Source organism: Nuphar pumila, chromosome 10, assembly GCF_984573655.1.
Source record: "Nuphar pumila chromosome 10, dmNupPumi1.hap1.1, whole genome shotgun sequence".
NCBI classification, from domain to species: Eukaryota; Viridiplantae; Streptophyta; class Magnoliopsida; order Nymphaeales; family Nymphaeaceae; genus Nuphar; species Nuphar pumila.
In genome coordinates this window covers 102,087,919-102,232,097 of record NC_143258.1, presented here as the reverse complement: position 1 = coordinate 102,232,097, position 144,179 = coordinate 102,087,919, and the positions used below count along the sequence as shown (strand labels likewise).

General features: G+C 38.1%; 4 protein-coding genes and 1 long non-coding RNA gene across 6 annotated transcripts; 3 read left to right on the top strand and 2 right to left on the bottom strand.

The window, feature by feature from the left end:
• Positions 1-17,584: 17,584 nt before the first annotated feature.
• LOC149827659 (uncharacterized) lies at positions 17,585-31,230 on the bottom strand. Its single transcript, XM_090019543.1, has 12 exons — positions 31,106-31,230; positions 28,001-30,886; positions 27,732-27,861; positions 27,467-27,555; positions 25,579-25,811; positions 24,205-24,291; positions 23,798-23,897; positions 23,479-23,680; positions 22,475-23,377; positions 21,781-22,376; positions 18,369-18,437; positions 17,585-18,156 (listed from the first exon to the last, which is right to left on the bottom strand). The coding sequence occupies exons 2-10, from the start codon at positions 30,752-30,754 to the stop codon at positions 22,135-22,137; spliced, it is 4,740 nt and encodes a 1,579-aa protein (XP_089875669.1). The 5' UTR covers positions 30,755-30,886; positions 31,106-31,230; the 3' UTR covers positions 17,585-18,156; positions 18,369-18,437; positions 21,781-22,134.
• Positions 31,231-46,506: 15,276 nt separating this feature from the next.
• On the top strand, positions 46,507-50,875 carry LOC149827658 (uncharacterized). The gene is made up of 9 exons (XM_090018199.1): positions 46,507-46,693; positions 47,346-47,467; positions 48,045-48,149; positions 48,555-48,647; positions 49,240-49,314; positions 50,025-50,087; positions 50,174-50,283; positions 50,460-50,517; positions 50,666-50,875. Exons 1-8 carry the CDS (start codon positions 46,507-46,509, stop codon positions 50,485-50,487), a joined length of 783 nt encoding a protein of 260 aa, XP_089874325.1. The 3' UTR covers positions 50,488-50,517; positions 50,666-50,875.
• Positions 50,876-53,115: 2,240 nt separating this feature from the next.
• On the bottom strand, positions 53,116-84,407 carry LOC149827657 (5'-3' exoribonuclease 4-like). Of its 2 annotated transcripts, XM_090019541.1 has the most exons (22): positions 84,137-84,407; positions 75,422-75,524; positions 75,263-75,339; positions 74,953-75,144; positions 74,663-74,782; positions 74,398-74,460; positions 74,131-74,268; positions 73,834-73,998; positions 73,557-73,634; positions 68,262-68,348; positions 65,009-65,089; positions 64,132-64,227; positions 62,511-62,581; positions 61,242-61,370; positions 61,045-61,121; positions 60,913-60,953; positions 60,752-60,826; positions 60,488-60,639; positions 54,929-55,033; positions 54,772-54,847; positions 54,460-54,542; positions 53,116-53,984 (listed from the first exon to the last, which is right to left on the bottom strand). In XM_090019541.1, exons 1-22 carry the CDS (start codon positions 84,341-84,343, stop codon positions 53,339-53,341), a joined length of 2,862 nt encoding a protein of 953 aa, XP_089875667.1. In that variant the 5' UTR covers positions 84,344-84,407; the 3' UTR covers positions 53,116-53,338. The 2 variants fall into 2 exon arrangements, with proteins under 2 accessions (XP_089875667.1, XP_089875668.1); XM_090019542.1 differs by lacking the exon at positions 84,137-84,407 and having other exon boundaries at positions 75,258-75,339; positions 75,422-75,468.
• A 6,237-nt stretch (positions 84,408-90,644) lies between these two features.
• On the top strand, positions 90,645-91,168 carry LOC149827656 (uncharacterized). The gene is made up of 2 exons (XR_016434573.1): positions 90,645-90,712; positions 90,898-91,168. It is a non-coding gene; the product is annotated as an uncharacterized LOC149827656 (long non-coding RNA).
• Positions 91,169-126,381: 35,213 nt separating this feature from the next.
• GDH1 (glutamate dehydrogenase 1) lies at positions 126,382-139,615 on the top strand. Its single transcript, XM_090018198.1, has 10 exons — positions 126,382-126,443; positions 134,143-134,275; positions 134,773-134,886; positions 135,395-135,616; positions 135,816-135,890; positions 136,032-136,148; positions 137,962-138,212; positions 138,380-138,455; positions 138,629-138,715; positions 139,312-139,615. Exons 2-10 carry the CDS (start codon positions 134,168-134,170, stop codon positions 139,495-139,497), a joined length of 1,236 nt encoding a protein of 411 aa, XP_089874324.1. The 5' UTR covers positions 126,382-126,443; positions 134,143-134,167; the 3' UTR covers positions 139,498-139,615.
• The last annotated feature ends 4,564 nt before the right edge of the window (positions 139,616-144,179 follow it).

Genomic DNA, 144,179 nt, shown 5'->3' with positions numbered 1-144,179 from the left:
TTTATCCAAGATTGATCAATTATCCATCCCATTTGATCCTGATTGTGTAATTACCATGTTATCCACACAAATGTCTAGGGCAACCATGGCCGCCATTCGGCTATAGTTCCTCAAGTTGGCCAGCATTTTGGTCCAGCTAGCAGTACCATTGATGCACTATGCGTTATATAAAATCAATCAAAAGAACTAGAAGATATAGGAGATCAGCTTACCTTACCCATGGCAGGAGACATATGTATGGCAGTATGTTTCAAAAGTTTTTTTTTAGCAAATTAGTCCCTGCCTTATGGTGGATTTACAAAATGGTCACTGCCTTACACAATTTTGCAAATCGTTCTCTTCATTTTTGCTTAACCCTTGCAAGGTCATCCTTGAGTTAAGAGTCGTCCCCACCTTCTAATGACAGTCGTTAAATGCTTCTAAATTGAACATTTTGCCCTCGTTAAAGGACTTTTTTTAAAACAAATCATCGATAAGGCTATGTTTGGGAGCCTTGAATCGGAGGTTGTGTTGTGGATTTCGCCATGCACACATACTCTTTGCTGTTTGGGAGAAGTGGCGTTGCTGAAACAATGCATTGGGACTGGTGCTGCCAGATCCAACACCACATTTCAACACCTTTCATGAGATGATGTTTTTGACAACTCCATCTCTCAACATCACATTGTCCAAACGATATTTTGGCAACACTGAAACCGTGTTTCCAGTCCATTGCAAGGCTCCCAAACAAATTACATTCATTTAGTTCAGGAAGTAGAACAGTCATTTTCACCAAACGTTTAAACAAATTACATTCATTGCAATGACCATTTTGCACAAACGTCATAGACGGCAGAAGGTTTTTGCAAATTGCCAATCAAACAGGGACTATTTTGCAAAAATCCTTTTTTTCAAAATGCACATGTAGCTGAGAAAATATTTCTTCTTTGAAGAGAAAAGCAGTTTACTGTTGTCCCAACTGTTCAATCCATCAACTAGTTTGTCATCTAGACCATGCTAAATTTATAAGGGAAGTTGATTCTTTTAATTATTGAGCCAACCAGTTAATTTTGTCTCCATAATCCATCATATATGATGGGACCTTAGTCAATTAATAAAGGTATCATTCAGTTGTTTCGACTTCCATATTACAATGAGTATATTGACTTCTGCAAGGATGAGGCATCGTCCCACATTTCACCGTTGTGGTGACACCACAACAAAAGTTGAGTCTTGCACGGCATGTCTCTTGATAAATAGATTTCCATCTTTGATTACTTTGATTTGAGAATATTATGTTGTTCTAACATCATATCAATGACGGTAAACTTGAGTCAAGAGTTAAAAAGTGTATTTTCTTTTGTTACTCATCTAAAGTGAAAGGTATCAAAATAGACCTTGTTTAACAGAAAGGGTAGCCAGTCTTCTTCTAGGACACCTTCAGTTCAGTCATCCAGTCATATTGAAAAAGAAGTTGTACCTCAACAAGCTCAACGGGTAAAGTCATATAATATAGCCGAGGATCGACAAAGGAGAGAGATCTGACCACCACAAAAATATGGGTATGCTGAAATAATTTCTAATGCATTGTCAATTGCAGAGTAAATTACCTGAAGGTAAGAAGATTGTTGGCTGTAAATGAGTTAAAAAAAAGGACTGCTCTTTGAGGATGCTATATATAAAGCACACTTAGTTGAAGAAGGAATTGATTTTAATGAGGTTTTCTCTTTGGTTATTAAATATACCACTATTCTTGTTTTTATTGCCCTAGTTGCCATGCATGATTTGAAATCAAAGTACCTTGACGTTAAAACTGTTTTCTTACATGGTTAATTGAAAAAACAAATTTTCATGCATGAGCCTCATGGTTTTGTGATTAAAGGTAAAGAAAATCATGGTTGCCTATTCAAAAAAATCTATGTACGACTTAAAGCAGCCTCCAAAAGGTTTGATTCTTCAATTTTGACTTTTCGCTGCATGCATGATAGTTGTGTCTATTACAAAAAGCTTCACAATAGCTCCTTTATTTACTTTCTGCTTTATGTTGATTGTATCCAAGGATATGTTTGAAATCAAGAAGTTAAACATGAAGGATTTTGCCTAAGGACATTCTTGACATGAAGATTTAGAGAGAACAAAAGGTTGACAAGCTGTATTTGAGCAAAAAATATATGTTGAGAATGTTCTTGAGTGTCTTGACATGGCAGGTGCCAAACCTGTAATTACCCTTATTGTTGTACATTTTAATTTCTTTGCTCTTTTGTCTCCTCAAACAAATGAGGAAGCCAAATATATGTCACATGTATAAAATGTTTGATTCTTCTATGCTGAGTTTTGGCTATTGCATAAGCATGTATGATAGTAGTGTTGTGAGCAAATAAGTAGTATAAGACATCATATTTGAGTCAATTTTAAAACATGAAAATAATAAATATATAACAGGATCCAACAGTTAAATTTTTGCTTTTGGAGCTTACAGCTATGTAAATAAGTATGTACCACTGTAAGCTATAGTGATATATATAGTAGAGCGTAGGAGCTTTAACATTAGGTGCTTGTGATAAGTACTTGATGGGGTTTGTAAGTTTTTTTTGTTTTATTTTTAAATTTTGATCGTATAATGTGTGTACTTGATTTTATAAGGATCAACTCTTGAAGTGTTCGATTCTGACACATGGGTGGGTTTTTATAAGGTTCAAAAAATCAACAGTCTAAAGTCTTTCTAAATTTTTGAAGCTTCAAATATCATTTTTTCATCCAAAACACATGATCCAAGTGTGGATTCCTCATAAATCGATCATGCCCAACACTTGATGGGGTCAAAACTGTGAAAAAAATACCAGAAGAGTAGAAAAACCCATCAAGCACCTATCACAAGTACCTAATATTCAAGCACCTACTCTCTCTCTCTCTCTCTCTCTCTATATATATATATATATATATATATATATATATATATATATATATATATATATATAAAAGAAAGGAAAACCATAAAACCAAAAGGTCTGAAATCTACCACCAATGATAATGGGATGGCTCTCCTTTTTCAATGCTTGAGTATCTCATCGATTGGACCTCATATATTTATTCTTTATATTTTATTTAATAAAAAATATGCTTTACACGAAAGACTATGACATATAGACATATTTCTTAATATATGAAAAATCCATGGCTCACAATACATTTAAAACTTTATAATACAAAGTATTGTGGGCCACTGATTTTTACTGCCTTAAAAAATGCATCTAAACATAAAAAATTTATAAGTTAAAACATGTTGCTAACTAAATGAATAATAAAAATCTAATATATAAAGTCCGATCAATGAAAAACTCGGTCATTAGAGAAGGAACATAGATGTTTATCATCGGTTGTAGATTTTGGGCCTTCTTTCGGTTAGACGGTCCCCCTTCCCTATATATATATGTGTGTCAGCGCATTGTGCCAATCCAGTTTTGTCTCTGAACCTCAAGGGTAATGTGCTAGACTTAGCATGTATTTTTAACAACCACTATCAGCCTGTGAAGAATTAACATAGATGATGAATACAATCTTACAAATTTTTTTTATATTTAACGAGGTAAAATCCTTCAGTCATCCCTTTTGCCTCTCAGGGAGCTTGCTGCTTCAGCCTTGAGGCAAGGGACATGCACTTCTGGCATCGAACTCATGACGTCCTCCAAACTTAAATGCCTTAAGCTAATCAATGTAGCAAGGTGTATAGAACCCTCGTGAGCAAAGATAATCTTTTACTACCTAGTGATCACTACACAACAATGTCTCTAAACTGGTGAGATACAGCTGGAGACACGGTTAGGTGATTGGGCCCGAGTGCATGCAAACACAAACACAGAAAATAGTTGCCCAGAAATTGCGACATTTGAGAGTTTTTGTGTTTGTGTGCTGGCCTCTTTGAGATTTGAGGCCACCGCTTAGGGTCTCAAATTATATATATATATATATATATATCACATGTGGAGGGCCACCAATGAAACATGGCACATGCTGAGGGCCCCAATAAAAAAAAATATGAAGAAATATGGGCCTTCAATGAAATGTGCCTAGGGCCTCAACTTCTCTTGAGCCGTCCCTGTTTGTGTCCCAACTACTTTGTAAAGTGCTTGGCCTGATCACTGGATCTGCTATGTCTAAATCTGCTCTGCCTTGTGGCTCTTTTTCAATCCCGTCCACCGGCCAAATTGATCATATATAGATATAAATATGATTTAGGGACAATTTTTTTTCAATTGCCCACCAAGCCATTTCTTCCATTCAATATATCCACCAAAAGTTTCCTGCTTTATAAATATGTCCCAAACTATTGACATGAAGCAAAAAAACCTCCCCCAACCCTCTTTTTTACTAGAGCAAAACAATGGTTTTAGTTATTGATGAGTTTATATTGTTTAAGATGAAAATTTTCAGGATGACTGTAAAAAGATGAAACTAAAATGGGTTTTGTTTACTTTCACGAGGGTAAATTACAAATTAAAATTGTAGGAGGTATTTAATAAAAAATACCTTCTGTCATATATATATATATATATATATATATATATATATATATATATATATAGAGAGAGAGAGAGAGAGAGAGAGAGAGAGAGAGAGAGAGAGAGAGAGATTGAAACTTGCAAAATACAAAACCTATAATAGATTTTTGATATTTTTATTAAAATTCTGACCCATATGTATATGTTGAGCACGATTGATCTACTAGAAATATCATGCATTTTGAATAAAAATGATATTATGAAAGTCGACTATTGATTTTTAAAACCTTATCAAGACTTATTCATACATCGGAATCAAATGTTCCGATCCTATAAAAAACAAGCCTGTACGGTCAGCATCTTGAAAGCACCAGAAATTCATGAAAATGTAATATCATATTTTATTTTGAAGGTTTTCGATCCTGCTATATCGCCGCACGCTTTTTAAATTTATAAATAATTCCCCAGTTCCCATCACCAAAATTCAGGTCCCCCACACGCTTTCCTCCAAACATCAACTCAACTACACTATTTACTCTCTCTCTGCCATCCCTTCCTCCTCCTCCCTTAAATAACCACCGCCCCCACCGCTCCTCCTCCTCCACCACCAACTTCTCCTTCTGCCACCACCTACCCCTTCCTCTGCCACCACCATTACCTGCCTCTCTTTCTTCCACCATCACCAGCAGCGCCACCAAATGTCAAAATCACATCGCCTTAACCTCCACCTCTGCTTCTCCCGCTCCAAGAAATCCGACCACCACCGGAAAACAACCCCCTCCACCCCCACCACCACCCCAACCACCACCGCGACCACCACCCTCCTCCCCTTCGACTCCGACTCCGACACCCCTCCGGACTTCACCTCCACCTCCAAATCCGCCACCACCCACTCCAGCGCCTCCTCCTCCTCCGCCGCCGACCTCCCTCTCGACCTCGCCCGCGCCCTCTCGTCGCGCCGCTTCTTCTTCTCCCCCGGCCTCTCCAACTCCCTCATCGACTCCTCCTCCCCTCCAGGCAAGGCCCCGCCACCTCCTCCTCCGGTGAGCCCCCTGCCGGAGATCGTCGACGGCGGCGTCGCCATCCTGACGTACTCGCCGGACCCCTACAGCGATTTCCGGACGTCGATGCAGGAGATGGTGGACGCTCAGGATCTTGACATCTCAACAGATTGGGGGTACCTCCAGGAGATGCTGACGTGTTACCTCAAGCTCAACAGCAGGAGGACCCACAAGTACATCGTCGGAGCCTTCGCCGATCTGTTGATGAGCCTCATGATGGGTCGCCGTAAATCTGAGACCTCCGGCGGGTATGAGGTTCTCCGGTGAGTGTGGCTGGTGGGGCCTTTTATTCTTTCTTTTGGCCATCTGAGAGCTTGATTTAACTTTTCCCTGTTTTTGGGTCTTGTTTTTTTTTCGGGTGTATAATATATAACAATACAATAATGTAATTATATATCGAGATCTATGCAAATCCAGAACTTCTCTTTTCGGGGTTTTCTATTGTTTTTGTTTCTTGGGTTTTTGGCTGTTTCTGATATCTGATGTAAAGTTGTGGCACAGATCTTGTATTATTGTAGTTGTTTGTCACGGGCTAATAGCTGAAGTTTTGTCCCTTTACGTGGTGTTTTAGATGTACCCATTTATCCAAATTAATGGGGTGAGGTGGGATGTTCCACTATAGTGCATAATCCAATTTCCGAGATAATCCTGTTAATCTGGATGAGTGGGTGCATTCAAACGCCCTTTAGAAACGTATCAGTTTAGGGTCTCATCTGCCTTATTTTGATTATGAGGAAAGGTTGGGTGAATTGGGATATTGTGCTTGCCTTCATGTTGTCTTTGTTCTAGTGAACTGTTCTATTTATCCCAAAAAGGAGGGATAAATTGGGATATTTTCCCTTAAAATTAGAATGGTTCATTTGAGTTTTTGATATTATCCTGAAAAGTATTGCTGCAGCTTCTGCAAATCAGGTTCACTAAGTTTTCTTATCTATTACATATTAGAAGCACACCTATCATGGTTATAATCTAAAGTCGGTGCCCAAATTGGAGGGAGTTCTAGAGTCTAGATGGAGTCGCCATAACCAAATTCCAGTTTTATCCAGAAAGATCTAAAAGCTAGTTTATCAAATTTTGTGAGGTTCATCTTTGGTGTATTAGCTTAACTTCCCAGTGGTTTTAGGTTTATAGATGGATATAGAGAGGATTATTACATGAGCTCTTTCTTGGTCATCCATTAAGCCAATATTGGAAAAGGGTTAAAACATGTGTGGGGTTTTGGGTTGAAGATTCTCAACAATTGAATTCCCTTCTTTATTTAGGAATCAAATTCTCAGGAACTTAGTGGAATGGAAATTCCATTCCACATGTGTAGTGTGAAACCAAACAAAACAAAAGGAACTTGTAAGGAATTGGATTACAATTCCTCCCAATTCACTGAATCCAAACACACCCTAAAAGGTTTAGTAGTTATCGGCGAAAAAAGAAAAAACTTTATTTTGGGTATTGATTTGTGTGGAAACTTGAAATCAGAGGATGGTATAGAGAAACCCTATTCAACAATCTTCAGGCTCACCCTAAGGGACTAAAGTTAATTTTCACCAGTTTTTATGGGGCCTATATATCTTGAGTGAATGAAAGTTGGTTGGCCTCATTGCTGTTCAACTTCTTGTGTATGAATATGGAGATAATTGTCACATGTGGTCCTTTCTCAAGTACGTGGATGAGCACATTATTTGTACAATCAACCCTTGATAACTAGGGTGGCATCTGCCCCAAAGGGGTTTGTTGCAGTGGGAGGGGCCTAAGCAGCTAGTCGGGCAGTAGAGGTTCCATGCGCACACATCAGCAGCTCTTGGATCACACACGGTCTGCGCTTAGGCACAGTGCAGCACTTGCTGGTGTGGCTGTGGCACATGTTGCGCACTTTGACAGCAAAATTGGGGGTCAAAATTTTTTTATGGTTCCCCAAGTGTTTTTCGGGTTCCTCCTGTCAGTGGGGAGTCATTGCCCAAAACACCTATATAGGGGACCAAAATTTTTGAACCTCATGGCATGCGGTGCACTGCTGCTGCGGCACCTCATATGCGTCGCTGCCGCACATGGTTCGCTTGGCTGTGGTACTTGTGGGTGCGGTTGCGTGCACTTGATGCGCACAGCTACGGCTAAGCAAGATGACTCCCTGAAGACGAAGAGTGTATTTATGGCTGGCTAAGTTCAGTGCGATTAGGTCTCTGTTCCGGAGGGTGGTTTCTTCCAGTCATAATATCAGGGCCATATTATTCTCATGATCTGATGGTCCCTATTCCTAGCTCATAAATTACTAACAGCAAGATGCTCGTGAGATTAACCACCAGAGGTGGTATCCCATGTGGTAAGCGGGGTCCTGTCCCAAGCTGAAGGCTCAGTTTGGAATCCCTCTGCTACATGGGGCTTAAAGAGATATCTGGTAGGGATCTGCCTAACCTCAGCTTGCTTTTACAAGAAAAAAGATGCTCATGAGATTAGAGTGCATTTGTGTGTTCACAACATGAACAAGGTGGCCATGTAATTATGATGTATTACTATTATCGATTCAGTATTATACCTCGAATGTAAAAATTGGTTGTTTGATGGATTGACCATTTTGATGGTTTTGATTATGGGGTTAGGCATAATGTGTGTGTGCAGGAGATAGAGAGAGAGAGAGAGAGAGAGGCAAAACCCAATGTTATCAGTATCGGTTCTATCGGCCTGTATCGGCCAATATGCATCATATCCGCAGAAAATGGATACGCTTCACTCTCAATCGGTTATTTTTAAATAAATGCAAAAAAATACTAAAAAATAAATTTTTTAATTATTTTAATATTATTTTAATGGTTTTAACATGTGTCACGTTATAATTGACACAATAATTTTTTATTATTTTCTGGCCAAAACGATTCAACTTGGGTATCGGTGTATGCCCGATACAGCTGAATCGGTGGTCCAACGATTTAGGGCTGATACCGATACCATAGTGACAAATATCACAAGATTTATGAAAATCTCGTGATAATACCACGAGAAATTGCCTGAAAGTTTAAAACGGCAATTTCTCATGAGTTTTTAAAAATATCATGAGATTTATGAAAAAAACATAAATACCACGATTTAAACACGATATTTACGTTTTAAACAGCTATTTATCACAAAAAAATAATGTATTTTTATTTTTAAATATTTTTATTAATATTTTCTTATAAAAAATAAATTATATATTTTTAATATATATTTTTTATTGCCGAGATTTTGCCAAAAAATGCGAGATTTATGAAATTTTTTTAATTTCTCACTGAGTTTTTGAAAAATGAGAAATTGTTTGTCACTATGACCGATACTGGTAACATTGGCAAAACTATTAAAAAGAATCGTGGCTCAATCTCGGCCGTCCATTTTCTTTAACAAACTGTGGGTATAGGTGGTGTCCAAAACAGACAGCAAGAAATCTTTATTAGCTGCTAATTTTAGGACAATGCATGTGGGTGCTGATATTTCATGGGTCCGGTGGGGCTGGGCTTTTGCTTTGGGCTCCAAAACTGAGCCCAAGCCAGATCCAGCCATGAAGGGATCCAGTGGTGAATCACAGACACTTGACTTGACATAGGCTCCCAACTACCACAATTTTCTTTTTCTGGCTGTACAAACTCTTCAACACTTTGATCCTACCCTACATAATCTTTATAGAATCCATACTTTGTCCTGATCCAACACTTCAAGAGCTGATTCCTATAAAATCAAGTACATAGATCACATCTGTCCGGTCAGAATTTAAAAATAATCTGACCTTGTAGGCAAGATTTTAATGTCCGGAATCTGACTTGTGTGCAAGATTTTTCTAATAATTCAAAAATCATTGATTGTAAAAACATCACAATTTCATAATTTGAAAACCCAATTTTTTTTCGTCGAAATATCACGATTAAAGAGTCAATTCCTATTAAATCGACCATTCTAAATCCATCTATGGGGCCCGATTTGATCCAAACAACTTGCAACAATGACGTCTCAAGGTGGGCAGGACCTTAGAGTTTGATTGGATCCCGTACCTTATGTGGACCATGTCTTGATTGCATTAAAATACAAGGTTTTCTCAGAAATTCATATAATTCAAGTTCTGTACAAACAGGTCATGGCAAGGGAAAGGAACTTCACATGACTCATTTTTTTCTTTCTTTAGGTCACTAGTACCAATAATTAACCCTTGCTAAAAAAGAAAAAAACAAATTGCACACAGGAATGACTGGCTTGTTTGGTTTACTGGATTTAGTCAAGCTTGCTAAATTTTGGTCCTGAATGGAGGGACCATTATTTTTGGATTTGTAACCTGAAGAAACCCTACCCGGCATGAAGACCTGGTCGCGCTGGCTTAGCCTGCCATACCTACGGTCGTCGTGCCGAAAGCGTAGATAGAAAGAATGTTATGGTGTTTTCTAAATGCTGTTTGGTGTCACAGATCGAAACCTTATGATGAAAGAAAAAATAAAGGCAATTTATTTATTGATTTTTCTCAAGATTTTTAAATTGTTTAAATTTCTCTTTTTTTAATCATAATCACGAATATGGGCCAAAATATGATGAATTCATAACACATGAAATCTCATAAATTTCATGATAAATTCAACTATCACTTATTCAATCCAACATATCATAATTTTAATTTTTTTGCATTGCATTTTTTCTATCCTTAAGTTGAATTTACCATGCGACTTTATCTTGATAAATATAAAAAAATGAAAATTCACAATAAAATCATGACGAATTCAATCCATCGCCTATTTTTATAATATATGAGGATTTTAACCCTCTTCATATTTTCAATTGATTTTTTATATTTGTCTATTTCTTTTTATTGTTAAATTTACTAAGATTACTCTGCATACCTAGCTAGGTATAGGTCAGATTAAAGAACCCAAATTGAAGGGTGCCACGAGTTTGATCCTCGGAGTGAGTAGTCAATGGGTCTGGTATACCCGGACCCAACCCGGACTAAACACTATTGGGTCCGGGTATGGTGATAATTAAATGATAAGACCCGATTAAGACCCAGGTCTGATTAATTAATACATGGATCCGGGTATAGTTTATAAAAATTTATATACCAGACCCGTGCCCGACCCGAGTTCCGATTAAGACCTGCAATTTTTTAATGTAAAAATAATAAAAAATATTTACCAGGTATGGTCCGGGTCTGGTTCATGTAGTTCTTATCAGGTTCGGGTAAGGTTTCTTCTACAGTGGACCCGATTAGACCTGGGTCCGAACCCGATATCATCCCCAAAAATTTGGCTCAAGTCTGGTTCTACATGGGTCCGAACCAAACCTGACCCGTTGACATCCCTAGGAGTGAGCATCCTTTATCCCGATGCTGAGATAGGAAGTACTGCGAGGTTGGACCTCAGAGGTAAGGGTATCAATGGGTCAGATCTGGTCTGAACCCAGGTGACTCTGAATTCGGATTTATTTTTGAGGTGTTGGTTCTGGGTCTGGACTTGGATTCTATCAGATACACTATAAGGAAAACAATACCCAGGTCCTATAATTAAGGATTGCATAAACCAGACCCAATCCATACCCAGTAAAATATTATTTTTCATCTTATTTAATTGAAAAATCATGGGTCTTAGTCGGAACTCGCGTCAGACCCAGGTCTAGTATGAAATTTCACAAACCATACCTGTCTCCATATACTAATCAGACCCTTTGGGTCCAATCCCATTTGTAATCGAACCTCTTTTTTTTTATCACTAAACCCTAACTTTATAGGTTGAAGGCCGGGTTCAGGTCAAACCCGACCCATTGACACCCCTACTCAAAGGTTTTATCAGTGGAGGCCTGCACCAGGGCCAGCCGGGTTCACATCTATCCTGCTCACGGCTAACGAAAATCGGATTTTCTCTTTTTTGGATAAATAAAGGGAAAAACCCGGTTTTTATTGGCAGTGACTAGAATGAGTGTGAACTGGTTTCCCCTTGTCTTAGCCAAATAAATAAATAAATAAATTTTTTCTACATATGTTTCTAAGAAGGAATTTTTTTTCAATATCTTGGGAGGAAATCCTGGAATGAGATTTGTAAATATGATGCCACTTTTATTTTTGGCATACAAAATGATAAACCTTAGTTTCATCCCTAAACAGAAAAGGTATTTGATTATTTGGAATCTGGATTTCTATTAGCTAATAAATAGGGAGCCAGAGTCAGGTGCCATCACATGGCATACTTAGAATGTGCCTCGGCACCAGGCAGCCCTCTATTTTTGCTTTTGGGCCTCACAACTGACAAACTGCCAGCCAAAGATGGAGGGCATCAGGTGCAGCGGCACACTTAAAAGTGTGCCATGTGATGGCACCTGATCCTGGCTCATAAATAGTATATATATATACAACGTAATCATGGCGGTGTCTTTATCACAATGAATGAATAAGTTGTGGGGATTGTAGGTGAGTGATCAATTAAGCGACTCACAAGTGGTTGGCACTCTTGGTATTCAATGAGAGAGAGAGAGAGAGAGAGCTAAGCGGTCCTATAAAGATTCAACAAATGTTTAGCAGTGGGGCCTGATCCAATCTAGGTTCCCGATCCACCCATATACAAATCCATCCGGATCATATTGGGCTGACACTTTTTAAGTTAATTTACAAGTAAAATCATTGGTCTCGTGCATAGTAAGAAAAATTAAAAATCATTTGGCTGTGAATCTCGGGTGAGATTTTCAAAATTTGCATTTTTTGGGATTTTATGGGGAAAATCTTGAAAAAGTAAATAAGTTACAAATGTAAAAAAAAAGAATGAATATATATATATATATATATATATATATATATATATATATATATATATATATATAAGGTTAAGATTAGATACAGTTGTTTGTATGTGCAAACGACTTAGCAAATGGGGCCTTGTTTATTTTTTTCTCGCATTTGACAGCTAGCAAATGGGATGAAACCATCTTGTTTATTTTTTTTTTCTCACATTTGCCACCATAGACGTGATCTACAGGTTTTGTTTAGTGGGAAATGGTCTTTGGATCACCACAATCCGACTTGTATATAGGTTTCTCAGCGATCCAAAAATCAATGGCTACGAAGGTATCAAATTTCTCGAGTCATAAAAATATATTTTTTTGCTAAAAAAACATTATTCAAGAGTCCATTTTACTAAATTGAGCATGCTAAACACATCTATGAGGTTAGACTATATATATATATATATATATATATATATATATATAGAGAGAGAGAGAGAGAGAGAGAGAGAGAGAGAGAGAGAGAGAGAGTACAAAAGTAAATATCATGATAAAATCAAAATGTATTCATTTAATCCATAATATCATGATTTTTTTTTATGAAATATTACAAGTTTGAACCAACAGGGGCTCCGCTTGTCTGGTATGAGCAGCTAGTGCACGTCACCTTGTGTTGGGACGTTGCAAGTTTGAATCCCAATGTCAGCGTTGTATAACTGGTAGGGGTACGCCTAACCCCAGCTTGCCTTTCAAAAAATTTTTTTTATTACAAGTTTGAAATGGGCGGGTCCATGTGAGGTCTCAGATCAGGTCCAAAATACTGTTTTCAGTGGATTTCAATCTGACATATTTCAACCAAAAAATCTGACCAAGTAGGCTCGTTCTAATCTGATATAGGCCCATAATGTTTGATTTGGATGTTTAGCTGTACCTGGGTCAATATACGACCCACTGATGTATGTGTCAAAATCGAGCATTGTTTATGCTTCTATATCAATGTTGTCAGAATCGTACCGGACCCTGAATTGATTTTCAAAACGATTCAGGGAACCAGCCGATTTTAATTCTAAACCGATTCAAACTGAATTCGGCTATTAAAAATATTAGAATATTTAAATATAATTTAAACCATTTTTTTAAATATTTAAAAATAAGCAAACAGGCCGATTCTCAGTGATACTTACTAACTACATTGTTGTATATTATTTATCTGTCAGGGCTGTCTGGGTACGTGGGCATATTTTACCTAGGGGTGTCAACGGGTCGGGCCGATTTGGAGTGATAAACTTTTTGTACAGTCCAAACAAATATTGGCCTTAATACAATTGTTATTGAAGATAAATTACTGTGATTATGAGTTATGTCTGTTATGTTCTGTCCAATCTTAGAAGAATCATCAAACAAACCCTAAATGACAGAGATTACTGTTATTCCGTGAATCCACCGTTGCCACTCTCAACTACGGCTCCCAAACAGTCACAAATAATCTTCTTGGGAATTTCTCGTCGAGAGAAAATCTTGGGAGATTTTTTGAAAATTCAGATCTTTTCTTGAAAAAATGTCGGTTTATAAAAATATCATAAATAAATATATAATAAATTTTTTCTTGGTACAGTATGAATTGGTGTATTTTAGGGGTGTGAACGAGTTGGATTTGGTTCGGACCCAGGTGGAACCAGACTTGAACCAGATTTTCAGGTATGGTATCAGACCCAGACCCAGGTCTAATCGACTCTACAATGAGAGAAACCATACCCAGACCTGATAAGAACTACATGAACCAGATTCCATACCCAGTAAAATAATATTTTATATCATTTTTACATTGACAAATTGTGGGTCTTAATCAGAACTCGGGTCAGGTCCGAGTCTGGTATAAAATTTTAAAAACTATACCCAAGTACATGTATTAATCGAACATTCGGGTTCGGACCCAGGTCTTAATCGAGTCTTCTCATTTGTCACCATACCCTAGAGTTTGGTCCACGGTAGACCGTTGGCACCCCTAAGTATATTACACCTTTGAACATCAGTAAGATGTTGCACAACTAGAGCTCTCTTGTCTGGCAGGAGCAGCTTGTGCACGTCACCTTGTGTTGGGAGGTTGCAGGTTCAAAACCTAATGCTATAGTTGTATTCAAAATTTGGCGATATTTGTGACTATGATTTAAATGAGAGATCTCTTATAAGGATTCAAAATCCATGTTATAAAGGAGATAAAGGGCAGATCATTCAAAACGGATGAGAGAAATCCGTTCTCAAGCCCTAAAGGGGTTTGGTTCAGTGGGATGGGGCCTTGGCCACTAGGCAGGCGGTTTAGGTTCAAATCCCATCTTGTGCAAGCCGAAGCGTGGCCGACTCCTTGGGAGCAAGGAGTAAGCTCACTGAGTTTTATGCTGTCAGGACAGCAACCGTTACCATTTTCACCACTTACCGTTTCCCATTCAGTGTATATCTTCAGAATCCGAAAGATATCTTTCCAAAATGATAGGAGTCGATCTCTTTGTTTGTAACCGTTCTCCTTGATTCAAAGAAAACGTATATGTATTTCTTTTACATTTTTTCTTTCCAGGTATACGACACAGCAATTTTGTGTCATCGTCTCCCTCTAATTACTGTCTAACACCTCTCAATGCTCAACAGAGAGAATGATTTTTCTCTTTTTTTCCTGTTCTTCATTTTCTTCCTTTTTCTGAATTCCTGGATTTGTTTCAAAGCAGGATTTTCCATTATCTGGATATTATTAGCTTTCGTTTTGCATGAGAGATTTCTAGATTTTGGCCGGACGGGATCCTGGTTTCGATTTTTGTGGGAATGTAATTCTGAATAATGGCACCCACCATCAGATTAGATGAATAGTCATCGGGTGATTTGTGAGTTGCAAGCCGATCGGCATAACCAAGAATTTTCTTTCTCGTCAAGCTCGAGAGGTGGTATCGCGAACTTTCTTGCATGAGCTAATTTGTCTGCTTTGGTGCAGTAAGGAAGGAGGTTTCTCGAATCTCGTCAAGCTAGAGAGTTTATCGTCCTGCTAAGTCCTAGATAGTCTCATCGGTCTAGCAAATATCAAACAAAGGTTTAGCGAACAAGCAAGGTAAGGTGGCTGATAGAGAAAAGGATGAATTGATCAATGGTGATGATACATAACGCTTACGAAGCATACTGGTCCATACTTATCAGAAACTTGTTCTTGATGGATGCTGTCCACCATTAAACGTACTGTTGGCTCATGCTTGTTTGTGATCCTTTTTTTTTTCACTACAACAGTTCTTCCAAATTCAATGATGAGCAATGAGAGTCTAAGCAAAAAAAAAAAAGGAGGCTCAAGTGTATTCTTTCTGTTTGATTGGAAGCATCACAACCAGGAAAGGCTGCCAGATTGTTCATCTTTGAGACAGACACCCCAATGTACTAAAAATTCCTGGTAATGATACAGTGTAGTTGCAGTTCAAGCATGTGCTGTTTGTCGAGATAAAATCCTGAACGCAATGTGCTCCTCAAAAGTACATGAATATGAATATAAGAAGAAAAATGATGGTTGCAAATCTAGTTATTAGGATTCGGTTTTTTGTTCCTGATTTTTAAAATTTTTTCAAAATGGTCCTGGCGTGAGGGTAGAATAGTTACTTTTTTTTTTTTTTGCATTTTTGATACTTTTTATAAATTAGTCCCTCACTTATTTGTTTTAAAAAAAATTGTCCTCCTTGAGGGCAGAACCGGCATTTTGCCTACCCTTACAAGAGGTGAGAGATAAGGGTGTCAATGGGCCTAGTTTACCCAGGAGCCGACCAGAACCAAACCCTATAGTGTCCGGATATGGTGATAAATAATAAGACTTGGGTCCGGACCCGAAGGTCCGATCAATACATGGTCCTGGGTATAGTTTGTGAAATTTTATACCAGACCTGGACCCATCCTGAGTTCCGATTAAAACCTGCATTTTTTTAATGTAAAAATGATAAAAAAATATGGTTTTAGTCCAGGTTTGGTTCATGTAGTTCTTATCGGGTCTGGGTATAGTTTTTCTTATAGTAGACCCGATTAGACCTGGGTTTCTGTTTGGATTGAAAAGACAGGACTTCTAACACCAGCTGGGACTTCAAAGACATATGACATCACCCATGTGTGGATTTCCCTTTGACCAGGGTTGCCATCCCTTTCTTGATGGTAACATGTTTTTGGGAGAGGAAGATTGCTTTCACTGTAGGATTGAGGACATCAAGCAAACATGAGAAAATGTGGCCTCATGGAATTCCTATGATAGATAAAGTTTTTCCATTCCCTAATCCAAGCACTTTCAAAAAGCCCATTTGGGGCCCATTACCTTGAGAAGCTCTTGGAAGACAGCAAGAGTAAAGCTCACTGCACATTATAGCCAGGGCTTCAAATGGATCAGGTATGGGTCAAATCTTTTTTAATTTAGCCTTATGGGTGTGAGCTACATAGTTTGTTTAGTAAGAATCGGTTCTTCGATCATATGATGGTGATATAAGAGCAGCTTTATATAAAATCAGCTTCAAATTGTCATAAATTTTAAAGCTCATAAAAAATCGCATTTTTTTCATTGAAAAACACGATCCAACAGCCTATTCCTAACAAATGGATCATGCTGAACACATCTAGGGTTAGATTTGCAAAACATGGCTTGAACATGAAAATCATCAACATGGATACCGTATGAACAGTAGGAGAAACCAATTCCCTCATATTTATCCATCTTAAATGTTTAAATTTATCATTGAAAAAACCAAACTTTTATAACAGAAAACCAACATCATACACGCAGTCTCTCTCTCTCTCTCCATTACACTAAATGAAAATAAATACTTCAACATCTAAAGATACATATCCAAAAAGGTGATCAATTTATTTTTAAAATTCTTCATTTACAGAAATATTTTTAAGGTTATTATAAAGCTAATCAAAATCAGCCTATGAGCATCATGAACATCAACTTTAGACAGGTAACGATCAAGTCTACGAGTTCAGAGTCTCGGACCAAACTTACATCCACAACATGGGTCAGACCAAGAACCATAGTTACATAAACTGTCATGCATTGGACTTGCCTGCTCCAATCAGTACAAAATGTACAATACAACAGAAACTGGCCAGTGTAGGCAAATGCAGCAAGAGAGAATTAGGCTGATCGATTTAACAGGCCCACGGAAGCAGGCCAGGGTTGGACCTAACATCTAAGCCACATGAATTGGGCAGGGCCTATTTCGGACACCATTTTGCCATGAACGGGATCAAGCCTAACTTAGATTAAAACCTGCCCAGCCCTATGGATCAAATGGGTTCAGGACCAGCACAAGCACACAAGCAATGCACATTAGATGATGTCAAAACATTAAGCACAGTGTAATTAATATTGGTAGATATCATCGTCTACTAGTGTAACATACACAAGCCAAAAGAATTGCTCCCATGCAACGCTCCAAAAAAGCCATGACATGAAATTCTCAAGTAAAAAGTACTATGAAAATAAATATCTGCAATCACCCTCTGTACAGTGCTGCATAGACAATGTGCAACGCTCTCCACAACAGGCTTCTAACACAACAATTTCTTCTCTAAGATTTGAAAAAGAAAATGAAGTATTCATTAGAAAACGTATTCAAGAACTATCTACATCATCTAGACTGTAGAGAACATGAAATAGACAAGACATTGAGAAATTAGAAGTACAACAGCAGGTAAACTGCAATTCTCTTGTTATCGATGCTTCTGTTCTTAAAATGCACAAAATTCTTCGTAACTTGCACATCAAAGAGTTGCTCAACTGCAGGCACTGCAACCTTTTGTAATACAAGTTACAAAGTTTCTTAGTAACTTCTCCACAAAGTTGTATGTCCCATTGCCACTGCCCTGTATAGCTCCAAGGTACAAAACTAAACTGGCCGCTGCATCAAAAACTAAAAACTAGTGAACCAAAGAACCGGAAATTCTAAATAGTAGATCAATGAGTTCTATAAATCAATGTAAACCTCTGATTGCAGAAATCCTAAAATAATGATATAATAGACATTTGAGACTACGAAATTCAATGCTATGAAGGAATTGGTAAACTGAGTAAAGATTAACAGAAATAATTTCATATGCAAAACTATCATACCGTGCATTGCAGCTACAGTGAGAGGTGACAAGACCTATGTGCAAAGGCATGAGCTCTGAAGAAAAGATCCTGCGAGACAGATGTACCACTTAGTTATGTAATGTTGAACAGAACAATAAGGGAAGTGACCTGAAAAATATCACATATCAAAATTTCTTAGGGTGTGAAACCTAGTGATGTAGTCTCATGAGTTCATAACAGAAAAGAGAACACCTAAGAAAGGACAACCAATTCTGTGGAGCACCTAAGACATCATCTAGAATTCCAGACTGTTCAATTAGACTCAACCTAATGTTGCAGAATGAATTTTAAAGTTTGAATTCCCATCAATTGAAACCCACCCATCACAACCATTATGGTTACCCCCATATGCATGGCAAACCACTTGGAACTGTCATTCACAATGTCCTCTCCTTTCATCCACTAGATGTAATCTGATTGAGCAATCAAAGTGATGTCATAGATGCACCACTTCAGAGTTGAAGTTGAATCTCTCTCTCTCTCTCTCTCTCTCTCTCTCTCTCTCTCTCTCTCTCTCTCTCTCTCTCTCGGCGTGCATACTCAGCTCACCCCTGAAGAAGAGAAAAGTCAACGCGTAACTGAAAAAGAGAGTCATGTCCACACATTTACCAACTATAGTCTCACTCAGAAACAGAAGAGTCAAAATTCGTGAGGCTATAGTGGCTTCATCAACTTACTAATATTACATGCAAGATAAGCACAATTGAGTATAGCCTCATGCAACCGATCAAGTGATTTTATGAGCCAAGATAACTTCTTATTAAATGCAAAAATTGGCAATCCAAACTACACCAAAGGGATGCCCTAAAACAGTCACTTAACCAAAGGATCACAATATTACAAACATGATCAGAATTCAAACAGCCCATCCAAGGGAAAAGGAACAAAGTACTCATAGTGACATTAGCAAGTGTTTTAGCAGGACGCTCGTGCAAACCGCTTTGCAGGTACTATCAGATGTGGGGAAAGAGGATGTTCCTCCCCAAAGGGATCATGATCATTCACAGAAGGAAGCATGCATTTCATGCATTTCTCAAGGCCCGGGTAACCAAATGGAGGTTGAATCTCCTCTAACAATTCAGGTTCCCTTGAACCAGACAGGTTTCAATGACAACCAGGAAGAAGCTGTTGCTCAACCTAAGGACGATTGGCAACAGGTGAAGCTTCGTCGTCGTCCAAAGCCCCCCCAAGTTTGTGATCAATGGGTTCCGGCGTCCAACTGGTTAGCTGTCCTTTCTGAAAACAGCAAAACTGTAAGTGAACCGAAGGACTCTGGTAACATGATACGGTCCTCTACTCCCTCAACCATGAATTCAGCCATGAAAGTTGAGCACAACCCAATTCCAGTGGGTGGATCGACTGCTGTTTTGCAGGAAAATATCGTCATTAACCTGGAGAGGTGACCAGAGAAGATGCCAGAGATTTCCACCGGATCTGAGGAGCAGCTGAAGCAGTTGTATAACCACCCCACCACTCACAACAGTCCTATTGTGGTCCAGATGGCGCCTCAGGGTAGGAGCAATGCCAAATCAGTTATACCTACTTGCCAGGTAGGCATCCTGAAGCCTAAACTTGACCCCATCAATGCCACATCACCACCTGACGTGGTTCCCACATCTCTGCACCGGAATGGCTTTCTCTTTAAGGCAGAGAAAACGTCATCAAAAGAGAATATCTCTCCTAGGACTGAGGATTTATATTCATCCTTGCTGAGCAGGGGCCCTCCTAAAACCCGAAGATGCTACAAGTCTGGTGCCTTTGACCTCTCAAGACCCCCTTGCGGGAGCAGGGCAACACGGGTGTGAACGGTCGGTCTGTTCGACTTCAGAAACGTCAACAGGCCCCTCACACCGTGAATGAAGAAAGCTCCCCTCCAGCCATATGCCCTCCTGCCGACCCTTCTGAATCCATACCGGATTCCCCCATTGTAAATATGTAAATCTAGTTTTTTTTTTAATAAAACTGGTAGGGGCTGTTTGAGGAAGAAAGGAAATAAGACGTAGTGAAAGACCTTACAAGGAGAAAGCAAGCTGAAGCTTTAATGTAACATGAGAATAGGCCACCCAAGATACCCCTCTCACAACAAACTAGCAAACTTACTTGATATGTTTTAATGGTTGTCTCAGTCTTCAACATCCTGAAAATATTGTGATATTTCTACGGGATTACAATGGAAAATTTGAAAAATATCCATATATTTACAAATTATCATAGATTTGGATTTATCAGAACATAATTGTAACATTATCATGCAAACATCACAAAATTTTCTAAATATGTATATCAAAAAATAATCACATATCTACATCTCCTTTTTCTCGAAATTCACTAAGGTTTTCCAGCGAATTTACTGAGAATTAGCATGTTTCTATAAGACCCCCTGAAATCTTCCTTTGCCATTTTTTTCTAGGGAAATTGCATTTGTGACATGGTCCGATACAATCATGAAAGGAATCTTTTAAGCAATATATATCCGCTCTCATCGCCATAAGAAAGCAGAGATTAAGAGCAGATATGCTAGCCATACATTAGCAAAAAGCCTAACAGGTCAAAGAATGTGTGGCATGACAATCATGGCATAATATTTGCCCCATAGAGGAACATGCTTGTGTTTCTTAAACAACCAAGACATGGGGAAATAACAAAAAAGGATGCAGAATCATGCAGGTACTAAATAACTAACCACTCCATCAACCCGATCAGCATTTGTATACACAACCAACTCAAAAGACAATAACGAAGAACAAGGAAAAACATAGCAGCCCAGATGTATCTTGTAATAACGAAGATGCTGCCATGCAAACTGGTTAGACATGCGGCTGTGGAAAACAACAGCTAACTCATCATATGCACTTCAACAGTAAGCTGCTTGGGAACATCTTAACTTTGTTGGGTAAGCACAATCTACCAGTAAGATCAAAACAATCTCCAAAATGAAAGCAGATAACTGTGAAACATTATGCGACTTAATGTAAAAATTATTAATTCACATAGACTTGTATGCCAAGAAAGCTATGCAACTAACTCTTAATAATAAATGGCATCTAAACAAACATCATTTATAGTTGTATACTTGTATCATTCACATACAAAAGAATGAAAATATCAGGCTCAAAGAGTTAAACAGGAAGGTACCATCACAGCAAGAAAAAACACAGTAAGTGCACATTGAGAGTGGCAGAAGGGATGACCAAGAATACGTGCCACTGAAACTCCAAATACTTCATGTTTTGCATCTAAATGTAATATATTCATCACTTCGGCATAACAATCACATTAACAAACGGAATGAACAATTGAGCAGATGTGCAAACAGTATGAACCAAAAGAAGAAGAGCAAAGGGAAAACACAGAGAAATGACAATATATACTTTTATGAAGGAAACCATACCTATTGAAGAAAACTCAGTTGTGCTACCATCAAGCATGTTGAAACTTTTCAACAAACAGCTGCCCCAAAAATATCCGCAATCATATCACAAGAGAAATTATGATCTTATAATGATCAATGGCAGAGGATAATATGATGCACTGATGTGTAACAACAAATGGAGAAAACAAAGTTGTCCTCCTCATTGAGTTGATCCATATTCACAGTCCTGAGCAGATCATGGACATTAATGCTAGTCACATCCAAGTTGCTTTGTGGATATGCTACACGAGCTTGTTATCATCTGAAGCAGCGCCACAACAAAAACTCCTTAACAGAATTAGACAGCTCAAATCCATTTATAATATTATTATATCATTTGTCTTTCCCAGGGGATACACCAGGATTGGATGAAACACAAGCAGTGTGCTGAGAGTTGGGCATCTCCTCAGTAGTGCATTCTGATACTGCATTATCAGAAGCATCTACATTAGGCTTCATAGTAGCATCTTCACCCTGAAAGCGATGAGAACCATTCATAGTGTCCTTGATGGAAATAGAAACAGTGGCCTCAACAGGAGAGTCCTCAACATGTTGGAGATCATTAAGCTTTGTCTCTACATCAACAACAAGAAAAACCAGAAGTATAAATGAAAATACAATATAAATAAAATGAAATAATATTAATTTATTTAAATTATGGCATAATCTGCACCTGATTTTGCTGTCATAGTATCACGACCATCAAATCCATTTATAGTATTATTATAGCATTTGTCTTTCCCAGGGGATGCACCAGGATCGGGTGAAACACAAGCAGCGTGCTGAGAGTTATGCATCTCCTCAATAGTGCATTCTGATACAGCATTATCAGAAGCAAGAAAATCAGATCCAACAGCAACTTCAGGGGGTTCAGTGACCACCTCCAAAGCGAAATCCCCATGAAAAGTATTAACATTAGGTTCTGAACTAGTGTCTTCACCACTAACCATACAAGAACTATACATGGCATCCTCAGTGGAAGCATAAACATTAAGTTCAATAGGGGAACTCCCAACAGATTTGACGTCATTGAGCTTCATGCTAATATCCTCAGAAATATATTGTAATTTGGTATTGCCATTTGCTAAAATAAAGGATGCTATAGTAGCTTCAGAAGGCTTTGTGACCACCTCTAAATCAGAAGATGCAGAATCCTCACTAGAAGAATTAGCACTAGGCTCTGAAGTAGCATCTTCAACTCTAACCAGACAAGAACTAGGAAGGGCATCCTCAGTAGGAATGATATCCTCAGTGTGATTGCACAAATCCACATTAACAGAGGGTGCCTCACAACACTGAGGATTAGTGAGCTCCAAACCAACCTCCCCAGATGTAAAGTGGGACACAGTCTCATCAGAAGCTAGTAAATTGCACTTGGCAGAAACTTCAGGATGTTCCATAATCACCTCTGAATCAGAGAGTGCAGAACCCTCAACAGAAGCAGCTACGTTAGGCTTCACAGTAGCATCTTCACCCTGAAAGCAATGAGAACCATTCACAGTGTCTTTGGAGGAAATAGAAACAGTGGCCTCAACAGGAGAGTCCTCAACAAGTTGGAGATCATCAAGCTTCCTCTCTACATCAACAATAAGAAAAAACCAGAAGTATAAACGACAATACAATACAAATAGAATGACAAATAATATTATTTTATTTAAATTATGGCATGATCTGCACCTGATTTTGCTGCCGTAGTATCATGACCAGGTAGTAGTTTCTGTAGTAATTCAGTCCCAGGGAAAACCATCAGGTTCATTCTCCTTGTTTCTTTCCTATGAGATTCCTCCAGATGCTTAAAACCAAAAACCACAGTCCATGTATGCAGGAGTTCAGATATGGCTGGTATTACAAGCATCTCAACATTGAGAGAACAGAGAATCTGAAACATATGGGTGACATAATTAATTATGTGCTTAAGCTAAACTTAAGAAAAACCTGCGGGGTGTAAAAATATTCACTTAAATCAAGAAACTTTTATCAGATTGGTACAACATACAGATTCTACAACAGTAATCAGTCGCCTGCACATCCCTTGACGCCGATATACATGACGAGTCCCAACCAGAGGCATCTCAGCTAGCCTGGTACCATGAATCCTATTATTTGTAAAGACAAATAGATTATAAATACATTCCTGGATATAATTCTAAAAAATACTGAAAATAAATATATAATAAGAAACACAGTGTTATGAACACAAAGTCCTTACAAGCAAAAGGTGATAAGAAGAAAAATAGGCCAGATAGCAGAAAAAAAAAGAAGAGAAAACTAAGCATGGCAAGCATCAATGTTATTTTCATATAAATCCTTCAACACCATTAAGCATGATGATGATTAACCAGAAAGTCTGAAAGCAGCAAGTATGGAAACACTTAGCAAATCAAGAAAATAACAGAAATATACCTGATGGATGCCACAGATATTACTTCATCACCCCTCTCGAGCAATAGCGTATAAAAGCCAGAATAGCTTACTCGGTTAAAGTTTGATCTACCAAAAAAATCACATAAATAAGGCATTATCAACAGCAAATGCAAGCAAAGGAAGACTGGTTCATATAAATAATGTGATTTAGCAGAAAAGCTGAAAGAAAAAGTATAATTTGCGCAATATCTTATAAATACTTGGACAATCAAGAAAACCAATCATCAGAAATTTCAAAACACAAGACTTTTGATAGATTAGATAATAGGCACATGTTAAAAGAAACATAAAGAACCGCCTATCCTCAATTCTTGTTTATCTAAAGACATGTTAGTTGGCCTGCTCTCATCTACACACCAGGAAAACATAAAATATTTATATGAAACCTCAACACTCGAATAATTGATATGAATTCATTCAAATTTGACTCCGGGAGATGTTTGCAACATTCCTTGCCTCAACTTGATAAGAATATTCTCCCTCTCAGAAGACCAACACAATAATTCTTTGAGTTGCAACCACAAAAGCAATAAAGTATCAGCACAAAATCAAGAAACAAATTATGGGAAAGAAAACATTAATCATGACTCATATTTCATACAGCTGTAGGAGAAACTAAATGCAAACAACACAAGAATCAGGACAACTGCCGGAACCCACTAAAAACAGAAGTCTTTAAAGGCAACATAAAGTTAGGAAGAAAAGTCTAAACGATCATGTAAGGCTCCAAAAATAACCTATTTCTCCCACATAAACATTAAAAGCGGGAAAGTGAAAAGGCATATATCAGCAGATTTCCTTGAATAGGAAAAGAACAAAAGCAGAAAAGGAAAAATGATCGAAACAAGATTGGACCTGAAAACTTGCAAACTTATTTTGCTCACAAACTTCGGCACAACTAAAAGAATGGGCTGCAGAAAAAGCATATGCGAAGGCTTGCAAACCAATACATGACCACATCTTTCCATTTTGTTTTTTGTATGATTGAGTGTGCGTTCATGTGTATAGAGATGCAAAGATACAATAATCCTAGGTGAGTAAACTGCAGGGAATGTGGCTAACCTCACTTTGCACCAGGCATCCCTCAGAAAGTTGTGGAGCAGACCTCACAAAGGTGTTAAAAACTATGAAATATGAATACTAACAACCCTCTCCCTATGCTCCTTCACATGTTTTAGGGTATGTTCACTTGAAAAACAAATAAACTACTCCAATATTATTCACATAAAGTGGCTTAGGCGTTAAAAGATAGTTTTTCTATGGAGAAATTATACAATTATTATCATCTATATGATTTAGCCAGCTATAAATCATGTACTCTAAAATTGCCAACTGAGATGTGTAACTACTTACCCACGATTGTAAACAATATTATGTATCAAATTGGCACTTGTCCGCTGGTCAACTACAGGCATAAAGCACTCATCAATAATGCTCAATGCAACAGCAATCTTGGAATTGCATTCAACTCTCTTAGTCTTAGCAAGCTTAGAGTGAGGCACACCATCCCGTTGGACAAGGGTCCAGGAAAATCCACCATCCAAATCATGTTTGGTGCCCAGAAGATCTCTTAGCTGTTCAAATAGCTGAAAAAAACAAGCACAAACATTAGTCTCGTGCAAGGACAATTTATGACACATACTACAAAAGATTACGGCAGCTCATATACATAATAACAATAGCATAGTTGGCAAACTCGTGACTCGGGCTCGGTTCGGACCCCTACTGGGTCACCAAGTCAGTGGGTTGACTCAGTGACTCGGACGAGTCAGGACTCTATATTTTATAGTGTAAGCACATGAATAAGACATGGAAACAACTAAACTTCAAGCCAATATGTCAATAGCTAAGTTACAAAAACATATAATTATACATGATTATTAACTTTTTTCATTGAACAATATTAGATTCTTCATAACAAGTGACCTTATATAAGAATTGTGCACTAAAATAGTAAAATACATGATAATTTTTTTTTATATCATGGGTTGGATCAGCAGTCCTGAATCGTGACCCAGTTGGGGTCCGATCCGGGTCGACTCGGGCGATTCCCGAGTTGACTCGCCAGGTTTGCCAACTATGAACAATAGAGAGCACAGTGTCTCAGGAGACAAACTAGGTGGAGTTTTAACAAAAACAGCATCGATAAGGATACAAATTATGCCAGAACAACTCAAAAGGAGGGCAGCAATCCATTTCACATAATTTTTCACATAATAAATAATAAAATTTCCATTTAAACACTGTCGCTTTTAAGTCTTAAACACAATGACAAAAGAGAATTTATGGAAGGAGTTAAGAGATATGGACAAATTAACCCATATGCCAAGCTACATGGAGAGAGACGATCATTTCTAAGCATGCTTTTCTTCCTAGACATAAATAGGTGGGTTCAAGTCAGACCAAGGTGAAGTCCTGGTCAGGTTCAAGGTTTATTCTTATCTGAGCAACCTTTATCCAGCTCTCCCATATTCATGCTGATTGGACCAGCGAACTTTTGTGTCTATTGCTGGCAACTCCAGATTCTTGTCTCCCATTTCTTTGAGGAAAGAAAATGGTTTGTGGCTTGCTTTAGGGTTGAAGCAAACTATCAATATCTTCAATTACACTAAGAAGAATTTGTGATAACTTTAATTTTTATTAAGTGTGACTATATCAATCACAAACTACAACAATGTGTTGCAAAGATAAAATGCACAACCTGCATTCCTGTCAACCACTTTGTTATAAGAGAACCACACATATCCAGCTAAATATGCACTTCATTTCAAACATTAAATGAGAGCTCATCCACGATGTCAGTTATTTCTGTCATTTTGTTGAATCATTCATAAAACACTCAATGCAAGGCTAATTTGCCTCTTCTTGGATGAACTCCCATTCCCCAACCCAACAGATTAGACAACACTGCCCACCTACTCTAGCTCCAGGATAGGTTCTTGCACTTTCTACCTTTGTGGAATTCTGAAAGCAGACTAGCAGATATTGTTTCTGGAGTGGGAATAGCCCTTCCCAAGACCATCCAACTATCCACACAACAGTATACCATGAGTACTATAATACTAACATATTTGCATCAATAGCTAGAATATCGTGATCCTGTTGCCATTTAAGGATTATCTAAATCGAATAATTCACCTGTCCACTAGAATATGGACATATAAGACAAACAAATTGAAAATCTATCAAGCTAATCAAACATAGACATTCAAAAAATTAACTAAGAACAAAAAATGCGCACCTTTCTACAGTCATTCCCACAAAAGGAAGATGAGTGATCATTGGAATCAACAGCTGAAATATCCTTTTCTTTAACACAGTCACAGTGGTCTATAAAAGTAATCCAAAGGTATTAGTTCAGCAGCACAAACTAAGCATATAAAATATCATACTATTCAAGAAAAATATTGCTCAAAGAATTGTAGAATAGTGAAGCAAACTGGTCAATAGAAACTTCAAGCCACAATAACATATAAATTGTGATATTGATTATTGAAAAAACGCACATTTTGCCTCACACTGTAAGCATGTCTCCATCGGATTCATAGTAGCACTGCCACCATGAGCAGAATCACCAGATCCTCCACAAAATCTACATGAACAATGTGGACAGTGCCAAATGCCAGAAGGAAGTGCCTGAAATAAAGAAAAGTTGAGAACAAACATTGGTCAAAAAACATGTTGCTTATCGCTGTGCTGTTCCCATCTACAACAAACTTAAACTCCAAACAGTCAATTAAATTTACACGGAAATCACTTCAAGAGTATGCAATACCTGCAATCCCAAACAACTTAGGTGAAAAGTCGATGGACAGCTGTCACAACAAATTAGGTTGCCACCATCTCCACATATTCCACAGGTATCATCATTTTGGTCACTTTCATCTGTTGGTACTATATACATTCCACACCGTTCAGACTCTTCTTGTGCATTCCAGGCCTGCAGTTGACACTTCAAAAGAGACAACCCTGACTCAACAAAAATATTCTGGTATGGCTTACATAACTTGCTGCCTGCATGGATCTCAAATTTTGCTACTGAAAGAGTTTTGCCACAACAATTACAAACAATGCCGTCCCGTGTAATGTGTCCCTCCATCATCACCCTTGTATGCTTTTTATTCCAATATTTTACCTTCCCATTCAATTGCACAATGCCTGAATCGATCAACCATGCAAGGATAGTTTGCTTTCCTAAATAAGGCACAAGATCAGAGTCAGAACTGGGATTTTCCCCTTTACTTGAGCTACGAACCATCAAGGTACAATTCCTCTTCCCTTTCTTTTTTTTTCCTTGCAGAATTTCAGATGAATGTGTCAAGGAAGAACGATGCTTCAGACTGCTCGGCAGCTTCTTATGCGAAGTATTAACCAAAACATGTGACTCACGAGCTAATTCTGCTGCCACTTTTTGCTGGTTTGAACAATTCCGATCAACTCCCTTCAACTTTATAGCAGAGACACCAGTTTTCCCTGTCATTCCCTTTGTTCCAATGCTACTCAACAACCTCGCATCACAGGAACTGGTTTTCTTGCCACCTAGACCAGCACCTGTGTTTTCTTTAGGTTGCTTCTTCTTTAGGAAGTGCACAACTGTAGATCCCTTCACAACCTTTTGTCCCTTATCAACAGCCACTTTCTTGTTAGATTGAATACCATCAGCATTCTTCCTCGCCTTTTTGATACTTCCAACCTTGATCTTCCCCTTCTTCTCCGAGCTGTCCGCAACCTTCTTCCTTTTCCGTAACAATATGCGAAGTTCCTCCTCTGAAAAACTAGAAAACAACTGGAGACTATCAATTGAATGTGCAGAATGAGAATCAGGAGTGATTTGTACACAAGATGCATTATCTTCTGTGCCATGTACATTCTCAGGATGCTTTCCTAGCAGCTTTTTGTCATCTAACTTTGTTCCAATAGACAAATTTCCCTCTTTAACTACAGCATCAAATTGTTTCTGAAGTGCATAATATGCTTTTGGAATGGACCAATAAGTCGAACCTGATGGAGAAACATAAACAAAATCTTCATAATCCTTATCCCTTCTTGGCCTCTGCTCAATCGTCCAACCTGCACTCAAAAGCATACCCATCACCTTTTCTCTAACTAGCTGCTTCTGTTCTGACTTACCAAGTTTGTGCAGATTCTCAGTTACCTTCTCTTTATCTATTACTGAAGACCTAGTGTTCTGTAAAATAGAAGCCCCAGTCATGACATCCTTATTTTCTTTGCTTATAACTCGTGTACGTGCTACAGTACCCACATCATCCTCACTTTTTGAGCTTGATTTCAAACGACCGTCTTCTTCCATTGTGTTTTCCTTGTGAGCAATATATGCAGATGAATCCTTTCTCGGACCCCCAACTTTCTTTTTCGGGGTTGTGGAATTCATAGATGAGGAACCTGGCTTCCCACAATCCAAACCCATTGATGAAGGGCATAACCTTGCCTTTCTATTGACTAATGTTTCATATAATGCTGTACTACGTACACTTGAAACAGTTGACTCGTTCTTCTTTATGCTTTCCTTGAACTCCTTAAGACCATTTGCAGCCTCTGGTGTGGCCAGATTATTCTCTTCCTGGCGTCGCTTCATCCTCATCCTCACGACATCACTCTTTACTTGCAACTTAAACTCACTAGACATCTTAATCTTTTTCTCTGCCAAGACAGCCGCAGCTCGGCGATGCCCATTAAACTGCACGCTGAACCCATTGCTGTTAGAACTGTACTCATTGCCATTAGACGGCAATGCTTTCTTAACTTTATGTTGCAAGTCCGATCCCACCCACAGACCTTGCTCCTGTTTGCTCTTCCCCACCATTGGTTCCTCCTTCTTTGAACGGCAGGTGTCCACATTGTCACCTGACGCTTGAACCACTCTTATTTCGGACTGGTCTTGACTGCACAAAGTGGAAACCTCACTCCTACTGTCAGCAGCGTTTTCATCACGGCCAACAAGAGGTGATACAGGAATTCTTCTCCCATCAACGGCGGTATATTCGCCACCAGTTTTCTTATCCATATAATTCTCCTTACAAACTTCATCACCACCTCCAGGATTTCCCCTGCCACCAGCATTTTCTTCACAAACCTCCCCATAGGCACCTTTAATTTTTTTCCTATCAACAGAATTATCAATAGAAGCTTCATCAACATCACCTCTTCTTCGCTTCCTATCAACATCTTCTTCCTTCCGATCGTCCGCACACGAATCCCTTCCATCAAAAATCCTATTCTCATCGTTGCCCTTAACCGGAGAATCTGCCATCCTCCTATCAACAGAATCAAGGTTGTTTCTGACAATTAGGCTGCAACCCGACCCCCCCAAATCCTCATCAGACTCACTATCGCTCAATATCAATCTCCGGTGCTTCTTCACCTCAACCGGTCTCGAATCCTTCACTTCCCCCCCTTCCTTCCCCGAAGCCGCCCTAGTCACCGCACCTTCCTTCGTCGAAACTCGGCCATTAGACAAAGGCCCTCCCCGGAACAACCTCCCATCCTTCGTTTTCACCCCTTCCTCCATCTCGTCAATCACGCAAAACAACACGAATTACGCAACCTCCCCAATCTATCCGCCACCGAAACCCGTCCAAAAACCCACAAAAGCGAATCACAGTATACGAAAAACTCGTTCAAACAAACACTAAATCCTTCCCTGCAAATTGCCCACAAATTCAAACAATCCCCCACATTAGACCCCCAAAAGGGAAATAACGTTCAGAAAAAACCCAAAAACGTAAAACAGAAACCATCAGAACCCTGATTGTGAAGAAAACTGGGAACACCCACAAACGAAAACCGACCAGAGAGAGAGAGAGAGAGAGAGAGAGAGAGAGAGAGAGAGAGAGAGAGAGAGAGAGAGAGAGAGACTCACCTCGCCGGATTCTCGATCCCTGATGGATTTCTAGAGCACGGATACGAGGTTAGGAGATTTTTCGATTGCTCAAATTCCGGGAAAAGTTGCCGGAAAATAGAGGAGAGAGAGAGAGAGAGAGAGAGAGAGAGGACTCTTCTTTCTTCCCTTCTTATTGCAGGAAGAGTCCTGGCCGTCCGATTTGGGCAGGAATCAGCGGGATGAGAGAGAGAGAGAGAGGCTCGCCCTTTCCCTCCATTCGCGCCACCGTGTGCGGACCCCGTTTTTCCTGTGGGCTCACCTTACGGACCTTAACCTTGTGGACCATGCAAGGCCCCTGTCCCCATATGGATCTCTGGTCCGATGCAATCTAAGATCTTAGGGTACGTCAGCTCCATTCAACGATCCGAGTATCTGAGATCCGATACCCTTAGGCTGGATCTCACATCTTCCCCCCTTTCCTTTTTTGTCTTGCAAAGAAAGGATCTTAGATCCAAGGTAGCCCTGGATCTAAGATCCAGCATTTAATAGACCGCGGATGTAAGCATGAGCCCCTGCCACATCAGCATCCTTCATGCCATCTCAGATCCAATATCAAGGGTGTAAAATGCATCTTTGGGCTTTGGGCACATGAGGATCTCTCACATCTAAGAATCTCTCTCTCTCTCCCTCCCCTCCCAATTTTCTCTCATCAAGCCAAAATACACGATTTTTTGTGGTTTTGGGATCTCAGATCTAAGGAATTGAGATCCTCCACTTGATCTGACGTGGGTCCCACATTATATCCGAGTTTGAATGTGGATATCTGAAGTATTCAAACACCCCGCGTGAGTCGTAACCTTGTTCTGTTCTTGGTTAATTCGTGTCTTTGTTTGGATGTGGTTGCATCTCGTGTGATTTGGAATCACATCCAAAAGTTATTTGAAGTTGTATGATTTCAAATCGTATATTCCGCGATGTGATTTGGAATGACATGACAGTCACCTCAAATGTGAGAAAGTGAATTTGATTTGTCAAAGCAGCCAAACATAAAAAGTGAAGTTGTGAGAAAGTGAATCTCATTTGCCTTGCAAATGAGTTGCTTGAGATTCAAAATCACTAGAGAACCCATGTGATTCTAAATCTCAAGCAAATTAGAAAGTGATTCTCAATCATGTTTTTTTAAAAGGAGCAGCCAAACGTACCCCTAGTTTCTTATTTGTATGAGATTTCAAATCACATGTTTGGTTATATGTGCAAATGAAATTCATTCTCATTTGCATGCGATTACAAATCACAGGTTTTGTTTGAATGCCTGTGAGAATATGGTACTCTACGTTTGAAGCACTTCGATCTGGCTTGGGACCCACACTGAATCCAATCTCTTAGATATGAGATACCATAAAATTAAAAAACTTGCATGTATGTCCGCCCCCACTCCAATTGGGCCAAAGATGCATGAATTCATGTTTAGTTGCATCTCATGTGATTGGAGTCATGTAATTTTAAATCACATATTCACCATATGAATTAAAATCACATGAGATTCACTCAAATCACATTCCTTATAAAAAAACACATTATGTTTCTCTTGTACATTTTTTTTTTTTTATGTTTGGTAGTTGTGCAAATGAGATTCATTGTCTCATTTGTAATCTTATTTGCATGAGATTATGGATCTCATGAGAGGTTACCAAACATGAAGATTCAGTATTCTTTTTGCTATGAATGCACAAATGTAAAATCCATGGCACTCAAATGCACCTTTATAAAGAGTTTGAAATTAAACCTTTGTATTTGGTGACCTTTCTTTGGAGCCCTGTTTTAAGCTCCCTTTGACAAATTGGCTTTTGCCATTGAGCCATGTCTCAAAGGGCACATTGGCATCTCTCTCTCTCTAAAAAAAAAACAAAATAAGAAACAAAAAAAGAGGGACGGCTTTCTTTTACGATTAAAAATGTTACTTAACCAAGGAGGGCTCCGCTTTGTTGGTATGAGCAGTCAGTGCATGTCTCCTTGTAGTGGGACGTTGCAGGTTCAAACTCCAGTGGTACGTTGAATAATAACTGGTCCTAACCCCATCTTGCCTTTAAAAAAAAATTTAAACATGTTACCTAAACAACTTCTCACAAAATGAAAAAATCGAATGCAAAATATCATTTAATTGGAGTTATTGATAGGTAAATCCCCTCACCTTCCTCATCTTTAATTTGTGCATTTTACATCTTTACTTGTTATGATACTTATATTATTATTTTCTTTTAACTAGACCAAGGGAAAATAATATCATCACTGACCACACATAGGTTCCCTACAACAAACAAGGAATACTCTCACTCAGCTTCAACCTTTCAGCAAGAGATATCCCCCATGGGTTTCGAACTGTGACCATCACATGTTAAGTGACAAATCATAGTTTCCCCTGGCAAGGGGAAGCCCTTGTGAGTTGTTCCTACTTTTTTAGACATAATGGTCTAAATGGAAATGTGTATAATTTTGTTTGAATAGTAACATTAAAAAAAAAGCAATAGCTGACAGAACTCCCCTCTACCTGCAGACTTGCAGCCCTTTTGGGGCAACACGAAGAATCTTGGCCTTTTTTTTTTCTTTTGATAGGCAAGCTGAGGTTAGTCAGACCCCTACCAGCTATACAATTATACCACTGGGTTTTGAATCGGCAAGGTCTCAACACAAGGTGACGTGCACTAGCTGCTCTTACCATATGTGATTATATCATGCTCATATGTGTTCTAAGGCAGTTAAAAAAACTCTATATGTGATTCTACCATGCTTATATATGCTCTAAGGCAGTCAAAAAATTGTATATGTGATTTTATCATGTTCATATGTATTCTAAGACAGACAAAAACTGTATATGTGATTATATCATGCTCATATGTGTTCTAAGGTAGTAAAAAAAACTTTATATGTGATTCTATCATACTCATATGTGCTCTAAGGCAATCAAAAAACTTTATATGTGATTCTATCATGCTCATATGTGTTATAAGGCAGGCAAAAAATTGTATATGTGATTATATCATGCTCATATGTGTTCTAAGGCAGTCAAAAAAACTCTATATATGATTCTATCATGCTCATATGTGCTCTAAGGAAGTCAAAAAATATATATGTGATTCTATCATGCTCATATGTGTTATAAGGCAAGCAAAAAACTGTATATGTAATTATATCATGCTCATATGTGTTCTAAGGCAGTCAAAAAAACTATATATGTGATTTTATCATGCTCATATGTGTTTTAAGGCAGTCAAAAAAATGTATATGTGATTTTATCATACTCATATGTGCTCTAAGGCAGTCAAAAAAATGTATCAGGCAGTGGTTACCCTGATGAGAATTTAAGCATGTTGCATATGATGATGATATATATGGATAGTGAGAGTATTGATTATAGTGCAATTTTGAAAAGTGTGAGTATTTGCTATGTTTGACAAATCATATTTTATCATGAATCATTGAGTTTATGAAAATCTATAGTACTCCACTAGTGTGCAAGTGGACATGATGATGTTCGATGGTATGGTCATTAAAGAGTTATAAGGAACCCATGACTAAGAAAGTAAGACCCCAATATGATGTATTTATTTGAATATGATATTTATCATTAAGGGTTTTACTTTAAATTGTGACATGATGAGAAATCTGTATGGTTGTATGAAATTAGTGCATGCAAGGACAATGTCATGGCTAAACTCATACCATATATATGATAAGGAAATGACTCCATGACTATGTGAAAAATAACTCATAAAATATGTGAAAAACATCATACTTGAAAATGAAGAAAAGTGTACGTAACTATATAGAAATAACCCATAACATGTGTGAAAACCTCATACTTATACCTGAATATGAGTGATGAAAATATCCACATGACTGTGTGGGAAATAACCTATAGCATATAAGATTGAATGATGAAAAAGTTCTTATGATTATGTAAGAACTAAATCATAACATGTGAGAAAAATATCATATTTAAACATTGATATAACTTAAGGAATTTTGCAAGTTTATTTGTGCATGTTTTGTCATGAAGTGTTATATGCAATACATGATACATCAATTATAATAAATATGAGTATTTGCCCCATATAGCCAAGTGGAAGATATTGAATCCTGTTATTGGATCCAGTGTAGTCATAGGGTTTCACATATGAAAACTATATTATATATGTATTTTGGATTCAGGTATTGGATTCAAAGTTTAGATCCATGTATTAAATCTAGAGTTAGTCATTAGATCTCCCAAGAGAATCTAATGACCTGGAGTAGTGGGGCAAGAATCCTATGATCCACTTACATAATGGGTCATTGAAATGCGAGCCATTGAAATAGTGGTGGACCCACAACTCATTGAAGACAATTGAACTAAGAATTGGCTACCCAGAAGAGGCTAGATAAAATCAGTGTCTGTATTCTGTAGGAAAGATTGATAAGTGTATCAAGGTGATCCCCCCTAAAGTTGACCATTAACCACAATCTACCATTTTCTTCTTCTCTATCTCTCTTGTGCTTCCCTTCGCTAAGTCCCAAAAACCGAACATTTATGTGGTGTAAATACCTATTGGTCGTATGCATTTGGTGCTTTGAATCAGTGAATAAAGGCTCTTATGCTTGGCGTGGAATCTACTAGGGATTTGTGATATACTATTGGAAATGAACCTCTTTCTAGGTTATGGACTGAACCGTGGTAAAGGCAACTTATTGAGTTTCTATCCCCAGAGGAGTATGGGCTTATCTTTCATGATTTCTCTCTTACTGTATTCGAAGCCATTGCCCTATATCAAGCGAATGGGACATGGGTGCCTCTTCAACCACCCTCCATCACTGCTAGCAGTGATTGGACCAGTTACAATGGAAGAATTTGAACACTCTTCAGATCACCAGAGGTCAGCTATGGCAACAGATCTGACAAATAGTTGTCGTGGATTCATTTGGATGAAATTCAGATTACCCTTAGCCACATGGATCTTGTTCTTGGCTTGTGAACACAAACTTTATGAAGTACCAGATCCAACGCATGGGGTTAATTACCTCTTGTCAATGGCTGAGCCTTGTGTTGCTATGCTCTTGAATCACACCAACACCTCTTTATTGACTTTCCAATCTCTAAACAGATTTGGAGGTTCATTATGTTGAGGTTTGGTAAGAATCGAGCCGTGCATTAGAACCTTGTTAAAGTACAATGGTGGTTTAGTTTGAGATTTAGAAAAATGAGTCTGAATCGGGTGCTATCACATGACACAAAATTTATGCATTAAGCACCTGATTGTGCTCCATCAGGCCGCCCCACAACTGACAGGCCTGTCCCCAAGATGGAAGGTGATCAGGTGCTTAATGCACAAATATTTGTGCAATCATATTGCACCTGATCTTTTCACTAGAAAATAGATAAAAAATGACTTGATTTGGATTTTTTTTCAATAAATTATAAACATGTTTTAAACTAGTCTTTAATAATTTTCAATATTTTCTAGTATTTGTGTGACACATGTCAACTTCTAGTTAAAAGCTGGCTGGTTCAGTTCGATTCAGAGGTGAATCAGAATCGGTTGATTCACCTGAATCATTGGCCCAATGATTCAATAGAGGACACGAACATGACAACATTAGTGAGAAGAATGCCTAATCATGCACATTTAGTTCATTACTTTAAAATTGGCTAATTTAATCCTTTTTTTTTCTTGACTAAGCCAAGGGAAAACCCTCCATCACCAACTGTAAGGTCAGGTAAACAAGCTGAACGAACTGAACACAAGTGGTTCAAGCATGACTCATTTACAACAAATTTTTACTCGGGCTCAGCTTGTTTGGATCATGCAAACCAAGTCAACCTTGAGCTCATATGGGTTGAGCCCAAGCTAGCTTGTTTAAATTAAAAAGAAAACTTTTTTTATTTATAGGTACTGCAGCAAGAATGAAACTCCAAACCTTTCACTTATTAAACCAGTTAAGCTACCACATTATTTTGGAAAAAACATACATAAATTCTATATAAACTCATCTAAATGAGCCAAGTGGAGACAAACACTTATTGTTCATCCTCGGCTCACTAACACTACAATTGATAAAACCATTGAGACTGTCACGGGTTTATTTCTTCAATAGGTCAGTGTGGCGCGACGGTCCTTCCTTAACGCCATAAGCCTTTTAGTCACTCACTTGCAACTAATTTGTCACAGGCATAGAATGCTTTGCAAACCTGCGATGCTCCAAACTGCCCAACCTAATGGCCAGAGGCCGCATGCCAACACCTTTTCATGTGCTGAATCATTTTTATTGGCTTTGCGCACCACCGCATGCACAACTGCCTAGCGGAGGCTGATTAAACACATTTTCAAATGCATATTCTATATAGTCCATGCCACTTAGTGCATATTCGTCACATACCAACTATCACTTTCGAAAAGGGTACAAACTTTTGCCTTATCCTTGCATGACATAGAGCGTATTGCAACTTTCTGCACACACTACAACAAAACCTCGTCACCGAAGGAACAAGACCTTGCGGCCTCCAGTCTAAAGACCAGTTGATGATTGGACACCATAAGGAAGAGCACCACCCAGACTCATTCATCGGCTCCTAGGTATTCACTCGACTAGCCTCGAGTCACCATACTCGATTGAAATCACTTAACATGATCTCTGGAGGAATTAGCCCTAACACACACACACACACACCCGTGCATCCAACCGCTACACGTGAGAAATTTCTGCAAGCAGAGAGGTCTTTAACCAAATCTCTAAAGGCAACATCCTCTGATCCGCTGACACTGCTTAACTAAACAATGCTCCATGTTTGTGCCACCACACAGTGATGCACTAACGACGATATCATTGCCTACCGCATGCCATGCTACCACCGCACGCCACCAATCAAGCCAATGCATATCGTGCATTCCTACACTCGATACATTTTTCATTCATTAAAGCTCTACACTGCAACTTGCCTTATTTCAAAAGTTTGGTCCGGGACATTCTCCCCCACCCAAATCATTATCACCCTCGACAATGCGGGTGCAGGTAAGAACATAGTTTTAACAAATATGCTAGTTTTTCTTTATACTTATCTTTGGTTTACTCCTTTTCTTCATCTTACTCAACTTGTTTTGGTTTCCATCCACCATCGTCGTAACCTTTAACACGCCAAGTCTCATTCCTTAATGCGCCTCTGATCACTTAGACAATGGTCATCTGCTTTATCAATATCGAGCATTCTTTGCTCGTGAGACCTCAATGCAGTCTTATACACAAGTGGGTCATCCTCGCCCACACAACAAACTTGTCATCTTCAAGCTCGTGAGACCCCAACACCGCACTGGCTTATTGAAGAAGGGAAGGTGGAAGTAGCAGTGTTGCTGACCCTTGTTCCACTGTTTGCGGAGTTTTGAGAAGTGATGTCCCTGAAACTACCGAAGCATCTGCCGCCAAGACGCGAGGTTGACCATAAGATAGAATTGACATCTGAAGCAAAGCCCCCTATCATGGTCTCTTATTGCATGGGGCCGACTGAATTGAAAGAGTTGCGCAGACAACTTGATGAGATGTTGGAGGCAGACATTATTTATCCTTCTAAAATACCATTTAGCATTCCAATACTCTTTCAGGTGAAGCATGATGGCTCAAAACGGTTGTATGCCGATTATTGTACGTTGAACAAGGTCACAGTGAAGAACAAGTATTCATTGCCACTAATAGCGGACTTGTTCGACCAACTAAGTAGTGCCTGTGTCTTTTCAAAGCTAGATTTGCGATCGGGTTACTGACAGGTGAGGATTATTGATGGTAATGAGCCTAAGACGACTTGTGTCACTCACTATGGTGCCTATGAATTCCTAGTGATGTCATTTGGGTTGACTAATGCACCAGCCATATTCACGACATTGATGAACACGATCTTCTACCCTTACTTAGAGAAGTTTATGGTAATCTATCTCGACGACATCGTGATTTACAACAGCAACATGGAGAAACATGTCGGACACTTGCGAATAATGTTTCAGGTGTTGAAGGAGAATGACCTATTTGTCAGGCGAGAGAAGTGTCTCTTCGGCTAGGAGATCAGCTTTCTTGGCCACGTCGTGGGGCATGGTTTGTTGCGTATAGACAGGCAGAAAATAAGAGCCATCCATGAATGGAATCCACCAACCAAGGTGCTGGAGTTGTGGTCATTTCTTGGCTTGACAAACTATTATCGATGATTCATCGAAGGCTACTCCCCCATTGATGCACCCCTCACGGATTTGCTGAAGAAGAATCAAGTATGGCTCTGGACAGGAGCGTGCCAAGATGTCTTTGATGGCTTGAAGAAGGCCTTGGTGAGGGAACCAATGTTGCGGTTGTCAGACCACTCAAGACCCTTTGAAGTTCACATAGATGCTTCAGACTTCGCCATCGGTAGAGTTATTATGCAAGAGGAACATTCAATTGCTTATGAGAGTCAGAAGCTAAAGGATGTGGAGAGGCGCTACATTGTGCACGAGCGTGAGATGACAACCTTCGTGCACTACCTCAGGACCTGGCAGCACTATCTGTTGGGTGCCCAGTTCATCGTCAAGACAAATAATGTCACTACGAGCTATTTTCAAACGCAGAAGAAGCTGCCACCCAAGCAAGCTCGATTGCAAATATTTCTAACTAAGTTCGACTTCGATTTGGAGTATAATGTGAGAAAATCAACATTGTTGCTGATGCTCTGAGTCGTAAGGCAAAACTGGCAACTGTGCAGGCAGAGTCTTCTGAAGTTCACTTGGAGGGCGCATTGGTAGACCGCATCCACGAAGGAATGCAACAAAACATGACATCGCAACATCTTGTCTCTCTAACGCAAGCGAGAAAGACTCGACGATTTTGGCTATGGGACGGTCTCCTTGTGACTAAAGGGGGACGCATCTTCATGCTATATTTGGAAAACCTTTACCGTGAATTGCTTAAGGAGTGCCATGATACTTTATGAGTCGGTTATCCAAGTCAGAAGCGGACCTTAGCACTTATTGAGCGCGGCTACTATTGGCCGCAGATGAGAGACAATGTGGAGGGGTATGTGCGAACATGCCTCATCTGCCAGTAGGACAAAGGGACCAACCAGAAGACTGTCGACCTCCTTAAGCCTCCACTTATTTCAGAACATCCTTAGGAAAGCATTTTTATGGACTTCAATGTTAACCTGTCGAAGGTAGATGACTTCAAATCCATCCTGGTGGTGGTGGATCATTTCTCTAATTACGCCACCTTCATCCTAGCTTCCAAATAGTGACCTGCAGAGTTGTTTATCAAGTATGTTGTGAAGCACTGGGGTGTACCAAGAAGCATTGTGAGTAATCACGATGCTCGCCTCACGGGCAAATTCTGACGTGAAGTATTTTGGCTACTCGGCTCCGATATGCTATTTTCAACAAGTTTTCACCCACAAATGGATGGTCAAACAGAGTGCATCAATGGACTATTAGAGCAGTACCTCAGGCACTTTGTTAATGCCAATCAGATCGGGTGAAGCTCTTGGACGTAGCCCAATTCTACTATAATCATCAAAAGTGCGTGTCTTCAGACCACAACCCATTCGAGATAGCTACGGGGCAACAACTGCTGACCCCGCACACTCTAACCTCACAGGAGAAGGGAAGGCCGTCATTTGCTTATCAGTTTGTTCAAGATTGACACAAGCAGACCGAGCTGGTGAAGGTGTTTCTGTAAAGGCGGCTAAGAGGATGAAGAAGTGGGTGGGCATACATCGTCGACCTGCTGAGTTCCGTATTAGGGACCATGTGTTGGTGAAGCTTTACCCAGATCGCACAAACATCTTCCGTGGATGACATCATGGACTGATCATGAAGTATGAGAGACCATTCACCATCACGAAGAAAGTGGGCAACCTAGCGTATAAGCTAGACCTCTCCCCGGACTTCAAGGTGCACCCGATGTTTTACATGTGCAACTTAAAACCATTCTATATGGATAAGGAGGATCCAGAACGTAGTGTGTCATAACACGCTCCTATCCTGTACAGGGCTCCGACAACACAACGAACTGAGAATAGAATCATCTCAACAAGATCTTTCGCCACAAGGTCAACTACTTGGGCGAAGCGAAGAAGTATTTGATGCAGTAGGAGACATCGGATCCGATGTGGGAGCCAGCATTCCAGATAAAGAGCCGATACCCGATCGAAGTCAAGGCCTACCATGAAGCAGATGACACCGAGGGCGGTGCATGATTTGAAGGGGGGAGCCTGTTCCCCTGCGACCTAGTTTGTATAGTTGTGTCTAGAGTTTGTTTTGCTTTAGTTGAGTCTTAATGTAAAGTGTCAAGTGACTTGTAACTTTCTATGGGCCACCCTTGTACTTTGCTTCAGATTGATCAATACCCTGAAGGGTTAGCCCATAGATCTGAAATGTAATATGCCTGCGGGCAAAATTGTGAATGAATGCAAATGCGTTGAGCTTTCTTTTGTCCACCCTCGTTGTGATTGCAATTTCTCTTTTGTCTCTTCTTTCGCTCTCTTGCACTCTCAGTTATCAAAGCTTTCGTAATGGCAATCGAGCGACCGAAAGGCTTGCGACGGTAAGAAATGATCGTCGCATCACACTAGCCTATTGAACAAATAGGCCCATGAGAGAGACCCCCCTGGCTTAACAAGGGATATACCTAACTTCTAACTTTGAGGCAAGGGATGCCCCTAGTGGGTTTCATGTGAATCCTTGCTTTTCTCATCTAAAATCTCCGTTAAGAGCACGGTTGTGGCTAGCATGCTATAACCGGAAAAGATCAGGTGCAATATGATTGCACAAATATTTGTGCATTAAGCACCTGATCACCCTCCATTTTGGGGCTCAAGGGTGATCGGGTGCTTAATGTATAATTTTTGTGCAATCATATTGCACCCCATCCGGACTCGGATATAATGAGAATTGAAAGATGTTAAAAATATTCATGAGCCCATTAATCACATAGGCTCTCGTTTTTCTTATTATCTATAAGAAATCCACTAAAATAAGGTTATTATTCTCTGTTTGGTCTCTCCAATGAAAACTCTCCTAATTTTTATCCACCCGGGGTTTTCCTCGCTTCGGCGAGGTTTTGTCGTCATAAAAAAAATATTTTTTTGGAAGCATTAATTTTCTCATTTTTATGAAGAATATAGATGATAAGAGCATATGGTTGACATATCGTTCATAAGAATTATGGTCGGTAGTAATATTAAAATATTAACCTCCGTGGGACAAAATGAGATAGCTCTATAGTTAGGACCAACTATAATAGCTAGAAAGTCTCGGGTTCGAATCCCATGAGCATTATCTCTTAGCTTGCCTATTAAAAAGAAAACAAAAGTTAACCTCAACATAGCTTGCCTATTAGAAAGTCTCGGGTTCGAATCCATTGATTTCAGGGGACTGGGTTTTGCTTTAGGCTCTATTTGGGAGAAGGGTATCGATGGAGTTGGGACAGTGTCGAAAATGGTTACATGAAGAACTCCTTGAATCACAAGGATTTCTTCTAATGGTTCAAATTTTTTACTCCATCTACCTCGATAAATCTTATATTCACCTATTTTACCTCATTATTAACTACAATAATAGTGCAATTAAGAAGTTAACAACGGTGTGTGGGCAACAGGTTGACGCAGCCCGCTAATGGACCAGGCCAGCCGGGCCATTGACCCAACTGACCTAATCAAAATCCAATTCATAAATTGATAGGTTGGGCCAACATCGAAGTTCACGTCAACCCATTGGGAAAACCTCACCCCACAGCCCGCTTGTTATGCACGTGGGTGTAAGTAGGTCAAGTCGGGCTTATCATGTTATATATAACAGCCTGGCCTAGCCTGTGATGGGAAAACCTTGGCCCCACAACCTGCTCATTATGCACGTGGGCATAAATATGCCAAGTTGGGCTTACTATATTACATATGACAGCCTGGCTCGTCATGGGTCAGGCTTGGGTCTATAAATTAGGTCCAAGTTTGACATGAACCGAGCCGAAATGAATTGGGTCGTGCCCAATCTATTTTGGCTTGGCTCAAATTGAGCTTAGACCTAATTTATAGGCCCAAGCCTAGCCCACGACGGGCTGGGCAGGGCTGCCCAACTTTACTTACAATTATACTCACCAAGAATCAAATATGGTGAGAAATCAGTAGGAGTTGAAAGCCTTAATCCTTTAAAGCGAATCTACAACTCTTTTAAAATTCATTTTTATGTTTGAATTTCGCTAGACTCCTTGCAAACCCCTCCAACAATGGGCATTGATGTTTGTTTTAAGGTCATTTACATATAAGCTCTTAACATATAAAAAAATTATATTTAGCACCTCAGGTTTCAAATATTTAAACTATGTATATAGCTTTTTTAAAAAATGCACAAATGACCACTTGAGTTACTTTTTACTCAACTAACTATTACTAACTTCTGAAAATAATAAATGTACTCATTTTATTTAAATCATTAGATGCAATTTTTGTAGCCATCTGATTTTATAGATATACTTAAGACTAAATCTTTAATATTTGAAAACATGAGACAACTAAATATAAATTTGTAAAATGTTAAATGCCTTCGCATGCTCTACAAGATAATTCAAATGGTAAAATAAAATTTACATCATATACATTTATCAAGATTGAAAGTTAAAATAATGAGAAACATAAATGTGTTGATAATTTTAAAATTTTATAAAATAAATTTATTTTATAGTTATTAAAAGCGGGAGAGAGATACTAGCACAGTTTTAATGGTCAGTCCACAAGGACGGGCCTATATACATCATGTTTTTATTGATAGTTTTACAATAAATAGTTGAATAAAGAATGCAAATATGAATTTGAAATAAATTATACTATTTTCATTTAAAACATACAACTAAAAAGTGAACCAAATAAAACCTAAAAAAAAACTTATGGTATCAAATATTGTCTTTATTTTGTTTACCCACCCATCCAGAAAAATAAAGAACAATAGAAAAAAAGATAAATTTGAGCACATCAAAGGTGAAAATAAGGGTTTACATATGCCATAGTAAATCTTAAAAGGTAAAAAAAAATGTGCATACTTATTATGAGAGGGATGACATGTAGCCATACTCAAGAGAATTGAGAATTCTTGGCACATTTATAGGAAACCGAGGGTAGTTTCTTTTGATTTTGGACGTTTCAAAAAGGGGGAGGGGGGGAAGAGGAAATATCCTAAACAGAGGGACGTTTCATGTAGTGAGAGTGTTTGTAGAATATGAAAAGATGTAAACGTTTTAGAATATGAAAAGTTAACCTATACATTAATTTGTTTAACAATTACATAGTTGCCATGTAACACATTTTATTTTTGGAAAAAAACCCTACAAATGTCCAACAATTTTTTATTTACATCCATTGGACTCATGACAAATCTGTCATTTAGACAAAAGTTATAAAGAACAAATTTTTTGCCTCAACTATCCCTGCTTCTGCTTTTGTAAGAGAGAGAGAGATGGGGTTATTAAAAGTACCTGATTAATGTTTTAAAAAATTACAATGTGTCATGTAAGTAACACAATTTTTTTTAGAAAAACTCTATGCAAATGCCTATACAAATTTTTAATTACATGCTTAATTCACATAACAATAATGTCAATAAAGATAAGTTAAAAAGCATCCATTTTTTTGCATTGCTTTTATAATATTTAGTTTTTTTAATTACATTCTTAATTTACGTAACAAAAATTGTCAAAAAAGAAAAAATTATAAAGCATCAATTTTTGCACTTGATTCCTTTGCTTTTGCTTCTGCTTCTGCTTTTATAATATTTAGGATTAGGGAATAATGAAAATGCTATTTTGGACTTCTTGAGCTATTTTAAATGAATTCAGATAAGTAAGCTGTTGAATGTAACGATGTAGGCAGGTTTTGTAAATTACTCTTAATTTTATGTGCAGCTTTTTGTAAATTAATTGTGATTTTACGTGTAAAAATAGAACATGTTGAAACAGTGAGAGATACCTGCTTATGTGACAAATCAATCACGTGACAGCCCCCCAGTCACAGAATGCAGTCAGGTGATTGGTCTGTCTCACAGTCAGACAGTCATGCCCGACCCAAACCCAATTTATACCCGAACTAGTTTATACCTAGATTAATTAACACCTGATGCAAAATTGAGTAAATTTTAGATCGGATTAATTTAAACTATACATTAACAATTATGTTTCAGATTGGTTGAAGTAAATTAAATAAAGTGCATTAAATGTTTATTGGGAGATTGGGTCTATTGAATGCCGGGTTGGACATTAATAGCCCTCCTTTTGAATGATATAAAAAATCTGTGGCCATGAATTCACAAGAGAGAGAGAGAGAGAGAGAGAGAGAGAGAGAGAGAGACGACCTCCATTTCCATTACATCCCAAAAGCATGAGCATCCTGTTACAATTGATTTTCTTTTATTAACTATAAGTCTCTAATTTGGGTACGATCCTATCAACACTAATTCATCGGATTTCATCAAAACTTTGAAGTTAAGCGTGTTTGAGCAAAAGTAGTATTAAGATAGGTGACCTCTTGAAAAGTTCTAAGCTCATCTAACTCAGTTGGTAGAGCCCAAGGCTCTTAACCTTGTATCAATGGAGGCTCACATCACCTTGTGTTGGGACGTTGCAGGTTCAAAACCAATGGTATAGTTGGTGGTAGGGGTCTGCCTAACCCCACAGCTTGCCTTTCAAAAAAATTTATAAGACTCTAACCCTAATTACCATATGGATATGGATCACATGACATCCGATTTCTCTGCCATCTTTGATTCCAACCGGACCACAGTAGTTGTGAACCGAACCAACTTTGGTCAGGCCCAATAACTTTCTTATTGGCTTAACCAATCCCATGAGACCAGACCAATTAGACATATAACAACCAGTCCCATGAACCCAGATCAATTAATATAACAGGACTTCAAAGCAGACGTGTATCAGACATCATCTCAAGTTCAATCTGTTGAGGCAGGAGTTTTAGCCTCGGAGTTTTATGCTGTCAGCGACGGATGCGATTTCTTCGGGTTATAAATAAAAAAAAGTCTGATCCGTTACCTGCTAGACCACTAGAGGCCTTAGCGTTATGACCTATGCCACAAATATCACGATATATTGAAAATATTGCAACCTCCTATACATAATCTGAAGGAACGATATTCTCAAACTATATATTATTTTGAAAATATCTAATTTTATCACAATACAAAAGTAATAAAAACAGTTTTCTAGCTTTTAATATTATCTATAACCTTTTTATTTTATAATATTTGTAATATTAAATATTTTTATATATGCCAATATTTTCTCTAGAGAAACTATATTGACAGTATAACACGATATTTTTCCTCGCCGATATTTTCCTGAGATTGTTTATGACTAACCAAACCAAAAGAGTTCAACCTTCAACGGAAGCGCTCCCCAGTCTCTTGATGGCTTTGTCGATCCCTCCTCCTCTGAAGGCCACGCTTCAACGCATGCTCTATACTCCACGCGTGGGCCTCCCACTCGTGCGAATCACATGCACGAAGCAACGGCAGAAGATGTCGTTCACACCCATCTGTTCGGCTTCTCAATCAGGGGATAATGGAAACCTCTCGATCATTACCTCCAGCTCTGGTAAAAGCGACCACGATCCTTTTTTCTGCTTGTTTCTCTATATTTTTGTGTTGAAGATACGAATTGATCGAATACTCGGGTTTTTGTTAAGAAAATTTCTGTTGGGTATCTTTAGATTTGCTCAAAATGCGGAAGACGGTAGCAAACTTCGTTTGTTTTTTAGATGGTATTTGTAGTAATTTCGATCTGTTTCAGATAATAGGATCTGGAAAATTTTGAGCTATTCCTCTATTCTTTAGATTGGATTTTGCGTAAATTTTTGTGTCGTCTCGATTGGTATGAGACATTGGTAAGACGGATGTTAAAGAAGGTAGATAAGAAAGCGTTATCCTGCATTTTCATTTTGGGTGGTTTTGATTGTTCTTTGTGGTTGATGAAGTTTTTGATGGCTATGGTCTTTGGTAAATGTATTGAATTCGAGCAATTGGACCAAAATTTATTTCTTGAGGATATGGCGTTTTGGAGACCAATTGAATGTTTTTCTAGATAGTCTTTGATTTTTTAAATTGGGGAGAATGAAAAAATGATATGCTTATTGGGAGAGTATCTGGTGGTCCTTTTGGGTTTGTTTGGATAGTATGATTTATCAGAAATTTTCGTGTTGGTGTGCAATTATGATTTGAGAGAGAAGATTCTTTTTTGCATTATGCAGGGCGAATTTCTGAGGTCAAACGTGTGACAAAAGAAACAGATGTGCAAGTGAAGTTGCATTTGGATGGGACAGGCATTGCTGATTGCAATACCGGTATACCCTTTTTAGACCACATGCTGGATGTAAGTATTTGAGTTTCTTTCTTTTACCATGTAGTTTACATTTTTGTGATTGAGGAGAAAATGTTTACACTTTTGTTTTTCGTGAGAAAGTTATATTCAGTTTGAGTAACTGTACTGATTGTAACAAGAATTAGCTAATTAAGTTCAAATACATTATTATTATTATGATGCGAAAAGGTTCCATGAAATGCAGAGGGAAACTCTGCATCTTGTTTTTTGAAATGCATGGCTTACAATGGGAAACCAGAAGATATTTTTATACTCTAAACAGATGGGCATGGTTTGTTCAACATGGAAATATTTGAAAATAGACATGGACGACTGCATGTTTGTGTAACCCATCTATGCAACCATTTCCCAGTAGGATGTTGCACAAATGTTTTTTCGCATTGTAAATTTGAACAAATTCCCAAGGAAAAAGAAACATGCACGTATTTGCTAGCCCAAGTTTGTTTTTGAGTTTTCTTTTACAGATGACTTGCATGTGTAGCATGTATAATAATAGTTGGGATTCTACTGGATGTTGAACAGCTGTATACACTCCAAATTAACTTACATGATGCACGTGTATATGCAGCAACTTGCCTCTCGTGGCTTGTTTGACGTACATGTAAATGCTTGCGGAGATATTCATATTGATGATCACCACACAAATGAAGATGTTGCACTTGCCATTGGAACAGTACCTCTCTCTTTCTCTCTCTCTCTCTCTCTCTTCTACAAACCAGCAGGCATGGGTTCACATTCAAGCCTTTTACCAAGTTTCTGCCTGAACCCATGTGCGAAACCAATTTTTTTTTTCCGGCCTAGGTGCATAAGTACTTTGCTGTTAAGAAGCTTTTGAGGCACTTGAAACTTGACCCCGTTTCAGCTGGTTTTAACACTGTTTTAAGCCCAAACCATGTTAGTATGGAAGGAGGTCCTTTTGTTGGTTCCAATCATTCTGGCATCTGTGGTTGTGTACCTACATAAGAGCACACTGTAGGTTGCTGAATGTCTCTGTGCATGTGCATGCATGCAAAATAACTGTTGAAGCTTTAACGATTTATGCTAGGTAGATTATAAATTTCTTTATTGGTAATTCCAGGCATTGCTTCAAGCCCTTGGAGACAGAAAGGGAATCAACCGCTTTGGAGATTTTTCTGCTCCCCTTGATGAAGCTCTTGTGCATGTTTCATTGGTAGAGTACTCATTTCTTTGATAGGTAGATGAATTAATCAAATTTTGGCAGGATTATTATGGGAAATTCCTAGTGTTTCTCATCAATATACCATATAACGCCAGCAGTTATGTAAAAAGCACAATCATCATCCAACCCTTGTTTGGAGTTGACTGAAAATGCCTTCTTTTTTTGAATATTTTGGTGAATTTATTCACCACAATACTTGTGAGTCACGGTTTTAAATTGTAAACAGTTACAGACTGATTGAGAAAAAAAATATAAAAATCATGACATCACAAGGATTACGAACAGTTGAATTACAGAACTTTCCTTCAACTTTTTAGGCCTGAAAACCTTGGTGCATCAACGTGATTTTGATGTCTATTCAATATGTTCAATTTTCCTACTGTGCCTACAGTTCTATTTTCCTCAAAATTTCAAATGTAGATGATAGATTAGTGTTTTCTCTGTTGAAATGCAATGGAGACTTTGGATTTTAGATTGCAAAGCATTTTTTTATATTGTTTTCATTCTAAATTTCTATGCACACGTATAACTCCTATCATGGGTTTTTCCCATTCTGAAGACATCAACATCCTTGTGAATTCAGGATTTATCTGGACGACCCCATTTAAGTTATGATCTAAAAACCCCTAGAGAGAGAGTTGGCACATATGACACTCAGGTAAGGCCAAGTGAATTTATGCTTCCATCTGCACAACTTTATTATTGAACTGTGTTAGTAATTTAAAACACTTTAGCCTATTATGGTGCGATTTTTATTTCTTAAACTTCTTTTAACTGATTAATTAGAAAGAAATCTTGTATGTGGACTGCAATCATTTTGCTACCTGTCTTGGAAAATTTGAAGTTCAGCTGTACTCCTGTAAGGCATATTATACTTTTATGGGCTCATATTGCAATAGTTTATGGTCATATCTGACTAGTCTGTGCCACCTATGTCACACGGATACTCCATGTTGACTTCCGTTTTGTATCCCTTTACATAATAGTTGTACTGAAAACTTCGTAAAAATGGCTGTATCCATGCGACAGTGTGCCATGTGTCAAGAAGCACTCCCTTGTGGGTTCTCAGCTCAGTTCCTAGTATCATTCCAGGCACACAAATGCGCATGCATGTGCATATGCTATGAGCATAAATCAGTCACATTGGGACTAGATCAAGTTTACTTTTACTCTTCAAGTCTAACCTGATGTGATCCATTACTTATGAATGGTGCCTGTGGCTGTTTGCTTCACACTGTGGCAGATCATTATTGACTGGATAAACTCACAGTAATCCAATAATAGTTGACACTTGAATTCTAAACACTCTTAGATAATGATTCGAAGATTATTTCATTGATCCAGTTGTCAACAATGCTTTTCCTGTAGCTGGTGGAACACTTTTTTCAGTCTTTAGTAAACACATCTGGGATGACCCTTCACATTTGGCAGGTATGGGCTAAATCATTAATGGGTATGGTTTGTGCAAGACTTCTTTTAGGTTCCTCATCAAGCTTCTTATGTTGCAATCCTGACAGCTTGCTGGGAAGAATTCACACCACATTATTGAAGCAACTTTCAAGGCTTTTGCAAGAGCGCTTCGGCAGGCCACTGAATATGACTTGAGACGCCAGGGGACTATTCCAAGGTCGTATTGCCCTCAACCCTTTAATAATTCAAGTTTAAACTGGAATTTTAACAAAGAGGAATCGCTGATCTTAATTTGCAAATAGTTGCACATTTTAAAGAAACAAATTTTTTTATCCTTGGTCCTTTTAGGTCTTTTCTTTGATTGGCATCTAAGGTTCTTTTTTATAATCACAGTTCCAAGGGGGTGCTATCTCGCTCATGATGCTGGAAACGGAGTCACTAGAAAGCTAAGGTAAAGTTATCGATGCTCTCTCTCTCTCTCGTGCCATAATTATGTTCTATGGTTTTGAATCTCACTTTGTTTTTTTTACCTTGATGGCAATATCCTTTACTTCACTATTACTATTATTATTACTACTACTACTGTTGGTGAATGGCAGGTTGTGTTGCATTTGTTCTATTAACGACTTTTGCCTCCACAACTTTGACAGCTTCTTCCAATCAAAGGTGGTGAGAGGAGTTGGAGGGCCACTAAAACTGGTCCACTTGCTCAAAAATTGGACATTATCCTATAGAATGTCTTCTGTAACAGTAAGTCGCGATAACTATATAAACAAGTATTATGAAAAACAAAAACAAAAACAAAAACAGGGGATTTGTTTCTGGAATGTTGGTCCAGACATGCATGGAAGTTGTACTAGATGCCACTTAGGTTGACAAATGTTATTGTGCATAGGAATACACAACAAACTGAGCCGACCCAGGCTCAGCTCGGCCCCAAGCTCGTTTGTACCTTTAAATGAGTTGAGCTTGTACATGGCTTTGAGGCTCGGAAGAGAAAACAAACCGAGCTTGATCGGCCTACTGAGCTCAATAAGGCTTGGTTATCTTTTTTGGATATACTATAATTTGCTCCCCCCCCCCTTCGCCTTTCGAGTTTAGAGTGTTTTTTGCATTTTTTCCCTGCTGAGTTTCCATCTCCCCCTCGCACCTTTGACTTTTGTCTGCCCCTGTGCTTCTCGGCGGGTCACCCACCACCACAGAGGCAGAGCTTGGTTGCAGTCCCACCACCACCACCTGTGCCTCCCGACAGTCACCCACCACCACAGAGCTTCTCCATCGACCTGTGCCTCATGGCAGTCACGGTCGGGATTCTCTCTCCCTCCCACCTGTGCGGCTGTGCCTCCCAACGGTTGTGGTTGTGGGCATGGTCAGGATTCCCTCTCCCTCCCACTTGTGCCTCCTGTCTCTCCCTCCCATCTGTGCGGCTGTGCCTCCCACCGATCGCTGTTGGGATTCCCTCTCCCTCCCAATGAGCTTGCAGAGTTGCAGGGTTAGGCATCTATGCCTCCCAAGTCCCGGTGCACCTTCTTGGGTTTTTCTTCCTCGCGGCCTCCACTCCAACTTCCTCACCACACAGTCGCCCACCACTCCTTCCTCACCACAGCCACAGAGCTTGCAGGGTTAGGTTTTTTTTAATACAAATACCCTTTTAAACTTATATATACAAAATCTTCTCAGAGTTTATACAACGGACCGAGCTGCCCGTTATGCTCAGAACGAACTTAACGAACCAAGCTGAGCTCAGCTTCATACTAGACACGCCGAGCCCGAACACCAGTGGTTCAGGCTCGGACTAAGCTTGTACATCAAATTTATTGCACTAGCTGAGCTTGTACATGCCAAGCTTGATTCGAACCATGACTACTTAGCATCCATAACATATTCGTAGTGAACTTGATGAGAATCATTTACACACATCAAGTATTCACAAACCGACGATGCCAACATGATACTACTGGCTTGTGTTTGGATTGCTCGAGTATGGCTGCCTAAGCTCCAAGCTGTCAAACATAACTAAATATGGTTAAATCAACAGCTTAATTTTTCTGTGAATTATTCATATAGTTGGGAAGGAATGAGATAGCTGCATGGTAAAAGTTGCAGACTAAATGTTCTCAAGTTTAAATCTCAGAGGCATATATATAATCACTGTAATATGAGAACTAGAAATGTGGGCGTTTTCAATACTTTTTTTGCAAATTCAACCATATAGATGTGCTTGGCATGGTGAATTTGATATGAATCAACCATTGGATAGTGTATTTTCTATAAAAAATGTGATTTTTGAATGCTTGAATATTTATAAGGATTATGAACCATTGATTTTAAAGTCTTAAAAAAATCTAGTTTATGCGTCAAAATCAAGCGGTTTCTTATAAAGCCAGGCATGTGGATCACATTTGTACGATCAGATTCAAGAGAAGGAACAAAAAAATCCATGAAAATCATGGTTCACGCATTAGTTCTCATATATTCTAGTGACTCAAAGCTCGAAGCTCTTACCCAAGAATTGGGGTTAAGTAAACTTTTTTTTTTTTTGATGAACAAGTTATTTAGGTTGCATTGCTATTAACCTGAAAAATATTCTAGTCCAAGCTTTATGCCCTTACCCAGATATTCGGTTCAGTAGTAGGCAGATACCTAATACAGATCCAACCCATTGACAGCCCTACACAGGAGAATGTAGACTTTTTATGTCTTGGATCAGTATCACCATATATATATATATATATATATATATATATATATATATATAGAGAGAGAGAGAGAGAGAGAGAGAGAGAGAGACCACGAAAAAAAATGATTCTGATTTGGAAGACCTGCCTACCTCAAATTAAAAATAACTATGTAAAAGCGATGCACAACCCAAAGAAATCTAAACCAAATTTGATACTCAACCTGCATTGATCCAACAACTCATTGGAAAGAGGATGACATTTAGAGCCAGTGGAAGCCAGTCAACCAAATCAACCAAAGAGAGTTCCAAATGACTTGGTCCTGAAACACCACATTCTACCAAGTCGAACTGAGTGGAAGCAACCATCACGAAATCTCTCTATTTTCACTACTTTCAAGCACCTCTAATCTAGTTTCATAAATAAAACTCCAAATGTTTGACACCCAAATTATGTTTTCACATATCGTGTTGCCAAAATAAGTTTATTGGTTATGTATTATAGTATATGGTATATCACTGAATCTTCCACTTAAAATTAACAGAAAAGCTAAGAATACAGTATATTACAGTGGGTTGCTGGAAAGCGGCAAGTTTAAAGGGCCGTGTGAGCTTGGTAACCCTTCTTCACCAGTCTATTGTCTGGGGTAACTGATCCATCCTCCAAAATTGTTTGAACTGGTGGAAAGGTGGAGGTTGTCTTTGCAACCCATTTTGTTGGTGGCAGTGGTGGGGCATAAGCATTCTGTGCAGGCTGTCGATTAGCCTGGAATCCAGGACTGTGTCCCCTCACAAACATCCCTGGTCGAGGCTGATAAATCACCTCCTGACGGCCTTGAATTGCCAAAGCCGACATCTCAGCCTGAATGTTTGCGTACTGTGGTTGAGGGTGAAATGTTTCTTGTGTTCTTGAACTCTGTCTGTTATCTTGTCCTTCAGCATATGCATAGGTTGATCTTGAGGATGGCTGACCGTAAAAGTCATGAAAATTATGATTTGTATCACGGTTCTGACTAGAAGATGGGCTAAAGCCTAGTTCATAACCAGAAGGTCCAGCTGGCCTTGGTCTATGGAACGTATGGCTTGAACCATTCCGCTCTTGTGGATCATATGGTCTTGAACTGCTATGAAAAAACTGTGAAGATCTGGGACCATTGTTCGGTATCTGAAGTGCATTCTTGAGTAGGCGATGTGCTGCCCCCCCAAAGAGAGGTCCAGAAATAGCATTTGACACCTGAGGTCTGAAAAAGATGGTTATTAGCATATCAGGAAACAGATGACGCTGAGGATTTTCCAAGTGACCTGCCTTTAGGCACTGCTTGGGGAAAAGCTTTGGTGGGATTTGGGTGGAGAGATTTTGGTCAAAGTACCACTCAAAATGTGCCAGGGGAAAGGAGACATTGCAGGGGAATTTAGGTGTAGGAAGTCGTTGCTTTCAGTAATTGAGGGTGCCCTCAAATCTCTTAGATAGTCATGGATTACATCTTATGGCTTTATTTTTATTTCTCCAATACCCAGTGCCCCAAAGTTTCTCATAAGAGCCTGGTACCTAACAGCCTTGGAGCATACTAGGCTAAGCTTCAGATTACCACGCTAAAACAATTTTAATCTGTTCTTTCGACCTTTTCAACTATTTATTCAGGAGATGAGGTGCCACAGGTTCACAACCAGGTATCCAGAAGGCTACCATAATATGAACTATAGTTAGAGAAGTACCTTTCCCTGGTTTGTTGACGCCGACTGCCATTGTCTTCATGCCATAATACTGGGAAGGGCTTTATGTCTAATGAAGTTAGAATCTGAAATGCAATCAGCAGCACAGAGTGACTATAATGGGCAATTACATGAGATGAGGAGAAGAGTTGCTATTTACAAGCCATTGGCATGGAAACAACATAATTCCAAGCTTGGTGTTGGCACCCAATGCAATAAAATGGCAAAATAGCAGTTGATCAAATCTCAAAGTGAGAGGTGGGCCCACCAAATTGAAAAAACTCTGGAGAACACAAAATTTATCGTTAGGAATACCTTTGTTGGCATGGTTACACCTTCTGGAGGTTCTGGAACGTGTTGATGTGGCCAAGGGTTCAGATAAGTTGCATTTCTGCGTAAGGTAATAATGGGTCTTAAATTCCACAGGCCATGCAAGTAGTTGGCAGCAGAATAGTTGAAATGTGTAACTTACTGAACACCATTATCTTTGATATTTTCGAGTCCCCTGATAGGAGACTGTATTTCATAGGCAAATTTGTTCCTCCAGCAGAGCCAAAGGTACCCATTCATCCCACCACTGTATCAGCAGAAAAGAGCATGAGAAGATTCATGCTATTTGACGAGATAATGCTTGCTACTGGACTATGCCTAGTAGCACAGTGAAGTGACAAGCATTGCTCAAAGAAAATAACAACAAATAGTCTCAAGACCACATTCTTCTAAAAGATTCTCACCAGGAAGCATAAAGAAGGTTACACAAAGAAGTTATGAAATAAGAAACACTATGACCCCAAGGGATTGCGTAGTTGGAGCAGGCGTTAGCTGGCACACCACCAGTCGGGGTTTGATTCCTGCGGGCGCTACCCCCTTGCATAAGCCGAAGCCCAGCATAAGCCCTAAGGAATGAGGGTCCTAGCCACAGTGTTTACGCCCCCGAGGACGGGGACTAAGTCTTCGTACCCCAGGCTGCGGTCTCCCCGTGTAAAACATGAAAAAAAAAAGAAACACTACAGAACCTTGTAAAGAGCATCATTTATACAGAAGTGGCTAGTTAGCCTATAATAGGTTTAAGGGTGTGATATAAAACAATGATCCACCTTAATGAACTCAACCAGTCCACTAAACATGGAATTTTTCTTGTTGGCTTTCACTAGCTCTTCAGTAGCACTATTAGGCACTTATTGTCCAGCTCAACCAGGAATTGAATATAGTCTAAGAAGAAAAAGATCATCTTAAGGGAACAACAAAACCATCTTGCTTCTAGGCACAAAAATTAGACAAAGTTCTCAGTAAGCATTCATAAGTTTAAGCATTTCTCTCCAATTTTCCTTTTCTCAACTTGTGATGGAATTAGAATGGAAACTAGTGCACATTTCCCAATAACAAAAAGGAAAACTGTTAATAAGAAAGCATTAGATTACTATGTTTATATCTCATTAGAAAACTAAACAATGTTATATCGTGTATTATTCTTGAAAATTCATCACTATATCCTATAACGCTGAATTATTACAACAAAAAGTTACTTCCAGGTTTACCCTATTTTTTTGTAATTTCAAAGTGAAACAAACTTTACATTTAACATCAGGAGCTTAAAGTTGCCATGGGAGCATCAGCAATAAGATGAAAGAACTCCCAACCATCATTCACAAACTTGGCGAGTAAACTGGTGACATGGTCAAGTTGACTTGCATCATCCCCTAACCAAGTTGAAAACCAGTATGACTAGGTTAGGGACTAAACTCAGTTGAGTCTTAACATTCATTCGGCCAAGTGAGCTGAGTCTTATCATTGTCTCGGTTAAGTCAGCAAGGTCTTACTTTTTATTAATTATTCTAAAAGGATAACAACTTATATGTTTATTATTTATTATATATATGTTAATCACACTTATATTGTTTATGATTTATGTTTAATGTATTAAACAAAAAACTGTGACTCCACCAGAATTGCAGAGTCTCATGCAGTCAATCAGAGACTCAGTTCCCAGTATGCTAACCATGCTCCCAACTCTCGGAGACAGTTCCATAGTTGGCAAACTCGGTCGAGTCAGCCCGAGTTTTAGTGAGACTCAGACCGAGTCTTATCTTCTCCAGAGAGAGAGAGAGAGATTATGTAGTGTAAATTGGGTAGGTCTTGAATTTTAAATAGCCATAGGTAATTGTGAAATGGAAAGTGGAACATTAATTTCCAAATGAAAGAAGGTTTACTTGATTGGGCATAAGTTACGTGGCTACATTTTTAATAGGAATTAGTTACATACTTACATCAGACTTAATTAGAAAATAAAACTATTTGGGGAAACATTAACTACATACAGCTCAAAGAATTAAGTCAATAAATTGATACCATTTTAGGTGCATCATTAAATATATAATTGAAGATAACGTCCTTAATTGGATGTGAGATAATTATATAAATATAAATATATAATATTTATTATTTTAATAAATTAAATAAAATAATCTTGACTCGCCCAAGTCACCGAGTTGACTCACCCGAGTCACCGAGTCAAGCATGGCCGATACGAGACCGAGTTCCGAGAATGCCAACCATGCTCCTCGCTCTCTCTCATTGTAGTTTTTCAATTTATCATGATATTTCAGATTTTTTTTGTTTCTGAAGAAAAAGCCTTAGGAAATATGACAAATTGGAGATGTTTGGGACAATAGTGGGAATACAACACACATACATTGCAGCATATTTATAAATTATGGAAAGCTTTGCATTCTTGAAGTGAGAAAGGACCAACACACTCAGGATTTGATTCCAATACTTATTGTAATGGTAATGCAGAAGAAAGTATTCATTAATGGCATGACAAAAAAGTGCTTTATAAATGAAACTACATAAAGCATCTAATGGCATACACAAAAAGGCAAGGGTTCCCTCACTTTGTTGAACGGGTGGGGGTAAAGAAGTTAGTCCAAGACCATAAAATTAGGTTAGCCTCTTGGAACATAGGGTCTTTAACTGGTAAGTTGGTAGAGTTAGTAGATGTTATGTGTAGGAGAAAGATTGATATTTTATGTCTACAAGAGACCAAATGGGTAGGTGAGAAAGCAAAAGTGATAGAACCTTGGGGATATAAGATTTGGTATACATGAATAAATAGGAATAGGAATGGAGTAGGGATTGTTATGAGTCGTGAGTTTATAGATAATGTAGTTGAGGTCCGTAGGAAGAGTGATAGGATTTTACTTATTAAATTAGTATTAGGTACATATATTATTAATATTATTAGTATTTATGCACCTCAAGTAGGTTTAGATGATTCCATTAAGCGTCAATTTTGAGAAGATTTAGATGTAGTAGTACAAGGGATATCTTATGGAGAAAGGCTTTCATCGGCGGTGACCTTAATGGGCATGTAGGCACTAGTAGGGATGGATTTGAGAGTATCCATGGAGGTTATGGTATAGGAGAAAGAAACGAAAGTGGAGAAAGGATTTTAGATTTTGATTTGTCCTATGATATGATCTTAGCAAACACTTGGTTTAGGAAGAGGGAGTCTCACCTAGTAACATTTAAAAGTGGGGTTAATACGAGTCAGATAGATTTTTTCCTACTTAAAAAGAGAGATAGGGATTGTTGTATCGATTGTAAGGTTATACCGGGAGAAAGTGTAGCTACACAACATAGAGTCTTAATTTTAGATCTTAGAATTAGACAATGCCGCAAAAGGGATAGACATAGGATAGATCCTAGAATTAAGTGGTGGGCACTAAAAGGAGCTAAACAAGGAAGGTTTGTAGAGCAGGTAGTTAAGGAAGCTGATTGGTGTCTCGAAGAGGATTCAGAATCAATGTGGAATAAGATAGCGGGTGGCATGCGAAATGTGGCTAAGGAGGTATTGGGTGAGTCTAAAGGCGGTGCACCGCTAGGTAAGGATACATCGTGGTGGAACGAGGATGTCAAATTAGCTATTAAGGTTAAAAGAGAGTGTTATAAAAATCTAAGTAAGAGTCGTGATAATGAGAATTTGGAGAAGTATATGATAACAAAGAAGGAAGCTAAAAAAGTAGTTCGAAACGCGAGGGATAAGGTATATAAGGAGGTTTATGACAAGTTGGATACCAAAGAAAGCGAGAAGGATATTTATAGGCTTGCAAAGATGAGAGATAGGAAATCGAGGGATCTGGGTATGGTTAGATATATCAAAGATGAAACGCAAAGGGTTTTAGTCAAAGATGAGGAGATTAAGGAGAGATGGAAAGATTATTTTGATAAGCTATTTAATGAAAGTCATGCTCTGGATCTTGGAGACTTCTTTATTCCTTTTTATGAGATGAATCATGACTTCATGCGCAAGATTCAAAAGAAAGAAATTGCAGAGGCTTTGAAGAAAATGAAATCAAGAAGGGCAGTTGGCTTGAGAGAGAAAGGTTGGAAATGCTTGGGAGAGAAAGGTTTAGAATGGTTGACAAATCTTTTTAACAAGATTTGGCAGACAAATAAGATGCCTAATGAGTGGAAGAAGAGTACTTTGGTGCCTTTATATAAGAATAAGGGTGATATACAAGATTGCACAAACTATCGTGGTATAAAACTCATGAGTCATACTATGAAACTTTGGGAGAGGGTGATTGAGTCTAGATTGAGGAAGGTTGTCATGATATCGGAGAATCAATTTGGTTTTATGCCTGGAAGATCAACTATGGAAGCTATACATCTTCTTAGACAACTTATCGAGAGAAATAGAGAGAGGAATAAAGATTTGCATATGGTTTTTATTGATTTGGAGAAGGCATACGATAGAGTACCTAGGGCTGGTGGACAATGATGAAGAAAGGTGTTTCTCTCAAGTACATTAGAATAATTAAAGATATGTATGAAGGAGTAGTAACCAATGTCCGCACTTGTGGAGGGGTGACAACCAATTTTCCTATAACGGTTGGGTTACATCAAGGATCTGCTTTAAGCCCTTTCCTATTTGCTATAGTGATGGATGAGCTTACGAGATCAATTCAAGAAAATGTGCCGTGGTGTATGTTGTTTGCTGATGATATTGTTTTGATTGATGAGTCTAGAGCTGGGGTTAATGCTAAGTTAGAATTATGGCAAGAGGTTTTAAGTTGAGTAAGAGTAAGACAAAATACATGGAATGTCGGTTTAGTAAGCAACAAAGTAGTGATGGGAGTGTAGTGAAGCTTGGTGAGCAAGAAATACTAGTGGATGATTGTTTCAAATATTTGGGATCTATCATTCAAAAGTATGGAGAAATTGATGGAGATGTAAATCATAGGATAAAGGTTGGATGGATGAAATGGAAAAGTGCAACTGGAGTGTTGTGTGATCGTAGAATGCCATTGCGGTTAAAGGGAAAGTTTTATAGGACGACTATTAGGCCTGCTTTACTATATGGTACAGAATGTTGGGCTGCCAAGAGACATCATATTCAAAAAATGAGTGTAGCTGAGATGCGTATCCTGAGATGGATGTGTGGAAATACAATAAAAGATAAGATTCAGAACGAGGAAATACGTAAGAAGGTAGGCGTTGCATTCATTCAAAATAAGATGAGAGAGAATCGTTTACGGTGGTTTGGACATATTCGGCGAAGGCCTAATGATGCTCCAGTTAGAAGGGATGGAGAAATGGGAAAATATATTAGTTAAAAGAGGTCGGGGTAGGCCTAGAAAGACATGGATGGAGGTGATAGGAAAGGATATGAATGCTTTCAACCTCACCGAGGACATGGCACTGGATATAAATGATTGGAGGAGAAGGATTCATGTGGAAGACCCATAATGATTTTCTTTTTTGGTTCATATCGCCGACCCCAATTATTTTGGGATGAAGGCGTAGTTGTTGTTGTTGTTGTAGACAGGCTCCTTTTACATGGCTCCCTTGGCAGCCTATAAACAGTTGGTTTCACAAAATTATGCTGAACTTAAGTCTTTTCACTGCAAATCTAGCAAGCCCTGAAAGACTGGCAGACTGGAACAGTCTAAACTTTAGCTTTTTCAAATACCTCAAGTCAAAATGAATGACATTACAAACTGAATATTGAATAAAGAGATGCACAAACCTGATATTTGTGTCAATCACATGAGGAACACAATATTCAACTGGTAATTGGCAATACATTTCATATAGTGAGACACTCTGTACAGCCAAAGGATGAATATTATGTACATAGAGCAAATCAAGCATCATGCTGTTCCTAGCCTTCTCCTCATCCTGAAGAAAACAGAAGGATGCTTTCAGTTTCTAGATAAAACTTAGAGAAGCATATCAGGTAAAACAATTTCTTCAGAAACGAGACATTGTAAAGGCTTTCCATTTTTCACACCGTTAAAGTATCTTCAAGTTTTCTTGTTTCAGCAAGCAAACGATTCTCATCTATAAAAGGCAACTTAGCTACACCCTGAGAGGACACAAGAAATAAGAGACTTAGCATCTCGTCAGTGAAGAGGAAAATTTATCTTGAGTATCCGGTATGAGTAACCATACCTGCCATGCGAAGCGCTTACCATTCATGTCTATCTCAAAATCTGTTACAAAAAAGAAAAAAAGAAAAGCTTATCATGTCCCTAATCACACGAAACTGAAAACAGTTTGGCAAAGAACTGAACAATACTTTACCAGAAGGATAAAAGGAAGAGATAGGTGATGATGGATCATTCATCAAGGCCCGATAGTGCTGAGGAAGAGCATTGGAACTACATTGGAAACATAAATGTCATTCCAACAACTTACTAAATGTGTGGCTCATGAGACAAGCACAACATGCAGTTAAGAACCATACATTTACAATGATAAAAAATCAATGAAGATCCAACCTAGCAGCTGGTAGTGTTCCCATCAGCTGATCAAAAGGTTTAAATGGTTGTCCCAAGAAAAAAGTGATCTCCAGATCTGCCAAATCTTTAAGATCAGACGCAAAAGGAGCATAATGATAAGGATAGAACCTGAAATGTTAAAAGAACAAGCAGAGATGAGCTCAAAATCTGAGAGCATATGCGACAATATAGCACAGCAATATCACAAATACATATCGTCGTTATATTTTGTTATTTTTCCAGTTACCAGAAGAAAGTGAATAACATGTTAAAAGTGGGTATTAATTTTCCACGTCTGTGGAAATCTGATAAGTGATAAGATAAACCCAGTATGTGCATCGAGGATCTACAGAAACAAATATTTTATTATCAGCAAGTGATTCAATTTCAAAATTTTCAACACAATCTAGATAAAAGTGTAGGCGTTCCAAATATAAAAATCCAAACAATTTATCAGCTATTTACAAAGAAGCACCTAATTTTTTTGGTTATCATATTTAACAGCTTGGTTTCTCATCTCCTGTCTCGGAAACAAGTTTCAACAAAAGAACATGAGACGAATTAGGACTAAAAAAGTACTTTTATGCTTAACCAAAAAGTTGGGAGCTTTTTAGATAGTCAATAGGTTGGGTGGTTTTTTGTAATTTACCCAACTGAAAAAAAGAATTACATATTAATCTCATTTTAGTGACTGATGGATGTCCAGAATAACATCTCATTGTAAGTCATATCATGCCTGCAATCTATACGAGTAATGTAACAGACTATTTGATAAGAGTTGATAAATTTTCTTTTACTACCTAAAACCACCATTTTCTCATATTGCTTTTCTATTTTAGACCACTTTGTATAGACATTTATAGCAGCACCAACAGGATAACATTTACTTATTTGTGTTTGCTAAAGGCAACACATATTCCCCCTCCCATTTATAGCCTCAAGATTTCCCATGTTGGGTTTTCCCATTTTCATCAAAAATCAAACTCTGGTCATCAGATTAAGTATACGGTGAGTTGATTGCATGCCACACAATTATTCTCTCACAAGATCATGTTTGGAGAGTTTCACTAATGAAATAAAGATTTTTTTTAGATTCTTGAGTTATGGCATTAGAGAGATGTCAGACATTTCATACTTTGCATTTTGGCAGAGTTTCAAGTGAAACTTCAAGAGCACAAGTTTCTATTTAACACATGATATGGAACATAAAGGAATAAAGAGAAGGGATCAGTCCCAGAAAATGCAGTAGTGTTTTGAAGATACACTTACCATTGCCACGAGCAGACACCCTGATAATAATACCGCATGACCCAGCAAAGGCCTTCAACATACTTCAAAACCTATAAAATCATGAAAAAAGTTTTCTTAACAGTGTGCACTGCAGCACATGACACTAGTTCAATTGCAGCATCTCATCATTAGAATTTAGAACTGACGACTTAAAGTAACTTAAGCAGTTAAGCCATGAAAAAATGGTAGCAATTACTATAACCTGGAGAATTCGGGAATTAGAACTGGATTATGAACAGTCCATGAATTTGCAAATTTCATCTCTGGAGACAGAATAGGTAATGTTAAAAAGCTCCAACTGCATGAAACCTGAAGTGATGTGGCAAGACTCTACAATCAAAACTGACCTCTATGGCATGGTTTTAGCAGTCAGCCAAATCAAGCAACCCAGTTCACTTTTGACATGGGATGCCTGTAGAGATGAGATCCTAAGCAAAGTGGAAAAATCCCCTAGGACCACAATCCCTAGAACAGGAAGCAATCACTTAAAGTTTAAGACTTCAAATGTGAGAAGAACAAAGGAAGCAATGTGGAGAATCATTCAGGCAGCTAAACAAGAATTGTCCATGAAGTGATCGAAAAGCAAAGGAGTAAGGGGGAGGATTTTAGAAAATGCATATCCTAAACCATAAGCCATGGCATAAAGATGCCTAAGGGTACAGTGTGCAACATAGTATACTTGGCACAAGCTGCAGAACGCAAGTATTTTCATATAAGGGACGCACGGCCAAGTGCAAATGCACATTTGTGCATTTATACGTGTGAACATCAATGAAAATGAAGAAAGAAAATGGAATGTGCAACATGTGGATGTAATTAATATCATAGTCACAGATATAGCCTGATATTTTGAAAATATAGAGATAATATAGCTGTAAATTCATAAAATGATAATAAAGATAAAATATCACGATATTATGAGCTACATTTTTCTTTTATATTTTTTTACTTATTTTTCTAATTATATATGTACTTTATTATATAAAAATGCTATTTTTCTTACTTATTTCTACTATTTCTAGATTTTTTTATTTTTTTGAGCACCGAGATTTTCCAGAAATTTATCAACTAAACCTATATTATTGCGAGAAATTGCCTTGCCAAGATATAGCCAAGACCAATATTTGTGACTAATTAAAATATGTAGAAAAAGGAAGCACCAAATGGCAGCATATTCAAATACTAGCATCAACAAGGGTTCGCAGGGCATTTGGAAGTATTCAAGCTACATAGTTCACAAGCCATATTGAAGAACTGAGATTGCATTATTAGCAACATCAAACACAAAAATTAATTTTACATGCAATATTTGGGACAAAAATAACAATTACGAATGGTAAGGCTCCAGAACAACAGTCTGATCAATTTCAATTTGACAAGATATTGGAATACAACAGTCTGATCACTTTCTTCATACTTTGCTAGATGCAACCATGAGACAACGACGATGTAACAATATACTACAGGACAAAAGTGAAATTCCTATAGCAATATAGTACAGAAATATAGAGTAATCCACCGAATCGGATAATTACAAAATTTCACCAGGAGAAACATTCTGAAAAACAGGTTTGCAACTCAGATAAGCAAGAACACTTACAACATCTTTCCGAACCTCCTTAACCATTTCAGGCATTGTAAGACCAAATTTCTCAGCATAGTATCTCTCCTTGTAACCCGGTACCCCTAATCTTACCTGTGTCATGCATTATACAAAATTTTAATCATAACATACTCCTTGCAATCAACATCCAATATGAAAATTCCAGTAGTGCCCTCTCAGTGTGCATGTGGGCTATATATATAATATCATAGTTGCCATTTATTTGATATGTTTCAGCATTGGCATCTAAAAGATTAAAAATCAAATTATTAGTAGCGTTGAAAACATGTCGCATGAAAAATAATTTTTTTGGGAAAATAATGCAATACTTCCATGTTTGATCTTGTAGCTTTTTCCTAATTTGTTGTGATATATTGCACTTTTTTGGAAAACTTTCTCCAAAACACAATAAAACCAGAAGAAACATGATACCGACATTGTGAATGCATGAGATAAAGAGAGAGATGCAAAACATGTACTGCATACATTGCTCAAATGCAGATCTACAGCTCACAGCTGCTTGCAAGTGCACAATTGCATGGATCAATACAAGCAAGGACATCTTTTCTCACTCTGAATGATCAACATAACTCTTACCTTTTTCACAGTATGGTAAGTGGAACTTGCATTCTACATCCAAGGTGCACAATATCAAACTAATCCACAATCCACGTGAAAAGGAAACACAGAATTGCCTCATTAAATGCATGTGCATGAGAGTGCTTACATATGCCTACAGGCTACAACATGCCTATAAGAAGTTTGGATATCCAGCCTGAAGTAGCCATATCAGCAAATATAAGATATCTGATAGGCCATGGTTCACTCAAATTATTTGTCAAACCCATAATCAAGATCACAATGGAAAACATACCTTATCTGGAACCATAGGCTGCACTTCCTTGGAATTCTCTCTTCTCATTTTAAGCTTCAACACTTCAGCATTCTGTTGAGCCTATGATGCAAACAACCATCGGAGATCGGAGGCAAGAAACAAAAGAAAAGATCGTATTTTGCATATATTTATAACAAAAATAAATTGTGATATTACTGAAAAAGATGATTAATTAAAAGAAAATGATTAGCAGACATTTTACTTTAGAAAAAGAAAAAACACTAAATACAGCAGTATAAAACAGCTGTAAAAGACAAACAAATTATATCACATTAAAAACATCCAAAAACTGTGGAGTGTGGAGTAAAAACACTCGCTGTGGTTAACCTCCATAACAAGGACCATATCCGCTACCCACAGGTCCAAAAAGATCACCCACTTGCTAATCACATCCATCTCATGGAACTATGGGCAAGTTTAGTCTTATGATGGTTCCAAAGCTACAAAAGAGTTCAAGCATAGTCATCAATATCGCCAATATTTTGAAAATCACGATATTAATTTTTTTAAACAGTTAAAAAAGCATAAAAATATAATGACATTTTCAAAATTCATCAGAACATAAAATATTGTGATATTTTTTCAAGATTTTTTGAAAATTTTCGTTACTTTTTATATATTTTAAGTATACATTCTCTATTTTTATTTTTTTATATTTTAATAGCAGTTCTAATTGTTTCTTTATATTTTTGTAAGAAAATACTACAAAACCTATTCGTTCTTATCTTTTTTATTATTCTCTACGTATTTTTAGTTTTAAAGAATTCAAGATTTTCCCAAGAAAAAACACTAAAAAAAACTCGTGAGCGAAAACCTCATTGAGAACAATATTGGTGACTATGGCATCAAGGTTGAAGTTCCATGCCACCCAAGCATTCCCCGAGATTTCTCACACAGAGTTCTTTAAAGAAGACTCAACCTTGTCTAGTATTGAACACTAACTTCCACATAAAACATAAATTACAATGATATTACAAAATCCGCTATGAAGCTGTTCTCAATGGTGCAATTTCTTGAGGGATATTCAACAGTCGAAAGTTGTTTTTTCCTAAAGAAAATTTTGGATATGAGCAACTTATAAGTTATGAAAAAAGTAATTTAATCCTTGAGAGATTCATAAAACTGATGTGTGTTTAACATGAGATTTTTGAACCCTATAATGGACTCAAAAAGTTGGGAAAATCTCAACAATACTTCATCTTTATTTTTTCACTGCTATCATAAGATTCATAACAGCTGAGTGGGGTTAAGAGTCCTTTCGAAGTCAGGAGCTTGCATGAACAAGCTGACTTAAAATTTTTGTACCTGAGGATGATCAAAATAATGACATAAAAATGTATTATGCTAGTCAATTCACTTTTTTAGAACCTCAGCTTCCATGCGCCAGGTCCTTTTTGTAGATACCATGAGCTGAAAAGTAACAAATTTTAAAATGGTAGATCACCTTATGCTAGCAGCTTCTACTTACAAGTTGTAAAATGACCCCAAATTGTTAAGAAAAGGTTGGAGAGAAGTGTTGTGCAAGCAGCTTGAAGAGAAATTGCAGTCCATAATTTAGCAATAAGGTAACCCTGAGCTAGTTATTCTTTAATTAATATGGTAAGAGACCTAACCTAGACATTCGGACATATTCCACACCACAAAGTGGACAATCTGTTTTTCTAATGGTCTAGGAGATAATGCTTTAAGTCACTGCATTCAATTGATTAATTAAGACCTATGTCACAGGGATTCGGCTAGCAGGGTGTCGCACCCGCATCGACGCGGGTGCGGCACCGGGTGCGGTCAACCCGACCCTGGGTGCGTTGACCGCATCCAGGGTAATTTTTGTCCACTTTTTTTTTGGATTTTTTAATTATTATTTTTTTGCCCTATGAAATGGGCTGCGGAATTTAAAAAAAAAAATATCTTTGGGGGGAGCCCCCGGACCCCCCCCCCCTTCCTGCAAGGGTAAAAACAATGAATCAGGCTCCACAACTCATCACTTTCATCTTTGGGGACAACCACATAAGATAAAAAAAATGGTAAAAAGCAAGTTGGGCACACATTCATATATACATCTAAAAAAAATCAATGCCTCTGCAAACATAAAACAAAAGGCTTCTCATGAAGAGGGATCAGTCTAGGAAGTTAATAAGTGTGTTGACTTCCAAAGCCATCTGCAGGTGTTAACACATGACCATAAAATACACCCTTGAAGTTTAAAAATGACTTGGCGGTTCCATGCATTAATGGACACCAGTAGCTATTTTTGCAATTTTGTGTAAAAATAAGTTACACACTTATTAGTTGTGCATTCAAAATGCACAATTATTAATATGTTTTCCTAATAAAAATTACTAAAATGTCCATAATTGTGACAATTAATACACCTAATCACCATATCAATTTTTAAATTTGTTAGGGGCATAAAATTGTGGTGAACGTGCTAACATGCATAAATGTCATGGACCTTAACAGCTACCATACATTCATACATATACACTATACATGATATATATATTTTACATTTTTACCCCTGCTGCACCCCCGCACCCGGGTTTTTTGGAAGTGCCGATCCCCGCACCCGCACCCGCACCCATGTGACATAGATTAAGACCAACTGAGTGTAGGCCAGATCTCGGAACATCGATTGAGAAATTATGACTACATTGATTCATAAATCATAAACAACACCTATAGAGTCAAAATCGGCGACCATGCACCTAGTCACCCTAGGCGTCAGGGCAGCGCCTAGTTCAAGGCAATTAGGTGGCTTGGACTTAAAAGGTGCCGACTAGTCCCTGCCTTGGCCCAAACTTCCGACTAGTCCTGCCTGACTTTACAAAGGTGACAAACTTGTAGAGTCAGCCATCAAACTTCCAACTAGTCCTGCCTAGGCCTCCACTAGGCCTTTTAGACATCTGCTGTCTAGGCATCGACTAACACTTTTTACTACATAGAACATCACCTATTACAAACTTATTCTCAAAAGATCCTGGAGCACAATCATTGATTTATTTTTTCTTACTAGTTTAGCAACCTCAAATACCCAGTCATAGTGAAGAGAAATGTATGCTCACTAAAAGAGATAATTAAGATCTGTTTGATGCCTATATAATATTTGATAGAGTGCAGAACTAATTTATCATATGAAATCAAAAAATCAAACTGGAACATAAGATAAACCAATGTCATAACATTATGAAGTCATAATTTGAAGCACTAGTAAAGCCATAAGTCTGTGTATCACCTGCTGGATACGAGCTCGTTTCTGAAAAATCTGGTCCTCATGGATAGCAACTAATTGAACAAAATGCTCCACCCTTCCCAAAATTACCTAAGGGCAAGAAATGCACAACCGAGAAGCATAACTGAAATAAGACATGAACCGGACAATGAAATCAAATTACAGAAACAAATTTACTATCAAGCAGCTGACTAAGACAGGAAACAATAATGACACTTAAAAGTGCATAATCTATTGTACGGGATGACTATATTTCACTATTTCATATAAACATAACACACATTACTGGAAACTACAATACCCAAAGCCAAGCAACATGAAACCAGAAGCTGATATCCAGACTCCAGAGAGAGATAACCTATGTCACAGGGATTCAGCCAGACAGGTGCTGCACCCGCGTCGACGCGACGCAGGTGCTGGTGCAGGTGCGGCACCCGGTGCGGTCAACCCAACCCTGGGTGCAGTCAACGCACCCAGGGTCATTTTGGTTCATTTTTTCCCATTTTTTGAAAACTGAGCAAAGAAATTCAAAACCCTAAATTGCGGAACCAAATCGCAGAAAAACCCTTAATCGCATAAACCCGAGTAAAGGGAAATCTCAAAAGGCGAAACGAAACAGGAATGGGGTCGGACGAAAACACGCCAAAGAAAAGGAGAAGGATCAGAGTTACCAGTCGAGGAAGCGGGAGCGGGAAGCGATACGGGAAGCGAGGCACTTTAAAAAATTTAGGAAGCGGGGAAGTGTGGGACCACTTAGAAGAAAATTCCGAACCGTCTCGGAAGCGACCTAGGAAGCGAACCGGAAGCGAGGGGGAAGCGAAAAAATGAAAAAATGGGGGAAGCGTGGGGGAAGGGCGCTTCCCATAAATGGGAAATGTGTTTCCCATAAATGGGAAGCGCGTTTCCCATAAAAGGGGGACGCTTCCCCTCACACGTTTCGCGCTTCCCCCTTTACTTAGGCGCTTCCAGTAACTCTGAGAAGGATCGAAAACAGAAAAATACCTCGAGTGAGACTATCGATGCTCATAGACAGCTGATCCTGGCTTCGCCCCACCCTCTCCGAAAACCCTAATTAGGGTTTCCAGCATCGACGAGATCCCTCTCCCCAACACCTCGGCACTTTTTCCGACCGCCTCCGTACCCGGGACGCTGCCGAGGATGACCGTATTTTCAGATTCCGTCGACGATTTTCAGGCATCGTCGGCGTGTAGGGTTTCTGAAGAAGGATTTGCGTCCATGGTGGGCAGAGTTTTCCATGGCAGAATCCCTTGGAATATTTGAATTTGCAAGGAAATAAAAAAACAAAAATAAAAATAAAAAAGTTAAAACACCATATTTTTTCGGAAGCACATCAGGTCATGCTGAACATGAGCGTTTTTGCTCATGCTGGCCATCCGATTTGCATTTTAAAAAGCTCAAAAGTCGACAAAACCACGTGGCATTCATCCAAAATACAAACAGACGGCCACGATGTCGACATGAGCAAAAACGCTCATGTTCAGCATGACCTGATCTGCTTCCTATTTTTTCTAGGATCAGGGTGAAAATGGGTCGGGTCAGACAAGACAAAAAACCCAAATGATAAAAACGGCTTCAGTTTTCGGTTCTGGATATGAAAATAATTTCAGACTCGTATTGTGTGTCAGGTCGGGGTTTAGTGGGTTGGGTCTTTACCGGTTCCGGTATGAATTGAGTTAGGAAATAAATGCTCAGGTCCGTATCGGTTGGGTAGCAATTGGTTAAGATCTACACTAGTTTCGAATTTGGGTTGGGGTTCATATCTTGGCCTCCACCAACCCATGGGTCTATAACAATCAGGTAAGATCTAACCAGTTCAATCCGTCGCTTCAGATTGGATATACTTGAGTTTTGAGTCCAAACTTCAAAGTGATGTCTGGACCATAAGATTGGGTCTCAGTTCTTGAATTTGAATTTGGCTTGAGGATATCTGGTTGTCTCCAAGGCTTTGGGGATATAAGTGGATCGGAATCAGTTATGCATGGTGATTACCAAACATAAATTGGATACAATATAACCAAAAATTCAGAACCAGTTAGGGAGAGGTTCAAATCCAGATCCAGTTAACTTTTTAGAGGGGACGTGAACAGGTCAGATCAGATTAAGGGCACAAACAGATTGGCTTTGATTGGAACTCCAATCCGAATCACAATTTATTTCCAGAGACGGGTTTTTAAAATAAGATCTGAAGGGGTGTCCCGGGACCCGCACCGGGGGGAACCCCCGGACCCCCCTTATATATATATATATATATATATATATATATATATATATATATATTTTTTTTTTTTTTTGCCGCAAGCCCGCACCCATGTGACATAGACGGGGACCCACATGGCCCACTTGTTCACCCGCGCAGGGGGAACCCCCAGACCCCCCTCCCCTTTCTATATATATATATATATATATATATATATATTACATTTTTGCCCCTACCGCACCCCCGCACCCGGGTTTTTTGGAAGTGCCGCATCCCTGCACCCGCACCCATGTGACATAGGAGATAACACAGAAGAGATGGAACAATAACAATAATCACCATTAATATGCTAAGTCACACAACCAAGACAACTAGCACGTTCTGAAACAGAGTTAACCAACTTTTGAGACACTTACAGGAAAGGGCAAAAAAGAAAAATGGATACTGGAAGTTTATAATATCGAGCAGCCATTGGATTGCCCAAGAGTTTTAATTAAAAAAGAAAAAAGTCCCCCCACTTTACAACTTGAAGAGGAACAAATCTAACCTAGAGGTGCATCACTCCAGTAATTTTATCTCCTATCCGAGTACAAGATTGAAACAAAGTGCAAAGTGCAGGATAAGAAGATGCCTAACAAACACTACAATTAGAAGAGAACACGTGAAATCATTAAAAGAGAACATGCAGTAGCCCACAGAAAGCCTCTATCCAAAAGCTTTTAAAACATTAACCAAAGAAGCATTATGCCATCTAAGTCATATCCTTCATTCTTAACTTTGAAAGCTCCAGAAAAATAATATTTCCATCTGAATCTCTTACAGAAACTGCTACTTAGATCAACCATTCTTAATCCACCTAGAAAATGAAGTTGCGAGCATTGCAGATTTAGTTTCTTCCATTCACATAACATTGGTCATCCATGTAACCAAGTCTCTATGAAGTATGAAGTATGTCGGTCTTCTATCCCACTTGATCTTCTTATAAATTTCTTTTAATGAAGCCTCAATTTATCCAATGATTCATTTGATTGAATAACATGCTCCTTAATGAATAATTCTATTTTTAATGCACCAGATTTTCCAAACAATAAATAGAATATCTTTGCCAACATATTTGCATCCAGTTCATATCAAAATGAATGCAAAACCACCATATGAGTTGATTCCTGACGTCTGACCAAGAAGATCATTTTACTCCATACTTAGAATCAATCTTTTCTCTATATATTTGAAGCAAATTTGCAGAGAAAAAAACAAGTGAGAGGATTCCTTACCTCTACAAATGATGCACCTATTAAAAAGACAAACTCCAAAGAGATTCAGTCTCCATTAAAAGATATAGGGTCGATGCTGCTCTAGGTAAGCAGAATCTGGGCCAGATGAACATCCCCAAGGGCATTATTTTCTTGACCATTAAAACCTCAACTTCTCAACATGACCATGGTCATGATCAATTCTTTTTCATTAATTTCATGGAATCATCATTCTATTTTTTTTATTAATTTCACCAACATCATCATTCTATCACCATTAACATACCCTCTACACTGTGATGAGCATCACCTTTTTTTCTTTAATTTCAATCATCAGTATCATCAACTTATCATATACTCTATCTCTTACATCATCATAACCACAAGCCCACACTGCCAATGCCAAGTCTAGTTCTTTTGTTTTTTGGTTAGAAAAGGAGACTCCATACTCAAGAAGGGCCCTTGGCAAGGAATTTGCGTCAAATCCCTCATATCCAAAAGTACAAAATTATGAACACTCTAGTCAAACCATGCCAATTGCAATAGATCTTTCAAGAAATGTTCAGTACCCAAGCAAGTGCACGAGTGTTTCCTCCTTATATATCACACACCAGCTTAGTGAGTGGACAATATGCTGTTTTAAGAACTGTGCAGTAGGAATACAGCCAATCGAACATAACCACCCGAACATTCTTGCACTTGGACTAAGCCACAACCAACTTGCTCTCCTAGGGAAGACTCCACATGTGTTCCAACTGCAACCTATGTCACATGAACACGGATGCGGGAGTGGGATAAGATGCGGATATGCTTGATACGGTACGATAATTTTAAAAAATTAGGACACAAGGACATGGTCGTACAAGTGTGTATAAAACAACAATTCTAAATCACTATAGTTAGGAAAATCAAATAATGAAACTAAGTTGAAATTGAAATGTAGTGTAATTGATGAAAAATTTTAAAAGAAAAAGAACTTAAGTGAATTTGAAATAACTATATAAGATCATAAATGAAAATAGATAAAGATAATGAAATAATGCTGACTGTATGTGAAACTGGTTTGACTATGTCTATGAAGTGTCATGCATGTACGTGAAGTGTCTAAGCGGTGTATCGTGTTGACATGGGAAATGCATGATAAGTGAAGTGTTCGTGTGACATAGACTGTGACAAATAACAAGGGCTGAGCAGAAACACCCCGAGGTAGTATATGACCAGCCGATGTTGTCCATACCATCATCCAGACTCTACCACCTAGGACCCTTATTAGAGTCATTCACTCTTCAAACTCCAATCCCATTAACCATGCCTCAAAATCACCTGCCATCGAATCTCACCATCCCAATAATCAGCAGTTATGCCAGATTTTGAACAAGCCAAGCATGAAACATGTGGGAAGGATATCCCTTATGTCCTCTCTCAATCCGTGAGGCCTCCAGAAGCTAAAGACCCCACATTACCTATTCTGAGCTGCACGCCCCATTTAAATTCCTCTAGCCTAGCACACAAAATCCGACAGTGAGGCAGAATGGACACTCCATATTTTGACTTAATTAAGATGAAGGCACATTTCCCGTGTGGCTCTAATGCATCTCAATGGAGGTACGTTGCTATACACAAGACTTGTGCACATCAATAGTTCCAAAAATCCCAGGACTAACACAAACGTGATCATAAGCATTAAGCTACAAAGAAGACATTACCTCACCAGCATCAGTAAGATATAATCATGCATACACAAGACTTGTCTACATCAATATTTCCAAAAATCCCAGGACTAACACAAACACAATCATAAGCATTAAGCTGCAAAGAAGACATTACCTCACCAGCATCAGTGAGATATCCACCAATTCCTCTAAATTCTCTTCTATATACAGACATCAGCAGGTTTATTGCACCCTGATAGACAATCAACCAGTGAATGTCAAAAGCACGTAAAAGAACAAAATTCACCTAGATAAAAGCATATTACTACATTGACTAAAGACCAATGACAAGAATCAATATACATGTGTCCATCATATGAACACCAAGTACAAGCAAATGGAGAAAAGTAATGCTCATGCAACCACAAAACCTACAAGAATGTCTTACTAACCTCACGAATCTCTAGAGTAGGCATATGTGGAAGAAAATCATTTCCAACAAAGAAGCACATAAATACAAAATCATCGACAACACATTCAAAGCTGATCTCGAATGGTGGATCAGGTATCTCCAAGTCATATTCTAAATATTCTCGCAAGACCCAGATGTTGAGGAACTGCCCAAGTTAAGATCAATTAAAAGCAATCTCATAAATGGTAACAATAATGAAATGGATAACAAGTAGCAAAAAGGAAAAAAAAAAGAAAGACAAGAAGTATCTAATTCAAAAAAAAAGAAAAATTGCAACCTGATATCTTTTCTTGTAGATTGCAGTGTCATCCACAGACCCCATAGCCTGATGCCCGCCAGTTTTGCATTCAGCTGCCAAGTGCCCAAATTGACCACACAAAAAGCACTTATCCTGATGCCCTGGCATTGTAATAACCTGCATAGTTGGCACATAGAGCTTATTAACACAGTGACAGCATACAGCCATGCTTTATGGTCATAGGACATAAAAGATATGGTTTCCAAGAGAAACAAAGAACAAAATGAGCAAGTTAACAGAACATACTTCTCTCAAGATTGAAAAGTGAACCTCATGGGTTGCTAGAGACAGCATAATTAGATCGGCATCCTAACCACAACCAAAAGACATGTTTAGACCTTCTGTGCAACAAAACAAGGAGCTGAGCAGGAACAAGACCCTCAAACCAAAATTAGGGGAAGTAAGAATCAAAAGGAAGGAGAAGTAAGACATCATCAAAGATACAGAATAAATCATTTCACCATATATTTAATCCTTAACTGAAGAAAAGTGGAAAAAATAGAAAACTCACCAGTCCATATAGGCAATGACATGTATTTGGGTTGAAACCAGGTAAATTACGTTGTAAACGAATATATGACATAATCTTGTGTTCACCTTCACCAGGTACATTTGCATCTGACAGTATAACCTTCAAATAATCATCCAATGCACACCTCCATGAATAAACTTACAGACAGAAGTATCCTGAAAACCAAAGTAATTGAAAAACGTACAACCAGCAAGGATTACTCCACTGAGTGAGGAAGCAATCTGATGCTAAGGTAGACAATAACTTGTTTAGATGGTGTAAAAGAAGACCTTTATGCCCCACCATCCAGAGTTGTGATTCAATCTTAGCTGTATATAATATTGAAGTGCAATGGATAGTGCAGCCATGAATTCAGTGCCCGGAGTTATGACATTTGAATCGGATGTTTCTGTTTTCAATTTTGGAGGAAGTCTTCTGCCTTCTGCTTCATACTCCCTCCTCAATTTTTCTTCCTCTGCCGCCTAACATATGCAACAAGGATCACAGTTCATAAGGACAAAACCCATCACTAAAACATGCCAAGTTGCAAAAAAAATGATGTGGAGAAAAGAATCCTTATTTAGACAGCTAAGACCTTACAGCATCAGCTGCATCTTTTGCAGCCCTGAAACGCCGAGAACGCTGTTGATTCATTTTAGCCCTAGGTGCGACACCATCTGTAACCAATCACATTGCATCAAAATAGTCCTTAAGATGATAATATTAATACTATTATTACAGAGCTTATAAAGAGCTTACCAATTGCCAAATATAAAAGCTTTCGTGGGCGTACCAATGAAAAGAGATGATCAATGTAATCAAAGATGGATCTGAAAACATCACCATAAGTTGCTGGTCCAGGCTGCACATAAAATGATCACAATATCAAACATTCCAACGAGAAGAAAAACCAGTCAAAGAACACCATTTATCATTCCCAGGAAAAGATCTTTAGAGAACAACCATCATAATGAATGCTAAAAGTATATGAAAGCATGCCCAACTGGCAGACAGGAGCATCTAGCTTAATCTGTAACTTCAAATAACCAAACATCAGTGGCCATTATACAATCTGACCACTGTAAATAAAATTAAAAACTGATAAAATGACAATATAATGAAAGCTATATTCTGGCTCGAGACATATGGGAAGCAAGGACACAAAATCTAAGTTCACCAGCGCCAGAGGTTTCCTGTATTGTGTATCATCCGTTGGCTTGGCCTCGACTATTCCAACAAATTATTTATCATAAGCATCCCATTTTTGGCAAAATTGGATTACTTGGCTCATTATGATGATAAAATCAAATTACATCAAATATATATTTTGAACTCGATCAGGCAATGACCTTAGTTTTGGGGTTGAATCATATTTCCAAACACAAACATCCCTTTCAATAATTGAGGATTTTAGGATTTTCCACTCTAATTAGTGATTTTGTGCTTTCTTGGACTGATCAGTCATCCATGAGCTTCCGCATGATAGACTGTCGTGTTCTAAGCTGTATTTATTTATTTTTCCTATTTTCTTCAAGTTCTTGTAGAATTTTCTTTTCCATTTAAATTTGTCCCATATTCATCCTAAGGAGTGCAATCCCCAAAAGCAATTCAATTTCTTAAAATTTCCAACTTTTTTTTTGAACTTTTTAAAAGACCTGATAAACTCTACTTGTTTATAAGGGCAAATTCATTCATCGTGCATGAACTTGCACCGATAGCAGTATCCTCATGAACCGTGGGTTGTCATCTATAATTGACAAGCGCTTACCCGATCAGAAAGTATAAAAACAATACTTATAGTGCAGTACTGCGAACATAACGGATCTTGAACCAGGTTTCTCAGACACAGGCTCTGATACCAATTTTGTAACACCCCGGATTTTCGAAACAAAGCTAAGTTGAAAATTTATATAGATTTTTTTTTTTTCTTTGCAGCGAAACTTAGAAAAGGTTTTAGCAACGGAAATGAACGATAATGAGTCGTCGGTTTCAGAAACCTCCGCGCAAGTCATAGGTATGTGGCCAAGCACTCATTGACCACCGATGTGTTCCATTTATCAAAACAAGATATTTATTACAAATATCACTGCTTAGAAAAACAATATTCCATGAAAAAATGGTTTTATAAAGAAAACAATGCAACACTTTCTGGAGAAACCCTAGAACTCGATGTCGCCTTACTCCGCATATCGCATCGCATAATCAACACCTGTATTTTTCATTAAAAAGAGGACAAAACTATTGTTGGTCTGGTAAGAAAGCATTCATTTACGCATTCAATCTCTAATCTTTTTCAAAACTTCGGATCCATATCCTTTTCAAAATTCAATTTTTATTCTAATTTCATAATCAATTCTTGAAAATTCAAGTTCAAAATTTATCATTTTGTAAAAATCCTTTGAAAAATACCTCGGATCCGGTTCAAAATTCAGTTTAGATTTTAAAATATCAAAATGGATCCAGATCCAATTTCAAAATCCAAATTTTATTCAAAATCAATTTGGAGTTTTCAAATTCAAAATCAAAATCCAATTTTTATCCCCAATTTCAAAAATAATCTTTGAATTTCAAGATCCAAAATCAGTATTTTTGCAAAAATTCTCAAAATCCAATATAGATCCGCAGGTGATAGTTTGGCGAGTGATAGAATTCCACAGGGAATAACCAAACATTGCCTCTCGGTGATCCTACCAAAGTTGATGGGGGTTCTGCTACTCCCCACACTTGAGTGATGGGGTCCACTGATGCGCGAGGTCTCGTCTCAAAAACCAAGCGATACCAGTAGACCCATATCGATGGTGTATTTCATTTGGCATTCGTTGGTAGAATGCCCATCTTTGAGCTCACACTGAATCACCTGATTGATCATGAAAATTTATTCAAATGATTACAAAAAAAAATGCAATTCAGCATGATTCAGTGTGATCTGTTATGCTTTTTATGACATCTCAGTTACATGCCAAAGGTATACTTGTGCAATTCATTATAGCCCACCATGTAGAGCAGAAGACCGCCTTAATCCATCAAGCAGTACATGTAGAAACTTTTTAGTGATTGTCATGCTTTTCATGACATAAAATTACATGTCAAAGGTATAGTTATGCAATTCATTATGTTCCCAAAACATAGAAAAGAATACTGCCTTAATATTAGTTGTCAAAAGTTGTGCCTAGGCTCCGCTTAGGCTGGCTAGGCGTAGGGCCACCGCCTAGGCTTATGGGTCTAGGCGGTAGAGCCTTGCTTTTTTACCTAGGTTGTCCATGCCTAAGCTGCAGGGACATAGTTGTCATGTTTTTTTTTAAATTTATCCCTTTTCTTTCTTTTTTAATTTTTTCTTCTTCTACCGGCCCCAAAAGCTTTCTTTTTTTATTGTCGCTTTTTCTTTTTTTGTTTTTTTACCTTATTTTTTTCTTCTTCCTCCTCCTTTCACCCCTCCGTTTAGTTGTCAAAGGCGGAGACTAGGTGCCGCCTAGGCGGCCTAGCCGATGTAGTCTCTCAGTCAGATGCGTAGTTGCACACACATATAATATGTTTTCTATGTAATTGTATATAATTATATATATATATATATGTACTTAAATCATATATAATCTATAAGCGTATGAGTTATCTGTTTGACTGTTTTTATGTAATATAACTGCTTTACAATGTTCGACAACATGTTATTATTTGTCTATTGCTTATTGTTGATTGATTTTATGTTGTATACATGTTTGTTATTATTTTTTTTAGTTTGTTTATATATTTTATATGTTTTTTTAATTTTTTTATTTGGGATACTGCCTAGTCCACCTAGTCTTTTTAGGGGTTCACTGCCTAGGCTCCGCCTAACGCCTTTGACAACTAAGGTCTCAATCCATCAAGAAGCATCTGTAGAAAATTTTTAGTGATTTTGCTCCCTATCCAACACTTTTCCCATAGACCTCCCTGGAAGAAAACATTTTGAAAATTGACATTAAATGCCAATTCAGTTTCTCAATACCAGTTTCTATGTTCAATGCCATGCCTTGGAGCTTCAGCATATTTTATTTTGGTCCCACCTTTCTTTTCCCCACCATTTAGTAGTTTTTGTGTGGCCAGAAAGAATCGTTTGTTGGAAATGTATCGCTTCATTCAGCAGATCTTCATGGCAACTTGGTTGAGAATGAAAGACAAGAGATGGCCCAAGTGATGGAAATCTCTTGCCTGGTATTTTACCGAATAGAAGAATATCTGAGGAGTCCAGTTCTGGCACTGCTGAGATGGTATCCAAAGGGCTATTTATCTTTTTGCAAAAATAAAACAGCCACACACTAATTAAAATGGCTAGGCAATCCCAAGACAGGAAATTTGTCAAAGGTTAACTTGTAGTTGTTTGTATTCTTAACTAGTTTGCTTCTCCTTTTTGTGCTTGGATGGTGAGCCTTCATCACTGAAACCTTGTTTTGCTTCAAATGAATAAAGGAAAAGAATTTGTGTATTTGCATGGACTGACAAGTCTGCCCTGTGTCAGCAATTTCCCCAAAGCAACCGTCGGAGAACAGGTACTACTTCAAGAATAGGATGTTGTGCCTCAACTAATTGTTATGATATCATCCACAATTTCAAGGACACAATGGTAGCATGTTTCAAATGTAAACACAACAATTGTGTTAACTTTCCATTGATTGTGTCTCCTCCTCTACAAGAAAAATACACTGACCGAGCTGCATCAACTTCATCAAACAGAACATTTTGCAGGTCCAGTGTCTTTTTTTTTTTTGAGAGGGGGGGGGGGGGGGTGTTCCATTGAAATTCACTTCTGGAAAGTGATCGGTTACGTTGTTGTGCTTTCACCCACATGTATATCAAACATTGAGAACTCACCTGCTAGAGAAGCCTCCAAAAAAAATCAAAGGGTCATTCAGGAATTCCATGCTTCTAAGTTCTAACAGTTGCTATGCTAGTAGTGATGCTTATGAAAGTGCATCTACTGTCAGTAATCACCTTTCCAGATTTGATTCATTATTCTAGACAGCATCTTTCATTCCATTCCCAAGAAATGACATATTTTCTTGGGTAACAACCTAGCTGTTTACTTTCATGCAAGCATCCATGACTAGGTCCACCACTTGACAAAGAGTTACCAATCCACTTCCAAACCTATGGATAAACCATAGTCACAAATATCGGTATCAGCTATATCTCGGCGAGGCTATTTCTCGCGATATTATCGGTTTGGTGATAAATCTCGGGAAAATCTCGACGCATAAAAAATAAAAAATATACATAATAACAAAAATAAGTAAGAAAATATCATGTTTAGATAATAAAATTTAAAATACATATATACTAAAAGAAATAAGTAAAAATACAAAATAAATAAGAAAAACCCCTTTAAGATGTAGAAAATAAGTAAAAACAGTAACAACAGTTGATAATATCGTGATATTTTACCTATAATATTGTTTGATGAATATAACACAATAATATCATGATATTTTCAAAATATGGCTGATATCTGTGACTATGGGATAAATCATAAACATGCTTTGTCAAGCCATCAGGGATAATTGGTAAACTTTTGTAGTCCAGGAATTGGCAGAAAGCAATTACTAATATTTCAGTTTCTTGCAAGTGCGCTATCCTCTGTCAACAGACACCTGCATAGAGCTAAAGACCAGCATCTGGTCTGGACAGTGGACACCCTTTGTTGAGAAACTATGTTTTGATGATACATGATAAATATGATATGCTTTCATGATGCATATATATGATACATGATAAATACATGATATGCTTTTATGAGATATGATAAATATGATATGCTTTCATATGTGAAATTGAATATGTTATATTATGACTGGATATGATGTGCTATGTATTTAATGAGTATTTGATGTAAGGTTATTTCACTTAAAAAGATTGAAGACAACTTGATCAAGTGCAACTATTTGATGCAATCATACTACTCTGAAGAAAAAGCTTGATGGGCCATACATTCATAAAGATTATCCAAGAAGATCGGCTACCTCAAGATGAAGATTTTTTTCTTCTTTAGAGTCATATGTAACAGAACCTTAAGAAGCATGCATATTTCATATTAGACTATATGCTTTGAAATCATACAAGCCATTTATTTACAAAAAGTTAAGCTTTCATAAAAGGATACGTTATGTATATTGTAGCATTATAAAAACACCTTTTTGAAACAAATCATTGTACTTCCTACAATCATTTATGAAAAAGACATTTTGACAAGATATAATAGCTCATGATTTCAAAAGCATTAATTGTACTTTCTTACAAGCATTTATAAAAAAGACATTTTGACAAGATATAATAGCTCATGATTTAAAAAGCATTAATTGTACCTTCTAACATGCATTTATGAAAAAGACAATTTGAAAAGATATAAAAGCTAATGATTTCAAATATGAAAGAAAAAGACAAAATGAATTAATTTATAATACACAAACATTTACGTAAGAAATTTTGGTTCATAATACATAAGCATTTATGAAGAAAAGACAAAATGTGAAAAGATGTATTGGTTCATAATACATAAGCATTTATGTAAGAAAAGACAAAAATGTGAAAAGATGTATTGATTCATAATACATAAGCATTTATGAAGAAAAGACAAAATGTGAAAAGATGTATTGGTTCATAATACATAAGCATTTATGTAAGAAAAGACAAAATGTGAAAAGATGTATTGGTTCATAATACATAAGCATTTATGTAAGAAAAGACAAAATGCATTAGTTCATAATACACAAATTTTTACGTAAGAAATTTTGGTTCATAATACATAAACATTTATGTAAGAAAAGACAAATTATGAAAAGATAATACACAAACATTTATTTGAGAAATGACTATTTGTAATATAAGTATTACTCAAGCATTTAGTATACTTCACAACCATTCATTTTAGAATTGACGATTTGAGAAAATAAATATTATTTTATTAAAATAAAAAATGACCATTTATTTCTTTAAGCATTAAATGCCACCTCAAAAAGCATTTGAAAAATGACTATTTATCTATAAATAAACCCACGCTCAAGAATGTCGACTTACTTAAAGTCATCATTCCTTCTGTAAACATTAAATGCTATTCCAAAAAGCTTTTAAGAAATGACCATGTATAAATAAAGTACTCAACAAACATTTATCACACTTACATACATTTATTATAAGTGACGACTTGTAAGAAAAATATTAATATACTAATATTCATTAAATTGAGTAAAGACAAAATTACATGATAGAATATATTCCAACGTTCAATGTAATACAAACCATTAAATTGAGTAAAGACAAAATTACATGATAGAATATATTCCAACGTTCAATGTACTACAAACCATTAAATTGAGTAAAGACAAAACTACATGATAAACTACACTTCAACGTTCAAAAATACTACAGAACATTTATTATGAGAAAAGACCTAATACAAAAAATAACTCATTTAAAATACACCAACGAATAGTGTACTCCAAAAATGCTTCGTATGGAAAGAAGACTTTTTGAAAAAGCAATATAATACACTTATCTTTTTCACACTAAGTTGTTTTTGAAATGACCTGACTTCTCATATCCCAAAAGGACAATCATTTCAAAAAGACAACGACTAGTTTTCTAAAGACTATATATATACAAACACAACAGTGTGAAAAGACAAGCAAGCTTTCAACGAGAAAAAATCCTGCTCGACACTCTGAGAAAAGAGCTTAGAAAAAGAAAGAGAAAAAGAAAGAGAAAAAGTCAAGAAAAGCTCTCAGAAAAATACAAGAGTGTGTAAGAAAAGAAAAAGATCATTCTGAGAATCTTCATACGTGCATTCATACTCTGCATATCATTCTGAAGGTTCTATAGGAAATTGTTGTAACTTTCTGATTTCTGTTGTATCCCTTCTCTGTTGAGAGAAGTAAACCTCTGTGAAAGAGGGTGTTTCCCTTCTCTGTTGAGAGAAGTAGACCTCTGTGAAAGAGGGCGATTTTCCTTCTCTGTTGAGAGAAGTAGACCTCTGAGAAAGAGGGTGTTTCCCTTCTCTGTTGAGAGAAGTAGACCTCTGAGGAAGAGGGTGTTTCCCTTCTCTGTTGAGAGAAGTAGACCTCTGAGGAAGAGGGTGTTGTACTATTTATCCGGTAACTCGGATGTTATAGTGGAAGGCTCAAGTGTTTTACTTGGGGACTGGATATAGGTCAGTAACTCGGCCGAACCAGTATAAATCCTGTGTTTATTGTGTTGTGCCTTATTGCCATATTTTTATTTTATCGATCTGCATCGTATTTCACTATTCACCCCCCCTCTAGTGGAATTTCACCCTTTCGGTCATCTTGAACCTAAGGTAAATGGGAGAAGTCACCATATATATGACATCAATAATTCATCATATGTTCAGAACATTCTTTTGAAATCCTTCAACTACAAAGGATATTTATGTGTTCCAAGATATCTGCCTAAATGAATGGTCAACCTTGAAGTTTTTGACCCATCAACTACCAAAACCAGTGCCATCTTTCAGCTAAAGGAATCACATCGTTTATCTTATCATAAAATCATGCTAAAAGACGCACATCGGTTGTCAGAAAAAAGAGATATGTGATGCAATGTTTCTCAATTCCTTCACACCTCCTTGTACTAATGTCACTATGCCTTATGTATATGAACACAAAAAAGGACAATGAAGGATGTGTTGAACATGATTAATTAACAATCACTGTCTCCCACTACCCGGTAAGTACATGCAAGCACAAAAATCTTCCACCAAACATGAATAATTCTCCAAAAAATTCTGCTGATAATTTGTGTGCGTCTCAATCATCGTTTCGCGCTACCTTGTAAATGCAACATAAAATCTACTATATGAACACAACCATTCTCCTTATAATTCCCTCCTAAGCAAGTCCACATTTATCTTCGACACATAAATAAAGTAGAAACCAAAACAAAAAAACACTAACATGCGTATAGGAAAAAAAAAATCTATCGGTGCAAACAAATGCTGCGAAAAACATGAAGAAAATGAACCAAAAGGGAGATACCAAGAACTCTACCAAAATCACTTAAGAACCTCCCCAATAGTATCAAAATTATAAATTTACGCAAAACACCCTTCTCATCAGCAAACAGAGGCACATTCTAGCAACAGAAAACCACGCGATTCCCTACATTCACCATGGCAAAAATCCATGTCGCATGGGCACGCCTAACAGGAAGCGGAACGCGCCATTTTCGCGCTGTTTCCCATTAGCAATATAATGGGACGCAACACGGGCGTAAATTGAAGCGTCCCAGTGACATAGGGGCAAATCATTCGGTTCCGTCGAAAACACAACGATTCTTCCCCACATAATTCACCCCCGAAAAGCTCATCAATCAACGAAAAATCGGAAAAAAAAATAGAACATGGATCTTAACCAATCAACCCACTAGAAAACAAAATCGACCAAAATGTGTGGTGGTGGTTGGGGGGGGGGGGGGGGGGGGCGTGGTTCGAACCTTTCCTTCGGGGTGGAAGCAGGGGTGAATGATGCCGTTCATGTCGAGATAGAGGTTGTCAAACTCGAAGCCGTTGGGGTTGGGCCTCGAGGGGTCGATCGGGAGGAGGACGCCGTTGGCGTCCTCCCGGGGCTCCTCCTCCACCACGTCGGAGACGGTGAGAGGGTAGCGCTCGACCAGCCATCGGAAGAAAGCTGGGACTCCCATCGATCCGTCCTCCCCTCAGAGTCCAGGGCCTCCTCCGTCGCTTCGCCCACAGAGAGAGAGAGAAATTGATAACAAAGAAATGGGAAAAGAAAAAGGGTGGGGAAGAATATCCGAACGGGGGGGTTAAAAGAAGGAGACCAACTTGGTGACAAGGGGGTGACCCAAAGGTCAAGTTATTCGTATTGAGCACGAAGTTTGTTGAGGATTCTTGTCATTTGTGAGATGGATGAGTGTTGAGGGGAAAAAAGAACCAACAATCTCATACGTTTCATTATATGCTTAAGGACTTGCTTTTTAAGTTTTTCAGAGTGTTGTTAAAGAAACTTTTCCTATAAGAAAAGAGATTCGTAGCGAGTACCGAGGGGCGGGGATTTTCACAGCAATGAAATCCCGGAGAGATAAATTATAATTTTTTTTCCGTAGGAAATTACTCGAACAGATAAATATTACTTTTTTTTTGAATTTATAACCCTCCACGAAGATACTGTCGTCATGCCGGCAACCCTCATAATCGAACCTTAACTGCCCGTCTAACAGCCAAAGCTTCCACCCCACTATGCCAACCCCCTTTGGGGAACCGATAAATATTGTTAAAAACTTAAAATTAGTGCACTGTTCACTAAGTGGAATTGGTTATTTTTTCAGAAAAAACAATAGATTGGACCAAAATCATATCAGTTTTTTTTTAAATAGACCTTTTTTTTTCAACTGCTTTTGCAAATTTAGATTTTCTGAATATATTTTTTCAAATCATCTGAGTGAATGGGTTCGAGATTCAGTTCAGACTAATTCTGCTCATTTGATCGAAAATCAGTCAATTTTTCAAATCAACCCTGATATCGTTTGGACAAAGTGCCCATTCGATTTGACTGGGTTGCTTCAGACTGATCCGGATCAGTTTTAACAACATTGGAATCAAATAAAAAACTGTGATGTCTTAAAATAGAATGTTTTTGTCACTTACATCCACACGGTATCCATGAGTTGAAACTCATAGGTGCAAGGAGTTTCTACACAATCTGACTCCGTCGATGTGATCTACATGATTTAGTAAAAGATCAACCGTTGGATCGCCTGATTCTGTTGTATGAATAGGTTTGTTGGGAAAATAAAAAATTCAACGGTTATAGTTTTTTTGCTATACATTATATATTTTTAGTGAAAAACATGATGGAAGTGTCGATCTTTAATAAATCAAAGATGTAAACCAAATGTTTCAAATTGGGTCAGTTCCATATACGTGGTTGTTGTTGTTAGTGATCATTTTTTTATTTATTTACACGAAGAAACCACCTCAGGATCAGAGATCTGGCTTTGCAATCATTAGGAAAATGATTGATCACACATTCATATTCTAATGTATTATCTTTTTTTTAAAGGCAAGTTGGGGTTAGGCAGACCCCTACCAGTTATGCAGCGATACCATTGGGATTTGAACTTGCGATGTCCCAAAACAAAGTGACGTGCACTAGCTGCTCCTACCAGACAAGCCGAGACCCCGCTGGTCATATTCTAATGTATTATCACAGTAATATTAGTTAGAAACCAGACCGGCTGTATAATTGTTTTTTAATCTTGATTTGCTTGTGTGTTTTGACTATCTTCCTCCTTGACTAATATGCACTTATTCATGTACTACTTTCTGCAGTGTGAAATTGTGCGATGACATTAATTATGTGTTGGGCACTGAGTTCCCAGCATTCATGATTTTGTGTAGGGATGGACAATGGGTGGGCCGGGCCAGACTGGCCTGTTTAGTGGACAGACTTGACCAGGCCATTGATAGGCTGGGCTTGGTCAACCCTGACTCGTTGATCAACCGGGTTGGGCTTAGACTCGGTTCAGGTCATGCCCGAGTTTAATACAAAACTCACACCCTAATTCGGATCGGATCGGGTCAGGCCAAGTTGCATGCCATGAACATCTAGCTATTCAAGTGCCCATGATAGAAGGCCTATAGTTGGTGACGTTACTTATTATGATATATTGTAGATATCATCGAAATAGAATACCATGTAGACTTAAGGTTAATTTGTTTTGTCAAGATGTGAATGGTTCGATGTCCTCAGTCGACGTGCCAAGGGCCTTAAGTAAGATGGTTTTGGTTTCACACTTGTGAATTCTAAATACATATGCATAGAAGATGAATCTTTCATATTTGCATCTCAGGTGAAACAAGTCTTTTATGTGCACGATTACATTGACAATGATTGACAAATTGCTATTAAGACAATGTCTAGAGATTTTTTTAGATGGATAGATAGCAAGTTGATGAAGATGATAACCTATATGATGATACTAGTGACAATTATATTAAAAATGAGCCATGCAACATTTGAACCTTATAAACTATTGACGTTGATGTATTCGTGGGTTAGGACAGATGTGCCTAGAATATATATTGGTGATGCAACCATTGCACTAACCCAATCATTGACGAAGAAAATGAAGATAATAGAGGTAGATGGTTTAATTTAGTCATAACTTATATCTTTATAACAGTTTTACATAATGTTAGATAGTGCATTATTTTTATGTTATATCCCACATCATCATTATCTTTATCATTGTTTTTTCCTTCATAACTGTTTTACATAATGTTAGATAGTGCATTATTTTCATGTTATATCCCACATCATCATTGTCTTATCTTCATCATTGTTTTACATAATGTTAGATAGTGCATTATTTTCATGTTATATCCTATATCATCATGCATGCAATTTGAATGTATCACTTGGCTTATGAGTGTTTGTTTTATGTTACTTGTGATTATTTATGATTGTTTCATGTACAATAGATGCCTTCTAGTCAAAGAAATGTTTAAGCATCAATTGTTCCTTACTCTAAAATGGGTAATGTCTCATGTAAGTCCACCATCATTTTTAATTTATAGAATTTTTTATTGTCTATTCATTGCCTAACATATGTTTTGGTTAATTGACTACAGCTCAACAACCTCGAAGAACCCACCACTCATGCTCTTGAGACAATAGTGTTGCCTTCAGGCATGAAGCACCATGTGTCTATAAATAAGTATGGGCAGCTCATCAGTCGGGAGGCCGCTTTTTTGACTTCGTATTTGGAAATGTTGGCAGGAAATCTGAATCTTAATTTTGTTACTTGGAAGACGTTACCTCTAAGCTACAAGGATGACATGCAGAATCTTGTGTTGGTATATAATAGACATTTTCTTAGATTATGTATAATATTTAAACATGATTGTAATATTGATTTAATTGTATTTGATATAGCAAAAGTATGATCTTCCCGACTCCATGAGATCATGGGTGATGAATCAATATTCAAGGTCTATACAAAATTATAGATGTGACTTGTGGAAAATCTATAAAAAATGGAAGACACATCAAGAATGCGTGAACAATTGTCCTGAAGATATTCTTGAGTCTCAGTGGGCCACCCTAATGAGACATTTTAATTTTCGTCGCTCAAAGGTAAGGTTGTTAGATCCATAAAAATAAGTTTAAATTTATAATGAGACATTTTTATTCTGTATTTATAGTTAATTATGTTAACTTATTTTGTTGTTAAAGGCACAAAGTGCAATGAATAATGTCAATCATGCTCTACAAAAGTTTCTGCATTCTATTGGATGAAAAAGCTTTGCACGATATTGTTGAGAGAAGATAATTATAATGTCATTGACTTCATCATCATTTTACATTATTGATTATCTTATTATATTATCATAATTAATTTATTCTCACATTCGTTCAGGTTGAAGATGATGGAGTTGAGCTTTCACGAGCTGAATTTTTCGTGATGCCGTGTTCTAGCACCAATTCAAATTATTTTAATGCTGAAACAAGTGCAGATATGATAAATTGTTTATTACATAATAAGTTCTATTTATGTTCAACATTGGTATGTTATTTATGCATTTATATTTGCATAATTTTAAATGTGTATATTATTTTTGTAGGATAAAATCAACCCCATGAGTTCTCAACTGCCTGAGGGAGTTACAGATTCCCGATCTCGCAGTGATATCCTTTCTTAGGTTATTGGAGAGGATAGGTTTGGGTGAGTTTATACTTACGACATGGGTATTAAGCCAGTTGAGTTCTTGGGTTCAACCCCTACTCGAACACAATTAATGCAACAAAATGCAGAATACAAAGAAGAGATCCATGAGCTGAAAGAAAGATTGCATGAGTTGAAATCCCATAGGGATAGGGGGAGAGTACGTACTCTGGAATCTCAAGTTCAAGAACTGATGAAACACTTAAGGACCAGCCAAGCAAATGCTTCAAACCAATCTTAGGTCATTTTCAATTATATTTTAATATAGTTTGGATATCAAAAGTTAATTTATGCATTACAGTTTGAATGTTTCATTGTCTTCTTTTATTAATTAGCTCATAGTGTCTGCCGAGATGTTGGAAATCTTGGAACTGTGGCATAATGGATTTAAAACTTTTTGGATGAATGTATTTTGTACATATGAAACTTGTTTACAAATGAATTGGAGATGTTGGAGCTGTGTGGCTTAATGGATTTTGGCATGTACATTCCTATATTTTACAAATGAATTATAGTTTTATTTGTCTCCAATGTGACTACCTTTTGTTCTTCTGGCCTTCACTCATTACTTTTAAATTGATTTGTTGCAGATGCTGACCGATGAGGGAAAGGTTATATAGTCTTACTCTTTTGATTCCTTTTCATTCAAACAAAAAAATCAATGTCTCCAATCCATGGTGTCAATGTTGGCAGAGGAAGCAAGAGCTGTAGTTTAGACATTGTTTTCCTTTTGAACATCATATTCTAATACTGATTATTAAAAGCACTATTAAGCTCAGAATTTCCTGATCAATTACTATAAGTCCTCTACAAATAACTCAAGGAACTTGCTAGATCTCATGAATACTGTCAGTGCACTTCCAATTCTAAAGAAAGTGAATGATGTTCTCAGTGCCATGGAAATTTCAGTGGAACAGGTAGACTAATTCTATGGTTTGTGATTGCCTTCATAACATGGTCTGCAAAAAGAGCTCCTAGTGCCTGCTTTATTATTCTTTTGTAGGTTCTTTCTTGTCCAGTATGTGTAAGGGTAACTTCTTGTGATAACTGATTTTCTCTGTTGAGTTTTGGGGTTTGACTATGCTAAACTCTGCATTGTTGTTGCTAGTATATGGTAGTATGGTCTGTCATTGCTGAAAGTTTGATTGAACTTTAGTGTCACTCATTGACAAACTAGAGCTGCTTTGAACTATTTTGGTTCACTTGAAGGGATCTCAATTTTCCTTTTGGCCTTTTTTTTTCCTTAATGTGATCCATGGAAAGGAAATTGTTGGTGTGATGCAACAGTTAAGCTTAAAGAAGAGGTTGAGGAATGAAAGGAGATGTTCATTCATTGTGGTGTTACAGTGCTGTGGCTTTTGAAGGCGTGTATTCTGTTTGCCCGCATCATAAAGAAGCAATTCAGGTATAATTGACTATTCAGATGCATTTCTATCCAACACAATTGTTTTGAATGAATCTCGGAATTTAAATATGAAAATTTATCACGCAAGGAAATATCCTTCAGGTTGTATCTCATCATTTCCGTAACTGTTGCCGTTGCTCTACTCATATGCAGTTCATTTTCTCTACTGCTATTGATGGAAAAATCAAAGCATGGCTGTACGATAGCATGGGATCTAGGGTTGACTATGATGCTCCTGCCCATTGGTGCACCACTATGGCATATAGACTTAAACTAGTCTTTTTTCCTTGTCTGTATTAGCAGTAGTTAGTCTGGTTAGTGACAATAGTTTTTTAGTTAAATTTTTGGCTTTGAGATCAGATTTGCTATTGTTTACCATAATTGTTTTGGTTTTCATCTGGTGTTCATTGTTTCTCATTGACATGGAGTGAAATTATGTTATCAAGATGAATTATTTGATAATTATGGTCAATTTGATGTTTTTGGGTGATTAATTGTCAGTGTGACTAGAGACACGTAATATAGCAAGGGTGCTATTTTCTTAAATTAATCTGGACCTTATATTGCTTAGAGAGAGTACTTTTTGGTGATGATCTTTGCCTCAGGTTACAGATCATGGAACTCTGGCAGAAATTCAAGAACGACATGATGATGTGAGGGACCTTGAGAAGATGCTTCTTGACTTACAGCAGGTGCTAGGACTAATTTCCCTTCAAGTCTTTAATTATTTGAATTATGGTCAGTCATTTATCACCTAGTTGGTTCATCAGTCAGATGTAATTTGCATTCAAAGTCAACTAGATGACATTCTTCAATATCTCCTTTATTGCAGTGGGGAAAATGATGGCCAATTGCTAAATTAAAAAAAGTTATATGACCAGCATTGATGGGTCCAGCATATATGGCCAGAGGATCTAAATGTGAGGTTTATTTTTGTACATATTTTTGAATTTCTACATGCTAGTGTGGGTCCTCCTTATTTTCTGTGCATGGGCTTTCTCTGTTGGTGTCCAATATTTGTTGTGTGATCCTTCACTCATGCAGACTGTAGTCTCTGCTTAGATAGCTCAGGCAGTGTTACCTCTGTACATGTGTTTTGATGCAGGTCATAGACATGATTTTGATGCTTTTTCTCAAGGATTGATTAGGATCATGGTCCATCACTTGCCATTTAATTTCAGTAGTTCAAAACAGAACTTCAATATCTCAGGAGAACATGCCAATGATATGATCTTGCCGTGATCATTAATGTAAACAGTTCTCATAATCTGAACTTTCTTGCGAGTATTTCCAGCCTTTCTAGCCCTTTGTAGTTGCACTTTAGTTATTTGCAGCTCTCTGGAGGAAAAGCAGTTCTATCGTAGTTTGCATGGATCTATTTTCTTTACTATTGATACTGTTGCTTTCTATAATTGACTGTTGTTGTCGATTTTGTTATTCTGGTAGGACCTGTGGTTGCGAAAGCCCTATTTGTCAACAGGGAAGAAATTCCTGTTCACCCTATTTATCGAGATCCTGTAAGCCTAGGTTCAAATCCCATGGGCATCACCCCTTGTGCAAGTAGGTGACTCCCTGGGGGCAAGGGGTACGGCCATGGAGTTTTATTCTGCCAAGACAGTGATCCTAAGTACATTAGGCAGAGCCAGCGTGGCTAGGTCTCTGATCCTGGGGGCGGTTTCTTCATGTAAATATGAAGTGAGAGAGAGAGGAAATGACATGGATATTGCCACGTGAGCTGCACTTGAATAAAATGGCAAAAATGATGGGAGCATTTTTTCATGACTTTCCAAACAAATAAAAAATGACACCTGAACTCACATAACTTTTAATTTGTGTCACTTTTTGAAAGATTACAAAGCAAAATATTTAGGTTCACTCCCCCATCCGTCCTTAAGTAGTAAGAAGTAAGAAAATAAGAAAAATATTTCAGGCGATAGATTTAAAAGCAAATATAATTTCAAAAAAATGTGATAGTTTCTAAATATCACCATCTTAACCATGCATCTTTGCGGAATCACGTTTGAGATTTGGTTGTATAGACTGGGATTGATATTTATATATCTATATATATATATATATATATATAGAGAGAGAGAGAGAGAGAGAGAGAGTAACTGGAAATATGAGAACTTATGTGTGAACCACAGATTTTATGGATTTTTTTGTTCTTTTCTATTGAATCTAACCCTGTAAATGTGATCTGCATGCTTGGTTTTATAGGAACCCGCTCTTGAATCGTCTGATTTTGTTGCATAAACAAATTTTTTTTAAGGCTTTAAAATCAATGGCTCATAATCTTCATAAATATTCAAGCATTCAAAAATCACATTTTTCATTGAAAATACACGATCCGATGGTTGATTCCTAACAATTTCACCATGCCAAGCACATCCACATGGTTGGATTTGCAAAAAAAGTATTGAAAATGCCCATATTTCAAGTTCTCATATTCTAGTGACCCTCTCTCTCTCTCTCTCTCTCTCTCTCTCTATATATATATATATATATATATGTGTGTGTGTGTGGGTGGGGGGGGGGGTACCGAACCAGGGGGTACCGAACCACCCTAACATGCTCGATTTATATACATAGGTCCCATGTTTAACATATTTTATTTATTAGTTTTGTGTTAAAGTTGACTGAAATATGATATTTTATACCATTTTTAGACCACTTTTATTTTCATATATTGTAAGCCACTGATTTTAATTGTCTTAAAAATAGGATCTTATGATGTAATGGACATGATAAAACCTTCTAATATAATAAATAAACCATGCTAAGCATATCTGTACGGTTTGATCTACCCTTCAGTGTCTAAATCTATACAAACAAGAGTGTGTACCACCTTATGGTATCATGGTACAAAACCACCTTACTGATATATATTAAAAATTACTCAAAAGATGAAATACGGTCTAGTTTTATAATTCCAATTTATGTTATACACCAAATAAAATTCATTTTGAGTCGTATGTTTTTTATGGAACCACCCAACCCAGATGTCACAAAGAATGATGGGATGGCACAATTAGGTACCAATTATGGCCAGGGAGCATCAACTTTGATCTTTTGGGTCCCATGGTGTGCCATTGGATGGAGTCATGGAGCACCAAATGCCTTCTACATGTTGGGCAAAAAGAATAATTCAAACGTCACAACCCTCTATGTTCGGACTAGTGGCTGAATCCCATCCCATATATATTATTCTTTGTGCATGTGCAGCAGAAGTGGGAAGCAAATGCACATGGCTAGTATGGAGCACCATGCATGTGGATCCAATCCAGCATGATTTAATTAGTAACAATGACTACCCATGTACCTTATGTATGGATCTAGTGCTGAATTAATAACAATGGATAACTTCAAAAAAAAAAAAATTAACAATGGATAACCATGTACCCTTTACAAGTTTAGCTTGGGAATTGTTAGACAGGAATCAATGGGTAGGAGGTCCCATGGGCCATGGTTCAAGAATCCTTTCTGCTCCACTGATCCACTTGCAAGAGCTTGTTGAACTGTGGGCTATATCACAGGGACATGCCATTAGTGTAAGGGTGGACATGCCACGGCACGGCCTAACCCAGGGACACAGGCTCACCTAAGCACACTTTTTTTGGATTTCTAATGTGAAGAAACTTCACCCGGCACGGAGACCTGGTCGTTCTGGCTCAGCCTGCCATACCTATGGTCGTCATGCCGACAGCGCAAATCTCCAAGGCTAGGACCCCTGCCCCTGGGGCCTATGCTACATGTTGGCTTGCGCAAAAGGGTGACACCCATAGAAATCAAACCTTGATTGCCCGTCTAGCAGCCAAGGCCCCACCTCACTACTCCAACCCACCTTGTGGCCTCACCTAAGCACACTGAAAGCCCATACCAAGTCTTGTCATGTTCAGGCCAAGCCCGAGTTTTATTGGGGCTGAGATTCATGCGGGTTGGGTCGGGCTTTTTAAGCCTGACATGTACATAGCATGCACGGGCTTGGCCGAGTTAAGCTTCATTATCATGTTGCCATGTTCCTACTTGGACACGGCCCATTTACTTATTAGGCTGCATGAATCAGGCCCAATGTGTAGTTGGGATAAGGCTTGATGATCAGGCCCAAAGCCTATCGGGGGTGATCTAGCTGCATAACACAGCCCAAACCCAGATCGTCTTAGGTCAGCTGCCTGACTTGATGTCCATCATTATGTTGGGGGTCACGTGTCTATGGCACACAAAACATGTGGACACGTAAGTGACATGTACGACACGTGTTTGATACCATTTAAAATTTTGATATCTTTGATATTTTATTTTTAATATATTTTTATATACTAAATTAATGAATGTATTTAGTTCATGAAAATATTTAAACAATCACATATTTGTGTCTCAAGTCTGTGTCGCATCAGTGTCCATGTGACATGGAGAAGGGGAGGGTGCAACTTTTCTGCCTCAGGTTACGTAATCCAAGTCTGCCACAGGACTAGCTTTTTTATTGCAATAAAAGCAAACAGGAAAAAGAACAATAATGTCACGAATGATTATGCTTAGTTTGCTGGACAGGGGTGTCAATGGACCTAGTTTACCTGGACCCGACCCAAACCAAACCCTATAGGATACGGGTATGATCATAAATAATAAGACCCAATTAAAAGCCGAGTCTGGACCCGAAAGCCTGATTAATACATGGACCTGGGTATAGTTTGTGAAATTTTATACCAGACCCAGACCCAGACCCCACCTGAGTTTCGATTAAGACCCACAAATTTTCAATGTAAAAATGATAAAAAATATGGTTTTACCGGGTATGGTCCGGGTATGGCTCATGTAGTTCTTATCGAGTTCGGGTATGGTTTTTCTTATAGTGGATCTGATTAGATCTGAGTCCAAACCCGATAGAATACCCAAAAACCAAATCCAAATCTGGTACCACCTGGGTCGGAACCAAACTCGATCCGTTGACATCCCTATTACTGGATATCCAAAGGTTTAGAGTCACCATGTTTTCCCTTCACCTTATGCAAAGTATGACTTGGTGAACACTCCATGACTTTTTGATCACCAAAATGTGAAGTATGACTTCCATGAACATCTTGCTGGCAAAATTTTATGCTAAATTGAGGATATTAGTCCATTTTAATAAGGATGACGATGGTGAACTTCCCACCTTGTATGAAGTAAGCTTGGTCAGAAAATGTACAGTATTTCAGTTGAATTGATCAATAGGTGCATGAAGTAGGCTTGGTCACTAGACCGCTTTAATAATGATGATGAACTTTCGACGGTGCATTAAGTAGGCTTGGTCAGCTTAAGACATTCACGAGGGGACGATGACCTTACCCTCCCCCAACTACCACGTCCCTAGTCAGGTGGGACCTGTTGGTCCTCTGCAGGGGACCCATCATCCCGCCCTCCACCTCTCCCGTTTTCGGCCCTCTTGCTACTGTTTCCCTTCCCTCTTTGCCGGGATGTTCTGCTGGGGACTCAACTTTCGTCTTCACTATACAACCCACAATACCTCTTAGTGACCTGGTCCCAGCTCCTCCCTTCTTATCGTGTGCACCAAGGGCAGCTGCGTTCAATGACAGACTGGTTAGCCTGCTTGGATCGTCAATTCTTTTGCAGTCGTGGGGTCTCTGGGATGTCAGCTCCTTCTGCAGCAGCACGGTCTACTTGAATCTGATCTCCACCAAACAGTCAACTCAATGCCCACCTCCCTTAGAAGAGTTCGATGGGTGCTCCTGTGCCGGCTACTGCAGGATCTCCCACCAGCCTACGTCGCTCGACCAGGTCTATCTATTGGTGATAGTGAAGGCGGAATATTAGGGGTCTTAATGGACTTGATAAACAATTATTTGTGGGTAACCTGATTCTGGAGGGTGACTTTGATCTCGTTGGCATCGTGAGAGAGGGTGTTGTGTGTTCTCTCCCGAAGACAAATTCGCGTGTTCTATTGTATACGGAGGAATATCTTGGGACCCCGTGATAATTCATGTGCCAATGTTACCCATAATGATTTTATAATAAAAATAACATATAAAAAAGGTAGTTATACATTTGACAAAAATGTCCACTCATAAAATAGATATTCGTTTAATGAAAATGTCCTTTTGTAAATAACTTTGCATATTCTCGTGACTCTTATCATTGCCTGAGTCATTTCAAGGCTGAAGTTTATGAAGCATATCATCAAGAATGCACCATTGCTAGAGTCTCTAAGAATCAGCCTCAGTTCGAGAAAAATGGTGTAGTGGGATGCCATTACTAATGAGTGTGTTTGTTTGAAAAAGATGTATCCTCAGCTGCACATAGAATCGCTTTACAGCAAGAAATGAACTCGCCAATTAACATTTCAGATCACCCATTTGACAACACACCATCTGTTATAACAGGAGCCAACTTTGACGATGCACATTTTGCCGTCGGAGCACCTTTTGTTGTCGTCTGCTCGTGAGAAATAATTGAACTTTCATAGAAATCAACATTCTGTCTATTGTTCATCATGATACCAAGGTGCAAGCGTCAAACTGAGTAAATAGTGAATAACGATTTATAGAAGAGATAATGGTGACAATGTCAAACTGAGTAGACAAAGATGAGTGTTTTACAATAGAGATCAGTTCATAGAATAGCGATTTATAGTAAAAATCAGATAAGAGAGTAGCAATTTATAGTAAAAATCAGATCAGAGAGTAGCGATTTATAGTAGAAATCAGATAAGAGAGTAACAATTTATAGTAAAAATCAAAATCAGAGAGTAGCGATTTATAGTAGAAATCAGATAAGAGAGTAGCGATTTACAGTAAAAATCATATCAAAGAGTAGTGATTTATAGTAGAAATTAGATCAGAGAGTAGCGATTTACAGCAGAAATCAGATCAGAGAGTAGCGATTTACAATAAAAATCGGATCAGAGAATAACGATATATAGTAAAAATCAAATCAGGGAATAGCAATAAATCACTACTCTTTGAACTGATTTATGCTATAAATCGCTACTCTCTGATCTAATTTCTACTATAAATCGCTACTCTTTGATCTGATTTTTACTGTAAATCGCTACTCTCTCATCTGATTTCTACTATAAATAGCTACTCTCTGATCTGATTTCTATTATAAATCGCTACTCTCTTATTTGATTTCTACTATAAATCGTTACTCCCTAATCTGATTTCTACTGTAAATCGCTACTCTCTTATCTGATTTCTACTATAAATCGTTACTCCCTAATCTGATTTCTACTGTAAATCGCTACTCTCTGATCTAATTTATACTGTAAATCGTTATTTTCTAATTTAATTTCTATTATAAATTGCTATTTTTCATCTACTCAGTTCGACTCTTGCACCCTAATATCATGATAAACAATAAACAAAATGTTTATTTCTCTGGTAGTTTAACTATTTCTCATAAGCAGATGACGACAAAAGGTGTTTCAACGACTGCAGACGATGACAAAGAGTGCTCTGACGATAGCAAACGATGACAAAGGGTACTCAAGCGACAACAGACGACTACAAATGATGTGTCGTCAAAGGAAGCTTATGTTACAACAGATGGTGCATTGTCAAAGGGTGATCTGAAATGTTTAGGGCAAAATAATATAAGGAGCTCTTGTTACAGCAGAGGGGTTTACTGCTTAGGGTGAAAACAGAACGTTTGGACTTTAAAGAGTTAAGATCATCCTTTTTTTTGGATGGAAGACATTTTTGTTTTTTCCTAGAATCATCGAGAATGACGAGAAAGGGTATTTAAGTTTTGCAACCGCATTGGACTCCAATGCTAACTAATGCCGACACACGAGGATACAAGCCTCACGTGCTTACATACGTGACACTCATTCAGACCCCAAAAAACTCACCTGCGTGTTTGGGGGGGGGGGGGAGCATATAACCTGCTTTGGCATCGTGGAGACTAATTAAGCTAGAGTCCATTGTCATGCAATTGGTTAGGTTCGTACCATCTGTCGTGACTGAAGGTTTTCACTTCCTCCCCTCATGTGACAAGGCGTCCTTCAGGACCTTGCTAGCAGGATGCAAGGCATCATTCAGGACATTGTCAGTGGATCATAGAGGGCTTTTATCACGGGGGCTATCTGTACAGGATTGTGTGATACTTAGCTTGCTTGGGAGGCTATATATAACATCTCAATATCCAGAAAGCGTCATTTCATGCTCCGACTGAACATTAGCAAAGCTTTTGATTCGGTATCGTGACCTTTTCTTATGCAATCTTTAAAACGCCTAGTTTTTGGTGATCGATGGTGCAAGTGGGTTAAGGATTTGGTACAATCGACGTCTACATCTGTTAGCTTGAATGAGAAATCAGACCAGGTAGTTGATTTGCATAGGGGTCTAAGGCAGGGTTGCTCGCTCTCCCCCTTTCCTCTTTGATGTCATTGCCGAGGGGTTGACAATGTTACTCAGGCAGGCAGGGACGACTCGCTTCATTTGCTCAATATCTTTTCTCAATTTTGATTTTACTCTTCTCTAATTTGTCAATGACTTTATCTTATTTGGTGAGGCATTCATTGATCAAATGACGAAGATTCTATCCATTATCGAGGTGTTCGGTTTCTTATCAGGCTTTCACATGAATGGTGCAAAGAGTGAGGTCTTTGTCATATCAAAGGTGATCTTGTAGTCAGTGCTTCTGCGTCCCACCTCTTTGGTTGTCAGGTCGACCAACTGTCGATCTCTTAATTGCCTCTAAGTTCGTGCCTCACTTTGGTCTCTGGTGTTTGATCGTGTGAAGTCTATATTGTAGTCTTGGCGAGGCAAGTGCGAATCCCGAGCCGACTGGCTCACCTTATTAAGTCAGTGGTATCGGTGTTGCCCTCTTATTTTATGTCAATTTGTAAAATACCCACAAAAATAGTGGAAGCACTCATGCACAACTTTGAGGATTGTGAGCAATTAAAAATTGCCTTGGTGGCTTGGTCCCATGTAACTAAGCTAACCAAGAGGAGGGTCTGGATATCACACCCCTTGCGCTTAAAAATGATGCATTGATTTTCAAAAGGTGGTGGTCCATTTTCAAAATGAAGGAGCAAAGCAAAAATGAATGAGACTTTGCTCCGTATTTTATATTAAATTATGGGCTACATGGTGCACCATGTGACTGGGCTCAGAACAGGGTGAGTCGGGCTTCTTTGGGGATTTGGATGCTATGGTGTCCCATGTGGCCCAAATTCAGGTCGGTCCTTGGTCCACCCAGTGTGGACTCAGACACTTGTACTTGGTCTCACTCAACATCAGAAGTATGCACCACTGCCTCGTGTTTGGCAAGGTTGGTGTGGACCCATTGCCGATGGATGTCATGTGGTCTCTGGGCCCACCTCCTAGATAATAGATCTTGGCATGGTTAGTGATTATGGATGACATTTTGTCTCATGAAAACCTGTCAAGGATGGGATTCAACATAGTCAACAATTGTTGCCTTTGCGGGTCTGCTTCAAAAACGACCCCGCATCTACTCTGGTATTGCTCCTTCTTCCAAACCTTATTTACAACACCTTGACAGCAGCTATGCACTCTTGCTAAATTAATAAAATATAGTTTATTCTTTCTTTAAAAAAAAACAATGAAAGAAAATTTTCCAAACTGTTCTCTCTTTAATACGTCCCTCTTCAAGACTGGTTTTCTAATTTTTAGTTTTTTTTAAATACTCTTTTGTTGTATGTTTCATTTTTTTATATGGTAACACTACAAGAAAAATGCTAATTAGCGACAAATATTTACAATGAATTTTTTTCATCGCAAATTTGCGATAGATTAGCGAGAGAAAACTATCCATCGTTAACATTCAAAATATTTGCGAAATTAGCTATGAAAAGTTTTCTCTCGCTACTTCCGTCGCTAATGAGCGATGAAATTTTTTCGTCACCAAATACTACAAGAAAAATGCTAATTAGCGAGATAATATTTTCATCGTGAATCTGCCACTAATTAGCAACAGAATTAGCGAGAAAATTTTTTCGTCTCTAATCCATCCCTAATTAGCGACAAAAAAATTTCATCGCTACTTTTCGATTTAAACTGACCCATCTAAGGTGCAAAATTTTTCCTTTCTTCCCGTGCTAAATTTTAACTGACTACTTCGTGGAGGGCCTCCTTGACTTCTCGAACGAGGACGACCTCATGGCGGAGGAACGCAAGGAAGAAGATGAGTCGGAGTCGCCTGCCAGTGCTAAAGGACCAGGCCGGCCCGACCTCTCCGGTCTGATAAGTGACTTTCTTTTTCAAGCATGGCTTTTCGTTCTCGACATAACGATTCTGTTGGGGGTTCTGGTTTCAGATCGACGGACAAGCGAGGGAAACAGGTCAGGAGGGCACCAAAGAGCGCGCCGGTTCGGAGGTGCAGCCACTGCGTTGTGCAGAACACCCCGCAATGGCGAGCTGGGCCGGACAAGCGGAGAACCAGGTCGAGAGGGCGCCAGAGAGTGCGCATGAGAGTGCACCGGTTCAGAGGTGCACTCTTCTGCGTTGTGCAGAAGACCTCGCAATGGCGGGTCGGGTCGGAAAAGCAGGGAACAAGGTCGGGAGGGCGCTGGAGAGCACGTCGGAGAGCGCACCGGTTATGTGCAAAAGGCCCCGCAGTGGCAGGCCAGGTCGCTCGGGTGCAACACATATGTGGTGCGTTACAAGTCCGGCCTATTGCTGCCGGAATACCGTCCGACAGAGAGCAATTTTTTAATTTTTTTTTAAAATTTAGCGACAAATATTATCCGTCGCTAAGTTAAAATAACGACAGATATTATCCGCCGTATCGCTAATTTAAAATAGCGACGAACTCATGACGGATCACGTATGTCGCTAATTTATCGTAAATTAGCGCTGAAAGTAGCGACAAATCATTTCTGTCGCTAATTAGCGACGAGAAATATACGATGGACGCTATCCGTCGTTAATCTATTGCCAATCCGTCATTAAGCTGTTTAACGATGGATTAAGGATAAATTAACAACGAATAGCATCCGTCACTAATATAAGTTTTTCTTGTAATGTAATTGGTAGAGTCAAGGTAGGTTTCTGTTCTCTATCTAATCAAAATATTTTAATATCAACCAAAACATAATATGATCATCACCTATCAAATCAAGTCTTCTTTATCTATAGAGGGATCTGCCTCTTTCCTTAAAGTGCCTTGTCCATTTTATTATAATAATAAATACTTCCATCAATCCTAGGATTCTAGTTTGACTCTTTGCATTTTGTCAGACAAAAGATTTCCAAAGAAGAATGCGTGTAAAATTCATCTCTTCCGGAGATCAGTGAGCTGGCTTTCTTACAAAACCTGTCGTTGCATATCAGTTTCATTGGTTATGCGGCAAGCTCGGTGTTTGTTCCAACCTCTTGAGCTTGGGGCTGTTAGAGAAATCAGTCCGGGGTGTGGGTCTGTATCAATCCAGATGGCAGAATGTGGGCCATGTCTAATGAAGACAAAGGAATGCCGCGTTGGTTCCCTAACAAAAGATAAGTAGGACAAGTTTACAAGAAATGGAAGGTATGGTTTCTATATAATGCGGGTCTGACGGAAACCCGAGATCAGATTTATGTAGGAAAATCTATCAAACTATAAGTTATCTATGAATATCTAGTTTTATCTAGGAAAACAGTGACACAACAAAAAAATACAGGAAATTAACTAGAATAATAGGATAATTGAATAAAGTGAAAGTAACATGACAAGTATCAATTTAATTTCCAAAATGTGTCTATCTTCCACCTATTTATACTAGTAGAACGGCTGTCCAAAGGACAGATCTTTTTGTATATATACATATCAATTTTATATTTAATTTGTAAACTTTAAATTTATTTTTTATTTTATAAAAATTAATTAAATTTATTTTTTAATTCAAAGTTTTTGAATTTTATTCTACAAAATATGAGATGTATAAAAGTTTAAAATTTTAGGAAATTTTAGCTGCCCATATTTAACAAAAAAGAACATGTTGTCACCATAGTGACAAATATCTCGAGATTTATGAAAATCTCTCGATAATATTGTGAGAAATTGCTTGAAAGTTTAAAACAGCAATTTCTGGCAAGTTTTCAAAATATCGCATGAATTATGAAAAAACATAAATACCATGATTTAAACACGATATTTACATTTTAAACGGCTATTTATCATGAAAAAATCATGTATTTTTATTTTTAAATCATTTTTATTAATATTTTCTTATAAAAATTTTTTATATTTTTTTATTGTCGAGATTTTGTCGAAAAAAATGCAAGATTTATGAAATTTTTTCAATTTCTCACAAGTTTTTGAAAAACGAGAAATTGCCAATAAAAATGTTTATGACTATGATCCTAACTAGAAGTATTGTCATCAAACCTAATTAATGTATTGCATGCAACATGGGTTAGCACAATAGCGTGTAAAAAAATATGAGTCATCACAATGGTGTCTCATGCATGGTTTTACACCAACCCCATGGCAATGTAAAAACATCTCAAGCTGACAGATAACAAGCCCAATGTATTGCAAGTAACATGGGTCATCACAATACACCAACCTCAAGGCAATGTAATAATAATTCAAACTGACAGATAACTAAACCTAAGGTATTGCAAATAACATAGGTCATCAGAATACACCAACCTCAAGGCAAATGTAAAAGCATCTCAAACTGAAAGATAACGTCTAACAAGGAAACTATATACCAAAAATAAAGAAAGAGGCTTGGTCTACAATGAATTTCAGAGGTTACCTTTCCTGCCAAGCAAGCAACAATGTTCTTAGCTTCACTAAGGTGTTAAAACCCCTCGACTGCACATCTACTGATCTGGCCATAAGGCAAGACAGAACACTCCGGGTATTGAACTCGTAATGTCCTTAACTTATCGTCAAACAAAGTTTTCCAATTTGGCTCAGGACTTGCAGATTTGAGGATAAACGTTACCATAACTTTTTAAAACCCTTAGTTTTTGTGATATGACCTTCCATAAGTCAAAACCTATCCCCAAAGCTACCAAAATTCTTATTTCTATCTCTTAAGAAATCCACCAGTCAATCGAAACATGCTACCTCAAACCAACAACCAATCAAAATGAAGCAATACAATACAGGCATATCTGGATATCCAGATCCAAAATTTCACGATTTAGGATCCACATCCACCTAAAAACCTATAAATAGGAATCCTTTTCCCCCTCTTAGTGCATCTATAATCTAGCATCTAAAGTCTAATTTATGAGAGTGAGAGTGTTATCACTGTGAGAAATCAACCTAGCCTTACGCCCTGACCCTGCTGAGCCCACTAATCGTTCGCCTGCCTAGGTTTAGATCCACTTCTCCAGCGGGTCCATTCTGCCAGACTTGAATCATTTAGAATCTTAATCCTGGGAAAGCCCCATCTGATTCGATGTGCTCGTCGGAGTCGTTAGGAGGGTTACTTAAGCCCGCAATAAGCTTTCTTTTCTAATTATTTAATTTAATTTTATTTATTAGGTGTGTTTATCTCTAATTCTTGCATTCTTGTCATTTTTTTTTTGTATTTTTGAGTGTAGGTGGTGCCCTGCACCATCAACGCGACTTTCCTTTTTAGGAGATTGGACGGACTATGTGGCATCACATACCAGGAGTCATAAGACAAAAAGTTGCACTCCTTAATCGGCATCTCTGCTCACCTCATTGAAGGAGAAAAGACTCACATCCTTGAAGAACAAAACTCTTGTCTCTGCGATGTCTCAAATCTAGATCCATTTTCACATATTCGTAAAATATTTTTAAAATCTTTCAAAAAATAGGGATCCACAATGTTCAAGCTCTTGCGAGCTGTTATTACCTTCACTAAAACATATTATTTTAAGTTGTTATCTAAAAAAGGAAAATCAATATTATTTAGTTTTCATTAATGTAATATTGGTCTCATGATTTTTTGGGTCAAGAGAAAACCCCTCCATCACTATATACATTGGCAAGCCTTCATGGTTCTAAAGATTGTATACTAAATGAAAAACAACATAGTTACATGCAAACGATATATTGACAGAAATGAATAAACTAAAAACTAAGAACAAAAATAAGTAAAAGAAAAACACATGAAAAATAAAGCAACCTATTTTCTAAGAATTTAGAGATATTGTACCTTTAATTTGTGAAGATGCAGCTCCACAAAAATTCATAAGCATTCCTTCAAAAAATACGAGAGGGTACCTAAAGTGCCGAGAGAAAGGGAGAGACTAGAGACAAGTTAATTAGGAGAGGGAGACCTAAGATAAATGATAAAAAAATTGTCATCAAATACTCCATATTCTGCTTTTATATATTGTATTAGATGACGAGAATCTAATCCTGATGAGCCTAGGTTTCTTATTTCCATAGAAACAAATTATGAAGCAACCTAATCTAACAAATTACCAAATTCAAGTTTGGATCCATTATATAGATCCAATACCCATTACAAAGGCCATAAACAAAATATCCAAAATGAACAATATACTTCTAAAATAATCTAATAAACCCAAACTACGATCCATTGCTCCTGATTCAATCTCCCTGGGTTGGAGAATCACCCCTGAGTCTGACTTGGGTTGCGCTTCTTCCAATTTCACTCCACCCTTAAAAAGCAAATGACTGTTGCAACTTCTAGAAAACACGGATCCACTAACATCGATGGGTTTTGACCCACAAAATATGTAATGGATTTACACATGATATTCGGGCCAGGAAGAAACCGATTTTGTGTCAGTGAACCGTTGTTCTTTGGATTGATTCAAAGATAGCATGGGTGGGAAAATGAGTTATCACAGAGGAGTTGAGATGACATGGCTAAGTGTCATAGTGACAGCATTATACTGCAGGCCCCACATGAAATGTTGTCATGCCATTGGCTATTGCACTTAGTCATGGCACATAGCCGCTCCCTGGATCCCGGGAGGGTGGTGTATGTTCTCCTCCGATGATTCACTGAATCCCACGTCTCTGTTCAGGGGGTCTGAATGAGCACCACGTATACAAGCACATGAGGCTTGTATTCCCGTGTATGTTGACATCACTTAGCATTGGAGTCTGGTGTGGTTGCAAAAACTTAAGTACCCATTCTTGCTATTCTTCTCATAAAACGACGGTTTGAGAAAATGACAAAAATGCCCTTTATTCAAAAAAGAAAAAACAAACGGTTCAAAAAAAGGACAAACATGTCTTTCATCCAGAAAGTTGAGGATGATGTTGACTCTTCAAAGTCTACACAGCGAAACGAACCTTAATCGCTTCGCCGATGGTGATCCGACGAAACGGTGGTGAGTCGACGATCCGATGGTCATCCAGCGAAACGAACCTGAGCCATCAAAAATGTTTGTTTGAACTTTTCATCGTCATCTTCTTCTTCCTTCTCCGTAAAACACTATAAAACCCTCTCTCTCTCTCTAGAGAAGAAATCAAGGGAGACAAAGAGTTCCCCCTGGAGAAGGCCACAAACATCAACTCTCTCTCTCTCTCCCTTTTCTTTCTACTTTTGTGCACATCCAGCAGACGATCCTACATTACTCCATCAAACATCGACTGACCTGCACACTGACTGTAGCATCGTTCAACTTGATGAGTTGTGGAGCCTGATTCATAGTTTTTGCCCTTACAGGAGGGGGTTTGGGGGCTCCTCCCAGCGTGGGTAGCATCATTCAACTTGATGAGTTGTGGAGCCTGATTTAGAGTTTTTGCCCTTACAGGAGGGGGGTTCGGGGGCGCCCCCAGACCAATTTTTTTGGGGGCCTTGTATATTTTTTTTATTTTCTTTTCCTCTTTTAACTATCGAAAAAGAGCAATAAAGCATTTTGTTTAATCGTGGGGCTCATGTTTCCTTCGGTTGTTTCTTGCTCGAGATTTTCGTAACACCCCTTTCCATGATTTTTCTATTTTTCTTTTTTTGTTTCTTTCTCACGATTTTTTCAATGACTCTCCGACAACGATTTTTAGTATTGTCGGGTCTCCAACGAGTCCCACAACGATTTATAGTGTTGTTCGATCTTCCAACAACGATTTGTAGTATTGTCGGGCATTTCTACAACAATTTGTAGTGTTTTTGGGTCTTCAACGACAATGATTTATAGTATTATCCGACCTTCCAACAACGATTTGTAGTATTGTCAGGCCTTTCTACAACGATTTATATTATTTTTGGGTCTCCAACAAGCCTCACAACGATTTATAGTGTTATCTAGTCTTCCAACAGCGATTTGTAGTGTCTTTCACAAATCATTATACCGATTTGTAGTATTTTTGGGTCTCCAGCGAGCCTTACAACGATTTATAGTGTTGTCCAGTCTTTTAATAGTGATTTATAGTATTATCGGGCCTTCCTACAACAATTTGTAGTGTTTTTGGGTCTCCAACAAACCCCACAATGATTTATAATGTTATTCGGTCTTTCAACAGTGATTTGTAGTGTCTTCCGCAAATCACTATAGCGATTTATAATATTTTTTGGGACCCGCACTGGGGGAGCTTCCAGAACCCCCTCCTGTAAGGGCAAAAAGTATGAATCAGGTTCCACAACTCATCAAGTTGAACGATGCTACCCACGCTGGGAGGAGCCCTCAAACCCCCTCTTGTAAGGGCAAAAACTCTGAATCAGGCTCCACAACTCATCAAGTTGAATGATGCTATCCACACTGAGAATCGTAATATATTTGTGTTCATTCAGTATTAATCTTTACTGTAGTATCAAATACAAGCACATCATTGAAGCATTCATAATCTACTCTTGACTTTGAATCTGCCCAAAACATATTCACAACATATCCATCTTCATCCCGTTGCATTGCACTAAAGAAACCAGGGTCATTGCTTGATTTTTTCTGTAAGTAATCAACCAAAGAACATATTTCTCCATTCTTCATGTTATCTATTCTCTTCATTCTCAAGTGGTTTTTAGATTCAAAGGAGCTCCCAAACTCTCCTCCTGTAAGGGCAAAAACTCTGAATCAAGCTCCACAACTCATCAAGTTGAATGATGCTACCCACGCTGGGAGGAGCCCTCAGAACCCCCTTCTATAAGGGTAAAAACTTTGAATCAGGCTCCACAACTCTTCAAGTTGAATGATGCTACCCACGCTGGGAGGAGCCCCCAGACCCCTCTCTTGTAAGGGTAAAAACTGTGAATCAGGATCCACAACTCATTTAGTTGAATGATGCTACCCACGTTGGGAGGAGCCCCCAAACCCTCCTCCTGTAAGGATAAAAACTCTGAATCAGGCTCCACAACAGTCAATGTGCAGGTCAGTCGGTGCTTGATAGAGGAATGTAGGATCTTCTGCTGGATGTGCACAAAAGCATAAAGAAAAGGGAGAGAGAGAGAGTGAGAGGGTTGATGTTCATGGCCTCCTCCAGGGGAGATTTCTTTCTCGGATAATCCTGCAGTGCATAATCAGAGTCTTAAATAATCATCTTCGAGGCACTTAAGTCTTTACAACCACTCCTGTTCTAGAATCGTCATTTTTTTTGGCACCAATGGAGGAGAGGGTACTTAAGTCTTTGCAATCGCATCAAACTCCAATGCTAATTAATGCTGACAAACATGAGGATACGAGACACGCATCCTTAAATATGTGGTGCTTTTTGGGACCCCCGAGCATGAGATGCCATGTTCAGGGGGTAACATATAACCTGCTCCACTGGATCCCTGCTCAGCTCATCATAGAGAGTCTTCACACAGAGATATTGTTAGCACCCGTGTTGTTAGTATCGGTGTGTATTGGTCGCGTATCGCCAGAAAATTGATTCGATATTGACATGAGTCAGTTATTTTTTAATAAATGTAAAAGATAGATTAAAATTAACATTTTAATAGTTTTAATGCATGTAATGTTCTGATTGATACATAAATTTTTTTAATTATTTTTTTGGCTGATTCAGAACGATTCACTTGAGTATTGGTATCAGTCATACATCTGAATAGTTGGCCAAACGATACTGGTCTTATAACGATACTGAACATTGGTTAGCACTAATGATTCTCATCTGAAAGGTAGCTAGAAGCCATCACCAATTGTGGATCCAGACTTATTAGATGCATTATTCAAGTTTGAGTAGGTCCATGTGGTTAGAGTTTATCGAAAAAAAGGATGGTGTTGTCACCAGTCAGGGTTGGCTGGTAGCGAGTCATCTGCCGATTTCTGGCCGGCGGCTCCCGCCATACCCAACTGGACTGTGGGAGCATAAGGAGGGGACATAGATGAATTGGGTGTCTCAGTGGGGATGGCTGGAGAAGAATGAAAATAAGAAGATAATGGTGGTCGATAAGGAGAAGGGAAAGAGAAAATGGACGTTGGTAGAAGAGTAGAAAGGAGAGGAGAAGGTGGTGGTGGGGAAGAAGAAAGGAAAGGTGGTGGGGGCTGGCCAACAGGGTTGTCTTCTATTTGGGTTGAAAGTGGTTGTAATGAGGAGGATCACTAGTGGGAACCTTGCTAGCTTGTTTTTTTTAGAAAGGCAAGCTGGAGTTATGCGGACCCCTACCACAACAACAGCCGCCCCCAAGTGGCTGAAGGATTCAATATTGGGCCTTCAGCTTGACACAGAACTCTGGTTACCACATGGGATACCACCTGGTGGTAGGAACCCTGTTAGCTTGTTGATACACGAGTAATGGATGAGTTCACCAAACCCTTACTCGATTAGATATATTGATTTGAATTGTATGCCCATGTTCGTTCATTGTCAATCACTAAGTTTTAGATTCGACATTAGGGCCTCATCGACAACCATCAAACGACCCTGTTTACCGCCGGTTTTTGCAATGATACTTCCTTCCAAAGTTTTTGAGGTTAGTCTTAGTTTATTCAGGGGTTTATTGTACTCTTGCCATATCCTCTCAAGATATTCCTTCAAATCGAGACTAGGGATGTCAGTGTACCAGAGCGGGGGGACAAGGTCTCAATGTTAGAAAATCGTGTGGGCCTGCATACGTTGAACCACATATTGTAAGGTTGTTTTAGGTTCAGTCTTGATTCATGTGATCTAATCCGGTTGGGTCCTGTGATGTCTCATATAGTATGATACACTATGTGGAGAAACCTGCTCTGTCTATAATTCTATAATGGGATAAATTGGAGACAAACTCTTAATTGGATACATGTTAGGTTATAGTCTCCAAACTTTATACAATGAATCTTTCTCCAGGCTCCCCATAAGTCAGACAAAGAATTTAATCATTCTCTCATTAGGTCTGGAGAAAGAAAAATGACTAGATATACAAGTTCTGAAAGATCATACCATCAATGATCTACCAGAGTGCTATGGATTCAGGTAACACTTTCGCATTAAGTTTTATTTTAGATTTGATTTCAATGGTTTAATGAGAACATGAATTCGATCCTTCTTTGGTTTTCAGTGGATTAATAAATCCAACAATTGGTATCAGAGCACATGTTTCCGTTGAATAGTTAAAAATACGATTTTGTCGCATATTTTTTTTATTATTGTCAGTGTTAATCTGGTGCGATCGGTGGTTGAGCATTTTGGTGGCACCCAGATGGGTGAAAAGGGTCATTCGACCCTTTCCTTTTGGATCACCTAACTGCACAGGCGGGAAGGCCATTTGGTCCTCCCCTTTTGGTTTTGGTTGAATGATGAATGACGGCGGTATAGAAAAGGGAGATTCTTTTCCTCCTGTTTGTCTAGATGGGTTGTTATTCATACTTCTCGCCAAATGAAAATGGGGTCACCTTCTTCTTTTTGCCGAATTGGTTGCTGTTATGTTCATCGAATTCTGGGAGTGTCGCCTATTTAGAGAACCGTTCGTTGAACAGTGTGTTGTCATCGTTCAGATCCTCGAACGCCAAAAAAAGGAGGTTATCACCATTCAGTTCTTCGGACGCCGGACAAGGTTGCCACTGTTCAGATCTCTAGATGCCATACAGAGGGATGTCGCATGCTTGACTCATCTTATGGCAGGAGATTTTCCCTCATCAGGGCCATCTGGTGGGAGAGAGTACTTGTCGCTCCATTTGTCGGACGACGGATGGCGGAGGGCCCTCCTTCAGATCACCTGACGATGGGAGGACAGATGCTCTGCCTGTCGATTCTCGGATGGACGGATGTTATTTGAGGTTTTGGCCATCATCACAGTCGTTCTCACACCAAAGGTGACCCACCTTTGGTTTGGCTTTCCACCGACGGTAGATGACGTCTGGCTTGGCCGTTGACCGGCAGGGACCGACATCAAGTTGAGGCATAACCGACATTGATCGACCATCAGAGTGGTGCCTGGACATCTTCGGCCTTATGATAGGTGTCGAACTAAGATCGACCTCTCAGGTCGGTATTAGGTTGTGTTTGACCCTTCTGTCAGTGACCAAGCTGAAACCATGTTAGAGGCCTGAACCGATTTGATTCCCATCAGGTCACGAGAACCGAACTGGCTTGGGTCTGGGTTTGACCCATGCAATGTCAAATCTGGTAGATCCCGTATTGATGGCCAAGGCTCATTTAGGGTGTGCTTACTTCAATGATCGGGTCCAACCCTTCTGCTTCAACCGAGTCAGCCATATGGTCCAGACAGACTCAGACCTCTATGCTATAGGCTGGTCTGGTGTTCAGCCGAACCCAGACTGACTTGGTTTTTCGGATCTAGAGGATAATTGACCCGATTCAGCCCTCATTTGGTTGCAGGGACTAAATCGTGTCATGTGCAGGTTGGACCGTTTAGGACCCATCCCTGTAACTTGTTATTTGCACCCAGTCTTAATGAGTCTGACCCGTGTCAGGTCGGACAAACTTCAGAACCCACAGGTAGGTTCGGCCAAGCTCGATTGGTTGAACTTGTGCACTAAGCTTTAAAAAAAGGGGGGGTTGTGAATTCTACAAAGTCATTCGGCGTGCATTATGGGTCACTTTGGTGGGTCAATATTCAGTTGCTTTTTGGCCCATGTATGTTATTATGCTTACCTTATTGTTCATGATCATATATTGACATATTTAAGCGTTGGTATTATTTTTTATTTTGAGTCAAATATTTTAAATTGAATTAATTGAATCAATATGTTGCCAAAGTAACCTTTGTTGCCTATGTTAGTTCATTTTAAAATATTGTGATGTCTATATGTTTGCGGTTCATAAGAATAGTGATCAACTCAAAGGAAGATTACTATTTGGCCAAGCTCAAATGTATACTTTCTGTAATAAATATCAGACACTTATTTAGTTTTTCATGTGAATAACGAGTCAGTTTAAAGAATGACTCGTTGTTTAATAGGACCGACTATCTATGTTTTGATTACTATATTGAGAGTACCACTTATAAGTTGACACTTCTGTCCAAAGTCTAAGTGTCAATGTTGTATTGAGTATCTTATAATGGGGTTCACCATTGTTTAAATATGTTATTTTATGTTGTATGTGAATATGAATATTAATCGTAAGTTTGTTTGTTCTTTATTTAGTTAATACATCTGCTTATATGATATCTGTAAACATTAATTTCATCCCTGTTTTGAACGGTTTCAATTTTAAGAACTGAAAATAAAATGATGGGTCTGGATCTTGTACTATGAGAAGATCAACCACCTACTCTTACAAATAGGAGTTCAATTGAGGATAAAAAGTACTTTTAGTGGTGGGATCGATCTAATCACATGAGTCTCATGATCATGAAATGTGCAATTCCTGAATTCTTTAAGAACACCGTGTTTGAAGCAGAAAATACCAAACATATCCTTGAAGAAATTGAAAAATATTTTGCGAAAAACGAAAAGGCTAAGACAAGTACTCTTCTTTTGAGTTTTGTCTCAATGAGATATAAGAGCAAATGAAACATTCGAGAGTACATCATGAAGATGTCACATCTTGCTTCAAAACTCAAGGTACTAAGGTTAGAGTTGCCTGGACTTACTCGTGCACTTGGTTTTGATATCCCTTCCTACACAATACAGTTAGTTACAATTGCCATAAAAAAAATGAACTCTTAATGAGCTCATTTATCACTGTGTGCAAAAAGAGAATATGATGAAGTAAGAGAAGACTGAGAGTACTCATTTGACAGTAACCTCTAAGGACATGTTTAAGAAAAAGAAAAGAACTAAGGAAGGTGCAGTTGACCCTCAATCACAGAAGAAACAAAAAAGACACCAGAACCCAACGTCTAGTTGTTTATTTTACAAAGGGAAAGGGTCATATGAAGAAAAGATTGTACCAAGTATCATGTCTGGCGTGAGAAGAAATATACACTTCTTACTTTGGTTTGTTTTGAAGTTAATTTGACTTATGTGCCCGAACACACTTGGTGGATGAATTCTGATGCGACCACTCACATAAGTATGTCTATACAAGGTTGCCTAAGTTGTCGACCGCCAATTGATACTGAAAGATTCATCTATATGGGCGATGAAAAATAGTTGAAGTCGAGGCAATAGGGACATTTAGGTTGTTATTAAAGACTAAAAATTATTTGGATTTGAAAGAAAAATTTATTGTATCATCTTTTAGGCAAAATTTAGTTTCTATTTCTATTTTGGATAAATATGGTTGTTCTTGTTTGTTTAAAAATGATGAATTTAAATTATTTCTTGATTAAAATCTTATTAGGACCGGTTCTTTATCTACAATTTATAACATTTATTTGCTTGATGCTATTGCCTCATTTAATGAACCTTGCAATTAAATTCTCGTGGTACAAAATGAAAATTGAAAAATTAAAATTCTACTTTGTTATGACATAAACGCTTAGGTCATATTTCTAAATAAAGAATTGAAAGTATTGTGTCGAGTGAGATTCTTGATTCCCCTGATTTAACTGACTTTCAGGTTTGTGTTGAGTGTATAAAAGAGAAACAAACAAATATAAAGAAATTAAGTGCCGAAAAGAGAACAAAAATCTTAGAACTAATCCATACAGATATTTGTGGACCCTTTCCTATGACTTCTTGGAATGGTCAACAATATTTTATTACATTTATAGACGACTATTCTCATTATGGGCACCTATATTTAATTTATGAAAAGTCTCAGTCTTTGGATGTGTTCAAATCGTTTAAGGACAAAGTTCAAAACTAACTTGGCAAAAGAATTAAGGTCGTCAGATTTGACTGTGGTAGTGAGTACTATGAAAAATATGATAAATAAGGCGAACAACGTCCAAGGCCTTTTGCTAAATTCTTAGAAAAATATAGGATCATCCCTCAGTATACCATGTCGGGCACTCCGAGCATGAATGGTGTTGTTGAAAAGCAAAACATGACTCTTAAGGATATAATAAGGAGTATGATTTCTCATTCTACCTTAGCAAAAGTACCTCTGAGAGAAAATATTAAAGATTGTAGCTTATATTTTGAATAAGGTACCCTCTAAAGCAGTAACCAAGACCCCATATAAAATTTGGACAAACTGAAAGCCTAGTATAAAACATTTTCATATTTAGGGATGTCCAACTGAGGCTAGACCCTATAGGCCATATGAAAAGAAACTAGATTAAAAAACGATTAGCTACTATTTTGTTGGGTATTCTGAAAGGTCTAGAGGCTATAAGTTTTATGACCCTATTAAGAAGTCTTTTTTTGAAATGGGAAACATTGTTTTCTTGAGGGTGCTGAGTTTTGGGGAATGATAAAATAAAAGACATTGCTTTTGAAGAAGAGTCTCTTTCTCTTCCTACAGTTATGGATCATAATAATCAGATTTTCATCTCTGACGTTGTTCTCGCAAATTCAGATCAATGTAATACTTTAGATCTCCCTATCCAAAATCAAGCTTTTACTCCTGGAGTTCAAACTCAACAACCTCAAGAACCAGTGTCATTAAGGAAATCCACTAGAGAGAGAAGAAAGACAATTTTAGATGATTATATTGTCTTTTTGCAAGAATATAAGGGTGATATTGGCCTAATGATATATGATCCAATCAACCTTCATCAAGCTACAAAAAATTTTAACTCTCAAAAGTGGATTGAAGCAATGCATGAGAGACAATGACGTGTGAGATTGTGTCCCATTACCTGAATGTGTGAAACCTAATGATTGCAAATGAATATTTAAAACCAAAAGGAATTCAAAGGGTAATGTTGACAGATACAAGGCTCATGTTGTTGTAAAAGAGTTTACTCAAAGAAAAGACATTGACTATACAGAGGCTTTCTCTCTGGTTTCTATGAAAGACTCTTTTAGGATTATGATGGCACTTGTAGCTCATTATAAACTTAGAGTTACACCAGATGGATGTTAAAACTGTATTCCTTATTGAGGACATCGATGAGACAATATACATGACCCAACAAAAATATTTTATCTCAGGCAATGCTAAGAAAATGATTTGCAAACTAAAGAAATTCATCTATGGACTTAAGCAAGCTTCCGGTCAGTGGTATCATAAATTTCAACAAGTTGTCATCTCATTTGATTTTGAGATGAATGTGGTTGATGAATGCATATACCATAAGTTCAGTGTGAGTAAATTTATTTTCTTGGTTTTGTATGTGGATGACATATTTCATGCCAGTAATGATATATGCATACTGCACGAAATCATGAGATTTCTGACAAAAAAGTTTGAAATGAAAGATCTTGAAGATGTCTCTTTTATATTAGAGATCCACATACATCGAGACCGTTCTCGGGGTATTCTTGAATTATCACAAAAGAGATAGGATTCTGGAAAGGTGTGGCATGAAGGATTGTAAACTAGGAGATACTCTTATTGATAAAGAAGACTAGTTTAGTCTCACTCAATGCCCAAACACCAGTCTAAAATTAAGGTTATGGAACAAATTTCTTATGCATTTGCTGTGGGCAGTCTTATTTATGCTTAGGTATATACGCGTCCAGACTTAGCGTACATTGTTGGGATGTTATGCAGATATTTTAGTAACCTAAGTATGGATCATTGGATAGCAGTCAAACGGGTTATGTGGTATTTGTAAAGAACAAAATATTACATGCTCACATACATGAAGTCAGATTAGTTGAAGATCATTGGGTACTCTGATTTTGACTTTGCGGGATGTCAAGACAGTCACAAATCCATGTCAGACTATGTTTTTTTGTTGGCTGGGGGAGTTATTTTCTGGAGAAGTGCCAAGTAGACACTCATTTTTTTTTCCACCGTGACAGTAAAATTTGTGGCTTATTATGAGGCATCCAACCATGGGATATGGCTACGTAATTTTGTCATAGGGATGCTGATTTTGGATAATATTGAAAGACCACTAAAATTATTTTTTGACAATAATTCAACAATATTATATTCCAATAACAATAGAAGCTCATCAAAGTCAAAGCATATTGTCATTAAGTTCCTTATTGTTAAAGAAAGAGTACAAAATGATCATATATCAATAGAACATATTGACACAAACTCTATGATTATAGATCCGCTTACTAAAGGTTTCTCACCCAAAGTCTTTCACGAACACACTGCCCGCATGGGTGTTTCATCATTTTATGATATGTTGGTTTAGTAGAAGTTTGTATTTGGATGTTCTATGATATAATAAAGTTTCTTTTTTTTCACTTTGGTATGAAGTTAAAGTTTTAGTTTCATTTTGTACTCATTATATTATGATCTCACTAAAGTTTCAGGAAGGACCAGTTGAAAATAAACATGTTTGATCACATTTATGTAATTTCCATGCTTCACATCCAGACTTGATCCATGTCATTTGGTTATATCGATATACATGATCATTGATGAGTCCAGTTACGTTATTTGTAATAAAAACTGCTTTGGTTCTATGTTGATATGATCAATGGACCAAATTGGTAGAGATATCAATTGATAAAACAATATTTTTGAGCTCATAAGGTTACAATGTGCTATTATAAGGTTACGTATTTAGCCCAAGTGGGAGATATTTAGAAAATCGTATGGGCCAACATACGTTGAACCACATATTGTAACACTGTCTTAGGTTTACTCCTAGTTCATGTGATCTAATCCGGTTGGGCCCTATGATGTCTCATATTGTATGATACACTATGTGGAGAGACCTGCCCTATCTATAATTCTGTAATTGGCTGAATTAGAGACATACTTCTAGTTGGATACACGTTAGGTTATGGTCCCAAACCATGTATAATGACCCTCTCTTTAGGCTCCCCATAAGTCAGACATAGAATTTAGTCTCTCTTTCATTAGGTCTAGAGAAAGAAAAATGTGAGATATACAGGTTCTGGAAGATTATACCATCAACGATCTACCAGAGCGTTATAGATTTAGGTAACGCTTCAGCATTAAGTTTTATTTCAGATTTGATTTCAACGATTTAATGAGAACATGAATTCAATCCTTCTTTGGTTTTCGATGGATTAATAAATCCAATACTCCACCCTCGCTCCATCTCAAAATTCTGCCCTTCATCTCTGCCTACATCCCTACACAAGTTTTGATTTTAACCTCCATTACCATTTCGTGTCCTCCATTCTTGGTCCAAAAGGGGCAAGGCAGGGCAGGGCCTGTTTCTCCCTGATCTACTACCATTTCTACAATTAATTTTTTTATTTTACTAATAGGGATCGAGGATGGAGTGGGCCAGGGTGGGGAAAGGCGTAAGTCTATCCTCGCACGTGTTTTGATTTTAACCTTCTTCCCCAACCTCCATCCCTATTTCATGTCCTCCATCTCCAATCCAAACATGGCCAGGCAAAGCTTTGTTTCCCCTGTTCCATTGCCATCCCTAATCGAGATGTGCTTCTCGCAAGTTTTGCCAATCATCAAGGACTTTCTTTTTGCAAGGAGGAGCTTTTTTTGAATGTCACAACATTGAGAATAACAAGGCAAACCCCTTGCTCTAATACCAACTAATGTAAACCCGAGAATAGATTTACTAAAAAAAATCTACCAAATTATGAGTTATCTATGAATACCTAGCTTTATCTAAAAAACTAGGAAAATAACATGAAAATGCAGAAATATATCTGGAATAACAGGAAATTTAAATATACTGAAAGTAAAATGACAAGTATTTCGATCTTTCAAAATCTGTCTAACCCTATAGAGTGCATACCTATGAGAATATAATCTTGATGAGCCTAGGTTACTTATTTCTATAGAAACAAGTTAAAGAAGCAACTAATCTAGCAAATTACCAAATTCAAGTTTGGATCCATTACATAGGTTCAATACCCATAAAAAAAGGTCCAAAAAAAATACCTAAAATGAAAGATATGACTAAAATAATCTAATAAACCCAAATTATGATGTGCTCCTCTCCTGCGTCAAGGTCTTCCTAATTTGGACTTTCGTAAATAGGTTAAGAAAGTTGAATAGGCAACAAAGTCAACAATGCAAGTTTCCATTGACTAACAAGAAAAGTCAAATAATGAGTTTCTTTGAGAAGGTGCAATGTTTATAATGAGTTTTTTATTAAAAAAATAACCCTACTGTCCTTGCAAAATGGTGTGTTTTTTGAAATACCTAGCAATTTGATAAAATCCCCCACATATCTAAAATTTTACTTTTTAATTTTTAGGACATTTTCACCCCTCAAAAAATATTGCACGACATTCACAACTCTTACTTGCGAATGTCATCAAAATGTGCAAACTAAAATGGCCCAGTCAAGAGGACATTTGTAAATACAGTATTTGCAAATGTCCTTCTACCTGTGCTATTTTTTTTTTTTATAAAAGACATTCACAAATGTGTGTGAGAACATTTGGCCTTTAGTGGTGCTTTTAAAGCGCCGCTAAAACCAATTAAAAAATGATGGGTGCAAACCTATAGGGGCTTTTAGCAGCTTTTTGAAGGGCAGCTAAAACATCATTTTTGTGCGTTGACCATCCTTTGATCAACGTGTTTGTTCCCTTTAGGCAACAATGGATAAGCAACTACCACTTTTTCACAAATGTTAAAGTATTTAGTTAAAGGAGATTCACACATACTGTATTTGTGAATGTCCTCCTACCTTTACATTTTTTTTTGGGAGACATTTGCAAGTAAAAATTGTGAAGGTTGCACTTTATATTTGGGGAGGGGTAAAATATGCTAAAACTTGGGAATCAAAATTTTAGGTGAGGAAGATTTTGTCAAATTGTTGAGCATTTAACCCAACGCACCATTTTGCAACGACAGTAGGATCATTTTCCGTTTTTGATTCTTTTCAAAACTACTTATAATCTTTAAAAAAAAAAATCCAATAAGGACTCTTGTAATCATGGTGATTATAGATCAGTTCTATTTAAATGAAAGAGAAATTGACCTCACGTGAGAGTGTGAGGTATCTACTGTTGTGGATGCTGGTTATTACTAACAGGAACCTAATCGAACTGAACCACGTTAAACTGTGTGCTTTTGCTTTTCGTGATTCATATTTTTCATGGTTGTTTTGATTCTTTTATGTTTTACATACGTTGATCACCCCCTATGGTATCTTCCTGCTTATGTCACAATGACACGTACACAAACCGTGACTCAATGAGTTTGAGATGCAACTTGGCAAAATTTTCCAAAAAATAGAACATGAGGAGGTGTACATGTCATGGTTGTCACGTGTAATGGCTCTGTTGTATCATGCCGTGTCATTAGGTTCAAGGCCAAAAATGGCGTGTCCTTGTAACTTAGCTTCTTACGTACAAAAATACAGTTTTCCTGAAACAATCCTTTTTGAAGCAAGGAGTCAAAAGGTTAGGTAACAAAATACCAAGCACATGAGAAGGTTGATTGGATTTCATCACCACTTGATGTGACTGTAATGATGCCCTTTCATTTTCCTAAGAAAAAAAGCAAGAGTTTGTCCCATTTTGGGCATCTACAGTTACCTGAGAAAACTTCCAACAACAGTGGGATGAGGACAACTAGTAGCAAAATAATACTATATTCACATTAGTTACGCTCAATGCTCGCCAAATCAGAAGAAATCAAGAGGTTACTTGCATTATTTAGAATATAGTTTTTTTTAACGGCAAGATGGGGTTAGGCAGATCCCTATCAGTTACCTACAACGTCCCAACACAAGATTCTTTAGCATATTTCTTAACTTACTATTGGCCAAACCACATAGGCATTGGGTACGCCATGCTTAATAATTAAAGTATACTCCGTAGTCTATTATTATTAGGGATGAATATTATAATTAATACATGGTCTTTATTATGAATTTGTAAAACGTCAGAGTAGATAAACATCAAACAAAAAAAAGGGGGAAACAGTTTTTCAATTAAAAAAATCTTTTGAAAGTTCGAGAGAGGTGAAGTTAAACCTCACCCCCGAAATCCGCAAGAGGGGGGCGAGGTTTATCCTCAATCCCTCACCCTGTGCGAGGGTTATAAAAACCCTCACGCAGGCCCTCCTTCCGCACCCTACATAGAGAGAGAGACACCGTCGACGGTGAGGTAAGCCTCCACCCTCTTCATCTTCTTCTTCGTTCTTCTTTTCTATTCCGAGCAAATAGAGGGTCGACAACCATTGTTGCCGGCGAGTTGCAGGAAAACAAAAAAAAAATAATGAGAGAGACAGAGAGAGAGAGGGTCGACCGGCTCCGGCGACCAACCGACACCGATGTTCGGCCCCAGCGGTCAGCCCATGCCTGGATGGGTGCAGAGGAGAGGGTCGGCAGGGGCCGATCCCTCTGCACCTAAGTATCGGAAGGGGCTCAGCCCCTTTCGCTCTTTTTAAAAGGGACTGGGTCGGTCTGGGTCGCACCCAGACCAAGCCTTTATTCAAAAAAAAAAGTGGGCCTGTTCGGTCTAGGTGAGACCCAGACTGAATCGGGTCGGTCCAGGTCGCACCCAGACCAAACCGAGACAGTTTGAAAAAAAATGAATGAGCTGAGTGAACCGGTTTAGACCAAACCAGTTAGTGGAACTGGTTTAAATAGAACCAGTTCTGGTAGACTCGAGTTTTAGCTGAATCAGGTTGAAAAAAAATGCGAGTCAGGTCGAACCGGTTCAATCTAACTGGATCTGGGTTCTTGGGTTGGATCTAGTTTGGTCTAGACCTGTTTTGGACCCAAACTGAATGTTCCAAATCGGTTTGGATCAGTCCTAGATCTATATCAGGAATGGATATTGATAAGATCAAACGAAAGTCTCGTATGGTACTGAAATCCGAAATGTACCAAGATATCCATTTGGATACTCGAGATCCATTTCAGTAAAATGGATATAACTTTGCACTCCGAACTCGGAATCGAGTGAGGTTTGGTGTGTTGGACTCGTATTGTAGAGAGAAATCTACTAATTTATTTATTTCAGTAAAAACAATGATACAAAAATTGAGATTTCTTGAGTAAATTTGAAAAAAGGTATTTTTGGTAAGAAGTGTTGCGTATTAATGTGAATACATTGCATTATGACCAGATCACACTGATATAATTCGTGAGGCATGATTTCAAAGAAAGCACAAGATTCACCGTTAAGGTAAGGGGTGTTATAAGTAACTTTAGATGTGAATAAACCTTTTTCACGTTACTTGTTATCGTAGTGCTATAGATGTTATGTGATTAGCATGATTGTTTTGAGTGAGACCATGACATGCATAAATTCTATTCTTGACATTATGAGTTAAATTATATACATGTTCGTTGTGATATGCATGTTAATTGTGATATGTCATGCATGATAGAAAAAAATTTATTTATGATTACATGTTTATATAATCGTTAACATCATGCATTGTGATGAGACCATGTTTAGATTTGAGTCTCAGTTAGTTCATTCATGTTGTATGAATGAATATTTTGAGTTCAGCATGTATGACCCCTTAAATCTCGAAAGTGGTGACCTGTGGCAATTGCTACCTGGTTCGTGGCCAGAGTGCAGCCACCAAGGAAAGTTCACCATCGGTGATTTAACGATGTAGAGATACTACATCATTACATGCTAAGTAAGAGAAGTGTGAGTCCTAATGTCATTATGAGATTAAAATTGAGATTTTTGTGATCAGTCACAACATCACTCATGAGAGAACGAGTGCATTACGAATTTGTGAACATGGTTCAATGTGTAAACTTAGTTATGACTTAGGGTTACACTCACACTAGTTTGGGACTCTGGAAGACCATGAATGGTTGATGACCATCATGGTTTGGATGTAGCATGAACCATACCGAGATTGACAGCTTGACCTCCTGGCTAACTACCGGTGGAGTCTCCGTGGTGGTTCACTGCAGTGCCTGGTGGTCCGAGGACCACTGAAAGTGTATGGTTCATTATCTGATCAACATGTAGAATTGGGGTGTTCTACGGGGTTGCTATGCCCATAGACGACTATGACCGGTATAGCCAACTTAGTGATAGTGGTATGAGAGAGAGTATTCAAGATTGATAATGGGGGTAATTAAAATATACAAACATGTGTGGTGTGTCGAGAACTAAACTAAGACTAGGGACTTAGAGCCCACTACAGTTGTAAGTTAATTATTTATTTACTTATAATTATTTCTTATTGGGTTGTAGACTCACCCCCATTTTTGTTTAATTACAATAGTAGATTCTAGGCATTAGAACAATCAGCTTGTGAGCAACTTTTCCTTTCTTCAGTAGAGCATTGATATATTTTACTTTCCTTGTCATTGAATAAGATATATTTGCTTTCTTTTGTTATGAATGATGAACAATTGTAAGAAAAAGTTGATTATGAGAATAGAATGAAAAGTTCTTTTTTAGCCACGTTTTTCTCTATGTAAACTTTGTACTCTTTCCTTCTGGGAAGTAATACCAACCAAACTCGAACTTTTGAGGTTTCAGATCAAGGTGTTACAGAATTTCTAGCTGCATTTTTATGTTCCTGTATATTTCATAGCTTTACTTTAACTTTAGAAATAAACAAACAAATATAAATAAATTATAATTCTCCGAGTGCACTAATTACACCCTAATATACACAGTTTGGCTTTTTCAATCTCATGGATACTCAAAATAAATACATGCACCACATTTATGAAGGTTTGTAATCTTTTTGCATTTATTATGGGTTACAAACCAGGGAAAGGTTTCAAAGCTGTTCTATTTTTTTAATTAGCACAATCGTTGATTAGAAAAAGGATTAAACTGCTTCCGTTAATGAGTTGCTGTATATATATATATATATATATATATAAGTTAATCTAACATTAAATTAGTCATATTCACATTAGATGAATTCAACTTTATTAAAATAACTAAAATACCTTTGAGAGAATGACACTTTTGAAAATGAATTGTCTTTTTGAGGTAAAAAAGATAACTTTGATAAATTAATAAAGTTAACTTTTCAAAAATAGTTTTTAACTTTTAATTTTCCCCAAAGTTCGAAAGATTTATAATGTTAATAAAAGTAACCATGCATTTTAAAAAAATATCATTCTTTTAAAGGTATTTTAATCATTTTAATAAGGTTGAATTCATCTATAGTTAAATACAATTAGTTTAATAATAGATTAACCACATATATACTTTATTCTTTTTCTCTACATAATTGCTTAAAATGATCGTACTGTATGACAAAAAGAATGTATTTTAAAAAATGCTTTACAATTTACCAAACCCGTCAAATGGACAATCATGTAAGTTTTCACTTTTTTTGAAATCTTTTACTTCTCACTAATGCACATTTTTTTATTTTTGTGGGTCACAATGCTAATAGTGGACGGACCCATGAAACTCGTCAATAAAATTGCATTTAAGGTTGCGATATTCTAAAAAAGATTGTGAAATTTCAAATTACTTGCAAAAATCATGGTGAGTATCGCAAGGCACATTGTAAAAATCCTTTGTGTTGCAAAAGTTTGTACCTTGCAAAATTTCAAAAAGTTTTGTAGGGGTATTGTGAAATTATTTTTTCCTAAGAAATTCTGTTATATATAAACGATTCTTTGTTTCTCAACCTCTTATTTTCATTTGGATGCTCTATTTTCACAATTCTAGGGTTCTTTTGATCCTCAATCCTTCTAAGGATCTTTCAACGACATTTAGGCTTTGCAAAAATCTTTCATTGGCGACGATTCATCATCAGTGGTTCACTGGTGGTGGTAAACCCCAAAAGCATGGACGACACTTCATCGATGAGTTTTTTCGATAAAAGCATTGACGATACTTCATCAACGGTGAGTTTTTTCAGTAAAAGCATAGGCAACACTTTTTCAGTAAAAAGTATCGACGGTGAGAAGATCAACAATACTTCATTGACAATGAGTTTTTTTATAAAAGCATCAATGGTACTTCATCGACATTAAGTTTTTCCAATAAAAGCATCAATGGTGAAAAGATTGGTGAAACTTCATCAAGAGTAAGTTTTTTAGATAAAAGCATCGGCGGTGAGATCTTATGGTATGGATGGGATAGAAAACCAAGTCTATGAGTTGTTCGTAAGTTCTCATTCTCATTATAAAGAATATGAATGGTGATGTTTCAAAAGACATCCACTCAAATGATCATAATAGTAAAAAAGATGTGTTGGATGATGACAATGATATGGAGTCAGCGTATCTCACACCTAGCATTCATTCGATCACATGGTATGGGTGATAGAAAAAATAAAAAAAATGACACATAATATAGAATCAACGATGATATAATGTGTTTTCTCCCTATCAAAGATGTAGTGCAATTTAACATTCTTGAGGCCAAAGAGATGAAGGTACTTCTGCACATATTTTATTTTCTTCCTATAAAAAAGGTAGTGATAAAATGTTTTTTGTGAAAGAATAAAATGAATGCGATGTATGAGTGACTTCATTTTATGAAAGAATAAATGAATGCAAAATGTATAAACAACTTCATTTTGTGAAAGAATGAAATGAATGCAATGTATGAGTGACTTAATTTTGTAAAAGAATGAAATGAGTGAAATGTATGAGCAACTTCATTTTGTAAAAGATGAAATGAATGCAATATATAAGCGACTTCATTTTGTGAAAAAAATGAAATGAATGCAATGTATGCACAACTTTATTTTGTGAAGAAATTAAATGAATGCAATGTATGCACAACTTTATTTTGTGAAAAGACAGGATGCACGTATACATGTAGATTTCCTAAACAAATTCATACATATATATGCAATTTTTTTTCAAAATATGTGAATTTCTTTTAAAATATGTGAAATTTATATTTATGAGATATTTTTTCTTTTTACTGTGATAGAACATATCCATCTGTTAAACAATGTAACAATACATAAAAAATTAAAATTTACAACAAAAAAATCATCTACAAACATAATAGATCAAATTTAATTTCGATCAACATTATATTCAAAATTACAACCAAGTTTTTAAATACAACCATAAATGACCTTTACATCCAAATGACATCCAAATTTTTATTCATTCTGTTAAAATTACATCTACATAAGGCATCCAGATGCAAATAAGAGATTGTAGAATACAAGAATGCTAGGGTTGCGAAAATAGGCCATCCAGATACAAATAAAGGGTTGAGAAACTAAGTGCATGTCATTTATATACAATAGAATTTTGCAATACCGATGCAATACCCATCGCAATTTCGCAATATCAAACTTTCGTAAGTTTTTCATAATTTCACAATACCTCTTGCGATAGTCTTTATGAATTTTGCAAGGTACAAACTTTCACAACACTTAAAGGATTTTTGCAACGTGCTTTGTGATACTCGTCATGAGTTTCACAAGTGTTTTAAAATTTCAAAATATTTTACGAAAAATCACAACTTTAGATGCGATTTTGTTGACGAGTTTCGTGGGTTCATTCACTTTTAGCATCATGACTTACGAAAATAAAAAATTCCTAGTTGTGATGGATAAAAGCATAAAAAAAAATAAGAACCTTCAAAATTGTCCATTTGATGAATTTGATAAATTATGAGGCATTTTTTAAAATGCATCATTTTTTCATCCACTGTGGTCATTTTTTGTAATTTATATAGTGAACTCTTAAACATAAACCACCTAAGAGCTTGTCTTGAAGTATTTTTTGACTAATGCCTGATCTTCGTAATTTATATAGCGGCAGAGGACTTGTACAACATTCCAAGTTGTCGAAAAAAGTTGAAGATAAAAAAAACAGGCATTAGCAGAATAAGTTTGCTCTTTCACAGGTTTTTAATTTGCAGCCCATATTAATATAATAATATATTGATAGTCTGTATACAATATTAATTCCTACAGTAGGGCCAGTGTGCATTTTATTCCTTTCCATAGGCTTAATACTATATCCTCATTGGCCCACTAGTGCTCAGCATATCTGGTAGGGCCGCTTGTAAACGTCACCGAGTTATGAAGGCATGTCATGAGTTTGAAACCCACTGAGGGCATTCATTTCTGCAAGAATGACGCTGGGTGTACTCAGTGGGCAGAGGGTATCTCAAGGGTTTTACAAAGAGGCCTGCCAAAATACAATTGGTGATGGAGGGGTCTTCCCTTGGCCTAACAAAAAGTTATATCCTCATTCTATTTTGCTTTTATGTGTGAAACCCAGTATTTTGATCATTGATCCATCTCAAGATAAACTGAATTCTGGTCCATTCAGATTGTCTTGACAAGGATTCAGTAGATGCGAACTGACCGGTCAGACCAGTATTGAATCATGCAGCCTCTACTGTTGACTAAGTTTGATTGATCTTCATCAAGATCTTGTTGAGGGGATAGCATAAAGCAGGAATATTTGCTTGAGCCTGGCAACCTCACTATAAAAACTGGGGCAACCAAGAACCGGGATACTTGTTGCAGGTTTTAACAATTGGGTTGATAAATGAGCTGAATTAATCAAACAGAGGTGGTTGGTTCTATTTCGTACCCGAATTGGAATTTCGAAGTACCATTTGGACAAATAAAAATCTCCTTACATGATTTCTTCTTCGTATAGATAGATATATGATCTATGAAGCAATTACTTAGAAATACATTTTATACAACAGCCCTTCCTATCTATCTGATAGAAAAGGCTGTCATGATCCTGAATGAATGAATGGTCTTCAAGCCTGGCTTGTGCTTGTGCATGCCTAGCCAAGCTTGTGCTCATGGCTAGCCCGAGTTAAATAAGAAAAACTATAACTGCCTCATTTAAAAAAATTAAAATTAAAAATAATAGAATATGAACTCTAATCTATTTAGCCAAGTTAAAAGTGGCTCATTCACACAAAAAAATGTTTGAAAGCTGCAAGCAATGAGATTTGAACTCTAAATTTGTTGCTTGCAATCCAAGCACTTCAAGTGTTTAAAATATACCACATAAAATATATTTATTACTAGTTAAGAAAGATGATGCTAGCCAAGATGAGCTGAACACCCATTGTTTGTCTTCGGCTTGCCGAGACTATTTCACCAGTTTGAATGAGCTCTTATCAAACCGAGCCATGAGTGACTTGTCTCATTTTTCCTGCCTGATTAACTATAGTCAAGTTCGTCCTAATTGATCAAGGACAATTGGGTAACTTTTAATACAGACAGAGAAGGCAATCATATTGGTGCAAACACTAACAGATCAACAAATAAGGTGTATCCAAAGTGGCCATGTGGCTGTCCATTAAGATCCATTAAGAGAGAGCGAGAGAGTATTGTATTCCAAGTTTCATTATTCTTGGAAGGCAGCTAGTGGAGTCTGAGTATTCTCTCTTTCTCCTAAAACGAGATTCTTATCCATTTGCATCTTTGAAAATTGGCATCTCATTCCTCAACAACCTCTTCCTACATTCTTCAACTTTCCCTTGTATTTCCCTTTATACCATCTCTTTTGCAGTATATATATGCACATTTTGAAGCTTGTGCCTTCATCTTGCATGCGGAGCAGGCTATTGGACGCTTGATTGCCCTTTCATAACTTTCCTTGTTCTGGTATGAGACTAGACACTAATACCTCTCTCTCTCTCTCTACCAAATTTTTTTCTTTACTATCATAGATAGTACCAAACTATCTAGTGGCCTTATAGATTTTAAATATTTACATTGGATGTTGTGTGGATCTGACTATATATATATATATATATGTGTGTGTGTGTGTGTGTGTGTGTGATTTTCATAGTATTTTTAGTGGAGGAGATGCATCAAATATCAAAATTTGATGCTTGTATAGGTTTTAAAATGATATAAAAAATAATAGACTATAATGCACCACAATTTCATATAATTTGATTAGATAGATGATGCTGTTGATAGATATGCCCATTTTCATCCACAATGACACGTTCATCTGGTAGAGGCAACTTGTGAATGTCACCAAGTTGATGGCATGTCAAAAGTTTGAAACCCACAGGAGAATCCCTTGCTGCAAGGTTGAAGCTGGGTGTACTACCTAATGGGTATAGGGATGTAAAGGGTTTTGCCAACCCGAATCCTGCCAATCTGATTGCTGACATTGGTGGGGGTTGTTTCCTTGGCATATAGCCAAAGAAAGATATACTCATTTTCTTGAGGTGATGCAAGATGAACAGCTGTGAGGCCATCACCCTACCATACCTCTCTCTCTCTTAAATGCAAAACATACAGGGTATATCAGTCCAAAGAGGGGTTGGCGTAGTGGAGTGGGGCCTTGACTGCTAGATGGGCAGTCAAGGTTCGATTCCCGTGGGCATCACCCCTATGCACAAGCCAACACGTAGCATAGGCCCCGGGGGCAGGAGTCCTAGCCTCTGAATTTTACGCTGCTGGCACGATGACTGTAGGTATGGCAGGCTGAGCCAGCACGAACAGGTCTTCGTGCCGAATGCGGTTTCTTCGGGTTATAAATCCAAAAAAAAATACGAGGTATATCATAAAGAAGATTCTTAAAATCTAGGTCTAGGATCAGCAGACCTGGTCAACCATACTAGACTCTATACATGTTTCAAGCTGAATATTCAGGTTCCTAAAAACTGTTGGATAGTCCCAAGTGTCTAGGCAAGAGTATAGGAATTGGACCACCGAGGTAGTATCCCATGTGGTAAGCGGGGTCCTGGGACATGCTGAAGACCCAGGTTCGAATCCCTCTGCCACATTGGGCTTAAGAGATATCTGGTAGGGGTCTGCCTAACCCCAGCTTGCCTTTCAAAAAGTGTAGGAATTGGGACGAATATATGAATCAAAACAAACCTCAGTCATGATAGGGAAAGCCTTAGGGACTAGCTTGAGTCCCAGATATTAGTCCATGTATTTATCTGTTTTCCTAGAGTGCAGCACTTTATGGATCAATCATACTATCACATTCAAATTTGGATCTCCCACCAACCAAAAGCATTTCTTTTTTTCTTAAATATGGAATGAGGTTTTCTACATTTAGATCATTCATATACTATTGAAATGCTGGATTATAGGCATATGCTTTACACTTTGTAGAATGATTGGAAGGTTGAATATCAATGTTAAAGGGGCTTGTTATCCCCTTTTAGATACTAGTAAGTGCCAAAAGAAAATATTTAAATGCCCGTAATTTTTGGTCAATAAAATTGGATATGAGAATCATAAATTGACAGCAAAGTAGGATAGATGCCCCTATTAGAAAAGCTATTAGATGCATCCACCTACTTGATTACTTTAAGACTAATCCACATATTTTTAAGTGTACACTTTTAGTTCACCAACTTTGTAGGGGTTTTCCTTCTCTTTAACTAATGGGGATGGGTGCACTTAGTGGGAGGTGGGATTTGGAATCCCACTTCCTTTCCCATGGGCATCTCAAATAGTTCCCCCCTCCCCCCCCCCCCCCCCTACACTAATGAGAACCTCTCCCTCCAATCACTGACTGAACATTGACAAGGGGTTTGGCTTAGTGGGATGAGGCTTAGGCTGCTTGGCAGGCGGTCTAGATTCAAATCTCATGGGCGTCACATCTTGCACAAGCTGAAGGGTGGTGACTCTCTATGGGCAAGGAGTAAGCCTACAGAGTTTTACGCTGCTAGGACAACGACCATAAGTACGACAGACAGAGCCAACATGGCTAGGTCTTTGATCTTGTGGCGGTTTTTTGGCATAAATATATATATAAAAAAAAAACTTTGTAGAATAGTAGGGAATTCTAGATGAAAATTTTCTTTCCCAGATATCCTTCAAATGCCTATACACTTGTTTTGGACGCATCCCACTTATCCAGAAAGACTTTAATAAATTGACATATTGCATTTTGCTCTATAATGCAATATCCCAACTTTGTCCTAGTTTTCTGCATAAGTGGGTGAATCCAAACAACCCCTGATTAGATTATTCAAAACTAATGCACATATCTTCTTGTTTAGCTAATAAATTTAGACTTTATCTAATCCATTTTTTTCACATTTTCAATTAGAAAACTATTATTTGTGACCTTTCAACAATGACAAGCATACATTCAATGTCATAGTAACGTATAATATGTGGTGACTATACTCTCTGTTTGGTATGAGTATCAAAGAGCATCAATGCCATTCCAAGAAGCTGTTTCACAACAGACGCTTTTAAATACAAAAAAAGATAGCAATGCTAAAAGTGTGATTCCCATAAAAAGCATAACGTTACATAAAGGAACGAATACTGTCTTTTAGCTTGTGGGGCTAAAACCAAAATCATCCAAACCTTGCTTTTACATATAATTGGGAGGGGGTAAGATTCTAAGAATAATTATCCATAGAGCTAGTCTGGCAGGGCAGGCTCTACTGAGAAATAGCCTTTGATGCCTACCTTTTGTCAATGACTTTATTTTGGTGAAGAAATTTGCTTTTGCCTTCTTTTCCCCCAAAACAGGTGACAATTGTTGTTTTTTTAGCATGTATTATTTTAGATCTTCAAAGTTTCTGGCAAAAAATGGCAGTTTTGGAGGTTAAATGTGTTGCTTCTTCTATTCAGTTTTTGACATTTTGCAAATTAATCCCTGCCTTATAGGGTATAGGGGTGGGCCCGTTTAAAGCTCGCTCCGTGGGCTTTAAGTGTGGCCCGGCCCGGCCCGGAGATGGCCCGGTTTTTAATGGGCTCGGGTTTAAAGAGCAGCCCATGACCCGGCACATTGGCCCAATGGGCCAATGTGAAGCGTGCCTAGACCGACCCGGCCCAGCCCAAACCCAACTAATTAGGTAAATAATAAATAATTAACATGTTTCATGTACCCAACTAATTAACTTTCTAGTTTTCATAAAATTAATTAGATAAATAATAATAGTTATCAAGTTACTATTTAATTAATTAATTTTTAAAAATTTATATTATTAATAATAAATAAATAGCTCAGGCCCATTGAGCTGGCCTGGTAGCTCGCGGGCCGACCCAGACCCTACCTACGTACATAACGGTCCAGGTTTCGGCCCGAAAACTAACAAGCACAGACCTAAAACCTTGACCCAAATCCGGCCCATGGCAGACCGGGTCGGCTTAGCCCATTGGGCCGCCCGAGCCTGTTGCCCTCCCCTAATAGGGTATATTGTAAGACATTCGGTGCTTTGTGCGATTTTGCAATGTGCCTTTTCTACTGTTAGTGCAGTTTGGTCTTTTTGATGGAAGGGCTTTAGACTTTAGAGTAACCAAGGTCAGACACGGACCATGGTTAGATGACTACACAAAAGGACTATTATACCCCCGCCTAAGTTCCTAATACTATGCCCTTATCCCTAAGCATTTAGTAGTCATTTTGCTTCATTTGCAGTGTTTTTGCAAAATAGTCTGTCATATATATATTTTTTTTCAAAATGATAAATTGGTCATTTTGCATGCTGTCAACCTCAAGGATTCTTTTGCAAGGGTTAACAAAAAGGCAAGGATAATTTTGCAAAATGTGCATAAGGCAGGGGCTATTTTGCAATGTAGCCCATAAGGCAGGGACTGTTTTTGCAAAATTCATGTAGTTTTTTCACAACTCCCTCACACATGACTAATGACTAAAAAGTTTTCTGTTTTCTTTATCGTTCTTCACTCTGCTTCATGTTTAGCACTCAAAACTGAAACTACCATTGTAGAAAAACCTAATTTTGGGATATGCAAATCGTGCATTGGTGCAGTCTAGGTTCAAATCCTATGAACGTCGCCCTCCTGCGTAAGCTGAAGTTTGGCGACTCCCTAGGGTTAACGGATAAGCCCTCGGAGTTTTACGCAGACATGGACAGCGATCATAGTACGGCAGGCTGAGCCAGCGCGGTTAGGTCTTTGTGCCTGAGGCAGTTTCACCAACTAAAAAAAAATAAATCAACAAAAACACCAAGTTCATGTCTTGTTTGGCCCTCTTGCTGCTTTTTTTTTAAGAAAAACAGACAAAACATATTTTATTATAGACTTTGTCTCTTTTACATAGAATAATTATAATGTCCATGAGAATGACTAGGAGTCCACAACTTGTCTTATTTTTATGACATTAAAGGAAAAGGAAAGCCTTATTGATAGACACTGATTCTTGATACTTGTTCCTTCTTTTTTTTTAATAGTTGTCTCTCTTTATGTGAATATCATAGATAAACCTAGTTATACACACATATTTGAATAGATTGGAAAATATCAGCTGCATTTGTTAGTTCTGCACTTTCTAGTAGAAACCGCTCATTTTTTAACAAAAGTTTCAAATAATTTTTTTTATCAAACCCTAGAAAAACGATTTAAATGGTTTATTTAATAAAAAATGCTTTAGATCATTGTTTAAGCAGGATTTTTTAAGATATTAAAAAAATCAATGGTCCAAAATATACCCAAACTTTCAAAATTAAAACTAAACATGCTTTTAGGCATCATAAGTCAATGTGATTTGCAATTCATATTAAAGTAATCATGCTGAATTCATGTGTGGACAACTTTATCACTTAAAAGTAGGAAACAATCGAGGGCACAATATACATCATATATGTATGCATGCACGTATGTACCTATGGGCTTATCTTTTCTTTTTTTTTTTACTTGAGAAACCGCTCTAAGCACATAGACCTAGCCGCACTAGGTCAGCCTACCCTATTACGGTCTCTGTCTATGTCAGCATAAAACTCTGAGGGCTTACCCCTAGATTCCAGGGAGTTGCCAAACTTTGGCTTACACAGGGGGTGACGCCCATGGGATTTGAACCTAGACTGTCCGTCAAACAGTCTAGACCCCATCCCACTACGCCAAACCCCTTGGGTCTACCTATGGGCCTTATCTTTGCTTCTATTGGTAGCGCCTTACTAAAGTGTCACAGTTGAGCACCATGTTTACCATGGTTTGTTTCCTACGAAGGATGCTTTTGATCTAATTGTCTTGATGTGAAACTTGATTATTTTCGTTATGAAATTTTGGTAGATACTGGACTATTAATTTATTAATTATTTAAAAAAAACTTATACAAAACAAAATTCTTTGATATCTAGTTGTCTTGATGTGAACTTTGATTATTTTCATTATGAAATTTTGGAACATAGCGGGCTATTGATTTTTAAATTGCTTTAAAGACTTATAAAAGCACCAAAATTCCTTGATTTAATGCATGTATGCCGTTCAAGAAATTCCTTGAAATCTGGTTGAATGGTTTCAAAATATATTCAATGCAAACATTTAAAGATCAATGGACCTACTAGATAATATGGTAAACAGGACCAGCCTTGAGCTTGTCCGGTGATCCCACCTCTGCCCATCCAAATATCCGGCCACTATTTGAAGTAGGCTCATAAAATTCAAGTTAGAAAGTTTTTGAATTAGAAGACCCAACGGGTTTGGCGTAGTGGGATGGGGCCTGGACCGTTTGATGGGCGGTCTAAGTTCAAATCCCATGGGTGTCACCCCGGAAGCTTGGCGATTCACTGGGGTCGAGGGGTAAGCCCTCAGAGTTTTACGCCAACATGGACAGAGATTGTAAGTACAGCAGGCTGAGCCAGAGCAGCTAAGTCTCTGCGCCTGGGGCGGTTTCACTGAGTAAAAAAAAATGAATTAGAAGTAACCTAGGTTGGTGATATCATCCAATTAGTTGGAGTATTAAATGAATAGTGTATGAGGCATACGCTTGAGCTAATGTTAGAATACTTGAACTGACATTAGACCTACCTCTTTTACCATTAGAGTAAAATAAAATATTAGGTGCGAGCCCATTTTGTTACGTCTTTTTTAAGGAAAAAGCCAATTTTGATAGGTCAAGTGTCAATTAATGGCTTGAATATTAAATAAATACTGCATTAATGTTTTCAAAGCTATCAACTTCAAATATATATATATATATATAACAAATATGATGGCACCACACCTTTTTGATATTTACATAGAGAAACCTACCTAGCCGTGCTGGCTATGCCTGACGTATTCAGGATCACTCTCTTGACAGAATAAAACTCCGCGGGCTTACCTCTTGTCCCCAGGGAGTCTCCACCCTTTGGCTTGCACGAGGGTGACACTCATGAGATTTGGAGTCTTATGTGCCACATCTAAATTAGATACTAAGGAGAGTCTTATGGTCACACAATATGATGATGGCATCCACCCTAAATCGAGGAAGACCCATTTTTTGTGTGTCAAGATCCGAGCTAGGCAGAGTCAAGTAGGGATCTAAATGGTTTGGATTCGACTAATCAAATATTGGCTAATCAGAGTCAGAGAAAAAAGCTCATAGCATATACAAATTTTTACATGTAATTGGGTAAGGATATTCATAAAATTTGGATGTCTGCCAGATTCGGTAGCAAAACTCAAAGCCATATTCATGTATTATTATAAGGTATGGTTTTGACTTATCAAATCTGAGTAAATGAAGCTCAAGTTGGATTTGATCAGATATTAGATAAAATTCAATCCCCTGACATCCCTAGAGCTAGGGATGGTAAACCAACTGAACGAGGCCAGCTTGAAGTGTTGGCTCATTCTTATAACAATCCAAGCCCAGTTTGAGCTTATAATCAGTCTGAATTAAATGAGCCGAGTTCAAGCAAGCTTGTTTATAGAAAAAATATATATATTGTTGTAGAGCTGGAAGACATATGATTACAAAAAATACATGTAAAATATATTTCTTACTACCTAACCAGCTTATACGAGTCAAGCCGGGCCGAATACTAATTGTTCATGTTCAGCTTTTCGAGCCTACTTTACAGTTTGAACGAGCTCTTTAGGAGCCTAACATGAGCCAAGCCACAAACGGCTCAGCTTGTTTTCCAGCCCTACCCAGGGCCAGGCCAAGTCTCACCCACTTTGACAGCAAATGCTTGTCATTAAAGGCTAAGCGGTTTGAGTACTACATGTATCAGCTTTTTATTTTTGAGAAGCCTACATGCATCATTTTCAGGCACCCATAGCGACTAGTATTTTAACAGTCAAAGTAGTCTCATTCAGTATCTATCCGGTAAGAAAATCTTATGAGTGAAATCTTCTTGGGAGAATGTTAGTTATGCTATTCACAATGGGTGCTACAGTCTCATGCATATCGCTGCCCTGTTCTTCTGAATTCTTTTTGTTCTTGATGATTTTTATAGTGTTTTTTTTTGTGTAAAGTATGCTTTTGGTATGAAACCTATGTGGAGAAGCACAACAGTTTGGCTTTGCTAATTCCCTTTCTTCTCAAAAAAAAAAAAAAAGTTTTGCTTTGCTGTCATTTTGAGCATGGTGGTCATTTTCCTTCTATTACTATAGAGAGTGAATGGGAACTGGTCCTTCTTTTCAGGCTGTTGCTCTCCTGAGGTTCAAACATGAACGCTTTAGCTGCCACCAGTCGGAACTTCAAGCGAGCGTCCAGTCTCTTGGGGCTAGATTCGAAGCTGGAAAGGAGTTTGCTTATCCCTTTCAGAGAGATCAAGGTAAGGTATCAGAAAAAAAAGAGAAGAACACTTTGATGGTCTTGAAATTTATGGGTTTTCATCTCTCTCTCTAGTTTGGCATTTGAGTTTTCCTTTTCTCTGGGAAAAATGATCCTTCTAGCCATTTTCATGAAGTTTCAGCTGAGAGAAATTGTGATCCACTGAGTGGTCATGATACTGGTTGTCCTAGAGTATCGTTCTTGTTGATCTCAGGAATTTCAGAATGGGATTATTGCCTTTTTATATACATGTTGCCCAGATCATGGTAGTTTCATGTTTCTTGTGATTGATTGAGAAGGTTTTATGTCTGAAGTATGTGAAGGTTTCTCCAAATACAGAGAGAAATTTGTTGGGGAATATACCTGTTATCTGAGAGATGAAATAATTGTTCGGTTGTTTTCTTCTGTCAAATTATTGTTGTTACTGTGCCCCTTGTTGATTGGCATATGTTGGTTTTAGTTGTTTGAAGAAGTCTCACTTTAGCTACATGGACTCAGGTTGAATGTACTATTCCCAAGGATGATGGCACATTGGCATCTTATGTTGGTTTCAGAGTGCAGCATGATAATGCTAGAGGACCCATGAAGGGAGGGATAAGATACCATCCAGAGGTTTGTTCTCTGTGCTTTTTGTTATTTGCCTTAAAAACACATTGTACAATTTTTCTATTTCTCCCTTTTGTACTTTGGAAGTTGGAGTTGTACCATGGATGTTTCTAAAGGAACCTGCTTAGTTGTGCTTTTTTTTTTTCTTTTCTTTTGTTTTTTTATGAGGGAAACTACCGAATTTTTTGGACGCATCGGAATTTGCCGGCTGGGAGATGCACGTTTACTGTGTCCTGTTCCAGTTGTCCCTTGGTGTAAAACCCCCCAGGTGCCTGGCCTTGCCCACTAGGAAAGACTCTCTCCATCGCTTCGGCCTTGTAGTAAGGGACAGGCACCCTTTGCTGAGGACCTTCTTGGTTATGCTTATCTTGCAAAGTTGATAGACATTTTCAGTTCTGCTATTTTGTTATGGACTGCATGTCACTGGAGCTCCAGAAATTGGATTAGAATCTCAGGCTGTAGGAACCTACTCTGCTGTCTCTAAATTGGGAAAGGGCTTTCATGTATGTTGCAGGTTGACCCAGATGAAGTGAATGCTCTAGCACAGCTGATGACATGGAAGACAGCAGTTGCAAACATACCCTACGGAGGAGCAAAAGGTGGTATAGGCTGTGATCCAGGTGAATTGAGTGTCTCCGAGTTGGAGCGTCTCACACGAGTTTTCACTCAGAAGATTCATGATCTGATTGGGGTTCACACAGATGTTCCCGCACCAGATATGGGAACCAATCCTCAGGTTTGCATTATTAGAGAATTATACTTGTGCTAGTTCAGTAGAGAAAAAGAAGAGAAAGAAGTGCTATGTTTTTTGTCTCCTTTTCTTTTTTATTATTGAGTGGTGCTGAAAAATAGCTGAATGATTTTCAGACCTATCACGATGTTTGATAAGTAAGATTAGCAGGTTTCTTGTCTGATTGTTGAAATTTGTTCAACAGACAATGGCCTGGATTCTGGATGAATACTCGAAATTCCATGGCTACTCGCCTGCAGTTGTGACAGGAAAACCTGTTGTAAGTGCAATTTTTGGCTTTCTAATTTAAAGTATATGAGCTCTGAAAAATTAAGAACTTCTCTGGTGTTCTAAAGTTGTCATTATGTGAGTGGTATCTGTGATTATCAGAGTCATGTATTTCCTTTGGACTATACTGTAGGATCTTGGAGGCTCTCTAGGTAGAGAAGCAGCTACTGGAAGAGGGGTTCTCTTTGCTACAGAGGAATTGCTTGCTGAGTACGGAAAGAGCATTGCAGATCAACGATTTGTAATACAGGTGAAGATCCTTCATTTCTGTGTTTCTTTTAAATTGTTGTTAGGTTGTAGAACAATGTAAAGCTGTAAAAAGTGTGTGGACTCGTGACTGAATTTGTTATTTAGTGCTGAAGTATGCATTGTCAGGATGGACTAAATGGATACTTCTTTGTTGGAGAGCATGAACTTTACCATGAAAAGTGGAGAATGAAGGGAGATCAACAGATATGGGGGAAAAGTATGAAACCTCAGAGAAGGGGTTACTACTCTAGACATGCTCAGATTCGAATGAAACTATAATTCTAACATGATACTGAGTTTCATATTCAATAAATTTAATGATTGAGTCTGAAAGTGGGGAAGAGGGATGGTAGAAGCCCAAAAGAAGAAAGGTTTTAGGAGTTTCCCAGACCAACGCTTTCTATCATGATAACTTAAACTCTATCGCACTCTTCCTTACCTACCTCGTTTTTCTTGGAGCAGATTTGGAACCTGTCATGGTCTTTAGTATCGAGAGAGTGGTTCAATTCCCCAGATAGATGACCTTTCCATGGCATCTCATCCTTTGATTTTTTTTCCACAGTAGGACAGATCTCATGATACATATCTCACAAAGGATATTTTAAGAACAAGAGGTTCAATTAGTCAACGATGCCTCTTCTCTGAGAGGCTGAAGAAGTTAAGCGGCTTGAGCCATCTTTTCTTACAGCAGTGTCTCTACTCTCTAGTCTATGAAAGCTTTTGCTGCTGGGTAGGTTGTCTTTCTTCCCAAGACATGTTAGGATGCTTGTGATGAGGAGGAATCTTGCTTGGGACCAAGATGCCTGAGAATTTGATGTTCCCTCATCTCTGAACTCATAGAGAAAATAATAGGATGCATAGTTTCCTGCGATCAAGGTTGCAGCTAAATCTATTAGGCTAGATGTTTATCAAGTGAAGCAATTTGTCTGAACCAAAAAGTCTCCCTCAGAAAGGAAGATGATGATTAGGTGTCCTTTAGTGGTTTGTAGGCAGCTTTGCTACACTAGGGTGGTGCAGTTTTGTTTTCATGCTAAATGAATCATGAGCCTTATTGTATAAATCGAAAAGAAAATTCCAATGGTAACATCTTGAAATTCATCCACGACTCATCTCTAATGCCTTTCTATCATGTGAAAATGTCATTAATACTTGCAGATTACATGACAGACTGATCCTGTGCAGTAACTGAGGTCATCTTTCATGTAACTGTAATTCTCAGTGTGAAAGAAGTGCATTTGATCAACAGGGTGGTGTTTGCATTTCTTTCACAAGCTACTAACTTTTCTTGTACATAATCACAGCCATTTGAGCTGGAAATATCCCTAGTAAGTGGTAATGCATGAAATGTGGTTGCATTTGGATAGGTATGTGCATGGCGTAAACGCTAAACCAGTCAAAGTCATACGTCATTGGCTTATGCACCAATGACGTATCTCATTTCTTCACTTCAGTTTCCTTTTAGCGGGGTATATCAAACATTTTGCACCTCCAATCTCAAGGCATTCTTTCGTCGGCAGATTCCTTTTGGTTGCATTTGGATCCTTTTGTCGGCAGATTCCTACATTCTTTGTCGACCAATACAGGCATCATTCATATTTTCAGCCCCAGTTACTTGCTGTGTTCTTGTTATGGTTGACTGTGTAGACTGAGCAGGATATTGAATGATGATCTAGTTTGTGTTTCCACAGTGATGTACTGCTATCTGATTATAATTTTAGATATTAATAGACATAGTATGTGCACTTATAACCTTATTTCTGTCCTTTAAGGCTACTATATGATATATGCATTGACAAAGACGTGCATAATTCCAGGGATTTGGAAATGTTGGTTCTTGGGCTGCTCAGCTCATTAGTGAAAAAGGAGGCAAGGTGGTTGCAGTTAGTGATATAACTGGAGCCATAAAAAACAGCAATGGTCTTGATATCCCAAGGCTGCTTAACTATGTGAAAGAACATCGGGGTATCAAAGGCTTTGATGGGGGAGATGTTGTGGATCCCAGGACATTGTTGGTGGAAGATTGCGATGTCCTTGTTCCAGCTGCTCTTGGCGGTGTTATTAACAGGTTTTCTTTCATTTCCTTCCCTTCTTTTGGAGTGTTGTTCACTTGTCTCCGTTCTGTTATAGGAAACTCCCAAAATCTACCAATTGTTGGTGAAGTCCATGATTATAATCAGATTAACATGTTTCTTAAGATCTCTAGATGAGTCTAATATTGTTAATTTTTAACAGGGAAAATGCTAATGATATCAAGGCCAAGTTCATTATTGAAGCTGCTAACCATCCAACTGATCCAGAGGCTGATGAGGTAACCCTCATATTCACCTACCTAATATGCTTAGGAATAAGCTCAATTTTGAACCAGGTTGTTCTCATGTTGATGACATATTTGTTCTTTCATCGTTGCAGCTGACTTGCCTGTATCCCATATTTGTTCTTTTGTATTTTAAAGTTGGCTGATATCATCTCCATTTCATGCAGATCTTAGCTAAAAAAGGTGTCATCATCCTGCCTGACATATTTGCGAACTCTGGTGGAGTTACTGTGAGTTACTTTGAGTGGGTTCAGGTAAATTTTCAGAAAGACATTCACATGAAAACATAGACTAGGAAAGAAAACTCTATAAAGGAGACCCAGCACAAAGACTCGGTTCATTTCAAGCAGATGGTTGAAATGGCTGCAATAACTAGTCTCTCTCTCTCTCTCTCTCTCTCTCTCTCTCTCTCTCTCTCTCACACACACACACACACACACACACACACACACACAGATACCGATGGAAAAACCAAAATCAAATATTTCTTGTTGGTAATTTTGCATCCCCATATGCACCTGGTGCTTAAGGATGCATGTTAATATGTTCTATATATCAGCCAACAAGCATATACTTTAACCTTCTGTCTAGTGCTCATAGTTAGAACTTAGAAGTGGTCCACTCTAGTGGAGCAAGCTTGTGGACCAACTTGAACTCAAGAAACTGACTATCCAATTAAAACATGTCCGAGTTCCATATGAAGGCCATCTAAAGCACTTTGAGCGGTTCCATTGTGGTTACATCGTTGGCACTGAGGCTCAAATGCATCTGTGTGCATGTGTTATGTCTTCTATTGAGTTGTGGCATTCTGTTTTGTTTTTTCATTTTTTTGTTTTTTCTTTGCTTGTAGAACATTCAAGGATTCATGTGGGATGAAGAGAAGGTGAACTGTGAACTGAAGAATTACATGACAAAAGGGTTTGGTCACATAAAAGAGATGTGTAAGACCCACAATTGTGACCTTCGCATGGGAGCCTTCACCCTTGGAGTAAATCGTGTTGCTCGAGCAACTGTTCTCCGAGGCTGGGGGGCTTGAGAAAGCCTTGGGGTTTTACCACTCTCCCTTTGTTTTTTGTTGTGGCCACAGGAGCAATCTGAACTGAATCCTTTGCATAAAAGATTACAATAGCATTACAATAGCATGGGGAAATAAATGTTTTCTCTCTCTCTCTCTCTCTCTCTCTCGTTTTTTTGTTTTCTTGTTTGTGGCTGCATGAGCATTCTGAACTGAATGCTTTGCTTAAGGGATTGCAATAGCATGGGGGAATAAATGTGCTTTTGTTTTATGACTCTCTCTCTCTCTCTCTCTCTCTCGTGTGTGTTGCAAACGTGCTTGCATGTGCACACACACTCGTTGGTCCAAGACCAAGTTGAGAATGGAAACAAGGCAACCGAGCTCGTCTATACGAGCAGGACCAAAACATCAATCCTTTTTTAGAATCATGGACCTGTCCAGGCTCAGTTCCTTCAAACTAACGGCAACTGGATTCGGCTACTTGCTGAGCATTTGAGCATACCAGGGCTTACTTATCAAAATGGAAAAACTGGCTTCGGGATAACCAGGAGATCAAAATAGAAAACTGCACTACCTCCAAATTCAATTTCTCAAGCTCTTGAGCAACCTGAGAAGCCCGTCTTGGCAAACAACTCACTATAGGGAGGCGGACAGTGGAGCCTGGAGATCTCAATAGAGAACTGAGCTGAAGTCCTAAACCAACTTTTGCTGGACCTTGAGCCACTCGGGAGGCCATCCAGGACCGAGGTGTAATTTAGTACTCGGGCCGAGTACTTAGCATAGTATTCGCCCGATGGATGCACTACGCATCCTGGGGCCCACCACCCCAGAGACAATGGGCCCCAGAATGGGACACATGGTGCCTTGCAACTGGGCTGAGTACTTTGCTAAGTACTCGACCGAGTAGTGGGTCTGCTCTCATACCAAAGTCTCTCTCTCAAATTGTCAATAGGAAGTAGAGACATGGTTTTAATTGACAAAGGAGGTCATTTAATAGACCTAAGATATTTTTTTACCAACGGGAGCTCCACGCAGTTGGTAAGAGCTGTCAGTGCACGTCTCCTTGTAGTGGGACTTTGCAGGTTCAAAACCCCAGTGGTACGTTGAATAATAACTTGTGGGGGTCTGCCTAACCTCAGCTTACCTTTAAAAAGAAAAGAAAAGACCAAAGATATTTTCTTCAGTGCCAAACAGTTTCCATATTGAAATGCTAACCCAAACAGGCCTTTCTATTTCTGCTAAGACTTGCCTCAGGTTATGATAGTGTGCCCTAACTATCCAGTCAACAACTTTAATAAATGTTTTTTGCCATAGAGAAGCTGCTAGTTGGGACAAGGCATGATATTGATGATGACGAAGCTGGCAGTGGCGCCACACAGTGAACATAGTTTTGGTCCTACTGACCCAAGTAGTTGGGATAAGGCATGATGATGATGAAGAAAATTTTGTCGCTGGTTCACAGCGATCAGGCTCCACATTTCACCAAACAGATAGTAAACATATTTTTCCATAATCCATGGCATTGAGCTAATAGATCACCTGCACTCGTGGTCATAAAACCCTATCTACTGTATTTCAACTCTGCTGGGGTCGTCCAAAACATGAGCATCTCTTATGAGAACAGTGACCATTTCAATATGGCTCCTTTCTCTTTGGCCTAAGCCGTAAAACAATAATGACCATCACAGTCTGTCCCTTCTCTCTTGACCTGAACCATCTTAATCTGATTCCTAGGCACAACATGCAACAGATTGAAGAAATCACTCTGCAAGTGCTTAGATAAAACTATGACACAAGAATAGTGAAGAATGAGAGACAAGGGGAGAGCGGATCAGGTGATTGGTTGGAGCATCACATGCCTGAGCACCTGATCACCAACCACAATGTGCCCCTTATTTCATCAGGGGGACATGGACACCAAGGAATCTGCAGAATATTAATTCGGAAATAGGGGTCATCACTTGATAGGATAATTAAAAGGGCCACTCTGAGGCCAGGCCATTTCACAGGAATATGTGAAAGAGATGATATGCAAAGCAAATGAAATGAACTACCTTGAATGCGAGAAGTTATCTTGATAAAAATTCGGATGCTACGAAGAAGTTGCACAATAAAAAGAAAAAAATAAGAAATGAACCTTGAAAAAATTACAAGGAACTTTAAGATCTCCCTCTGCCCATGCCTCGTCCACCACCTCTAAAAGAGAAACCCCTACCTCCCTTTGGAGCACCTCTTCCATGGAACCCACCTCCACGACCCTCACCACGAGGAGCACCTCTTCCCCCATGCCCGCCATCTCAGGCAGATGCTTGTGGCTGCCCCCTGCCAAACATACAGGGAAGGAGATTCGTCAGATGAGAAGACTGATAGAGGAAAACACATATAATAATAACTGTCACAATGGTCAGAAACTGAGACCCAATTTGGGGTTCAGAGATATCAGGCTAAGTAGGAAGCCTGTCTGGAATACAATCTCCAAACTATGCAATCTCAGTCTGAAGTTCCGTTCTTTACTTTTTTAATTTCACCATTCATCAGTATGAAAGGGTCACGCATGTTTGACTGCTGAAGGTAAAAAGAATCCAAGAGCAGCCATTAGCTGTAAGTCCTTAACGCGGAGAACTTGAACTTAATCTGATTTAAGAGTTATATCAAAAAACATAAAAAGTCTTTCCAAAGAAGGAAGGAGGTAGACCCAAGAGAAAAATGCTGCTATCTTTAAACGAACACCTGATATGAAAAATGCCAATATAGCCTCTTTCCATCTAAAAGACTAAAAGATGAGGTAGCTTATAGAACAGGCTTATGGCACCATGCATCTAAGGATGTCAAAGTTAGCATGAGATCACACGCATTTCTAATTTCTGAGATAATATGTGGCTTCCAACCGATAAGAATGTGTAATAGAAACATGACTCACACGACAAAACCACAGCTTCAAATACAAACTTCAAACCACTCTAACAAGAGAAGCATTCTTTGAGAGCAACAAAGAGAACGGTTAGACTAAAATAATGTTGCAAGTAAAACATGCTGATCTCCTAAATGCTTAACAAGAGTTTGAGGAAAACGGCAAAAAGGATGGGATGCAGAAATTACATAATGATAAAACTGACTTGAAGCAAAAACACGATAACAAGGATAGGAGGATACTGCTGCATAAACCTCAAACTCGTTTCTTTCTTTCTTGATCTTAATTGTTAAACGGTACAAGGTACATATAGAAAAAGAATACACAGTAATAAAAAAACTAGTCCTAGTGAAATAGACTACCAGGAAAAGCATGATAACTCGGATAGAGTTATCCGACAACGATCGGATAATATCAGTAACCACCTAACTGCTAATACGCCCCCTCAAGTTGGAGCATGCAGATCGAGCATGCCCAACTTGGTCTTAGGAAGGGATAAGTGCGCACTACCCAAAGCTTTGGTGAAACTGAGAGTGGGTTGGAATGAACTGAGTGGTGATGATCCCAAGCTGGATCTTTTCTCGAATAAGATGACAGTCGACTTCAATGTGTTTGGTGCGTTCATGGTAGACGGGGTTGGCTGCAATATGAATGGTAACTTGATTATCACAAAAGAGGGTCATGGGTTGTGTATGAAATATGCCAAAGTCAAGGAGAAGGAATTTTATTCAAAGAAGCTCACAAGTAGCGAGGGCCATGGCACGATATTCAGCCTCTGCGGAGGAGCGAGAGACAGTGAATTGTTTCTTAGATTTCCAAGAAATTGGGCTCAAGCCGAGCAGGATACAATACCCAGAAGTGGACCGACGAGTAATGGGGCAAGACGCCCAATCAGAATCGAAATATCCAACAATAGATAGAAGACCGAAAGGATTCATTTAGATGTCGTTACTCGGGGTGCCCTTGATGTAACACAGGATGCGGAGGGCGGCATCCATGTGAGGAGTGTGTGGTTGGCTGGAAATTTGACTTAAGAGATGCACAACGTAGGTGATGTTAGGGCGAGTAATGGTAAGATATATTAATCTACCAATCAGTTGGCAAAACGTGCTAGGATCTTCCAAGGCCAAACCATCAGTGTCATTGAACTTTGAATGTTGCTCTATGGGAAAGGATCATGGTTTAGATCCAAGGTAGCCCATGTCATCGAGGATGTCAAATGCGTACTTGCATTGAGAGAGAAAAATGCCAAATTTGAAATGAGCCACTTCAATGCCCAAAAAATATTTAAGAGGACCGAGGTCTTTAAGACAAAAGCGTTGATGGATGCTCGCCTTAAGGGCATGAATGCAAGAGAGGGTGTCACTTGCAATAATAATGCCATCTACATAGATCAAGAGGAAAAGGTGAGAACCATCCCTGATTTGAGAGGATAAGGAGTAGTAAGCCTTGGATTAGACGAAACCAATGTCTTGTAAATAAGAGGGGAGCTTGGCAAACCAGTTCTGCGAGGACTGTTTGCGCCAGTAAAGAGACTTGTGAAGATGACAAACCGAAGATGCCTCTGTCGAGAAAAATTGGGAGAAAACCACATGTAAACTTCCTCATGTAGGTCGCCATGAAAAAAAGCGTTGTTGACGTCCACTTGAAAGAGGTGCCAACAACAAATAGAGGCAATGGCAAGAAGACAACGAACAATGATCATCTTGGCAACATGAGCATAAGTTTCATGATAATCAAGACCTTTGATTTGAGTATAGCCTTTTGCAACCAGTCAGGCTTTATAGCGTTC

Bases quoted from the DNA above. Each gene is read 5' to 3' on its own strand.
- GDH1 (XM_090018198.1), top strand. From the start codon at position 134,168: ATGAACGCTTTAGCTGCCACCAGTCGGAACTTCAAGCGAGCGTCCAGT. The intron at 135,617-135,815 runs GTTTGCATTATT...TTTGTTCAACAG, and splicing joins ATATGGGAACCAATCCTCAG to ACAATGGCCTGGATTCTGGA. The intron at 136,149-137,961 runs GTGAAGATCCTT...GCATAATTCCAG, and splicing joins ATCAACGATTTGTAATACAG to GGATTTGGAAATGTTGGTTC.
- LOC149827659 (XM_090019543.1), bottom strand. From the start codon at position 30,754: ATGGAGGAAGGGGTGAAAACGAAGGATGGGAGGTTGTTCCGGGGAGGG. The intron at 23,378-23,478 runs GTGCAGATCATG...TTGTTGATGTAG, and splicing joins TACTACGGCAGCAAAATCAG to AGAGGAAGCTTGATGATCTC. The intron at 22,377-22,474 runs GTGCAGATTATG...TTGTTGATGTAG, and splicing joins TACTATGACAGCAAAATCAG to AGACAAAGCTTAATGATCTC.
- LOC149827658 (XM_090018199.1), top strand. From the start codon at position 46,507: ATGGCTTTGTCGATCCCTCCTCCTCTGAAGGCCACGCTTCAACGCATG. The intron at 47,468-48,044 runs GTAAGTATTTGA...GTGTATATGCAG, and splicing joins TTTTAGACCACATGCTGGAT to CAACTTGCCTCTCGTGGCTT. The intron at 49,315-50,024 runs GTAAGGCCAAGT...CTTTTCCTGTAG, and splicing joins TTGGCACATATGACACTCAG to CTGGTGGAACACTTTTTTCA.
- LOC149827657 (XM_090019541.1), bottom strand. From the start codon at position 84,343: ATGGGAGTCCCAGCTTTCTTCCGATGGCTGGTCGAGCGCTACCCTCTC. The intron at 68,349-73,556 runs GTAATGTCTTCT...TCTTGCCCTTAG, and splicing joins ATCTCACTGATGCTGGTGAG to GTAATTTTGGGAAGGGTGGA. The intron at 64,228-65,008 runs GTATGTTTTCCA...TGCATGACACAG, and splicing joins AGCCTATGGTTCCAGATAAG to GTAAGATTAGGGGTACCGGG.